This window comes from Balearica regulorum, chromosome 1 (genome assembly GCF_011004875.1).
Source record: "Balearica regulorum gibbericeps isolate bBalReg1 chromosome 1, bBalReg1.pri, whole genome shotgun sequence".
NCBI classification, from domain to species: Eukaryota; Metazoa; Chordata; class Aves; order Gruiformes; family Gruidae; genus Balearica; species Balearica regulorum.
In genome coordinates, this window is record NC_046184.1 from 127,666,247 (window position 1) to 127,810,425 (window position 144,179).

Sequence of the window (144,179 nt, forward strand, 5' to 3'; positions counted from 1 at the left end):
GAAAACTGAATGAGTGCCATTAAATTGCAAATGGATTCCTTCGTACCGATAATTTTACTCCAGTTTTTCAATTGCTCTCATTTGTTGCTTGTATAAAAAAAAAAACCAAACCACCACCACCCTTATGTTGTATTCTTTTACTTGTAAATGCCCATACTCAGACATTAATAGGAAAGACTTTACATGGTGCTTGAATATTTTTAGTTTGTTAGAATGTAAATCGTATTTTGAATATTGGAAGATCCATTTTCCTTCTGAAAGCAGGTGACGCTGTTCACACCCCAACTGAATTGTAGATTATGCCAAAAAGATTGGTTTATGTAATATTTATTGAATGCACATAAAACCCTAATGTCAGCTGGCATACAAAATGCACTGTATTGTATAAAACTTTTGTGTCTGTGTGAATGGTGGGATGCTGATGCCGTTGTGTTGAGTTAATGCACTACTTGTGTTTTCTTTTTTTCCTTAATGACTGAGCTTTCCCTCAACCATGCTACTAGAGTGGTAGAGTTTGACTTGGACATTCAGATATTCAAAATTATTTCACTGTTCATTGAAATTTTATAAAGCTTATTTTATATTTACTGTGCTATTAAGATGAATTCCCTTTAATTATAGAATACTACTGTAGTTCTTTAAAAATTTATTTAGAGTGGGGCTTGTGGAAAATGATTCACAACATAGTAAACCAAAAGAAATCCTGAACTTTGGATCTGCTTTTAATTTGATGTAATTATTAGTCTTGTTTGGGTGAAGAGGAAAGGGGTGGGAAGTCAAGCAAAAGGAAGTACTTTGTAAAATGTAGTCTTAGATCGAATTGTGTATCTGTGTGTCTGTGGTGTGTGTGTGTGTTTCCCTTGAAAAATGGGAGGTGTGGTGAAAAGGTGTAATAATTCTTAAAGGAGCTGGTCTCAGTACTTTCTGATTATGATATGCTACTAAATCACATTTTTTTAAAAAAAACACAACAACTTTTCTTTCAGTTACTTTATCTGTCCCAGTTATACATCTCTCATTTCAATTTCTAAATACTTTTACATTTAATATTGATTGTAAAAAAAAAAAAACCCTTGAAACTGAAATAAAAATACTTGAGTTGAAATGGGGACAAAAGAAAATAAAAACAATAAAGAATGTTTTTGAAAAAGAATGTGAGAACATTAAATATGTTAAAAACAAGCTTGTCATCAGGATGATAGTTTTTTTTTGTTTTAAAAATCAGTGGTATACCCTAGAATGTGAAAATGACTATCCTGAGGAGAAGTGGACAGTTGGACATAAACAATTCATCAGCTTGTTTGGCACCACAGAATTTATGTGCTCTGTACTACAGTGACTCTAAATCCCGTAAAGAAAGATGACATGCACAGATATCACATCTCATAGTCAGTACTGTCTCTATGTGCTGCTGCACTTGTTTCGTTTCAAAATGTCAATATTATATGAAGCTAGCCATGACTGAATTTTGCCAGATTTCTTCAGTTTTGGGCTTTCATTGCTGTTTATGTCCATAAATATTAATGCGAATATTTTTCTTGGTTTTGAGTAATCAAAAATCAATGGAGTTAATGCAATATTATAATCCTGGGTTTTCAGTACCTTTGAAACCGATTTTAAAAAACTGTGTTCTTGAAACTTATTTATTTATGGTGGCACCAGTGTATCTAATCCATATTTCCTGCTGTGTGAAACCCTGTTAAATTTTTTCATTAAAAGAAGACACGATCTTGTTTAATCCTGTATATATGATGTCTACATTCTAGATTTGTGTATGCTGTGAATGAACTTACTACTAAGAGATGAAATTGTATAAAAGCATTCAGAGGCTATGCATGCATGGTACCTCCAGAAAGTGCATACTCCGAGTTGCAGATTCCTGCAAAAATAAATTAATAAAACTAAGCAAACATCACATCCTGCATTTGTTCTTGTATGTAGTAGGAAACATTTATAAAATTTAGCCTTTTTGCTTTCATAGTCCCATTGCTTCTGGTCTTCCACTTGAACCCGTAGCTATAGCAAATTTATTTCAGGGCTGTTGGGGTTTTCTTTTTGGTGATCAATACGGTTTTCATTAGGCAATTGTGAATATTGAACTGGGCTCCAAATCCTGTTCCTGTGAAGGTGGGCAGCTTGTGTAAGCAGGAGTCCTACTGAGGTGATGGATGCTCTGCGCAGCTTCTGATGTGGAAACAGGCCATTGGCTGTTCAGAGCGTGAAGTGGAGCTCATCGCTTTCTCTTACCTTTGAATGGAAAGTTGTTACTAACAGAGTAGCTTTACCTACTGTAGCAGTTGATTACCTGTTGTTGGTAGGCTCCGTTGCAGGCATTCCTGCTCATCCTCGACAGCACCGAGTGTCTGGATTACAAAAGTCCGTCTTTTGCTACAACCTCTTCCAGAGAGGCATCCCTCTGGGAGAGGGTGGAGAATGTGAAATGCACAGACCAATGTGCAGGAAAAGCTTTTTATTAGTACTTCTCAGTTATCTCGATCGTATCAGCTCACCATAATCTAAAACTTGAAAGCACTGTATCTGTGCTACAGCTGTGTTTTGTTCACATGCAGTTTCAGTCATTAAACACATTCTGGCCTAACAAACCTACTGCAACTTTGAGTTTGGGCTTTTGTCAGCAAATGTGTAAGAATTTTGTTTTGTGTTCTGTTTGCTAAACTGAATTTATAAGGACTTCAGGATAGGTTTGTATTTTAGTCAAGCATTTCATTCTTTTACTTCAGAAGTCATTGCAATTTTTAAAAAAAGTTTCGAAGCTTTAAAAAAAAAAAAAAGTTTAGAATGTTAAGGTACTTGTAAAATACGTTATGCTAATGCAGAACACACAAAGTCAAAAAACAGTAGATCTAACCACTCACTATGTTGTTGTTTTCCTGAAGTGATGAGGAGGATCTACCTGAACTAATTGCATAAAACGAGTTGATTTATTCATAAGAGTTGCTTGGTTTTGATGCTGCTGCATCATGTCTCAAACCTCTGGTGCTTAGAAAGATGATTTGTCTTGTGGTCTGGTAAGTATTCCAGGAGTTAAGTGCTGCGGCTTCTAATGAGTCAGGATGATCCGTAGTGCTGGGTGAGTACTGAATGTTCTTCAAGTGCACCCTCGGCCATGTTGTAAGTATGCTTTTTGGAAGGAGATAACTTAGGTAAGCTCAAACCGTTACACGTGAACTGCGTTGCCTGACATTTTGTGGAAACCTTGTGAGGTTTTTAGAGAAGGGGCTACGTCGTCAGATAGAGGGTCTGTGACTGTGACGTGTTCTAGTTTGAGAGTGAAAACCAGGCCAGACCTGTAAAAAGCCTCTTGCAGGAGTGATGCTTTGTTTTACAAAATATTTTATCTTTCTAGAAAACAGTAATATTTTGATTAAAGATAAAAAAATATTCATAAAAAACCCACTCTGCAGATAACTTCTTTCCATTAGGCAAGACTTAAAACCTTGCACGTATTTGTGGATTTGACAGGTTCCATTTTGAAGATTTTGACAAATTAATTGTCCCTTATTCCCAAACCATAGTGATCTTGTTGAAGTTAACAAAGGCTCTCTTGCTCAGTTTGCTTAAAAGGAGTAAATACAGTTCTGTTGCTGCTTTCAAGACAAAACCAAAAAGCCTCTGAATGAAAGACCTACAGCACAGGTTCTACTTGATTTGTGAGCAAGCTTCAGTTTTTTTGGAAGTGTTTTAGGAAAAAAGTTTAGGCATGTGGGAGTGATTTTTTTTTTTTTTTTTAGGAGAAATACAAGAGTATTTCAGGGAGAATTTTGCTAGATGAGGGAGGTTATTTTAGGTTTGAAGGTGATAGGCTGATCCTGGACCGGTACAGCTTATATGTTGTGTAACAGTTGGTACCGAATCCTGGTGCCCCTTATGAAGACGGGGAGCGGTAGCAGCATGCCTCAAACCGCTGGCGGCCACCTGCTCGGCTGACACGGGGCATGTGGCCTCTTTTGGAAGCACGACATGGCCGTCAGTTATGGCCCTGCGTCATGTACTGGGGCGTGCGGCCGGTGCGTGATGACAGCGAAGCACCGTGGGTTGGTGCGTGTCAGAGGAGCACTGTGGGTTGGTGCGTGTCAGAGGAGCACCGTGGGTTGCCACAAGTTGGTTGTCGTCCCGTCGTGTGACAGGAGGAGCCCGCGAGAGCTGGCCACCCGGCATGCCTTGGGGTAACACTCGCCTCGCAGGACCTGTCTTCGGTTTAGTCACCTGATGGGTAGGTGTTACCACGGCAGGAAAGGTCGTTGGCTTTTGGGACAAGAATAATAAAAAAAACCCAGCCAGGACCAAATGCTGCCCACACCTGCAGAAGAGGTGATTCAGGAGCTGCCTGGGAGTTGGGCTTCCCTGCCCTAAATCAAAGGCGTAAGTCATGGCTGGATGAATACTCATCACAAGTTCTTCAGGGCTCTGCTGGTTTCTCCTCTAGTATCCTGAACCAGCCTTGCAAATCCCTGGCATTGGGGATTACATTTCACCTGAAATTTTTCTTCTCTGATTTTGAGCCTATTAATTCTAACGACTTGGCAAAGCTGAAGTTGCTTTTGGCGATGTGAATGGGTCTCTTTACAGAGTACCCTGTGCTCTGGAGAGTGCCTGGTGTGACTCTGCCTGGGGTCCAGACCGCGTGTAGGACACCTGTGACCCATCCTACAAGGAGGAAGAGAATAATAGTCAAATACACTTTCCAGACAGATGCACGGGTTTAGTCTAAACAGGGTCTGAGAAAACTTTGTCGAGAATGACTTATCTTTATGATGATTTATGAATCCTTTCCCCTAATTAAATTTCTGTGTATGCTTTGCTTTCTTCTTGGTGAACAGCTGTGGTGGTGAAAAGCCTCAGTCATCTTTCATCACCGCAGATACTGAAGCCTAACAGATTGCCTTGTTGCTGTTCCAGGTAACTGGTTTTAACTTTTTTTTTTTCCCCCTCGCATTTGTCTCAAACAATTGTTCATAAGCCAAACGAATGTTCTTTTCTCTTTTTTCACTGATAATGGTATATGACCATGAATCTGTCACTGATCGTTATCTTTTCAAACTCTGAAAATTTCAAAGCTACAGTGAGTAGGTAACGAGCAGTGTGTTCACACTCTTCTTCATGACACTGATGCCTCAGGTCAGCATTATACCACACAGAAGGAACTAGAGAAATACATTACAAAATCTGTAAAGCAAATCTTAAAAAATACATGTAATTTTGAAGCTTACTTTAGGCTTTACTATTACTTTTTAATGAAACTGTTTGAGAAAAGGACTGGCTGACTTGATCCTGTAGCCCTTTTAAGAAACTCAAGCCAATGCTGCTAGTAAGAATTGTTATCTGTGGTAAAACAGCAACTGCCAGACAAAATTCACATACCTTGTTTTGTACAACTGAAGTGAAATATTTCAAAATGCTTATTTTTAAAATATGCATGCTGACCTTACTTATCACACGATTGAATAAAAAGCTAAGTGATTTGCATGGAGACCATTCTCATCTAGTAGTCTATGTATGACGGTATTAAAACAGAGAACCATCAATCAGATTTTTCAAGGGAGTGATAACAAGATCCTTTTTATTTTCAACTGCAGCAATATTAAACTTAACAAACATGATACTATGTACACTTTAAATGTTCTGTCTTGTTTTCTGGGTTGATTGCCTTCCAGTTCTAGTCCAAGATGAAATGTATCCTGCTTTGGGCAAGGAGGTTCCCCAAGTATTTGATGGTTCCTTAAACGAGGTTATCTGACAGATAGAAAAATATTTCTAAATTATTAACTTTCAGTTCCGTAACAGTTCTTGGTGCAAGTGTTTGGCTCATTTTTCACTCTTAGAAGCGAAAAAATCCAAATAGATTAACTGTGAACCTTTAAAGACAACTCTCTGAGTGTGGAACAGCTGTGTGCATGCAGGATCTGTCAGGAAAAATAATCTTCATTATTGAATAGTTATTCTGAGATGTTATTCCATCTGGAATAGCGGCTGGTGCAATTTGTATCCCAGTGCAAAAGCTGCTGTTCATGTACAACTTTGTGTGATTCCCCCCCTCCGTGTTTAATCTTTTAGAAAAGCAGAGAATGGGTCAACTGTATCAATGCGCTTTTTTGACTGGCTCTGTCCTAGGTTGCTAGTTAATCCCGAAATTTGGATTTTTCCCCCCGCCTCCACTGGGGCTGAGGCGCAAAGCCCTACCATTTATGATTCTTTACAGTGTCTATTTTTTCTAACAAATCCTTAGTAGGAATTCCATTCTTCTGAGAGGCTGACTATTTTGGATCCCAGCTATGCGTTTTTGGTACGTAGAACTGAGAAGCAATAGCCATTTTCCCTTCTCCTTGTCTTCCTGATCTGCCTGGATCCATGGCAATGCTGAGCCTCCCTGCAGTCACCCGGGTCACTCATGTCGCAGCACTGCCTGGTCTTCAAATACGCTCTCCCTCGCTGGGAACCAAATGGAATTGGTTTACTGTAATCTCGTGGCGCCCACGCTACTGGGGTTATGGGAAATCAGATTATTAGGATCCAAGCAATACCCCCTCAGTCCTTGTAGGTCAGGGTGGGTGGGTACCCTACCTCGGGCAAGGAGGCTGAGTCTTTGGAGGAAAATGCAAGCGTATGCGACTGCTCTGGTGTGCCAGTTGCCAGCAGCTGGGGAGGGCGAGGGGCCGGGACAGCCCCTGGAGAGACCCCGTGTCTGAGCCCAGGTGCTGGGGATCCGCGTTGGACACGTGTGTATTCCCACTGCAGACCTCCATCCCGATCCACTGGAGAGGTGTTTGTGTTCGTGTGAATGCTGAGTGTGTCTGTGTGGATCTGTGTGCCCAGCCATACGTATCCATACTTGTGTATTGCACCCGCGTGTGTACGTGTGCCTACGGGTTCAGCCCTGCTGCTGGTCTGACCTGGGGGCACGGAGCAGCTGCAGCCTGGTCTCCATCAGGCTGCAGGATGTGGCAGCCCCGCACCGCTGGCAGTATGTAGCCGTAGAAATGCACTTCGGAAGGTGCAGTCCTTCAGGAGAACGTAGCACATAAACATAAGAAAGAGACATAATCATACCAACGACAACAGAGTAATAGCAGCATGTTATGCTAAATATGGCTAAGCTATTTAAGTGTATTCTGGTTGTGACATGAATCATCTATCCACCAAGGAGGGAAATACAGATGTTTTCATGAGCTATAAAAATTACCAAGTGTGTGAAATTCCCACATGGTGATGCCTCGCTTTAAAAATGAAAGCAAGTTTATTACAGCAATAAAGGCAGAGTGTGTAAATGTTTCCCAGTGGTTTTCAAAGCTGTTCCTTACCGCTTTGTTTTTCGCTTTTGCTTTTTTTTCCAGGTCACAAATTCTACTGACATCAGATTTGTTCTACAAGAGAAACTACTTTGAAAAAAATTCTCAGCCCTGACAAATGAGAGACCTGTCCCTTATCCAGAGGAGTAACCTACTGTCTCCCAGAAAAGAATTTTGCCTTGTCTGGGTTTTTCTAACTTCTGCAGACATGCAGATCTTTATCAAGTCATGTCATTCTTCAGCTGCCACATTTTTCCACCTGCCTTTGCCAGCTGCAGGCAGAGGCCTCGCTGGCCCTCCTGCAGGTCACTGGTCTGATGCTGAAGACCTGCTGTGTGACAGATACTCACATGTGTGTAATCTACATGGGTTTATTAAACATGTCACACCCATTTCTTATAGGGAGAGGCTCCCACTTTTGCTGTTCCATTAGGATTCAGAAATCCCAGCACCACCTCGGACACCAGTTCCCCTCATGATCTTGGTCAGCTCCCAGAGCCTCTGCTTCTTTGTCTCCAATTTTGGGGCAACCGATCTGAACTACCCATTCTGAAACCGTACTGACCCAAGTGCAGCGTGTTATCATTAAAGGCATCTGAACATCCGACAGTGCCCGTGTAGTGCCAGGTAGCTGACTCTTGCCTTTTTTCTGTCCCTGGCCAGAAGAGAGTATTTTGGAGCTCAGTTCTATGGCTGCACGCGTGGGTCCTGCTGAAGTAAAGAGGATCCTTCACATGCATCTGGTTTAGTAAGCGAGTTTTGGCAGATTAAGATTTTAGTGACAGCTGAGAAACTACAGTCAGTTGTTATTTTCTTTACTATATTCAGTATTCGGGTGTGAGAAGAGTCAGATGATAGTGAGGAACATCAAGAGCAAAATAGGTTGTTTTCTTTGTGTAGTTATTTACATGAAATACTGTATTCAAGACATTGTGATTAACTTTTTATTGGTAGTGGTTATCCTTCAGGGTTAAAACCACACCTCCCAAAAAGAAGAGAGGGTGGAAATTTGAAATACAAGCTCTTCCTCTCAACCTGAAGACACTAGAGAGATGCAATATTGATCATGCACAACAGGTATATGCGACCACAGTTACAAAAAGATTTTCTTACCTGCGTATTTGGAAGGCCTAACCAAGGTTTATCAGTCTGAACCTCAGTCTGGTTTTAGCTTAATAATTTTTTCCAACTATACTCATTTGTTTTCTTCTCATATTGACAAACTTCAAAACTACTGACCGTTATCATGGCTTTCTCTCAGTAGTTATACTGAAAAATCTTCATCTTATGAACTATACAAAAAATCTACCCAAAGCTGGGCTTTTCCCTATTGCCAAGGCAAGTTTTGTGACTTGGGATTGTCTTTTATCATCACAGTGGCAACAATGCCTTTATTTGCCTTGCTAACTCTTCCCAAAGGCAATGAAAAAGGGTCAGATAAAACATAGATAAGTCAGTCGCTTCAATATTATTTTGCAATAAATTGTGATTATACAGCCTTATTTTCTCTCCCTCTTCCTCTCTCTTCTTTATTCTTTTTTTTCCTACCTGACTGGGTGCACAGTGTAATTCAGTTCATTAGTTCAGAGGTTATGTTTCTCAGGCATGTGCCAACATAAGCTTTCTACCAGGAGGTAACATGTACTTTGGACATATTCTGGTTTAAAATACTGAAAAAGAAGTAATGAATGTTCTTAATGAGCTCCAGGATCCACGGGATCTATGTTCACAAACATATTAGTTCATGTAGAAGGGCGTATTTACAGTTTAAACAAAAAGCAGATGACTCAAACTATGGACGACTGCAGCAGGAAACCCGTGTTCGGGCAGGTGCTGGGGGGTGGCTGCACGGGGTCGGCTCTCACGCGCCTCTGAGGTGACAACCCCACAACCGATGGGCAAGTCAGCTGAGGGCAGCACGCACTGCTGCTGAAGAAACAAAAATTGCGGTAGTATCTTTAACTGCTACTGACGTTTTAGAAATGGTCATCGGAGGGTATCTTCAGGCACAAGAGTCCGTGACCAGGCAGTGATGCACTGCCCGGGCCAGTGAGGGGCAAGAGACCACGCGGGTTTGTGCAGGAAATTTTATCCTCCTTCTCACGGAGGCAGCAACGGGAAGATTCAGAAATGGACGGAAACGGGTAATGTGCAAGTGAAGAACAGAGGGTTAGGTGGTTGGTTTGGTTTTTGGTTTTTTTTTTAAGTAAAGCAAACTAGTGACATTAAAGGTGATGTTTATCTCACCTAAGCTTAGAGAGCCACATGGCTGAAGTCTACATCTGAACTATTCACTTTGGGTCCTCTGTTAATATGGAGAGGAGCCAGCACTCTATGTTAGCATCTCTTGTAAAATAAAACATGTTTCACCCTCAAAGTGACTCTTTCCCTGTGCATGTAGAAAAATAAGCCATCTGCTTTTACTCAGGTAAGTCCTACATTAAGACTAAATTACATTCCTGTTATTTTAGGCTGCTCCTTCAAGGACCATAAATGCCCCAATTTATTGACGTCCACTTGCAGTGACTGTGGGAATGGAGAAGAGAGTGAGGCGGCAGTAGTGGGGGTCCATGTGTATAACTTCTGGGTGCCGGTTTTGTGTTACCAATATCGTAGGTGCAACTGCTTGCTCATTAAGAACATGCTAACAATAAATCATTTTCCCTGTACGTATCAGATCAAAGAAACACTAATAGCATAACAGTACCAAACTCTTTTACTTGTAGCTGTCCTCATCTATAAACATTCCTTCCGGGCATAATAATTCTTTTTGTGTTCAGTTCTGTCATAGGTCTATTGTGAGGTAGAAAAGTGGGGAAAGTAAGATTAGGAACAACGACATTTTTTGGTCTTTATCTGTTCAAGGCGGGGAAAAAGCAGTCTACATCCTGGTGGTCTGACTGCCTCTCATTTAAAACAAATGTTGCAGAAAGATTTTTTTTTTTTTTCATTATCTCTTCTGTTTTGCTCCAGACACATTGGAGACACAAAGAAAGCCCCTATCAGACGTGCACCTGGCTTCACCTTCCTTCTGAGCTGTGCGTGGGGCTGTGGCCCCCAGCAGCGGCACGGCCCTGTCCTCCGGTGACTTGGGCCGGTGGTTAGGGAAATGGAATAAAATAACCTGCCTGATTTCACTAGAATTTTGTAAAAGCCATGCAGTGCAAACTAATTATTCTACTTAGTAAACTCAGGCTTTGTAAACATTAAAAAAAAAAAAAAAGTTTGACTAATATGACAGAGTGTCAGCAGATCTCGTGCTATGCAGCACCCAGGGGACTGCCACTCAGCAGAATAAACGCTCCCTGGGCCATCGCCTGCAAGCAGGAAAAATGCTGTCCGGCCATAAGCATCTTCATGCGTCTTATGGCTAAGACTGGATGTGGGAGACAAGCTCAGCTCACAGTGGGAAGAGAGGGGCTGTGCTTTCTTGGTCCAATATATTGTAGTATGTTATCTTTCATTTGCCACCATTTGAAAAATCACAAATGAAAAGTCTGCAGCAGATTAAGACCCTTCATATGCTGTAGGAAGAAATATAATTTAGATTAAAGCTCTAAATGTCACACCATCATTGGAAATCCCATTACTTTTTTTCTTTCCTTCTTTTCTGATTCATCGTTTAAAAAAAAAAAAAGGTAAGGTGGCCTGATGTGCTGCACTAATCCTGAACTCTGCAGAAAGGTGCACCAATAGCACTAAATCTAAATGACTTTTAGTTTTACCCACCAACTTTGATGAGATAAAATGCTGGTAAACCCCCAGTTATTCCTGTAAAATGTACCTCTTAGTCATCAGGTTACAGGCAGCAGCCCTTAACGGGGCAACCAATTTGGTTTAGAAATCCTTCTTTTTTCACTGCTTTTTTTCCTCACTGTTTTTTTAAGTCATCTGAAGATATCTGAATTTATCATATTAATGTAACTCTGCTTAAACCAATGTAGATCCACGCAACACAAGTAAAACATGTACTGAGAATTACCTAGTACTTATTCTGATGTGTGGCAAATCTTAACATACATTACAGGAATATGTGTGAGAACACAACAACTGTGGTGTCCAGCATTCAGTGTTTAATGTGCGTTCTTGAAACATCTGAATTATAGTACTTGGAGAGATTACATTGTAGGTATTAGACTGGAACATATATTTTTATTTATTTATAGAAGCCAATTTTATTTTATAGTAACGAATGGAATAAGTCAGCTCCAACGCTAGTGCAACTTCTTATTTCCAGCACTAAACCACCTTTGCAATAATGGAAACTCAGCAAAGAGTATTAAAAGAAAAAGTCTCTTTGGTGTTCGTGTGCTCAGTTCTCCTTTCAGTAAGAAAAAACTTTTTTTTTTTTCCCCTACGTCTTCCACAGGTTTCAATGCCTCCTTTTCAATCTATGTGTTTGTTACTTGTTTTGACAATTCAGACTGTATACGTGGAGAAAGGTACTGTAGATACAAGTCCAGGCAAACCAGAGAACAAATAGCAAAGTTTGGTACCAAAACGTGAAGGTTACTGTATCTAGTAAACATAATGACAAGGCATTTAGAAGAAAGCTGAATGTCATCAAAGTAAATAGCAAATACCTAGCAGTCCATTTATTTTCCCTTTCTTCCCATCAGAAATAATTACTATTTAAAGATGCCTACCTGAAGACCTATCATCTCTAGGAAAGATCAACAGAATTAATCACATCCTTCAAAACTGATAAAAAATCAAACTGTACGAATTAAATTTTCCTCATTTTGTCTGACAAAAACAATCATACAAGGTTTAGCAAACAATTCTCTGATGAAAAGAGCAGAAGCAGTGTATTTTTTTCCCCAAAGAGAAAGTAGGGAAAAAAATCCACAGCAGGTTCTATGTGAAATACAGCAATTAGACACTGGAAGAACATAAAAGATGCTGTGGTTGAGTTTCAGGTTCATTGTAACTCTGTTTCTTTTACCGTGATTTATAGAATTATTAAAGCAGACACTCAGCACAAAGTCCTTTTCATAATTCCCTATCTGCAGGGAAAGTTCAAATCAAATTAATTTATTTTTCCCCAAATAATGCCTCTACACCATATTTCATGTCTATTAACTGAGGCATCAAAACCTGAAATAAAAAGAACTGAATAGATTATAGATACCATGCTATTTTTAATCAGATCACCTTTTACCTGGTAAAAAGAAGAACCAGTAAGGAGTAAACCACTGGTGACAGGACTAGGTTTTTTTCGTCTAATCTTCACAAGTCCTCAAAATAGCCCGGAGTTAATTTAAGCAATTTAGTCTTCCTCTCTGCCCAGGCTCCAGCCGGAGCTCTTCGCTGGTACTTTATCAGGTGCACCCGAGCACTGCCAGGGGTCCGGCCCGCTGCAGCGCCGTGCGTTCCTCTTAATCCCATTCACGCAGTCAGCATTTCTAGTGAACACAATATGAAATGGCAAGGCTTACATTTAAAATTCCCCAAACAATTATTTTCTTTCCCCCAATGCAAGGATTTGAGCTGTATTAAGGAAAAAGGGTTATCCAGGGCAATTTATTGTGATGTTGGTAGGGTGTTAAAGGAAAAACTGAAAGGAAAGTTGTAAAGCGGAACTAGGTAGAACGATTAATTTGGGGATTTCCTTGGTTTTCCTTGTTCTTTATGTCCTACTATATCTTTAATATTTGAAGAATATTGGGGAATATTCTTCCCCAAGAAGCGATAGAAAATATAAGGGGAAAAAAAGAACATAAAGAAAAAGTACAGTAATGCAGCAGAGAGAGAAATGAAAAACTGGCACTGAAGTGAACATGAGCTATTGAAAGAGAAAAAGGGATAGAGAAATTTTTCTAAAAAAAAAAAAAGACATGCATTTAAATTTAAAGTGTAATTAAACAGAAGCCTGGCTGGCAATCTAATATAGATACACCAAATCAACATTGTACAATGGTAAAGTGTTTTGGCTTAGCCAAGCTGATGGATGAAACAAAGACAGTACATCCCAACTCTTACCATCACGAGAAACGAAGATATATCTGAATTGCCAGTACTACTAGGAATAAAGTTACTACTTAGACTCTTGTCCTTCTAGAGGTTAGCCCAACCGTCTACCACACTTATTTTCTAGCTAAAGGTTTGATATTATATTATAGTACTGCCTGTGTTGTACAGAACTCCTGAATTAATGAGGTTAAGTGTTTCCATTACTTGAAGCAATAAAGAAACTCAAGTAAATGCATTAAAAAAAAAAAAAAAACTATTAAAAAAAAAAGAGTAAAAAAATATTTGAAATATATGCACAGTAACTTCACCGCACTTAGACAGTTTGGTGCCCAGCTAACTAAGCAGCCTCATGGTCCATCTCTCTCTGCTAACCAGCTTGTCCCCCCCAGGGGAATGTGGGGCAAGCCCAGGTGCTGACTCAGATCACCTAAAATCCTGACTGCGCTCCCGCGGTGACTTGCTGTGCTGAATACAGACGGGGCTCAGGGCAACGGGGTCAGAGCCGCGGAACTTCAGAGTGCCTAAACTCAGGGCAGGACATAGCTGCGGAAGAAAATGCTTTCCACGCTGTAGCTCGAAGACCTTTCAGCATGTTTTGGTTAGAGAACGTGATACCTGCGTCCGAGAACGTCCTCGTCTGGAGCAGGAAACCAGCAGGATTCGATACCTGGTGCAGAACCATGAGCCTCGCGAGGGTTCACCACACAACTACCGCTACGACAGGGCTGCGCCTCGTCCTTCCGCTGGCGGCTCCGCGGGGGAAACCAACGACTGAGCGGTCCGAGCCCTGGAAGCGCGCACGCAAATGCAGAGATAATGAAATTTCTTCAGGGGAGAGGGATTTTTAACCGCTGCGCCATTATTTGATTGGCATGTTTTCTTTTACAGCATCTTGGGTTAGTCTAGAATTTATTTATATCAGAGTCCAACATGTAAATGCCATGGGTTTAACATAAAATTGTAATAAGGATGGTCGTAAATCAGCTGACGGTGTGATGTTGGTTAATGATTAACTGAAAAGCTGTTATATATGGAACTTAATAGATTATTATGTTATATATAGAACTTAAATTATTACGTTAGAGTAGGAGAAAAAAACCCTCTTCATTTTCAAACAGAAAGGACTATGTATGAGCCCTCACAGACAGTAATAGAAACTTTAGGTTTGTTTTCTGGCACCTGGAACTGTTCTTCCTTGCATACTACGCAGAACTAATAGTTTTCCAAAAATAAACAGTCACTGTGACCTTGAGTAACAAATATGTAGCTTTTGAGGGTGGTAAAAGTCCTTAACTTTTCAAGGTTCTTGCATCTAATTCAGTAATGACCTGCTAGTGCATTTCAAAGGATAAATATAACACAAAAATCAATACCAAGTTACAGAAATTTTTGGTACCTTTCCCATTATTGATTAAACTATTTTTTTAATTTAAGGCAATGAAACATTTATTACTTTTTCCAACTTTTTTTTTCCCCCTGAAAAATTCTTGCTCCAACTTTGCTACCCTGTCCTTACATTTACTGATTTCACTTTGCTTCAGGCCCTCGGTATTTCAACGTGTCTGTGATCTGAGGCACACACCAAGATCTCCTTACTTAAATTTGTTCTATATGTTTTACTAAGTCTCCTAAAAGGATGATTGTTTACAAGATTACAGTGCTTGATCTGCATATTTGTCATTCTCATTCATGAGGAAACCCAGACCTCCTGGCCTAACTGGGGAGGAGAATTAACCATGCAAATTGTTCAAAGTTTATTTCTTATTCTGGAAAAAAACACACACTACTTCTCTCTCCTTGAAGCTGATAACATTAAAATACAGTTAAACACCTTTTTCTGAATGGAGACATTTCTCTGGATCAGAGCTATTTCCTCCAGCACTTTGTCCTGGGTATTATTTTTTTTGCACTTGCCTGTCCTGGAAAGACAAAGAATAAATGTACCTTCAGTGGAAACCAAAAATTCTTCCTGTCCTTCAAGTTAGAACTAAAAGATGGGAAAAGCACAAGAGGAAACACAGTGAAAGTAAATGACCAGAGTGCTGCCCACACAGACCGTTAGATATCTTTTAATTTAAGGATATTTATTCAGCTTAAATCAAGTTTCAATTCTCAGTAAAATAGTGATTGCTTCATTGTTTTTTACGAGGCTCTTAAGATATCAAATGGCAACATGCATCGATAGTTTTGTTTAGTTGCCAAATCGAGGCGCCATGTATTCACAACTCATAGAGACTTACGATATCTGCTCTAATTTTTGTACTTCACCTTTAAAATACTTATACAAAATTCAGCTTAGGTAGACAAAACTCACTCAGAACAGGAGCTATGGTTTGCACTGCACATATTCATTTTCACTGATTTTTTTAAGGTAGTATCAAAGATGTGTACCAATTTCAAATGAGAGTTGCTGCCTTTACTGATATCCCAGCATACCGAGCTATATGCTCCATGCAATTTCAAATTGAGGTGCCGCAGCAGATACCAGCAAATTAATGCCTTTGCTTTAAACTTCACTTTCATTCCACACAAAAGATACGGCCATGTTTCAGTGCTGGGCGAAAGGAGCTTACAAATTGTCTGGAAAGCATTGACGTATCTCATAGAATTTAAAGGCAATAACTTTCCTTTTCTTAAAATCAAAGTACAGTCAGGCTTTGCATATTGTTTGTGCATTCAGATCCTTCCTCGCTGCATTTACCAAGTACACAGCAAGCATTGAAATAAACACTGCTCTAAGATGGGTTGAAAGTTCTCCCTGTGCGAGTTAACGTAAGAAGTATTGCCCGATACCGGCAGAATTTGTAGCGGTTGTTTGAGGCTTGTTCTCGGGGAGGAGCAGTGTCAGTCAGGCGCGCACCGCTGCTGCGAGCGGCCTGTGCCAGGCAGAAAGGGCGACTGGAGCACGGCACTGACTGCTGCTTCTTCATCTCAGGGTCGTCATCCTCGCACCAGCAGCCCCCAGCTCCGCTCCACCAACACTCGTAAAGCAAGTGGTGAAACCAGTGTCAGCCCCACCACCTGCTCTCCTCAGCCTGATGAAGTCTCTGGGACGACCGGGAAAAGGTTGCCGAGCGGTGGGAAGTGCCGCCGGAGTCAGCCGCGGTCAGCAGCTCCCCGGGTCTCCGGCAGCCCAGGCGTGACCCCTGCGCTGGGCAAGCCACGCAGCGAGTCTTGTGCCAGCGGCCACGGCACAGGATTTTCTGGCAACAGCTTCCCTTCAGCTACTAAAAACCCCAGTGGATACTCAAGCCACTTTTATTCCCACTACTTACACTTAATTGTCTATTGTTTAATTATGGAAATGATAAAAAAGATGTCCTCAGGCACTGCCAAACTGCTCCATCTGCTGAAGAAAATAAGGAGAAAACACCCTGTCTTCTCTTGATCTCAGTTCAGTCTTGGTAACTGATGGAGTAAACCATCTCTTTAGACGTAGTCACGATCCAGTCAACATATGGGCATATGCCCACAACCCTAAACCTCCTTCTTTATTATTCCTTCTCACTCTGATCAAGTTTAAGGGTTTGAAAATGCCATTAATGTGCAAACAAGACCTGATCACTCCCCACAGACATTTAGAGTCCCAATCAACGACCCACTACATAATATTTATCTTGGAGGAGCTACGTAAGCATCACTTGGCTGGTTTTAAATGGCAAATCACAGCTCAGAATAGCAAAGTTCTTATCAAAAATTCTTTCTCACCAGTATTTAAGTTCTTGGGCTTTAACATAAAAACTTTTTGGGTTATTTTACATAAGCATTGCTCATTAGCCCCATCAGGAACAACAGAAATGGAATGAAAGTTATTTTGAAACTAAAATGATCATGTAAGGAAACAAACACTCTGGCTCAGAACTTAATCTGGAGTTGATGGGTCATCACAGTTCATATGTAATAGATCGGTGATACAATATAAGTACTACAAGTCCCACCACGCAGTCTGGAAAGCACAAGAATTACAAGGATTTTACATATTCATCCACCTACTCACATTTTGATTTTAGAGTAGTCTATGAACTTCTTGCATTCTAATAATAAACTCATTTATTTGCTTCCCCCTCACCATAAAGAAATATCAGACTACTATTAAGACAATCATGCTAGAGATTAAATCCTAAAAAGAAGAAAATACCATTTAACTACAAATAGAGAGTCATAAAATAATATATAAAATACTATTTAACTAAAAATAAAAATCAGCTATTTGACATATTACTGCTGTATGAAGCACTACAGTCTAAGTTTCTTTTTTAAGAAAGGGAGGTAATGGAAAAATAAAAAAATTCAAGTACAGTATTCCTGACATACTGCCACTACTCTACATAGAGGAAAAAAAAAAAAGGTACACAGAAATAAAGAGAATATAAGCTCTAGTAGACTCAACAGACCTTCTATCTAAAAGCTGTTGTCCAAAGTCCAGTTAGAGTGCAGAAATATCCTACCAAGTCCAACAACTCAAACACTACATGATTTGAAAAATACAATTATTTTTGTCATCTTCTTGAGCTTGAGAGGGAGAAAAATTTGAAACGGTGAAAACTAGAAGCTTTAAAATAGGTGTGTATATATATATATGCAAGTAATAATTTTAATCCAGAACTCTAAGTACTGTGAAACTTGTATTAGAATAATTAAAGTTAACAATGGCAATCGCATTAGATGCAAAAGTGATCCCTAGGGAAGGAGAAAGTGGAAAAGCAAAGAATCCGTGGCTGGAACACCAGCAGTAGTCCCCTGGAGGAAGGAAATAAATCCTGTATATTGCCTGTGCCCCCGAGGGTATACACCTACCTCCATTTGGTGGTAAATACAAGGTCCCTGGGGCAGTGATGAGACATCCTGACTTTCCTCACCAGTTAAAAGGCTAACAGCAACGGAGAGGCTGGTGGCAATGAAAAACATCCGCCCCCGCCCCGCTGCGATGAGTAACTTCCTAACGACGAGCTTTAACTTCCACCCCAGAATCATGGATGTGTCGCTGAAACCCATTTTGGATAGAGCTGTAAAGAAGGAAATGCCGCTGGCTGTAACTCATTTATTGACCACCTAGGAGTGCGACCAGGGCTCTTCCGAACTGATTAACAAAGAGCAGCCGAGTCCCCTGTTGCCAAACGGATGAGCAGTAATCAATCAGAAGCGAGCGTTGGGTGAAAGAGTACGTCACAACAGAGAAGTTCATCTTTACATATATATTATATATAATATACTGGCTATAGTATCCAGATAATACTGGATCCCGACTGTTCGAGTGAACAAAAAGAAGCAGGCTGACGACCCTTCTGTTTGAGTTTTGTGACCTTTTCCAGATCTGTCCTCAGTAATGGCACTTTGGCTCCTACTGGAGCTATTCCTGCAAAATGTGATCTTCTTATATTGGTCTGCCCCAAAGAAATCCCCTTTTGCCTGACAACGTCTCTTTCCTGGAGAGAGCAACAAACAGCAGCTATTGCAAAAGGCAGAGCCCTTTTTTCCCCCTTATTTCTCGGAAACCATCAGACTTTCTTTATGCGCAAAACCAAACGCAGAATAACGGTGAGGAGAAAGGCTAGATCATATGAAAACCATTTCTTCTGTCCTTCCTCCTGCCAACGGAGCATACGAGGGAAGACGTAGGAACAGATTTGGGATAACAAGAGGAATATATCCCCTCGGATTTGCCGGGGTTTTTTTGACTGCTCTCGAGATTGGATGAAAAAATCTGCTTGCAAGGAAGGAGGGGGTCAGGGCTGGAGGGCAGCTCACAGTGTGCCGTGGCAGCCCAGAGCCCCGGAGCTCGGCCACCCCCACGCTCCCCACTGCAGCTGGATGGGGATGGCCGCCCGCCCCGTCGCACCCCCCTTTCCCCCCCGCACCTCCGGAGGAGAGATGGGTGGTAGATTTCTCCAGCACAGAGCTACCTGCGTTGAGTCAGGCTCTTTGCCTAGAAACAAACGATGCCAATCTTGTATGAAGTGTGCATTAAATAGGAAGAGTTACAGAGGAATTGTTAAATCAGCTTGTTAAAGGGAGAGCTGCTTCTTCCCTTTCCCTGCCCTGTATGCAAAGGGATCAGGGGCTTGACAAAATATGGAAGGAAAACTCAGAAAATCCAGCTTCATTTTGCCAGAAAGCTGTAGTTTGGGGTCAGAACAGGGAAAATGAAGGTATGGCTCTGAAAAGGACGCAAAAGGGAGGAGGGAGGGAAGGGAAAGTGGAAGTGATGAAAGCACCACCTCCACTTTCAAGCCGTTAATGACATCCAGCTGTTTCTCACCACTAAGAATATTACTTTCCTCCCTCTGAAAGTTAAGGTAATGCATTCTATTAAAAAGGAAAAAGTTTGAAGTGAGTAATATACACTCTTGTGCAGCGAGGTTTCAGCACGGTCTTTTTATTCTTCTTCCTACTCCATCAGTAAAGCAGCAGAGAAAGCCATGTTGAGTAGCGTTACACAATTAATGCAATTTACGCACTGGCATTTTCCATTAAAATCCTTTTGCCAAGATTTAATTATAAAACTTGGTGGACTCCTTCTACATTCTGAAATAAATTTTAATTAAAGCTTTTGTACTGTTTTAAGTCAACTTCCTTTACACAATTTGCTTGATAATTTTGATTAAACACATGCAATTACAGTAGTCTGAATTTTAAAATTGGTTTTATTTTTGTCAAGAGCCCCCTAGCAGGTCTCTAAATGTCACCTGGGCAAAGCTGACATGAAGTGAATGGCTGAGTGGTGGCTGCCCTTGGCTGCCATCCGGGTTAAGGACTTGGTCTTTGATCAAACTACACGTATCTGTCTAGGTCCTGTTGTTTGAGAGTGACAGACCTGAGCGAAAGCACCCCAGACTCCCGGTGTGACCCCAGGTGAGTTAGTCCTGTTGTGAGCACTGTGCCTCACTGTCTTTGAAGGTCCAGAACTAATCCTCAAAGTCTCCCCAAAAGTACCACCTTGTGCTGCACGTTGGGCACACATTCAAGGCAAGCTGTGGGTCCCACTGCTGTGATGCCCAAACACGAAGGGGTGGGGAAGGTAGCCCCTGCGGGCCAGGAGGGGGTGGGGGGGAGTCCATACCCTGCCTGCTGGCTGTTCCCCATGGCATCCACCTCCTCCTGCGGTTCTCCACAAGGTCAGATTTCAGCTGATGGAAGGGAGAGGGGCACTCATAGCCTAGCTGTCATCTCTGCTGGGCACTGAAACCATGTGTTCTCAGTAGAATCACAGAATCACAGAACGGTAGGGGTTGGAAGGGACCTCTGGAGATTCAGTCCAACCCCTCTACTAAAGTAGGATCACCTAGAGCATGTTGCACAGGATCACGTCCAGGTGGGTTTTGAATCTCTCCAGAGAAGGAGACTCCACAACGTCTCTGGGCAGCCTGTTCCAGTGCTCGGTCACCCTCACAGTGAAGAAGTTTTTCCTCATATTCAGATGGAACTTCCTGTGTTCCAGGTTGTGCCCATTGCCCCTTGTCCTGTCACTGGGCACCACTGAAAAGAGTCTGGCCCCATCCTCTTGACATCCATCCTTTAGATAGTTATAAGCATTGATGAGATCCCCTCTCAGTCTTCTCTTCTCCAGGCTAAACAGCCCCAGCTCTCTCAGCCTTTCCTCATACGAGAGATGCTCCAGTCCCCTCATCATCTTTGCAGCCCTCTGCTGGACTCTCTCCAGTAGTTCCCTGTCTGTCTTGACCTGGGGAGCCCAGAACTGGACACAGGACTCCAGATGTGGCCTCACCGGGGCAGAGTAGAGGGGGAGGATAACTCCCTTGACCTGCTGACCACTCTTCTTAATGCACCCCAGGATACCATTGGCCTTCTTGGCCACAAGGGCACACTGCTGGCTCATGCTCAACTTGTTGTCCACCAGAACTCCCAGGTCTTTCTCTGCAGCACTGCTTCCCAGCAGGTCAACCCCTAACCTGTACTGGTGCTTGGGGTTATTCCTCCCTGGGTGCAGGACCCAACATTTGCCCTTGTTGAACTTCATTAGGTTCCTCTCCGCCCAACTCTCCAGCCTGTGCAGATCATGCTGAACGGCAGTGTGTTGGCCACTCCTCATAGTTTTGGATTGTCAGCAAGTTTGCTGATGGTACACTCTGTCCCCTCGTCCAGGTCATTGAGGAATATGTTGACCAAGACTGGACCCAGCATGACCCCTGGGGCACACCACTAGATACAAGCTCATCTGCTTCTTTTTTAGGGGAAGCAAGGAGAACACCACGCTGTTAGATGTCATGAATAACTGAGGTAAGAATCTTTTTGCGCCTCATGGCGGAGGGAGTTAGTGGAGTTGGTGCGTGTGGCTTGCTGTTCTACTACATGGCTGGCTCTGTGCTGCTGGGGTCTTCAGGCATGCTCACAGGCCTGATGAGATGAAGACCAGGAGGCTTACTGGTCTTGATGGGTTAAGAGCTAGGCTTAAATTTATGTACAACCATAAGCATCACAAACAGGATTATTACATCCGTAATTAACCAGCGTTAAGGGAACCCGCCCCCTTTTCATGTCTACTAGGATACATGACATGGTGTTTTTGAAAAGGAAAACCAGCAGAATAATGAATAAATGAATGATGTTCACCACACTGCAGTCGTCTAGCACAGGTGTTTAGAAATGACTAGTTGGATTTAAGTCTTATTTCTAAACATATGAGGGGGCCCACAACAAAACAGCCAGTGAATGAAGAAAAGAAAAATACAGATGACTGAAAGGGATCCAGAATGCCAGGTTGCTACTTGGCTGATTCAGCCACAGGTTATTGACAGAAGACCGGCGCCCTTAGTGGTTGTTTGCCCACTGACAGTGGGGTTAGAAACTCCTTTGGTATCTATCAGACAAGTAGCTACACAAGGACAAAGTGTAATCTCAGCAGACATCCTAATGCTCGAAGAGATGGTCCAGATTTAACTGGCAGAAGAATTCACCTGCGTATGTGGTGCACAAGGGTACGAGAGTAAGACTTAGTCTGCTGCTCGTGCTCGGCTTGTTTTGTGAATAAACAAAGGGCTTCTGTTTGTCATACTGCCAAGCGAGCACCTTTAATTATAAATGAATTTAGCTTTCCTGAGAAATGAATGCAGTCAACACATGCCTTTTTTAAAAAATTATAAACAGATGGTGCTTTTCAGCACAGGCAAAATGTGATTAAGAAAGCTCCTTTGTTCAGAAAATAGAATTTATGCTTTAAACTTCTAATCACTCAAAAGCTTCAGATTTAAAGCAGAACGTACCATAATCATATAGATTTTTTTTATATATATTGCAGTTGTTTATATACTGCATAATAATTTACAATTTTCTCTCAAGTCACTTGTGGCATTAACTTAATGCTAACCTAGGTGGCACTAGCAAATGATGCAAAGGTCAAAGCAGCAAAATAAAAGTGTGTTTGTTGAAAATGAACATAATAAATTACATAATAAATATCTGTGCAAATGGCTTTTGAGCACAAAAGATGCCTTGCTTAAATAATGACTCGCATGCAATAGGCCAGCAATGTCTAGTTCCTGAGCTCATGAAGCAGGAGTTTCATTTTTACAGTTAGGACCACATTTCCTCAACATCTGCTCTGGTAGAAAAATGAAAGTGGTGACAAATCTGGTTTTTTGTTCTTTGGAAAATTTCCACCATATGGGATGCTAGCAAAGATCAGTCTAAGGAACAAAGGGGCTGGAGGAATCAATCAATCTTACCTGTGCACATATCCAAATGGAGTGATACCATCACTTGAGGGCTCTTTTTTTAAAGTCTTACTGTTAATTTCTTTCTCATATACTCATATGAGAATATACAATATACTCTCATATACAATATACTCTCATAGTCTTTCTCATATTTGAAAGTTTGTCTTCACTGAAGAAAGATTACTTTTGAATAGACTATATTTATTCTACTTTGTTTAAATTAGAAGCATTATGTGACTTGGCCTGAAAAATGAGCTATTAAAATTGCTTTGATAACAGTCTGGGCTGATTCAAGCCCAAGACGCCAAGGCTGCGTCCGCAAAAGCATTTCTTAATGCAGAGAAATAAGACAGCAGTAAAGCAATTTTGCTGTGGTAATGCAGAGATTTTAGAGCAGTCCCCACCTAAAATGCCAATGAAGCCAGTAAAGGCACAGCACTGCCACTATGGCTGATGTAGGTGGGCGCTAAGATACCAACCAAGCAAAGTATCCTTATACCCACGGGTAGCACAGCTGTGCTGGCAAGGGGCTACAGTGTGGGCCTGACTTCAGCATTGCAGTTGGGATGGAGAGGGAGTATTTGCATTTACACAAATGCAAATATACATACTCTGCTCTCGTGAGACCCCACCTGGAGTACTGCATCCAGCTCTGGGGTCCCCAGTACAAGAAGGACATGGAGCTGTTGGAGAGAGTGCAGAGGAGGGCCACAAAGCTGATAAGAGGGCTGGAGCAGCTCTCCTATGAGGACAGGCTGAGAGAGTTGGGATTGTTCAGCCTGGAGAAGAGAAGGCTCCAGGGAGATCTAATTGCGGCCTTCCAGGACCTGAAGGGGCCTACAGGAAAGATGGTGAGGGACTGTTTATCAGGGAGTGTAGTGACAGGACAAGGGGTAATGGGTTTAAGCTGAAGGAGGGTTGATTTAGATTAGATGTTAGAAAGAAATTCTTTACTGTGAGGGTGGTGAGGCACTGGAACAGGTTGCCCAGAGAAGCTGTGGATGCCCCCTCCCTGGAAGTGTTCAAGGCCAGGTTGGATGAGGCTTTGGGCAACATGGTCTAGTGGAGGGTGTCCCTCCCCATGGCAGGGGGGGTTGGTACTAGATGATCTTTGAGGACCCTTCCAATCCAAACCATTCTGTGATTCTGTGATTTTATACAGTGCATCAAATACTTTTTTTTTCTCTGTTGAATGCTGTCTTCCAGAAGCAGTACTCTGTTCTTGTCATACTATAAGCCAGATCCATAAAAAGCCCCTATAAGATACTACACTGAATCCCAACAAACACCCAATGTGTGGACTTAAGCATAACTCTGCTTTAGTTCATCACTCTGTACAGTGTTTCTTTTGGACTGGCTACACAGCTGCCTGTCAAGATGCAAGAGGAAGGATTAGCTCTATAAAGGTGGATAAGGAGTATATGCTCAGATGAACGTATCTTTAAAGCCTGATGCTGTCTGGCATCTAGATGCACGATTTCATGTGCCCTAAGACTGTCAGACATTATCTCACTACAGAAGCAGGAGGAGGGTACAAATGGAGAAACCCAGCTTATTGTTCCTGTTCTGAAACAGGAATGTTGTTACTGACACAGAGTCCAGACTCTAAGTGATGGAATAGATAACCAAACCCAAAATAATAAACCAACAACTGTTAGCAGAGGTGTCTTGGAAATGCCTGTGGAAATATTGTACTTCAGCATAATTTCAAGCACCACAATAATGAGAACTCATGCCTTATGCACTACAAAACCTCTGACTTCTTAAAAAAAAAAATAAACTCCAGCCTTACCCTACTTACATTCATTTTCGTCACTATGGAACATCAGTTCATTTCAAAGTCTAGGCAGTGTCCAAGATTAAATATCCACAGAGAGAAAGAAACTGCCTAATTATACTTTAATGGCTACTTTGTGCAGATGGACTATTAGGTCCATGTGTAACCTCAGTACTGCAACTTCATGACTTTTGGGTGAAAATTCACAACATTAACAGTCTTAAGGGAATTTCTGTAAATAAGAATTTCCACACCTCTTGTTTTTTTATTTTATGATGAAAGAGGTCACCGCCTTTCCTCATATGTGTTTAGTACTACACATATACTGCAAACTAGTTTGGCAATACTGATCTACAGTGTGTAAATGAACTGCTCATGTGCTGATGTTATCTCTGTTTCTATTGTAACGTAGTACAGCTGTGACTCATGTTTCTGCATAAATATTTAAATTATGATTTCAACATTTTCATTTTGAGAATACTGTGCCAAATGCTGCTGTGATAGTTTCGACAGATGCTGCTTTGAAAGGCAAGTGGGAATAACTGATTTTTTTCTTTTTTTAATGAAGCTATAACAAAATCTTCCAAAAATTTCAGATATTCAAGGATATTCTGTAAACCAGTATCATCCTACTGTTATGACCTTCAACTATCCTGTTGCTTGTTATATTGATCTACTACTGTGTTACACTGGGTTCTGAACTGCTAAAATTCTGGTATGTTTTTTCTATCTTTCCTAAGTGCTTACCTCACACACCAAATTATAAAACCATACCTGCATATTCCCATATATAATATGCCTCAATTGGGACTCAGTATTTCACATACTCATGAATAAACAAATAACTTATTTCAAGATTAGCAAATAGAATCTTTCAGCACTATTATGTTTAATTTAATTAATTTAATTAATGCGCATTTTACCTAACATTGCGTAGTTCGACAAACCTTGCATTGTATACACTTGCTTGTTGGTGTAGTATCAGCAAACAAAAAGATTGGTAACAACCAAAGAAAGAAATGATTGCATGATCTGAAATCTGCTGCTGAGTCTGATGGCCCTGGACAACTCTTGAGTCGCAAGTTAATCAGGGAGCTCAAACCCAAACCAAGGTACAGTACAATTTGTTTACTTTAAGGTTTATGTATTAGCGGGTCACAGAGTAGAGACATCATGTTGCGCATGAAGTGGTTTGCAACTTGTTGAAGACTAACTAGGGTCCAAGCAAGAATAGCTTGCATTGGTAATACAAACTTAATAATCCATGTCTTGAAGTTTAATCAAGACACAACAATCATTATTTAGAGAACAATATTAAAGTTATCTCATATTTTTCTTAATGATGACGACAGCGTTCTTGCACGTTACAGATAGGTCACTACCCCCTCTTTCCCCCTTCTTCCTTAAAACAAAACCAAAAATCTTGGAGAATATGTGATGCCTCCAGTATTTGTAGTGCAAGAGCTCTAAAAGCTTTTCTCCTTGTAAAAGCAGTTTCTTCTGCCAAAGCGTCAGTTTTTCAGAACTGAACAACTGAAGAATCAATTCTCCCTGAAAAATCAAAGCTGACAAGCAGCACTGGCACATTCATTTCCAGAAGGTACCGTCCACAGAAGACTTGGTATTAGATTCTAGTTATAAGCAGATTGAGGTTGAAGCCATATACACAGTTTTTCAAGTAACCTTCCTTCAAATGAAGCTGTACTCGGCTTCACTATTTGTGGAAGAAAGCGATGCTGATACTGAAACATCATGCGTAGGGGGGCACTAATATTTGTGTTATACAACATCCTGTTGTTGGACATGGAGTAGTAATACAGAAGGGATTTCTGGGCTCATAAACACCAATGACAACAGTTAATGAATCTTGAGTTTCTCTGCATCAAACAGTAAGCTCTACGGCACATTTTCAATAATCTGTTCACCTGCAAGACAACAGTGATAGACTCAAAACTCCTGAAGCTGTTTATGAAGCAGCATAGGAAATGTGGGTGCTGTTGAGCACGCTGACTAACCCAACCTGTTGCCAAAACAAACGGAAGACAACTGCAGCTGCTTTAGAGTTGGGAGGGAAAACGCTTCTTCTAGACAGTGACAAGTGAGCACCAAAACCGTCCTGTCTGCAAGTTCTTTTCCAGTTGCACAAGACCCAAGAAGTGTACCAGGCAGTCAGGAAGCCAGAGCTGCTGGATCTTCACTCCTCAGAGCGCTCCATCCCCACAGAGCTGAAAAGTAACGATGCGGGAGATCCGTCCAACTGAAGTGAATGTGCTTTCAAGCATAGTCAGGGAAGGAACCCCCAGATCAGCAGCCCATGGATTAAAAGAAAAAAACACCACAAACAAAAAGATATTACTCCCAAACTGATGTCTTCCCATTACAAAAATTTAAGGAACCCATGTTTTTAGGTTTTACTAACTACACTTCAACTGTGATCTCTTTGGAAGCATGTTAGCCTCTGCTTGTCTTTTGGGCTGCTTTGAAGTACCTGGTGGTATAATCCCCTATGAAAAATGGGGTATTAACTAAAGCAATCAGGAATCTGAAAAACAGTCATACTGCTTAAATACGAACTAGCAACTGCTTAAAAGACTCTCTCTCAAAACTAAACCGAGTAAGATAATAAGCCCACACAATAGGGCTGACTCTTCCAAAACAAATAGTAATAATGCCAGCTGAATAATGTTGAAATACAACAGTGGGTGAAAACTGATTCAAGCAAAGTGAACTGATTTTGTCCAAATAAACAAGCATTTCCTTGCCACTGGCCTTTATTATTAGCTGGCTCCAGCCTTCAGCCTGCGCTGGACACAGGCTGGGCTGACCTAATCCCAGACTCGCAGACCAGCTGAGGCAGGAAGGCACCTCTGGAGATGATCTGACACAACCTCCTGCTCAGAGCAGGGTCAGCAAGAGCAGGGCCACGTCCCGTCGGGTTTTGAGTATCTCGAAGGATGGAAACTCCACAACCTCTCTGAGCAACATGCTGCCTCAGAGTTAAAAATTGTTTTCTTTTGTTTGAATGGAATTTCCTGTGTTTCAGTTTGTACCCGTGTCCTCTCATCCTGTCACTGGGCACCCCTGAGAAGGGTCTGGCTCCATTGCCTTTACTGCCTGCATCAGATGTTTATATCTGAGCTTTCTCCAAACCTGCAGATGATGTTTATATCTGAGCAGTCCCAGACCTCTCAGCTTCTCCCATAAGAGAGATGCTCCAATACTCTAGCCACCTTTGTGGCCTACTACAGGAGTCGCTCTGGCACGTTCGTGTCTCTCGCATTGGCCACCCCAGAGCTGGACCCAGCACCCCAGGTGTGCCTCACTGGGGCTGAGCAGAGGGGAAGGATCATGTCCTTCGACCTGCAGGTGATGCTCTGCCTGATGCAGCCCCTGGTGCTCCTTGCCTTCTTTCTTGGAATTGCTGCCTCATGTTCACCTTGGTGTCATCAGGACCCCCAGGACCTGTTCTGCAAAGCTGTTTCCCAGGGGTCGGCCCCCCGCACGCCCCGGTGCTGGGGGTTGTTCCTCCCAGGGGTAGGACTTGGCAGGTCCCCTTGTTGAACTTCACGAGGTTCCCGCCAGCCAGTTTCCCCAGCCTGTAGAGGTCCTTCTGCACAGCACAGGAAAATCATTCCAGCAAAGTTTCTGTGCCATTCCCGAGCTTTAAAGGGCTGCTACTTATTTCCCTGCCCTTATCTCCAGGACTGATGAGTACTAGTTCCATAAATGACAGTCAATTATAATAATTAAAAAAAAAACCCAAACCATACTGGGCTTGTATTACAGCTCTTACTGGGATGGCATTCCAATAGCTACAGAACTAGGATTCTTTAGATGAAAAGAAAGATTATGGCTTGGATGCTGATAAGGGTATTAAGAAGCTTGTTTGTATAGAGTTCCAATAATAGACTAGATATTGTACTAGCTTTCTTTATGCATATACATTTCTGGTACTAATTACATTAATAAAGTTCTCATCTCATAATATTCCAGCTTGATGAATCATGAAATTTGAGTATGCTCTTGTGCAGCACGGCTAAGGACAGCCTGTTAACTTTGCTGTGTGAGAGAAAGACTCTAGAGTCTCATGAGCAGTGGGAGAAGTCCGGTATTGAGTAATAACATGTTGCCTAAGGTTTCTGTGCTGGTAATTTATTTTTTTTTTTTGGTGGGGGGTGGTTGTTTCTGACTCACACAACTGATTTCAATATAGGGGACTATGGATGAAGACTATATCCTTGGTAGAATTATGCAGCACTAGAGGTGCAGAATACACTTGGGAGCTAGGTAGAACAACAAGAACCTAGCAGGCACGCTCCATACACATACCCCCATGCTTCTTTCTTAAAACAACAGAAATACCTTAAGCTTCTGGCTACATTTTCTATTTCATGAGCATTTCTTCTCCCAGCTCACAATGGCTTTGTAATCTGTAGCACTTAGCAGACCACGGTGTAAGAGCAAAAAACCATTTGGCCTGTTGGCCCCACCAAGCAAAGCTGTTCCAGACCTTCGGCTCAAACCTGTATCATCACGAGTGAGCCTGTTTTCGTCATCCTACTTGTGTTTTCCCGCTTTTTCCTGAATATGGAGGGACTTGAGGAAATGTAATTTCTAATCCAGTCCTTGAAACTGAATATATCACTGAAAAGCAGAATGCGGTACTGCAGGTGTTTGATCCGTATATCTGAGCAAGTTAAAGCATACATCTGTGATACTTAGAGAGGGTGCTCCGTTGTTTAATATGCATCAGTGTATACTAATGCCTCATGTAAAAAACATTAATGAAAATGTGTCTGAAAGATAACGTGCAAGAATAAACTGACAGCTGACATCAATTTTTTATGGTATTTTAATACCAAGTTAATGCATTTCTCAAGTAAGAATTTATAAATCTGGTAATTTATAGAAAAAAATAAATCACAGCTTCACAAAAAGCTAACTTTCAACAGTTTGTCCCCTCCCCCCCAACACACAGTTTACAATATATTTCAACTATGTTGGTAGAAAGTTAACAAGTGGTGTGAAATTCTTAAAAAATATTTGCAACAGCAATTGAAAATAAAATAATGATTTTTACTCAGTGAAAAAGTAATAGGGCTTGTGTTTCCCAGTAAAAGATAAGTCAGAAAAGCAGCAAAAAACCCTCCCCTCCTACTTACTACGTGCTACCTTTCCCCCCGCCACATACATCACTGGCAAAGGCAACACTTCCACATTAATCATTCCCGGGTTCAGTACTTCGGTCGTTTTGGCAAGAAGTCACACTCAGAAGTCCAGAGTTCGAGGTGTGTGCTGCCCTGGCCCTGTGTGCTCCAAAGGCTGCTGTTAGTTCCGTTCCTTGGGGTAAGGTGGGATCAGCAACGGCTCCCAGTAAAGGTAAGGACTATAAAGATTTTTCTATGGGTTCATTTTCATTTTTCACTCGTTCTTCACCTCTCCAAGACAAACTGGAAAAGCCAGAAATTTTTGTTGTCACACCTCACGTTTGAGCATTTATAGGAGATATGGGATTTGAATGATGTTGTATTTTCACCTGTGCACAAAAATCCCCCGCTGAATTTACACATGCAACCACAGGATGAAAAATGTTCCTTCTCTAACTTCTTACTTAAAAGTCACATTTTCAAAGGTCATTGCACTTGATAACAAAAGGCAATTAATATGCATTTGCTACTAAACACATCGTACAGACCTGAACTTCTGTGCAACCCATTGCTTCAGACACACAATATTTAACATCTTTTTAAAAACTAAGCCTCTAATTCTAGTTTAACAAAGAAAAACAAACTTTGTTAAAGACTACTTTTTTACAGACAAAAATCTTTATGAAAAAACGCACGCAAAACCCCGCTCCCTTTAACTCCTAGTGCATTTAAACGCATCTTTCAAATATCTCCATGTTGTTCCCACATTTAACCTCGCAATCATTCTATACTGATTGAATGACACTACACAAGAACACATTTTCTCTGACCTAATCAATAAGGCTGGCATTTGTCATGCTGTTGGTACAAACAGGAAAGCTGAAGGTTATTGCCTCCCTCCTTTACCTGTGGAGGACAAAAAGTTTCAAAGTGGACGCAACTCGGTCATCAACGCACATCGCCTGCAAATTCCAATGGCCTGTTTCAGGTGCCAAGTGCTTACGCTTCCATGCCAGGGTTTTGGGTTGTCCCAGCACATTTTGTGACAACTTGCTGTTAAAACTATGGACATGGAAACCAAATGGGAGATTTTGGTCCCTGAGATATACTGAACGAGATCAAGAACTAAAGTACTAATACTTAATTTGGAGCAGACCCTCTTTAAGGAAAACTAAGTTAGCTTCAACTTTCAAAAGTTTAACAAATAGTCACTAAAATATCCTTAAGCAGGATGACAGAAAATGTGCAGTATTGGTCAAGAAAAGTGCATTGTACAGAGTAGTTTTAAGAGTTACCGGTTGCTGAGGACCAAGAAGCTGTCCTGTCAGTAGCATGCTGTATCAAATTTGTCTTTCCAAACTAACACAAAAGCACAAGAACATGAGACATGGCCTTAACCAAAACATCTGGTTACCCCCATCTCTTTACAGGTACCGCTACAGGACTTCGCGTCTTACATACTTATAACGGGCAAACCGACTGCGTACGCCCGAAGCCAAACCAAACTTTTTAACTTTGTGATTGATCGTTTCGATAGTACTCCGCGGACCACATCAGCAACCTCTTCATTGCCAAGTTGGTGGCAATGTGTGTTACTGACAATACCTTTTGAGCTAGTGTTTAAAAGGTTTGTACCATTGAAGGTGTTTCAGACCAGTGGCCACTACAATAGAACATCTTTGGCAACCACAGACATATGATAGGTAATTCACAGCAGCTGGAAGAACTGTAAGATATTTACGAAGTTCTATAATGCATTATTAACTTTCTGCAGTGTGTCGTATAAAGTACCAAAGCTCCAAAAAGGATGGCTAAACATCTAACATTACCTCAGAAGTTGCAGGGTTTTGTTATACAAAGCTAGGGCTTGTGAAATTTTAGAGGATGATGTGAGATAGTCCACGCAAAGGCCTCCAGTGCAGTTGGGGTTGATGGGGAAGGGAGAAGAGTAATGAAGGGCTGAAGACTTAAGTTTCAGTGTACCACTGGGAGGTTACTCAGGGACTGGCAACAGATGGATTCATGAATGGATTTAGTCGCACAAGTAGTATAATCACATTGGTGGTGGAATATCTTCAGACAACAAAACAAAACAAAAAATCAGCTGCATCCAGAGAGTCCACTAAGTAGTCTCATTTACCAGTACCTTAAATAAGAAAGAAGGTGCATTAGTAACATAGAATTTACTCTAAAACATTAATAACACTCTATAACACAGCTGAGCTATAAAAGGAATTCAGTATAACCATCTTTTGTTTTCAGTTAATGCAATTATGAATGAGATGTGTCTTGTGACACCAGATAAGCCAGCACTTAAGTGTGTGGGATGTGCATATAGTAGGAGAGACCACACTATTATTAAGATGGGTAAATTTTTAACAAGTAGAAGAATTGAAGGAAAATACTCTAAGCTTATTTTTTTCTGAATATGGGCTCAGCTTTCAGAAATTTGGGAAATAGTGTTGCAACTATCTTGCAGAACTGCGTAGTGATCCCTATCTGTAAATTAGTATGCAATTTGGCAGTAACTATCACAACACAAGAAACTAAAAAGGAAAAACAGAATCTTAAAAAAACCCCCAACAGGTATTTAAGTAGGAAGAATACAGTATTACTATCAGCACTGACACCTTATTCTGTGAGAATAAAGTCAAATAACTTTATACCCCAGATGTCACGTATGATACCATACATAGCCAACCCCCACTTACACCTCACTTGAGAGGTGCCACTTCAAGCATGCAAAGGCATTTCTTTAAATTTGAGTCTAATAAAATATAGTATCGCTTAACTTCCACTCCCCAAAAAAGTACAGCTAGAGAATATGTTGAAGTCTCTCAGATGTCCACTTCCAAAACTAGTGTGCAACACTTAACAGAATCTTAGCATAAGGACTCCAGTTGCTGCATGCAACTTGTTTTAATAGTGAAATAAAGCAAAATATTGGCCCTTTCTCCCCTGGGAGAGAAGAATAATGATCATAAAATAAGGTACAAGTAATTGACCTGATTTTGATGAAATTATGAAATGATATCATGAAATAATACAGTATTGTTCTTTATACTGAGTCATCAGGTGCTGCATGAAAATGCAGTTAGTTTAGCAGTTCTGTAACTGGGTTTTTGCCATGTTAGTGTTCTCTATTCTGCCACAGTGGATTTTTCCTTCACGTTTCAGTAGTTGTAAAATCATGGCCCTGCCCTACAGAGACATGTTCAACAACAGTACTGTTGCCATGCAAGACTTACTGCTGTTTCAGCACATGAAGGATGAATTCAATCCTCAGTAGATTCAATCCTCAAACCTACTACACTGATGACTGCGTTGGAGTTCCAGAGTTTCATTAAAAGATAAAATGTAACAAATTAATTAATGGAGTTCCTGTACTGAATTAGAAGGAAAGTCCCGTCAGCTTGTTCTGGCTTTTAAAAGCAAAAGGATATTTCCCAGAGTAAATGTCTAAGGGGGAAGCAGCCCTGCTCCAATCAGCAGCACAAATTCTATATATCATGTTCTACCCTTACACACAGCTGAGCAAAACTACAACCTGGACATCATTTTAAAAACAAGTAAGAGTTGGAAATTTCTTACAACTTCTCCTGTCCCCAAGCTTACCAATATATATAACAATATATTGGTATATATAGTAACTATATATATGTAGTAACAGTAACTATATCAATAGTTACTGTTAGATGAAAACAAGGGCAAAAATAGGTTCTGAAGGCCAGAGTGAGTTGAGATGAATGTTTTCCACTTGTGGGTCAGAAAGGCACTGACAAGCTTAGGGAAGGGAGAAAAAAAATCTTTTTTTTTTAATGAGTTCCAGCAGTGCAAGTTTAGATATTTATATGCAGGTTACTGATTAGTTGTTTTTAAAAGGCAATAAACCCAGAATTTAAGTTGCTTATCATTGATCATCATATTATTTCAGGTATCCTCCATGTGGTGAAGAACCTGACCTGGAATTAATATTCAAGTTGCTTAGTTCAGCTTGTTAAAAATTTACCCACTTATTTACAGCTGGTTTTATTTTATTCATCATAATCAAAATTGTTCTCATTCACAGATACATTCCAGAGTTAGTAAATCAAGGTCAATCCATTTGCTCAATTAGATTTTTGCCTAGAATTTGTTTAGTTTGATTTTAGTTCTCCTACAAGCTCAGTCTCTTCCATGCAAGAAAAATTACAATTCAATAGTTAATTCAGGCTGAATGAGTAGAAACAAAATACAAACGCATCATCACAGGAGCATGCTAGAGTCCTCAATTGTCTGTTTAATTAACACCACCCGCCCATCCCGCCAAAACCAAAACAAAGAAAGAAAACTAAACAACCACCCCAAAAAAGCTTACTAAGCAGCAGCAATGGCTGTACTGTAGAATTTTTTTTCTGAATGAAATTATGAAACACAACAACAAAGAACAAATGACATCAGCATATAAACTTCTTTTTCTTACCATATCTTAATGAAATATCTTACTCTGGCATAAGTAACTAACACTGTCATCCATATTAAGAACTTTCTTTTAAAATAAAACATATATTAATAGGTTGAAGATGCACCTTCATTGCATATGCACACAGTCCCTTTCCCCAGTTTTGCAGATAGGCCTTTTAGGGTCTCTTCTCTTTACACAAAATGAATTCACTTATCCATCAAGAGTAAACTACAAAAAGAATATTCTATAGATTTAGTAGATGAAGATTTCTAACCATACAATAGTTCCAAGGGGACCAGAAAAATGAAAGGGGTGCATGAAGCCTTTCAGGGACAGAAGCAAAGTCTTCACTTTATTTAAACAAGATCCTCCAAGTAATTTTAAATGTTATGAGAAGAAATACAGGATAAAGGATGGAACCTTATTCTAACTGCAATGCACGCTGTAATGAAGGCAATGCCAAACTCTGCTAGGCTGCTCCAATCTATATCCCTTTTATAAACTGTGTACAGTCTGCATAGCTAGACAAAGGGAAGGGAGACTTCAAGGTGCCATGTGCATCTAACAACTAAGAATTTCATGGCACATGAGGATGAATTCGAGATGGCATTCTCTTGGTTCCCTTAGGTACCATATGTCTAATTCACACCCTCAAACACTCGTGTGCATGAACAACAAAAAGCATCGGTCATTTTTGCTAAAAATAAACAGATGGAATACAAAAAAACAGACACTTAAACTAGTGTAGATAGATAGCTTTTAAAAAGTGATCTAGTTCAAACAATAACTAACCTGAGACGTACTTTGCTCCGATTAACATTATCATGCTACTCATAATAAAAAAACCCAAAGGCAGACTACAGAAGATACTAGTGTCACCTGATGTCATCCAGAGGAGGGTGTTTCCAGTCAAGCAAATCAAAAGAGAAATATATATATAAATTGCAATATATGTGTTAAAAATCATACGAACAGCAAAAAGTAACAAATGTAGTGACATTTGCAGAAAAACTAAAAAAGATTATGCATAACCCCCACAATAATTCAAAACAGGCTCTCAATGTAAGAGTTCAAATCCAAATTCCACTGTTGTTAGCACTATCTAGGTTGAGCCCATTTCTAGTATTTTCAATCATCTTAAATACTCCTAGCAGGCAGAAGATAAAGTTTCAAAGCAAGAAGGAAAATAAATTTCCACTCCCAGTGTTAAACTAGATAATCACTGAGGGTAAGTTTTGATAAACATATCCCTTTTCACATGAGCTGAAGAACAAGATCTAGTTTTATTTCTGCAAGGCAGAATTTTCTATCCTTCAAAAGGAAATAAAGATATATAAGTAAGATATGCATCAAGCACTTGGGATTTTAGGATACACAACTGAGAGTTTAGATGTAAGGCTACTAAACCCTAATGGACAATACTGCAGTGAATCTTGTTACTCATGCTAAGTTACCTATTTTCCTTCCAAATAGCCTTGATAGAACTGTTTGCATAACCATGGTGTTAAATAAAATACTTAAACCAACATATAGGATGGTAAAAGGAAAATTTGAGTTTTCAAGACAAGTTAAGACACTTCATGCATCCTGAGGGCTGCAACTGTGGGAGGAGTTTACATTTTGAGGATTCTTTACTTAATACTTTTCATTCTAGTAGTTTTTCCAACAAAAGGGAAATTAAATGAAGATAAGGCCCATAAATGATGTATTGTAGGATGATTCAGGACAAAAACCTATCCTGAAATAGTGCTGAAACAAATTAAAATTATAGATCATAGAAGACTGCAGATTTTATTTAATTAAAACCTCACAGATGAAAAAGCCCTCTATTTCAAAAGAAAGATTTTGTTCAGTTCCTCAAAAATGATCGTATATTCTCTGTGTGTGAACAACAGGTCTGTGCAATTCTTCACTTTATGATAACTTCTTGGTCTTAGCCCTTGTGGGTCAAACAGATTTTGATGTGGCTACCAATTCCTCCTTCCTACACAGCAAATAATAAAGACAAGATAGCAAGAAAAATCACAGGATGAAATTTTTCTCCTTTGCAACATGAGGTTATAGTATAAGAAAGTTTACGAAGTCCCTGCACTGTCTTAGAATTGTGCTGTATCTCTTCTTCTAGGTAAGAATTTTTTATTTTGTAAACCAATACTATTCTGCAAAACCTGCAGTTAGCCTTGATTTCATGTCCTCTGTTTTTAGAGCCCTACAAGATATTGCTTGTGCCCTCCTCTCAAGAGCAAGACCTATCTATCTATTTTCCTGCTTTGTTTCCACAGTGGTTTTAAGTAATAATTTTTAAATCATTGGCATAGTAGATGCCAACGGAGATGGTATGAACAGAAAGGGACACCAAACTCAAGATTAACTACCTATGCTAACTGGCTAATTAATAAATTTGACCTGCATTAATTTCTGGATTACCATTTGAAGGAGCTTCAGATGTCTCCCAGCCCATAGATTTCATTACAGCTTTCTTCCATCTGGCATAGCGAAATTCACTTTCTGAAATTGAGAAATCAGCAAACAGAAAAGCCTCTTAATGCATATGAATACAACTATAAGTATTTAAGAAGCAAAGGCTACAATATTAACTTTCTATTCTTTTGTGCAGTATAGTTTGTCTGCACAGAACAAGTATTATAAAATGCTGTTTTGAACAAAAGAACCAAACCAAACCAACCCAAAACCCCACAGTTATACACAATAAGGAGAAATGAACCTTAAAAACAATTTTCTGCATGTTCACCAGTAAGAATATTTACAAGTAGGACAAAATGAAGCAATTGTTATTCATGTAGAAGTCCTTCAATGTTGAAATTTCTGTCTTGAAGTAGGGGTTATAGCTGTAATCAGAATCAAAATGGTAGGATAAAATGCTGTACCAAAAATTAAGAAATAATTGAAAAGACAAAAATGCATTTGTCTTGCACATGGATTAATTATGTCAAGTACATACTTTCCATCTCTAGAAGCACTCAATAACTGATGAAGAAGATAGTTAGCTAAAAAATAATGACTAATTTAGGCTTTTTAAAGCCAAAAGAAAAGTCTCCCAAAACCAGTCAGTCTGTCCTTTCTACTTATGTGAAAACTCACAAATGCACAGGAGCTTTAGGAATCATCTTTCTCAGTAAACACCTTTCAAGATTTCTTTAATTTTACTTGCTATAAATCAAAAGCTACTAACTGCAATGCCCAGTGCCAAACTTCTTTCAAAAAGAAGAAAGGAAAAAACCCAACGCATTCCCTTGTGGAGTTATGTTGTTATAAACATTTTCCAATCTTACTAGTCACTAAATGGACAAAACAGCAAATGAAATGCTGTTTTCTCTAAACAAACTTTTCTCTAAACCAAACACTACAAAGCTGATCTTCAAGATCTCTGATGATATTCATATATAGCTGTTTTTATACAGTAGGTTAGACTGGAACAAAGAATAAACCTGATCTGTTGGACGTAAAATATTGAGTTTGCAATTTCTTAGATAATATGAAAGGGTTTTACCCTCCGGGTTGATCTGTGGTTCAAATCGTTCACATGTCACTGCTGTCAAATCTCCAGGATTCAGACTCCAAATTCCAACTCCTTCTGCAGCTCCTGCTGCCATAGCAGCTCCTAGAGCTGTTGTTTCAGGCATTGATGGCTTTACTAAAGTAAATCACAGAGAAGGCCATGATGATTTTTAATGAAAGTCACCTTGATGACAACAGAACTGAAGATTTACATATATATCTAGAATGATATATATTTTTCTACAACTGCGATATGCTTCCTTTAAGTTTACCAACTGCAAACCTCATTTTATTGCCATTCACATATTATGAGGCGAACCACCTATGAGTCATCCAAGCCTTTGAAATATTTCAGATCACTACTTCCTTCAAGCCTGAATCATACAACTGACCATTTTCATACCACATGCAGAGCTACTGATCTCAAACATGAGTTTCCTTAGAATACTTCTGTTAATAATATACTATTTTTTTGTCTTCTCCCTCCCTTCCTCCCTCCCCAAAGCTGTGATCACTGGCTAAGTTATCAGTCTTGTTCCCATGCTCTAGATATTGTGTTATTAAAAGCATTTCTATTTAGAAAAGGCATCTTGAAAGAGGCTACACACCTGTTCTTACTAGCTTGTTTGCCTTCCACAGACCCTACAGAAGACCATCCCATCCCCAAGATGTCAATGGCAAATCTGTTCCACTAACTGTAGAACTGCCTGCCTCTGTGCTTCAGGCAGAGGATCCTTTAAAATCTGATTTTATTGATCATATTGTTTCATCTGCTAACTATGCATCTGCACTGATAGTATGAGCCTTGTGTATTATGTATTATTAAAGGCAAGCTATAATATCTCTAGAGTTAAAAACTTTCCACTGAAATCAAAGGTTTGTGCAGGCAAAGGGAACAGAAAAAAGGGTATTTGCTATTTGCTGAAATCCAAGAGCAAAACATGAGCAGTGGAGGTGCAAAGCTCTGATTTATCTCTGAGCAAGAGTCTCAGGACCAACATGTTGCAGGAGAGTGTTAATTTCACTGATTTTTAAGATTGTTAGATGCTTAGAAATGGATATGACAATTTTAAAGTTCAATACCATCACAGTGCTGTAATATTTCAACACAAGAAAAAAGTCGGTGATTCTCTATGAAAGTGAATCTCAAAACTGGATGCAAGATCTAAAAACATTCTCTGTAAAACCCCCAACATTCTCAAGCAGTAGCAAAAGACAAAAACCAACAACAAAGCAAGCCATCCAATCATCAGCCATTATAAACCGATGTTGTTTTCAGCTTTAAAAAGAAAACAGGAGTTGTAATTTCATCTTACCTACTGGAATACAGAGAATGTCTGATTGGAGTTGCATGAGGACTTTATTATTGGTCATTCCTCCATCTACTTGTAACTGATTTAGTGGTATCCCACAGTCCTTGTTTATGGCATCTAAAATCTTAAGTAAGAGTAATATATGTTATGATTTAATTGCAGAGAAAGCCATCATACTCTCTGAATGTAAAATACTGATAATTCAGCATTTGCTGAAGAGTCTTAAGTAGATAATTCCCCTTCCTTATACATCAAGAGAGCAAAACAGAGGTAGTGACAACACAATTTTGTTTAATATACAGCAAATGCATTCTATTTATTACAGAAGTCCTAGCATAGGAGATGTTTCTCTGATGCTCTATATCTAGCCTATGTGTTGCTTATATGGTCTGAGAGGAAGAATTTTCAAGAAAAGCTGATGACAACTACAACATTTATCACAGCTAACAAAGGAAGAAGTAATACTAAACAGAGTCATTTAGCTGATTACAGTTTCTCTAGATACTTTCTTTAAAACGTTTGAACTGGCAATCTGGAAGACACTTCAATAGGAATTGCTGAACATTGAACTGTTTTGAAAGAGCAGATTCTTGAAATATTTTCAATTAATTGTTGAAAATTGAGAATTTTACATTACACAAGATAGACTGCAAAAATAAACTATTAGTGTAATTTTTTGTAAAATTATGTTTCCTTCTTTTGGGCACAGTGAATAGCTGAAAATAAATGAAGAGTGTTAAAGTGTTTGCAAGGGATAATTGAGTGGAGTATTTAATTCACTGATACCTATCAATATGCTTTTTACAAGGTTTCCTAAAAATGTAAGATTTGCCTCAAACCTTAGCTACTGGTTATACCATGGCATTATCCTACAAGTATCTATTAAACGCAGAATTGTGGGTTTTCTAGGGTTTTGTAAAAGCAGCCAATTAAGTCTTGTTTACATTTTTTTAAGGTTAGTGCATAATTTTTGTTGACAAAGTTAGGCATTAACTAGTGCAGAATGATTTTCTTTTTTGTAATTTTTCAATTTATTTGAATAAAAAAGAGGTGTGCTTTTCGCAGCTTTAAATGACAAAGTAACATAGACCATGAAAAAGACCAAAACTACAAGGCATTCTGTGCTGTTCTGTAGTTCACAAAATATCCAGTTATACAATCCTTACTGGGAAAAGCCAACATATTCTTTAAAAAAAAGAACAAAAAACTTTTAGGTTTGTAAGGTAGTAAAAAATATATAGAGATGAGATGTCCAGTGAATTCTACTTGTTCCCAGAAAGTAAGTCAGCAAGGTCTCTTATCAGGAAATCTTTAAAGGAACTAAAATAACCGATGCAGGATAAATAATGGCTAAAAATTAGAAGGTAAGAGTAACAGGCCATTTTTCATGGTGGCAGCATTTGTCCATGGGCCTGCACTGTTCAATACATTACAAATAACCTGGAAAAGAGGATTTATATCACAGCAGCAAAGTTTGCTGTCCGTACTAAGCTAGTACTGTTCCCCACCACTTACTTCCTTCACATGTATCATTTTACATTTGTCTATGCTGATTTCACCTACTTTTTTACCATTCAGAACTTCAGCACTGCCTCATAATCTCAGCTTTACATACACATACTGTTTCCTCCAATAGTGGCTTTGTTTACCACTGTGCAAGAGCATGTTGGATCATACTATGTACTCAGCAGAGATTAAAAAAATGAAAAGAATGCTAGAAATCAGGAAGGGATGAAGGAACAAAGCAAATCATGATCATGCTGCTGCTCTCTCCATTGTACTGAGGTTGGATGAAGATCAAGGTGTCCAAGTATGTAAGTTTTGTCTAATGACAGCATTGTACAGCTCTTAGAAGTGAAAAATTGTTTATTCTTCCATAATGCCTTCTGGAAGAAAAAAATGTAACAAGTGTCATCTGTCTGCACAAGGAAGGAGCTTTTTGGATAACAAGGAACAGAGACTTAGAAGGATTGAATGGCACAATAAAACAAGCAAAAACTCCAATGAACATGAAATTCGAGGATTTTCCTGAAGGATGCAAAAGACTTCCATTTTAACTGGAATTAAAACAAAAGAACTTTGTTTCTGACAAGACAGAACTAACAATGTATCTTTAAAAAAGGTACATATATTTTATCTGTGTCACTAGGCCTTAATCTTCATTTAAATGTGTCCAGAGACCTGATCTGGCACTCCTGTCATAGTGATAAAAGCACACTGACTAAAGCATGAGGAAGTATTAGATTTGTTCAAACAGTTAACTTCACCCTCACTCAGTTCGAAAGATTTATTCCCCTCCCTCCTACTCCCAGCCACATGCCCTGTCTCTTGTTCTGACATTTGCTACACTCCGCTGTGAGGCAGCTGAGGTCATTAATCCAGCAGAAAAATAGCCCAGCAAAAAGAGGGATAATTTTCTGCTGGAAAGTTCATTGAGTTGTCACGTGACAGGGAATGGATGGGAGGAGGGATAAGGAAAGAGAGGAGCAGACAGAAAACTAGACTATCGGTTCAGTTCCCTCTAACTTTACCCTGACTTCTAGTACCAGAATTAGAGATATATACTACCTCCAAGCTCCTTCATGACTTTCTGAGGACTCAGAGGCTGTTAGCACAGGTTCGAAAGCAGATGTCTGGGTGAAATTTCTGGCTGTCTTTTTCCACATGAGTACTTTTTACTCTATTCTATGTCACTACAGAAACAGCAAGCTGCTTTCCTCCTCTCACACAGTTTTAGCTGGGTGTTACTTTAAAACTCAGTATGTTTAAATAACAGCAGTTTTAAAACATGCAATCAAATTAAGGTTTGACTGTCACCCTTTGGGGTCTAGGGATTTCATTTTCTCCTGGATTTGTATGGAACACAGGGAGCATAAATTGATAGTAGATTGTGACATAAAGATTCTAATGCTGAGAACATACTGATATCAACCCCTTTGATTTGGTTGGAGGATACATTTCTTCTGTGAGAATTCAGGTTTGCTGTTGCACAAAGCCAGCTAAGGCAATACAAAATGTAATGGGCAGGAAGTGAATCCAGATTTCCCTTGATATGTTTGCTGCTGTCTTGCTTTAACTCATTTTTCTTCAGAAGCAACACAAGCCATCTCTGTCATAGCAGACAATATAAAATGTAGTCTCCTACACTAATGCAACCTTTTAGTTATGGCACTGGCCTTGTTATTTTAATGTTTCTATGTTCTGCCTCTCAAAATAGTCACAAAATAAGTTCACCTTATTTTAAGTGCTGATAAAAAGCAGCATTGTCACTCCAAAATAATGTACCGCCCACCCACATCATTGTAGCTAAGCCCACAGGAACAATTTTTCAACATTAGCACCAAGTAAAGAGAAGAATAGCATCCAAGTACAATATAAAGTGTATAATTAATCTTCGTTAAATCTTTTCAATCTTCGCTCTTTCTGAAGAGCTACAGTCCCTGTTATCATACTAATTTACAATGAATTTAGGACCCAGTTTGCCTTTACCTCTCGTGTTTGAAAGCAGACCGCTTCTAGCGCAGCAAAGGCGATGTGTTTTTTATTTGTAAACTGAGTAAGGCCACAGATAATACTGTTGAGAAAAGAAAAAAACACAAAAAATTGCAGTTAGGACATAGTTCTTTACCAGACATACACCGTTATTTCAGACCTAGGCCTTCTAATTCAAAGCTCAGTCAGTTCCATTGTATGAGGACTGCTTTTTAATATTAAAAAGCTTGTTTCTCTTTAAACTCTCTCATTCTTGTTTTTCTGACAAACATGCTTTCAGTGTCCAATCAATACAATTGCCATGAATTAAAATTTTATTGCCAATCTCATGCAATTGGGTGCATATTCACCTATACACACACACACACAAATCCTACTCTTCCTTTAAGAAAAGGAAATTATGACTGAGGCTGATTTTTCTTTAAAAAATAATCACCTATCACTAAAATCTTAAAAAATTCTCTAGTGCTTTCAGTTCTTAAAGAAAAGCCCAGCTGGCTCAGTGCTGTGCTTTATATGCTTAAAAGTTGCATTAGTTGCTTCTGCACCTTCAAAGAGATTTTTGGATATGGAAATTATGCTACATCTAACCATGAGTAAGCTGAATTCTGCCAACGTACTCTGAAGTGCAGAACAAATAATCATCCTTTCATACTATTTCAACATCTGAGGAATAGTAGCATACTACACAGAAATGCCGCTGTATTTGGTGCTGGATACATGCAAGTTTAAAGATATTAAAGGACATTTTTAGTTGTTGCTATTCCAAAGATCAGCTTTTAACAGTTAAAAAGTTAAGCACTGTGATCTGAAAAACTGTAAAAATATCTAACTCAAAGATTTTTTTCTTCCTTATGTACAAAAAGTATCTAAATTCTAAAGATTCAACTACTCAAAACCTTGGGAACTATATATTATTTAAGATTTCTTTTCTCACTTTAGGAAAGCTATTTTATATTTAAATTTGTTATGTTTCTGTGACTCCCATGGCATGTTGTGATTCCAGCAACTGTAGGCAAGCTCACAATAGACAAATAGGTGGTAATTGTTTGAACTAGTAATTCTAACTAGTACCACCTAGTTAGATTTTAACAACCAGGAAACGGACTGGAAGGAGAGGAGAAAAGAGTGTTCAATAGACTGGAAAGAAAGCTGGACATAAGGGGAAGGAGAGGGAGGAGAATTGGGGAGGAATTAAGTAGCCTGTATCATTTCAGATAGTGAATGGAGCAGCCATGGGAAACTGAGCTAAAAAACCCCAAACTAATCAGCACTAAGTTCTTCACTTTCTACTTCTGTAGCCTGACAGCTCAGAGGTATGCAGACCTCCTCTTTCTCTTTAGTGAGATGAAAATCCTTTCAGAACCAGAAATGTATGAAGAAAAAAAGCTGACCCCATTAGCAGCAAGAATGATAGAACTATCTTTTATTTGTCCTCCAAAATACACAACTCAGCCCAAATATTTTCCCTGCCCCCTTTTTTTTGGAGGAGGAGGGGAGAGGAGTGTGAGTAGCTGAGCTAGCTAATCTTCCTTTTTCTCCTAGTAGCAGTTGCTGTTTTGAACTGATTAAATACAAAAGGGAAACACAGTAGGTGCTTGAAGATACCACAGAGAATGATGTATCCAGACGGAACAAAAAGAACAATTTCACATACCTGGAAGGACAAGTGATAGTATTTGTAAAATCATCTCTTTGTAAATGCAGTATTTAGTCAGATCCTTACCCCCTTGCACTGGGTTCCCAGTATGGTGCATACAGTCCTGAAAATGCTGGCACAAAGTAGCAGCCATAAGAAGTTCCCACTTCCGCGGCCAGTTTTTCTAATGCACACACACAAACAGTCTTCACTTAGCTTTCCACAACTGTACCAACACTTAAATATGACATTTAAAAGTGTTATTATTTAAATAGGGAAAACATTCAGAATATGTTAGGTAGCTACAAAAATAATCAAGCCACATACAATTAGAAAATACAACTAACTCTGACACTCTGCTCCTCATTAACTAGCTGTCTATTTGCAACAATATGAATGGAAGATGGGGCACAGGGAATTGTGGGAAATGTAAAATGAAAAATCAAAACCAAAAAGCAAAATCATGTACTTAATATTCTGACCTAGATTCTGTAAGGTTTTCAAAGGGTATACTGTAGGTAAAGAATACAACCTTCAAAGCAGTTCAAAAGGTCACACTTGCATTTAAGTCAAGGCAAGCAAATGAAACTGGATCAAGACCAAAGGGAGTTAAGAACTAAATTCCCATTAATTTCAAATGGATTTAGAGTTCTAAATTCTCAGCTTACATATATAATCATAAGGCCAGCTAGAAGGAAATCTGAAGTTTCTTAATATCTGAGTAGTAACTTTGGATATCTGAACTCCCCAATATTAAAATATCTGTAATTTTTAAAATTATATTAAAACACCTAGATCTGCAAAGGAAGTAATGCTAAGGTGCAGCTCCTTCCTATAACAAGAAAGGAAAGGGTTTTTTCCCTGCTTTTGTAAATTTCTTCTGTTTGCATTCTTCAGAGAAGCATAGCAATAGAGAAAAGAAGTAGGAAAACTTATTCAAAAAGTCTTTTTAAAATGGTTCTTTCATACAGACTCCACTTAAAAAAAGGAGTGAAGGGAGAAGGAAGGACATGTTCAGGGAAACAGAAAGAGATGATGAAGACCCACATGACTTTAACAACACTGACAAGATTAAAGTTCTTGAAACTCAAACCTTCCAAAGGTCTAAACTTGTGAAGCCAAGAGTTACTGCAGTGTTTCAACAGCTGGCTAATTCACATGACAGTACTTTATATTCTTCTGTATGATCTGCGAAGCTTTCTTACAGAAAAACAGACTGACATTTGAAGTTTTTGCTTATTCTTTGAAGCTTTACATAAAATTTGAATTCTAAATTTTTCCACCTTTGAATAAGATATCGAATTATTAAAAATATGTAACACTGCTTTTTAATCCTAAATCTCATTAAACCAGTCACTTTCAGACTGTTACACTTGCATGTTTCTGACATTATCTTCTTTTTCAAAGTTCGATACATTCCTAGTTTCTACAATGTCACACACCAGCTTCTTTCAGTTCAGCTCAAGCAGAAAACACCCGCTACCCCAATGCTAAAGGATTACTGTATTCTTAGCCAAAACAGATTACCATCCTCCGCAATTCCTTTACGAGGCAGCTTTGCAAACTGAGGTCCCTAACTCAATGGACATGAAGCCTTCTACATAAATCGTTGCATTTAGAATAGAATCATAGAATGGTTTGGGTTGGAAGGTACCTCAAAGATCATCCAGTTCCAACCCCCCTGCTGCGGGCAGGGACACCCTCCACTAGACCACATTGCCCAAAGCCTCATTTGTAGGGCCTCAGGTTCTCATGTTTATGATGGGAATGAATATGTAGGTTTAGGATCAAATATGCTCTCATTTCTGTAATAGAGACTTAAATACTCTTGGCTCTGGAAAATTCAATATTGTATGAAACCAGGAAATATACTGTAAGTACAGTATCTTCCTGAATATCAGTTTGCTGCAGAAACTACTAAAAAGTACAGACTGCAATAGAACAAAGCTGACAAAGGGTTTCAAAGTCTGTATTGATATGCTCTATGAAATACATCTGTCAATTAACAGTGATTTCATGGATGCAAAACGAATTGTTCAAACAACAAAATATACACATCTTCCAGCTTTTCTTTACTCGAATATTTTGAGCTTTCATTCAACATTAGAGACATCAAGACATTGGAAAAGAAAACTTAAAAAAGTGAACAGCTCCAAATCGTGAATACTCACCAACTTCCTGTGAAGTCTTAACGATACCTAGATTGTCCCTCAGCCAACGAACAACAGCACCAGCAATTGCAACAGATCCCTGAAGGAAACAAAATCACTGTAACATTAGGAGACAACAACTGGTAGCTTTGTGTGTCTTTTTACAAGACTGGAGAGGAGGGGTAGCTGGGGCCTCCAATTGCAGGCTTACAGTCACAGCTTAAAGCACTCCCAAGAACGCTCACAACCAAACCACAAGTCTCTTGGCAGCTGGAGACTGGCATGTAAATATGGCAGACTGTTACACAGGCTTCATGTAGAAAAGGTGCATATTGCATGATTTTTTCCCATGGGCGAGGAGTTACCATGAAATTTCCTAAGCAGTCATCTTGTCTCTCTAATTTAGGTCTTCTCCTGCATATAAAGTTACAAGGTCCAGTAGCCTCAACCTTCTTTTGCGGCTAACTTAAGAATTTTATGCTTTGATTTAAAAAAACAAGATTGATTATGTCTAGAGTCTAAATACAGACAGACAGAAAATTCAAGTGTTTGCATTTGCCAGCAAAATTGCTCTGTTGCCTCAGCAAATGGCCCTGAATGGTTCCATCATATTATAAACGAATGACATGGCTCCCATCTCATTCCAAAGTCCAAATGGAATTCTCTACAAGACAGTCTCAAGTCTACTAGACTAACTTTAAGTAAAATGGGAGCAGCATTATATTTTCATTCAAAGCTATTGCTGGAAGGAGCAGGGCGTGTTTTCTAACCAACTAGCTATCACAAGATATGGGTTTGATTAAAAGGCTGAATCCACATTTTTTGTCTCTCTGGAAAGTGTCTTAACCAGCAGATTGTAGATGATACATGGATATAGGAGAAAGGACACTTGATATCTTCTGTTGAAGCCATTTCTTCAGACAATATCATTAAAGACGTGGAGATAAGGAAGAAGCAAAGTACACATGCACGTGTTTTAGCATGCAGAAACACAAATCACTCTCAAGACGGTTCCAGTTCTTGCTGTATGAACGTGGGTTAAAAATAAAACAAACCTCTCGCACACCCGCACAAAATGAAAGCCCCAAAGTTTGCCAGAACATAGCAAATGCAAGATCAACTTTCCTTAGGGAAGAAAAAGGAAATGAACACAGCCTCCCACATCCTAGTAAAGTACTGTAAGCCACAAACTATTCTCCCAGTGACAAAAATCCTGTGGTTTGTCTTCATCTGTTTCACATGGAAAACACAGGCTGTCTACAAAAGCTCAATGGCAGCAGAGAATTCAGTACGCGTGTTTCGAGAATAACTATTACATCAAGCCCGCTAAGCAACATAGATGGAAGAATAATTATTCTGTTATTCTTGATGAAGGTTTGGTGCCAAATAGGTGCTCAGCTGATCTGTGCTTCAGAAGCAGAGCTTTAGAACAATGAACCCTTAAGTTAAGTAAAAATCTAATTTTCTACAGAATTTGGATGCCCTCCTTACTGAGGAAGTAAATTCTGGAAGTAGGCACCTAAATCTTAGTAGGTAAAAAAAGTTCAATTGTTAGAGGATTCTTGTCCCAGAAATTTGATTCAGTTTTTTAAAAGTTACAGGTAAAATCCATTAGAATGAAATAAAAACAAAAAAAAAATTTAGTTATGACTTTTATTATGAGAGGATAACTGAAACACTAGTGCTTTTCCCCCTCTTTTTTTAAACCAAATTTTTGTATTAAAAAAATGTTTTATTTATTTATAACATTTATGAAAGATTTGAAAGACTGTGTAACAGAAAAATGTTTTAGCCATCATGACCTGAAAATATAAATGATGCAATGTAGAAATATTTTTATTGGATTATGTGATATAGATTGGAGATAAGGATAACCAAAACCACACATAAGCCTTGAGGCACACAAGCTGTAACATAAAACTATTTTGATTTCCATGCAACTGAAGACAACATAAGGATACTAGAAAACAAGTAAATAACAACATGTATCCCTACAAAAAGGAAGAAATTACTGGACTTACCTCTAGTGCATAAAAAACAGGTTTGTCTCTGCCCAGTTTGTAAGCTATTGTGGTTAGAAGACCATGCTCAGAAAACACAGACTAAACGGGGAAAGGGGAAAGAAAAGGTAAAGCATGAACAGAGGTAGAAAATATTTAAATAAAACCACTTGAATTATAATAAACAAGAGACAAAACCTTCACTGGAAAAAAAAGAAAGACAAAATGTTTAAACAAAGTAAATTATCAGTCACTCTAAATAAACACCTAAGATAGAACCCTCAGATCGCTGGTCTTAATTCTCATTTCTACAAGCTGCCTCAGATCTTTCCAGCCTCCTTATAGCAAAGAATTGGGGGCCTTTAGAAGGAGATGTGAATGAGAAGAAAGCCAAAGCTTTGCATTATTTATTCAATTACAACTACAAAGAAACAATGGGAGAAAATGAAGGGCAGAAATAAAATAGCCAAGACAAGGAGAAAAGCATGTGGTTAAGTAACACAACTCAGCACTTCTAGGTGAGGTTAAGAAACATATACAAGGAAAGAGCAAGAAACTTGCTATGAAAAGTTCTTTTTGGAAACTTAAGGAGCTATGAAATGGAGTCTTACTGAAACACCTTGAACAAATTATTACTTTCTATCAGATTTCAGTATGTGCTTTTCCTTACCTCTGGCAATGTAACTGTTAATAAGTTTAAGAAATATGTAATATATAGTTGTACTCAAGAACTTTAAATATAGATTGTTAAAAAAAAAAAGTGAACAACTGAAAAATATAACTGACCTTCTGACCTGTATTGCACAGCAAGAAACATCCTGTTCCGTACCTAGCATGAAAGCAAAGGAAAGTTAAAACCAGGATGTTTAAAGGATAACCTGTTACTGCAGTTCATGAATCCATGACTCCCCTGTGGAGAATCAAGACACCACTTTTTGCCCCTTGAAGGTTATGTTACCATTAACTGATGATAAAACCATCCTCAAAAAGTTGTTTTAAATGCAGCATGCAGCTGAAAAATCCAGTCCCATGCCTCTCTCTCTGGCTGTTTCTTGTATACTACTTGATCAAGGAGCAGATATGGCTGAAAACCAAGTGTGAATTCTCTTTGGTGGCAGTGTTTACCTACTTCAATTTAAGCTGATTATGAAAGCTACTTTATAAAATAAATATTTCACAATATTAAATTCAAGCTTTTAAAGGGGAAAATTTAGGAACCTTTGTTCCTGTCACACAGAGGGTTTTCTTTAAACATATTTAGTTCAAAAATTTCTAAAAATGGCATTTTTCTCATTCGAAGACCACATCACATATATGTGTGCATACACATACACATAAGGACACAGTTTAATAAAAGGAGCACAAAATACTTACAATCCACTCTAACTTATTCCAAGAAATTATGAGTTCCCTACCTTTTTAATACCCTGAAAATTTACAGCTTAAAATAGTACTGAGATAGTCTTCAGTTATATTTGGAGAGAAAAGGGGTAAAGCAATAACACAAACAGATTAAAAAATATCTCACTTTTACCTTTTGGTTTAGCTGTTGTTTTTCTGGTTCGTTGTTTTTTTTTTTTCAAAAGGTCTTTTGTGTTATAAAAATATTTTGTGACAATATTATTTAGAATCATGCTCGCTTTACTAAAATAGAAGGCCACTGACCATTAAATTTGTGTATAAATATAAAAGATAAAGTGAAGGTTAATTAGCAACAAGTATAGATTAATGTGTAATTAAATCTGTGAAAGACCCATACTGGGTATATATCTGCATGCTCAGTCAAGCACATGGTTGTAAATGGAACAGTAAGTCATTTAAGCAGAGAGCTTTTCCTCACATGAATGTTTGATTACACCAGTTGCCTGATTTAACTGATCGGCTATTTTAAACAAGGCATACTAAGAGGCTGAGAAATAGAAAAAAACCAAAATGTAAAATTCTCCACACTGAGCTAGACACAAGAGCAAAACAAAGCACTGCAACTGAAATAAACCTTTCCCATCTAGCAATGCTGTGGATTTTTTGTCATTCAAGTCTGTGCAATCTAACTCACACAGCCTGTATTTCTTTAACTTTAGGTCACAATTTAAATGATACTGCAACTGTTTTACTCTGTGTTTTTGAGAATTTAAAAACTAAAAAACTCCTGTCACACAGATACTTCCTCACAGTGACTTTGTTCCAAAATATATCTCAATAATCATGTAACTTTAATGTCTTCACTATTTTATATACAAGTAAGGATGCTGTGTAGTTTGTAGGTCAACATAGTCAAAAGGTAGAGCTGTAGTTATGCGGTAACTACAGAAGCACCTGGCAGTTAGCTTGAAAGAGAACATAATACTAAATTCAAACAGAGCACTGTGTTTATCTTACAACTTTCATAATAACTTACGTATTTTTTGCCTGCCCATCTTGAAAACACATTTGCCCAACAAGAGCAGCAGATTGGTCACCCAAGCACTGAAAAGAGAGAGAGAGAGATTTATTTGTATTTTAGCAAATGTCTGCACATGAATCACATACATGAAAAAGTAACATGAACAGATATATTTAACTATAGCTCAAGTCTATTAGGAGCATGCAGGTAACTGAAAGTGAGGAAAAATCTGTAGAGATGACCTGTGCTTTTTACTACTTTTTCCTTTGTAAGAACTGCAAATGAAATGTGTTGTGCTACTTATGGTGAACAATTCAAAGAAACCAAAATTAAAATTTAGTATCTTTATGCATGTTGTATTGGAAGAAAGCTGAGAATCTGCCCAATATTCCTGGCTTATGTATATACTGAACTCCTTTTATATATAAAGCAGAGCTTGCTTCCAGTTTGTAATGTTACTCCTAAGTTTCCAAAGACATTACACATATGCATTAAAGCTGTCAGCTGTATTTCCACAGCCAGTCCTTAACTTAATAATGAAGAATCCAGTCAATTAATAATTCAGGTTCAAAAGTTTACTTCATGTTTAACATGAAGTAAAAACCCATCGTTTTTATTTGTAGCAGGATTCACTCATCTTAAAGCTCTTTCCAGTGAAGATACATTCATGCAGTATCAGGTTCTCATGCCACAATCTGAGTTGAAGTAGGACTTACCCCAGAAATTGGTACACCTGTCAAAGCTCCAGACTTCTGATTTGCAAAAAGAGAGGGAAAAAAGCTCTAAATTAGTTTTCCATGACTATAATTTAAGGCAATGGAAAAGAAACTAAACTTCTAATGCTCAAAGGAAAACAAAGAAGGGTCACATAAGCACATGGTTCAGTTCAGGTGTACATTAGACTTCAGCTTAATGCATTAGACTTTAGCTCACACTTAAACCACTATAAAATAGAGAGCAGGAAATTCAGAGCTATACTTTATGTCACCTCAATAGTTTTTAACATAAATTTTGTTGAAATCGTAGTGTACAGAAAATTAGGTTCAATGTAACCTCTGCAGTCAGCGTCAAGTGTAAAATGCAAAAGTGTAAAAATGGTAAAGTGACTAGAAAAAAAGTGATTGTGATGACACACTAAGCAAAGACAGATGCCTCATGTTAAGATACAGCATTTTATGTCTCACATAGAATTTCTTCCAAACACTACCATGTAGTTTTTCAGTTGCATTCTTCTAGTAAGTACCATAAGAAATTTATATCCTGACTATTTTTACTTCTTTCTTGAAATTATTTCTTTGTGCAATTGTGAAAATGCATATTCAGTGAAGCCATGCAAGTGCATTTCCAATCTGAATGTTTTTTCTTTAATTTTCATTTTAATTAACTGGATTTATGGTAAATGAGTTTATAAATGCACTAAGAAATCCCTGCATCAATCTGATGTTTCACTATAATAGAATGAATATTTGTAAACAGAATGTCTCACTTTTCTCATTTATAAAATGAGACGGCCAACATTTATTAGCCAATAACTGTATTTTTTTACTTCACTATAAAAAGAAATATTCAACAGCCTGCAAATTAAGGCAAACATATACATCAAGATTACATTTTAAAAACAACTTTGGCATGAACTCTAATTGTAATATCTCAAATTTGGAAATACCTGCCAAATTTGGTCTAGAAAGTGTGCTTTTACTAATCCTTAAACCAATGGAAATGCACAGCATCTGAAGAGAATGGATAAGCCTAATGGAAGCCTCTACTCACCAGGCTAGGACAGATTTTCTACAGTCAGCAAAAGAAAGAAAAAGAAACAAAATGGAAGGAAAGGGGAAGAGAAACAAAAGTTCACATTTGAAGTGACCAAGTATTCTGCTTCAGTTGCCAGGTAGTATCTTTTTCCATTTACCTTGCTCATTCAGCTTAATACAACTCACTCTCATCTGACCTTCACATTAATAAAAGTCAGCAAAGACTTCTAATGGCATGTCCATTAACAGATTAGCAAAAATACTTACATTTCAGGCAAGTTAGAGTTATATCTTAAATAAAAATCTCATAACTTCTCTTCATTACAAAATATCTGTATGTTCTTAGTAAACAACAGGGCAAACTACCAGGAAAAAGAATGCAAAATCACAACATCCAGTTTATCCAATTCTGAAGCTTTTAAGAATAAATTAGATGCCACTGTATCAGAAGAGTTGGTGCTGCATCAAAGTAAACTGGAAACCTCAGCCCCATGATAATAATTAATGATTTATTTCTAAGTAATATTCACAGCTGCACTGGAAGCAGTGTGATTAAAAAGACATCACAATATTCCAAAATATTTTTTTTACTGAGTGCTACATAAACATACACAGCATGAGGAGTTTATTTTTCAAAAAGAAGGCAATCTAAGGTGTCACTTACGATTTTCCAGTTCACAGAAACTGCCTAATCTCGCCTTCAATTATGTGGAAATGAGATATTACACATCTCATCCATTCTTAGATCATGAAGACGTCCATAGCAACTTTCATCTATTCTTTTCAATTGTACATGAAGTAAATATATGTGCTCTTCTAACAGCAATCTCATTCTTTTAATCTACTGATTATACATTGCATTCTGATGGGTAGTTTCTAAATGGATAAGTAATTGTAATAAAAAAATCAATTTTTTAACCTTATTAAAAACCTCTTCCATCTTGTTTTGTCTCTTTGACACTTAAAAGAGAAAATAACAGATATTCAACTTCATAATATACAACAGTAGATAATGACATACTAATCATAAATCAAACAATACTGGTCTAGAAAAAGCCATTAGTCTTAATCTATCAAAATTCTGTCAGATCTATATTGATATAGTTATATCTTTACAAAATTAACTTCACACACAAGAAAACATACCATCAAGCCATAAATCTCAGAGGAGCTTCGTACTTTTGGAAGTATTTCCATAGGAATATCAAAGAACCTGAACACAAAACAAAATAATTTTTATATATGGTCAGTGCTAAATCAAAAAGCATTTTGCATTTATTTTCTTAAATAAATTTAAGCTGTAAAGAAAAAAAAACTATAAAAAGAACTTTGATTTCTAGGGTTTAATCCATCACTGTGTTTTTCCACTTGTTACAGTATGTGACACTGAATTATGGAGTAAAACAGCATATATTTGAATATTTTGAAGACATATCCAACACTTTCATATGGGAAGCCATTCCTCTTCCAACAATATCTTTATAATATTATTAATAAATTTAAATTTTAGAGAAACTAACATTGTAAGTGCCTTACAAATTTGATTAAGGAATTAAAAAAACTATTAAATGCCATTGTTTCCATGAACCGGTCTTCCACCTTAATCCAGACAGTGGTAATTTGGACATCTAGAGAACAAAGAATCTTAATTGTTAATGTTAACAGTAAATACAACAGTAATTGCTGATCTTAGTCTAGATAAGAGATTCTTACTATTAAATGAGTTTCTTTACACATCACTTATAGAATCTAATTAAATAACAGTATTACTGAAAAACTGAGCTTACTGGCAGAGCTCAGGATCCCATTCCAAGGAATGAATGTTGAATAACATTGTTCTACTGGCATTGGTTACATCTGTACAGTGAACACCTCCATTCTTTCCGCCTGTCAAACTCTGAACAAAAAAAAATATCAATAGTATTTGCCAAGAAAAGATACACGTTTACTTCATACAATCACAAAAAAAAATTTTCTACCTTCACAAAACTTTCAGTTTGGGACTGAGAACTCTGACAGTTCTGCAACAACTAAAGAACTAAAGAGGTAGACCCGATATAGCGGAAACAAAGACATGACACAGGTAATAAGGCTACAGCAGTACCTCCTGGATTCTTATATTGCAAAAGTGGCTAATAAACTTTTCTGAAGTCCGCGGTTTTTCCAAAAGCATGAGCAAAATTTTATAGCAACGCATACATGGTAAACTACACATAAGCATCTTAAAAAAAAAAAAAAATAGCGATACAGGAACAGTAAAAGTTCATCTTGTAAGGAATTTTAATGGAATTTCTTTAGTGGCTTGTATTGACATCACTGTGGGATCAGTGAGCATCATGTGTCATAGTACTTTGCACAGAAATTTGCATGATATGGAAATTCATTTTAAGAAGAGTGAGAATAAACTCACAAATACATACCCATATAAGCCACGAATCAATAGTCCCAAACATAGCTCTTCCATCATCAACAGCTTGCCTAATCTCTTCCACATTATCCAAAAGCCATCGAAGTTTCACTGCACTAAAATAAGTGCTAAGTGGAAGACCAGTCCTAAACTGTAAAATAAAATAAAAAATTATAATAATTTAAAGACCATGCAAGCACCTTTTTCATGAATACCATAGTTATATATATCACAAATGGTGACAATAAGTGGAAAAAACAAAGACAAAACTCAGAGAAATTACACAAGCTTGTTACTTAAGTAAGCATACAATACACAAGTCTGAAAATATCAAAAACAAATGACTGGTGCATTAATGGACAAAGATCAAAGCTGATCTAAACGCAGTTCAAAGACCATTTATGTGGAAATAGCTGTTTGCAGAAGTCCTGTCTTATCTAGGATATCTCCATGTGACTAGACAACGTTTTGTTATTTTTGTAATGACAACAGAAATGAGCAGCACGACACAGGAAAGATGGAATTTGTATTCTACTAGAACTTAAAAATCACAGTTTGTTTCTACTTGCTCTTAATTTTTGTGTGTGATGTTTACTTATTACTGGATAGGTAGCAAATGATTAAGTCTCACTAACAATTATTCATTTAAATTCTCTAGAGAGATACGTAAGGAGTATCAACCACTTATTTTGAAGAATATTTTTGAAGCTACAACTGACTGACTTTGTTTTAGGGAATTTTAAGTGCACATCTCCAAAACATTATATACTGTAACAATAAGAATTCAGCTACTATTTAAATGTTGTGGAATATCTCTTACCTTAAAAAAGGCTTTGTTTTTTCCTGGAATTCTTTTAAGAAGTCGTTCAACTGTTGACTGGGTTCTCAGGTCAAGCCACACTAAAACCACAAAATTAACTGATCAACTGATTTAATACACAAAAAGTGACATGTACAAGCTTCTTCTACAAAACTAGAGCTCTTGCCAATAAATTCCTGTCTTTATTTTTAGCTTTTCATGTAGTTGAAAGAATATTGTATTGCCATTGTATTTTTAATGCACTGTTGCAAAAATTAAAAATGGTTAAACTCATTTGATTTAGAAGAACAAATGATTTGAGAAATCAAACAGGATTTTCCACATAATAGGATATATATACTTTCCTCTACCAGAGCACAAGCAAATGACTAATACTACTTTGTTTATAGCAGATGATTGTCATTAAACTAGGAGGTTAAAACAAATAGGAGGTTGATTATTTACTACTGCTATGAAAACTTTGAACTGAAGTGCTATGTCAGAATTATCAAGGTACAGCTGGGCTTAAGATAAAGCTGTAAATAACATATATTTGAATACAGAAGAGTCCTGATTTTTCAGTGATATTATGCTAAACTAAATCTGGCACTTGACATGACCTATAAGAGCAAACCTAGACAATTACCGTTTCTCAGCTGACATAATCTGAAAAGCCAAGCTAAGTTAAAAATAAACCTCCAAATCAATAAGTATTCATTAAACCTACTTAACACATTTTTCATTTAAAGTTAAATCAAAAGCATCCTGAAAACTTAGTAAACTACTTCATTTAAAAGAAAGTGATTAGGTGTAAGTCATTAGGTGTAAGCTTCATTACATGCCAGAGACGTACAAAACCCATCAGGAACATTGTTTTTTGTTAAAAGCCCATAAAGCAATTTATTAACTATTAAGTAGTAATTTTAACAAAATAGGGATTTTTTTTTTTTAATTGCACTGGTGTATAGAAACACACAGCTTATGAGACAGATATCAAAAAATCAAAGAAGTGAGTAGGCTAGGCCACAATGAGATCTGCACAGGAAACTAGGAAAGCATTTTTCTACAACACACTCATTTTATGATATTGCATATTCAGAAAGTATAGTGGTTACCAATAGCATTATAAAGAGGTTCTCCAGTTGTCTTGTCCCAAACCACTGTTGTTTCTCTCTGATTGCTGACTCCAATGGCTTCAGGACAAAATAGAAAGAAGTATCCTTTTCAGAAGGTTTGTTTTCCCCTTTTGGGGGGTGAGGGAGGGAAGGGAGAGGTGGAGAGGAGGGAGGAACAGGTAAGGAGAAGAGGAAAGTAAATGGGAAATAAAAAGCTTCCAACTTTTTCATGTCATAATCTAGAAATATTACTTCTAAAAATTCGTGATTTAACTTTTGCTGCTTAACCTATGTGACTAAATGTCTCCTTTTTTTTGGGCCACAAACTGAAACAGCAACAACACTGACAGGGAAACTAGCTTTTCCCAGTAAGTCCTAATATAAATGTCTCTGTGATTTTGCAAGATTAGGTTAAGCCTACTTTGTAGATTATGCATTGCTAATATATATGAAGGACTTTCTCATTATTCCTCCCAAACAAACCGCTCTTAATTCCAATTTAACATTTCCTTTGAGGCCCGCACATGCTGCCACCCTTCTATTGACTTAAAAACTGATTTGCTCAATCATGAGTACATTAAAGCCCTCGGTTACCCTTAAGTACTAGGAATACCTTTTATGTTAGTGATGTCTATGTTCAGTTGTTGCAGCTTCTCACAGGTCCTTTCCACACATTCATGGACAGACTTTAGTATTTCCTTTGGATCTTGTTCCACCCATCTTTAACAAACAGTAAACACCAGTTAATAAAAAGACAAAAAATTACACTTAGGGGAAAAAAGAAACTCTAGTCTGAAAAACCAGCTGAGCATTTTGACAGAATTATAAATACAAAGTATGCTTTACATATCTAGAAAAAGTGTAATGAATTTCAAATCCTTTTTAAACAGTAAGTTCTATTTTCACAACAAAATCATCTGCAGAAAATGACAAATTTTGTTTTGTTTTATTCTATACAGAGGGCTTTGGCAGCAAATGCTAGGTCAGTTAAGAACAAACAAACAAAAAAACCACCTCAGAGAACAAACTAAGCAATTTCTATGGACTAAGCTGAAGACAATGATTAAATTGTAAAAATGACCAGCTTTACCACTTTAACTCAGACCTTAAGTCTCATTTAAACTTCAGTTTTAAACTTTAAAGTTTAAACTTTCAATACATTAATGAATGGTCAGAGTAAAACATTAAGTATTTTTAGTTTAGGTAACTCAAGAGCACATACTGGACACCCCATGTAAGATTTTTTTATGCCATTTTTCCTACCACGCAATCTTTTATAGCAGATACCATGGTTTTAATAATTGTTAATCAACTTCAGTTTTGATCATTCATAGATAAAAATGCGTAAGCTCTACCAAAATGTACACAAATAAAAAAAACATAGAAAATTCTTACCCCTCTTTAGGGAATTTCTGCTGTATCTCAACTTGATGGTGACTCAAAAGCTCTGCTGTTTTCGCATGAAAAACCTGCAAATAAATTACACAACAGAATTTTCTATGAACACAGAAGTTTAAACAACAATAAATTAACATTTATTCTTTGGAATAAATACAGTGCCGGGATAATTGATAGTCATTTTCTATCATCAGCCCAAATATCCATATAACCTGGATTCAGATATATGAATTTTTGTAATAAAGGTAAGCAAAGAATATTTTAGTAAGCCTGGCTGTCAATTATAACTGCTTTTTTTTTTCTTGATGGATTGGTAAAGAAAGAACCACATTTTTTCTTGTGGAAGTTGTAGAAATTAAACTAATGATGCATTTTAGAACATACTTCCCAGTAAAATACCCACTGTTAGTCATAATAACATTACTTTCGTTCCTGCTGTAATGCCAGTCCTATGCCTTTTCTTGGGTTAGTTCACTTTTAAGAGACAGACAATGACATGTAGTTTAGAAATCACGGAAGGGACCAAACTGTGAAGAAAGAAAAAGCACCTAGGCAGAACCCAGTGTGTTTCAAAACAAACTACAAATATAAAGCTCATGAATAATTTGACGAGAAAGAAACATCACTGCAGCAACGCAACACATTAAAAAAGAGAAAAACATGCAGAAAAGTGGCTTAGATTTGGATATACTACAATAAAAAACAGCAGAGTAGAGAATCCAGAGGACTACACTTACGGCTATTCACAAGTTAGAGGGTCTGCCTTGCAGTGGAAGCTCAGCTAGAATATACAATGATCTTCATTAGCCATCAGTGGCCTCTTTCCAAAAGTAATCTACTGTGGCCAAGCTACGACAACACCCACTAAAACATCCACCTTAATTGTACAATGAGTAAGCCAGCGTAACTGACTGGGCAAAGATGATGTTGCTGTTAAAATGGCTCTTTCTCATTAACACTACACAGAACCTTTTGCTTGAAGAATGTTCAGGGACCTAGAAAGTAAAATCTAACAGCAGACTCAGGTGAACCACAGAACATGCTAGTAGGACACCATCCTACCTTTTTATGGCAAGCAGAGGAGGGTCAGATTTAAAAACCATTCTTGTGCTAAGGGTACAAAATCCAGTTATACCCATCCACTCTAGGATACAACTGAATCTTTTCTAGACTTCCTTGGTAATGCTCTTTTTTCATTCCTCAAATTTTAGGAATTTCTCTTAAAGCTTTTAGTCCATAAACTCTTGATTTCAGTACAGTTTACTCTGAAACTATTAGAACAATTCTGACAAAGAGCAGATGAAGTTCTGATTCTCCCAGTTTCTTCGAAAACTTAAAGTGTATCTTTAGAGTGAAACTTTGAAGTTTAGAAACGTTCCAGTTATATATTAGAATCATTGAGTAAATTCAGGTTGAAAGGGACCTTGAGAGATCTCCCATACAACCTCCTGCTCAAAGCAGGGTCAGCTATGAGATTAGACCAGGTTGCTCAAGGACCTTTTCTAGGCAGGTCTTGAAAACTTCCAAGGATGAAAACAGCACAACCTCTCTGGAAAATACTAAAAGCTATTTTTTCCCTTCCACTGCCCAGAGAAGAAGTCTTAAAGGTACATGTTCATCTTTTCCTGTTATCAGTTGGAAAGATTACATAGAAAAAGCACCACTGTATTCTTTTTACCATATTTACTTATCTGTGTTTCATCTACCAGCTTAGGCTTTACATGAAACTATCCTAATAAAAGGGTAAGCTCTATCATTACTACAAGTTTGGAAGGAACTAGTATAATGGCAATGCTGTGCAACATAATTAAGAGGAGAGATTAAGTTTTACATGTAGACAGCAAGATTTTTTTACTTGAAATTGCATTTCTGTCAAAAGCATACAAACATTTACTAAGTTTTAATAATAAAGATAGAAGACTTTTTATTGAACCTGTATGTATCTGACCTACTAACAATGTTAAATATCGTTTGGTAATCATTCATCATCCAGTATTCCTTGGAACAGAAGGCAGTGCATCAAGATTCCTACTGTTAGCGGGAAATAAATATAGATTCAACTAGACAAGGTCATTCATTGAACCTGGAACGTGTGACCTGCAGATAATAAAAGGGTAAAGCTCTAGCACAGCAAGGCTTTTTGCCTCCTACTAGGCAAGCTGTTCTAACAGCAATAAATTCTCAACAGAAGCAGTAACACTACAAATGCATAGATTTTTTTCATGCCCATAGAGAAGAACTAGGCAAACACGCTCTCCTAATCCATCACAAACAAAACCACAAGCTTCTGATATCCTCAACAAAAGCAGCAGACACTCCCTGTACCTCAGGGCAAGGGATTAAAAAGTTTCACTGAGAACAATACCATGTTCTACAGTGATAAATAGAATTCTGATACATGAAAGGATACCAAACATAAATGAGTCATTACATTTCAACCTAGCAGACGATTAACAAAGTAGGGAATAAATAGAACAAATTGGGACCTCCCCTCCTTCCCTCCTCCCCCTGCTCCAAACAAACAAATAAACAAACAAACAAACACCACCAGTTGCCAAAAAAAAACCCCACTCCAAACAGTCCTTTTTTCTCTCTGACAGTGGTGAGAAAGAGAAATAGGTGACAATAAGCATGAGTAATTCAGATAAGGTCAATACATTCAGGTTGAAACAGGTTTGAAGTGTGTTTCTGTCACTGCTTTTCTTCCTTTCATATTCATTAAGAACTGGTTCCAGTTTATGATACTGATCTCTCACTTTTTGTACAGGGGAAAAAAAAAGTCAGTCAGTTTTGCCCTAATGCATCACCAATAGTCACAAAAGAATTATCATCTAGGCTATTTGGACATGTAGAGCTATCTTGAGCAGAGATGATTTGATGAAAGACAGTGTAAACCACCAGATATGTACTGAATTCTCTGCTGAGATTAAAGAAAAGGAATAAATAACAGCCTCCATTCACTCCCACCAAATTATCGTACAAAGAATTAGAGCTTGAGCCTTGAATCTTAGAGTGAAGGAGAGAAGACGGACCTATCTTAGCTATGCTGTATGTAAGCAAGCAGCCAAGCACAAGGGCTGATCATTTAATTCAAGCTCTTTATGGCGTCTCTTAATATAATACATGGCATCATATGAAGGGGTGCAAACAGTTGCATGGCATTACATTGAGTCTTTATCATCTTAGTGGAAAAGAGCTCAGATCAATCAGTTGGAACAGTTTTCAAAGAATGAAAAGAAATATGAGACAAACAGAAACATGAGGCTCATGGAAGTGATGCAAGAAGCTGCACAGTGTGGTGGGTTGACCCTGGCTGAAGGCCCCCTGCAGCCCCACCGCTACCAAAACCTTGCCACACAAATCCAGTACACACAGCTAAAAAGAGCATAGTGAAAACATAGATTTTAGAAGTAACTCTGCCTGTAGAAAAGCTACTTCTGTTAGCCAATGCTGTATCTCCCTGAGTTTCTGTTAAGCTGGAACAGCTATGGATTTGCAGGCAAACAAGCTCAGAGCTGGAGTTCTGAAATTGCATTGAAATAAACCCATCTGAGGGAAGGTCAGCAGAAGAACAGTATTTCCACCTTTACGATTTAACTAGGATTAGCAGGCAGGCAGAATTTATGAATAAGCACAGTTTAACAAGTCTCCTAGAAATTATCTTGCTCGGAAGGCTCCTCATGAACAGATCACCCTCCCCCCTCAAGGAGGTGCTTATGATTGTGGGAATAAAAAGCAAAACTACAATGTATTTTAAGTGATAAAAGGTAAGAGTTAAGGAAAAATTAAAGTATTTGCAATATTTCTAACCCTTCTTGTTAGCTATACATCCAAGTTTTGCTTTTTCCCAAAACATCACGTTACTTTGGTAGAGGGGTGAAATGGATTCCCCTCTGAAGGGTAAGCTCAATGGGTACTAAGTTTTTGCTTATCTAAAACTAGGTTTTGTATACTGAAAAGAATGGTTACAGTGTGATATAGCTTTATTTGAATATTTCTTCTGGAAATGAAGTAAAGGAAGAAATACATATTCCACTGAGATGGAAAAAGAAATTGTCTGTGGCTGACTGACAAACCTAGAACTTCCAAGTACTGTGTATGTACTTCACTGTATGTGTACTTCACTGAATATTTTGATTCTTGCTGTTCCTGGATAAAATGGCAGAAAGACTTTACCCAGCCAATACCTTTCAAGAGACCAGGCAGTGGTTCAGCTGGCCATTAGCTCCTGATGCCAAGACTTTTAGCAAAAGAAGTTACAATGGATTTTTATGATATGATTCTTGAATAAAATAAAACAGAACATGAGCAATGCAAGTATTTGATGAAAATACTTGGCAAAACTTCTAGACCAAAATTTAGTCATCTGGGTACGCTTTAGCCCACTCAATTTATTTTCCTGCTTGATATCTTTATGAAAATGAGTCTTAAGCAATCGCAGTGGTACTCAAAGCACTGTGCTCTCCTTGGTAACTCTGAATCTGTTACCCAGGTTCAGCCCAACCTAACAGAAAATTTGAGATCTCAAAAATAATGACAGCTTATTTTGCAAAAGCAAGTAGCTCAGCAAAGAGGGTAAAACTACAGCATAAGCTAAAACTGTATGTGTATTGTGTGTGAGAGGCAAGAATAAATAAGGAGTGACAGTAACAGAAATGCACTGAAGTTCCAGTGCTTCTGGCGTTTCTTTATCATCTATGCTCATACAGCCTCATTCACATAAGCAGGAGAATCTCTCAAAACTTGTGTTCATGCACAGAATAATTAATTCTGGAAGGAATCTCTGGAGGTTGTCTAGACCAACCCACTGCTCAGGTAAGCTTAAATTTAGATTCTGTTGTTCAGAGCCTTTTCTTGTCAGGTGTTGAGTATCTGCAAGGATGGAAATTCCACAGGCTTTCTAGGCCCTGATCCAGAGCCTCTCTAGTGAAACATTTCTTCCTTACATCTATTTGAAATTCCCCTTGTTTTTCTGTGCACGTCTGAGAAAAGGCTGGTTCTGTCTTCTCTACAAACTGTGATTAGATAGCTGAAGACATCCCCTCAGACTTCCCTGTGATGAACCAATCCCTGATCTCCCAACCTCTCCTTGCACGCCTTGTGCTGCAGCACAGTGATCATGTTAGTGACCCTCTGCTGGACAACAAACAGTTCTTCAGACTCTCTCCTCCTCTGGGGGGACCAAAACCAGACACAGTGTTCTCGATGCTGCCTCCTAAGTGCCACACAAATGGCAATAATAACTTCCTTTGATCCACAGTCTGCGCTTCTCTTAATGTGGTTAATCTTCACCGCCACAAGGACACACTGCTCACTTGAACTTGCTGTCCAGCAGAAATCCAGGTCATTTTTCACCAAGCTACTTCTTGGCCTTCTGTCCCAAGTGCTAAACTTCATTGAACTTCATGAAACTTCTGCCAGGCCCCTTCTCCAACTGGAATTCCAGTCAACTCCTCCCCCTGGTCTGTGGTCATCTGCAAGCTTGAGAGAGCATTCCAACCCATCCTCCAGGCTGTTGATGAAAATACTATGGGGTATCAGCCCTCACTACTGACAGCTGTGGAACACCACTTGTAAATTGGCCACCTGTAATTGTAAATTTAGTCTCTGAACTGTTGACACTACCCTTTGGCCCCAAAGGACCAGCCCGTTTTTCACCCAGACATCTTTAACCTGGTCAAAATTGTGTGTCTTCCGTCTTAAAAAACTACGCAACAGTTGCACTGTACTACTGAACAGACATGTGCAAAGTAACCAACAAATTGATTTTGACTGGTGACATGGTGAAGATGAAAATTGTTGGAAGCACTAGAGGAAAAAAAATGTAGAGAGATCAGTGAGAAAGGTAAGCAAAACAACTAACACAATAAAAGATCGAGAGGTAGTAAGAGAGCCAAGGAAACAACTCAGGCAAAAAGAACACCACATTACATTTTGGCTTAGAATATTTCAAAGCAAAGTCTCTGTTCTAACTGTGGCAATCTCTTCGCAGCACAGTATTATCCAGATATATGTGTTATGTGGATGACTCATGTGGCTTGTCGCAGATCCCTGCACACTTTGCCCTCTTCTTCCCCCTACCTCATGTTATGATTTAATTCAGTGATGTATCTTTTTTGCTCAAATTCACATAACTTTATTATCATAATAGTTTCAACACACTGCCAAGTTTAAGACAACGCTGTATTTTGAAACAAATTGACAGAAACTGAGAAGGGTAAAGGAACTGAAGAGTGACCAACACAATACACTTTTTAAATAAAGAGAAAATTATGGCCTCTTATTTATTTGTGTAAGCACCTGAATCCTCAGAGGAAACATAACTCATATAGACAGAAAAGAACCCTGACTGTACAGAAAGCATTGATGAATGCATCTAATGTAAGAAATTTCTTGTTAGAAGAACTTGTAAAAACGCTTGCAAAAAAAGCTTGAGTATAAATTTAAAGCTTGAAGTATCTCTTTTAGTTCTACTAGTGTTATCCTTTTATGCTAAGAAAAAAGTTAACTCGGCATATACGGAAGCAGATAGAATTTGTCTTCGGGTGTTACAGGGAACTTTTCCAAATTCTTTTCTGAAAAGGACTCCTGACTCACTGTATTGGGTTTGTGTGGCAAGGTTTTGATAGCAGGGGGCGGGGGGGCTACAGGCGTGGTGGCTTCTGTGAGAAGCTGCTAGAAGCTTCCCCTGTGTCTGACAGAGCCAATGCCAGCCGGCTCCAAGACGGACCCGCTGCTGGCCGAGGCCTCTGTGATAACATATTTAAGAAGGGAAAAAACAAGTTAGAGGGAGCTTTTGCAGCCAGAGAGAGGAGTGAGAAGATGTAAGAAACTCTGCAGACACCAAGGTCAGTGCAGAAGGAGGGGCAGGAGGTGCTCCAGGCGCCAGAGCAGAGATCCCCCTGCAGCCCATGGTGAAGACCATGGTGAAGCAGGCTGTCCCCCTGCAGCCCATAGAGGAAGAACGAGGGGGTGTAGCGATTCCACCTGCAGCCCATGGAGGGAGGATGAGGGGGTGTAGCGATTCCACCTGCAGCCCATGGAGGACCCCACGCCGGAGCAGGTGGAGGCACCCGAAGGAGGCTGTGGCCCCCTGGGAAGCCCACGCTGGAGCAAGCTCCTGGCAGGACCTGTGGCCCTGTGGAGAGAGGAGCCCAGGCCAGAGCAGGTTTGCTGACAGGACTTGTGACTCCGTGGGGGACCCCACGCTGGAGCAGTTTGCTCCTGAAGGTCTGCACCCCATGGGAGACACCCACGCTGGAGCAGTTCGTGAAGGACTGTAGCCCGTGAGAGGGACCCCAGGCTGGAGCAGGGGAACGATGAGAGGAGTCCTCCCCCTGAGGATGAAGAAGCGGCAGAAACACCGTGTGATGAACTGACCGTAACCCCCACTCCCCGTCCCCCTGTGCCGCTGCGGGGGGTGGAGGTTGAAGCCGGGAGTGAAGTTGAACCTGGGAAGATGGGAGAGGTGGGGGGAGGTGTTTTAAGATTTGGTTTTATTTCTCATTCCTCTACTCTGTTTTGCTTAGTAATAAATTAGATGAATTTTCTCTCTAAGTTCAGTCTGTTTTGCTCGTGACGATAATTAGTGAGTGATCTCTCCCTGTCCTTATCTCAACTCACAAGCCTTTCGTTATACTTCTTCTCCCCTGTCTAGTGAAGGAGGGGAGTGATAGAGCAGCTCTGGTGGGCATCTGGCCTCCAGCCAGGGTCAATCCACCACACTGGCATTCAAGATAGCCCACTGGTGTCATTTGTCAGTTTGGAGTTTCTCTCCACCCCCAGATCTGTGTTTTGTCATTTGACAATCCCATGAAGGTCATGATATTGAGTAATAACAGTAACACAGGTCAAGAAGATATTCTAGTCTCCTGCTTCATGAAAGAAAATTCCACATGAGGGAAGCATTAACAAAATAAAAGAAAAAAGCAAGGGCAAGCCAAAACATTCATCTTCCCAGTTCAACAATGTGCACATTTGACAACATTTTTTATCTAGTCATTATCTCTATTCCACTTCCACAGTGGAAATTATCACTGGGATCTAAGTCAAATTACCATGACTTAGTGACTAGGTGACAGGACATTTGTAGAGATTTTCAAGCTGGAAGTTTATATAGTAAGTTTCATATGTAACAAAAACATTAGTTACTGTCTATTGCATAATATGGAAATAACTAGATCCTTAAAGAGCTTATATATATATAGTTAATATATTAATCATCCCAACCTTAAACACACTATCTTCATCCAGTATTTAAACAGGCCCATCTTTTATAAGGTGTACAAGTTCAGTCACCTGAATACCTACAGTGCATAAGATGTATTGACACTAGGGTGGTAGCATCGGGAACTGCAGCAGTCATTCCAACAGGCCCAAGTAGGTTTTAGAGGGGAACACAGCAGAGTCATTGCATTGTTTGAACAGCAACTAATCACAGTCACTGTACTCACTCAATCTTTCTCCAGTGCCTCAGCTCCTTATCCATTTAATTTCATTCAGGGCGAGATACTCGACAGATTTAAAACACAGCCAGCTCGAAGCTGCGGGATTTTGCAGACTCCCTCAAGCAGCAGCCAGAAACGCTGGCCGCCGGCTTGCTCTGGGCCCCGGGCGGGCACTGCTGGCACCGCGGCCCGGCCCGCTTCCCCCAGTCCTCCGCGGGACGGACACCGCTGCTCGTTCCCCAGCGCGGCGGGAAGGCTACCGCGCTCTGATCGCCAGGAGCCACCGCCGGCCAGCGGCTCCGCCACCCCCGTGTCCACCGGCGCCCGCTTCTTCTCGCGGCGCGGCAGCCCCGGCTCGCCGTGGGGCAGAGGGATGCCGGCCCACGGCAGGAGTCAGGAGCCGAGGCAGCGGCAGCACGGCCCGCTCCCCCTGCCCTTGCCCAAGGGCACAGCAGGGGCCGGAGGCACCCCGCGAGGATGCGGCAGAGGGAAGGAGCGGGAAGCGGCGGCTCCCTCAGGCCGCGGGGCCGCCGCCTGTCTCCCCCGCACGCCTCAGCGCCCGGGGCCGCCCCAAGCCCCACGATGTGCTCACCAGGAAGCGAGTAGAGCTGGTGCCCTGATCGATAGAGCCCACCAGTGGCCCCAGCACCATCCGGTCGGACGCGGCCATGAGCCCCGCTCAGCCGCCCCTTGGGTCCCGTCAACGATCCCTCAGCGAGCGGGTAACGGCCGCACTGACAAGTGCCCTAGCAGCTCGCGGCCAGCGGCGCGTGGCTGCCGGGGCGAAGCCGCCGGGGGGGCGGGGCGGGGGCGGGCGGGGCGGGGGGCGCTGCCGCGCGCGTTGTCACTCCGCAGCCAACCAGCGCTCGGGGCGCGGCGGGGGCGGAGAGGCGGGGGGCGGGGCCGGGAAGCGCAGGAAGTGGGGCAGGGGCGGCGGGAGCGGTTGGGGGATCACGTGACAGGTGGCGCGCAGCACCCTCCCTTCTCCGCCCCCCCCCCCCCCCCCCCCCCCCCCCAGCCCCCCGAGCCGCTGGCGTGAGGGGAGGCGCGGGAAGTCTGAGGTGTTTCCTGAGGGAAGTCCGTCTCGCTTGGCAGGGGGCTTGGGCGGGCTGTGCGGGGCTCCCGGCAGAGCCTGCTGAACGAGGTCCCGGGGCCCTAGTCTGGGGTCATTTGTGTCCTGCGGCTGCCTTCCCCGCGGCGAAACCTGTTTCGTTTGTAATCTGGGAGAGCGGAAAGAAACAACCCCTCGCGGGCCCGGCTGGCTTTCCCGGCGCTGCTACTCTCAGGCGGGATCCAGCCGCGGAGGATGAGCGCTCGGGAGGTGCCAAGCCGGGATATCCGCTGGAAATTTTCTGTTCAGAGTGAATATCGCCGAGGAAGCGTTCAAAACTGAGTCACCATAGCCATGGCATCGGCTGAAAAACGTTTGCAGCCCGAAGGGGGCTTGTTTCAGCTTTCAAAGCTTTACCCTGCGTCAAGTAAGAATATTCATTAACTTTAAAAAATGGGATCTTGATCCCCCTTGGTTACTACATGTTGGTAACTAGTGCTTCAAGAAAAACTGCTGGTGTTGCAAGACCCATGATAGAATTGCAAAAGCTAATAGCGCTGACTAAAGCACACGAGATGTTACCTAGTGACACACATTGCCAGTAAGTCAGCCCCCACAAACACCATTAAAATTTGTCTTTCTTGCAAGTTCCTATTAGTGGTAGTTGTCCAAACTCATGGTATTTTGTCGTCATTGCTGCATCTTGGTAATCTCTTGTGTGACATCTTACCCAATGCTTCTGACATACCCTTTATTTTTTTTTGTTAGTGCTTCAGCTAGCTGCTTGGTTGGGATGTGAACAGCACTGTCTGCTAGTGTGTAATAGATAGCAAGGGATTTAGTTGCAGCCCATAATTACAAAATCTGAAATGAGACAAATACAGTTTAGTAATAAGATCCGTATTTTCAAGAGTGAGAGTAATGAAACACGAACCACTTACTTACTTACCAAATATTATGAAGGATTCTCTATTACTCTAAAACTTTATAACCAAGACTGGTATTTTTTCTTAGAACTTAAGCAATAGTTCAGAGATCAATTTGCTCAGCGATGTGCTGCAACCCATAGAGAAGGCTAGATGGCCGTAAAAATCCCTCCTGGCTTTGAAACAGACTCCCCTCTACTCCCTTCAGTTGTCACGGCGTATGGTGTAGGCAGCTTCTGCTCGAAAGGCACAGGCAGCAACTGCAGTTGACTTGAAAAGTTTATGCAAGGCTACAGCATCTCCATGTAGATTAGCGGTTCAAGGAATTAATCTCAGGGGATCTTAGTTAGGTCTGAATTCATTAGTATAATTGCTAGGAAAAGCGTGGGGTTTGTGTGATTTCTTTTGTTTCTTTTAAAAACTGCCATATGGTGTTCTGAACGTATTTTAACTCAAGGTAAGACATGACTATTCTCAGCAAAGGTTGAGGTTTCTCAGGATCCACAAAGGGAGGAAGCAATATTGTGACTGATATTTATGCAAAACATGAAATATTACTGCACCTGTGTAAAATTTATAAAGATCACTGAGTTACAGAAATTTTCCAGGAGGTGCAGATCTACCATTTTCTTGAGTATTCCTTAGCAGTGCCTGTGTATTTTCATAGACTGGGAACAGGAGGGTGGCAACGATAATCTATGCCATTTCTTTAACCTGCAATAGACATGCAAGCAAGAGAGACTGAAGGGGGAAGAATTTTGCCAGAAACTAGAAAATACAGAGTCAGGGAGAATAGCTTATTCTTCCTAGCTCATTCAACAGCATACTCTCCATTCTTTTACATTTCTATTCAGTGTTTGAAGAGAACATTTTTTTCCTGTGGTATTTATTATACAATACATGAGTGTTACTATTTGCAGAATTATTAGTGCAGGTAGTGGGCACTGTCCCAAGGAAGCTGCCTGCAGGGGAAGGAAGGGTGGAGCTGTGGCCGTAACTTTATGGTAAGACGGTTTGAGGCCACACTCTGCCGAGAGAGTTTTAAAGGAAGGAGCATGGATATCTGTGTGGACTAATTCCTTCTGCTTCTGGCTCAGATCTCACTGAGGCAAGTCTATACAATGCAGCTTAAGTTGTTAGCTATTCTGTTCCCCTGCTGAAGAACATATAAAAATGGGGGGGGGGGGGGGGGGGGGAGGAAATCAAGCTCGTATCTAGCAAGTGCTAGTTGGGAGCCTTGTATGTATTATTCATGACAGAGAGATAGATTTTGGAAGCTAGATATACTTAGTATAACAATCTTGAGCTTGGCAGAAATAATGGAGGCTCCCATTGGTTTTGGAGAACTTAATTACAACAAAGTTGAATTTGGTTCCCCAAAATACTATATTTATGAAGATGGCACTTGTTTTCAACTGCCTGTGCAATGCGGTTCCTGCCAATGGTGCTCTTGTTCCACAGGCAGCTTTCTGACCTCTTGTTCTGCAGACTGAACTCAAATGAAAGTTTTCTCCACCTCTGAATACAGCCCCACTGTTTTTTTGGATATTTTAAGGTAATGAACACATTTGAAACACATTCATTAAGCACATAAATATTTACAACGCATTTTTTGGAGACAACACTATGGTTCCTAAAGAACTATTTTCAATGTCAAATAAACCCAGTTGTTTCCTTTTGGTTTGGATTTTTTGGTTTTGGTTTGGGGTTTTTGTTTGTTTGTTTGTTTGTTTGTTTTCCATCTCAGCAGAATGGAGGGATGTTGGCGATTAAATTCTGCTCTTTCTGGCTGATTCTTTTTTATTGACCTCAAGTTAGGGACAAAATGTGACTGCGTCAGGCTACTCCAAGCATGTGATACTGTGTGAATTAAAGTGTGGATGCCAGAGGTGCACATGTCTTTCCCTTCTGCCTCTTAGTGACAGAGAGGGCTTGGCAATCGAATCCTGCTCTTCCTTACTGATGTCTGATCTTTGTGCTCCCCCAGGAAGAGCTGAAGGCAAATATTTTGAACTAGCCTGCAACAGGTGTGTGTACAAAGCATACAGTGTGCCAGGATAGGGAGTCACGCTGTCATATACACCCTTTTGCCTACTGGGAACATGAGTGGTATGTGTGAGCGTGCATATGTGTGCACACGTGGATAAATCCATTCTCCCTCACCAGGTCTGGGAGCAAACACAAACAGATCATGACCTTGGCTGCCAATGCCCTTGCATTTATATAGATTGTCCGCAGCACCCGTATGCAGGGAACCTTCTCATAGATCCAGGGGAAGGAGATTAGAATGAACAATTCTACATTCTCTTTTCTTGGTTTATTTTGGAAAGTGTCCATATGCAGTATTCTGTCACCACTTGGCAAGAACAGTTTTATTGTGAAGCCATGACTGTGGTGATGCAATGAATGTCTTGCAGGATGTGCTTTACTTCTGACCTGAATATCAGACAATAGTTTTCCCTGAATGACATTTTATATTTAGAATCACTTTCACACTGTTCAAACCCTGAGCAATTGTTGCAGTTGCTGTCTTTCTGGTGGACAAAAATAAAACAGATTAAATAAATTCACATTTTAAAGACAACTAAGTACTTTGAAAAGCAGTTATAAGTACTTTGAAAAGCAGTTATTAAGCTAATAAATCTTTACATGCATAGTATTATTTGAATCAAAATGGGTAAATAAGAAAAAAAAAACCAAGAATTTATATAGATAAGAGTAAGCATTCTTGGAAATTAAAATGAGTAATTATGAGAAATATAAATATTCATTGGTGGTATAGTGGATACTACATGCTACAAAATCCTTAACTCTGAGATGCATCGTCTTCTAGCTTCCGTACAAAAATACGGCAATTTACTGCAAAATTTACTCCTGAGGGAAAATGTACACTGCATTGAAGGGAAGCATTAAAACTGAGATAGTTTTTTAATGGTTTCATAGCAGCTGTATTTTGCTAGTTTGTTTGGTTTTTTTCCTTATTTTTATCAAATGAGTTGATCTAGTTCGTGCTCCATAAACACATGATACGACCAATTCTCATTGGCTCATTCTGTTACTTACTTTTGCTTTCAAGTTAGCAGAGGAAAGACAACTGCTGCTCATACAGAGCATCTTTTCACATGTATCTTTTTTGCATGGGGTATTTCCAAAAATAAGCTTAAATGAAATTTCTATGCATGATAGTAGGATTAGAAAAAAGGTGAACTGCTCTAAATACTGGTATCTGACACTTTTGTGTCTAGTCCTGGCTCAGGATTGAAAATTTAGTGATACACACTCCAGGCTCAGGTTTCCATATGTTGTGAAGGTATTAAAAACAAGAAGCAGCAATGGAATTGTATGAGAACCCTGAGACTGTCACTACACTGGATTTAAATAAATTCTGTTAATCCTACATGAACCTGAGCTCTTACATCATGCAGAAGAGCTAAAGCAAAGCAGAAAAAAAAATGTTTCAAGTGAGAGGTGCCATATGTCCACAGAGACTACAGAAGGATAGTGTTTATTAAAGCATACCATCACATGTATGTTCATTTTGTAGAAATATATTTAATTATATTAAGGAAAATACATATTTAGTATGCTTAAGAAAATATATCCCATACTTTCATTTTTCTGTTTCAGTTTGGTTATTGCATGCTGAATTGCTGTTCAACATCCTCAGAAAGGGCATTGAGAATTTAGTACTGATTATTATATAGTGGTTTAGTCATTTACTCTAGGTAATTAGATGGCCCCGGGATCTGTACATTTCTTTGTCTATGAACTTTAAAAGCTTTTGAAGTATTATCTCTACAAAACCTCTTGCAGAAGTACAGTGCTTTTTACAGATATGGAGAAAGGCTCAAAGCAGCTAAATTACTGGCCAATGGTCACGTAGCAAGCCCTTAGCAGAGCAGAGGTAAAGGACAGCTTTCTTGTAGGTCCAAAGGCACTGCATTCCTTAGCCACTGCATTTCTCAGGCATCAGTAACTGCATTCCTGTTGACCTCAAATAGAACAGGACTGAATTATCTAATAATAACCAGCAGAGGCAGGATTCCAGGGTAAGCTGAGCTAGCCACACATAGGTCCTAATAGACAATGTTTTTACCACCACCATCCTGATCTGGGCTGTGCACAGCTTCTCCTTATTGTGCAATGGGTCTGGTTTTTGTTGGATCCCTTCTTGAGTTGTCCAAGCTCATTAATGTGGCAGAAAACATACCCAGACAAAATAAAAGCAGATTGTTTTCTGCCAAGAAGCTGAATTGACTTACTTACTGTAATGAATGCCAGAGTTGGTGCAGAAGCAGAGCTTTCCACAGCTAGGAGCATGGGAAAGGTTAAGAATAAGTCAGAGATGATGATGAGAAGACTAGGGACAGCATGAAATACTCAGCAACTGCAACCTCTTAGATTGGCTCAGCTGCTCACAGACCTTCAGCCTCCGTATCATCAAAGCAAATGTTAGCTGGGAAATTCTGGAGATATTAATGGCCATGCTATTGTCATGAAGACTGAACTATACTGTCTGTTTTTGAGAATAACTTTAATACATTGCTGTTTTCAATTTTACATCACAAAACTAATGTATCTCTCATAAAACTGATGGGAGAGGTCAGCTATACAGAGGTCTTCTGGAAGTTCTTTGTGCTGTGATTATATCCTAAGGGAAAATGATGTTAGCTACCAGTAGCTGGAGTTCTTGGGGACTGGTAGGTAATGTATGAAGAGTGTCTGAGAGAGCTGTGTTTGCTCAGCCATAAGAAGAGAAGGCTTAGGAGACATCTTACTGCTGCCTGTAGTTACCTAGTGAGAGGGTATAGAGGAGATGGATCCAGTCTCTTCTCGGAGGTGCATGGTGACAGGACAAGAGGGAAGAGACACCAGTTGAACTCATGTAATTCTGTTTAGATGTAAGGAATAGCTAGAAATAAGCAACTTGTAAAACTTTTTTTCCTCCTACAATCAGAGTTGTCAAGCAGTGGAGCAGATGCCCAGAGAGGCTGTAAAATCTCCATCCTTTAGGATACTCAAAATACAACTGGACAAGGCCTGAACCCAACCTGCTCTAACTGGGCCTGCTTTGAGCAGGAGGTAGGACCAGTTGGCCTCCAGAGGTTCCTTCCAGCACCCATGATTCTGTGGTTCTGTGATTTTTTTTGAGGGTAAGTGCGTGCAACAAGCACTTAGTACTGAGTACCTGTGCTCCAGCTCTACTCTCTTTAACTCCATGATAGGTCTGTAGGTAGACATCAGCCCTATGCTTTCAGTTCATTTGTAATCTAAACAGAGACAAGTTGGAATATGAAATAGAGACAGAGGAGAGCATGAAGCTAGTGTACCTGTGGATTACAGTTCTCAAGAAACATAAGCTGTGGCTAAGCAACCTCTTTTCTTTCCTTTGGAAGTACTGCATGCCATTTTCCATGTGACATGACTCCAAGCAGAATCTGAAACAATAAAAGTACTTCAAGAAAACGATGACCTCAGGACTGCTGCCACTACCTGCAACTTTTTCAAATGATTTAGCAGTTGTGTAGCGCTTCACAGTCTATTGTGGTTTAATAAAGAAGCTTTAGGGGGCCATCCTATAGATTTTGAAGATGGAGACAGTCCCGAGATCATTCTGAGACAGTCATTCACTGATGTTACCTTTGCCCTAAATACTCAAATCAAAAATACCTCTGTGGGGCTGGGTGTTAGCCATAGGGATGAATGATATTGGACAGCATCTGAAAGTTTTGAAATAGAAAAAGGCAGAGCCCCATGGATATCCAAGGAGTAGAGTAATTCTTCCATTTTAGAGACTGGAGGGCTAGGAAAACATACCATTTCAGCTAATCTGCTAGTAAATTTGTCTACATTCTTATGCAGAAGCATGATACGTGTGTGAAGGGATACCCTGTCAGAAAGACAGGCTTGTTATGATGATCTTCTGTAAGTACCTAAATGTCACCTGTATTGCAAGTGGAACTGCTTATAACTGCAGTGGTTACTTCCCTACTCAGGTCATCAAGGACTCGGAAGTAATGCAAATCCCAACCTCAGATTTCACAGTGTCAAGGAATTTCTTACCAGAAGATGTGCATGGGACATGCCTATTTTCAGTTTTTTAACTATTGCCTCAGCTTTTGACACCTGAAAAATGGATAGAAATTGCTACTAGGTTAATAGTTAAACAGATATATAACCTACACAGATGGTTCAAAATAAAAGAATGAAGACCAAGGAGCAAAGCTTGATACAGTAATTGGATAACCCAGACTTAAGAGTTGCTGCCAGATTAAAACTTTTTTCCTGTTTTTATGGTTCTAATCTTTTTATGTGTTTTTGAATTTTCTAGCTATTTCCCTAAATGAAAGAAGAGGGTAGGTGTTTAAACAAAAGCTCTGTAATCCTAGCAAGGACTTGATATTTACAGTCCACTTCTTCTGCAGAAGGTCACCAAGTAGGTAAGAAGAGTCCAGTGGAGCCTGATTTATAATAAAGACATTGTGGACAGATGGGGTGTTCGATATTGTCCTATAAACCTTGTTCAGTGTTGCTGACTCCTCCAGCAGTACCACAGCATTTGGAAATACCTTCCACAAGAGATTATGAAAATACCCTGAATTTATGTTGTGAATCTAGGGATTCTGTATGTAGGGTGAGAAATCCTTTATGATTCATATTGAGGATAAATGGGCCATTTTCCTGAAAACGCAATGTTTAGAAGTGCAGGAGAAGACTAGGCTTCACAGAATCCAGGACTGGTCAGCACCACTATCAGAGCAAAAGAGGCTGAACATCTTGTATAAGAAGCATTCGTGCTCTGATGGAGTTTGGGTTCTACGAAGAGGAGAACCCCAGACAGTCCTCTCCTTGATGTAGTAGCCTTGCCCCATTGCCTTTCCTTTCTGAAGGGAGCAGAGTCAGTATTTTCCTAAAAGGGGGGGCTGAGAGATATGAAGTTTCAAGTGTATCAGAAATAGTGTGGCCAGCAGGACTAGGGAAGTGATTGTCCCCTTGTACATGGCACTGGTGAGGCCACACCTGAAGTACTATCTTCAGTTTTGGGCCCCTCACTACAAGAAAGACATTGAGGTGCTGGAGCATGTCCAAAGAAGGGCAATGAGGCTGGGGACGAGTTTAGAAAACAAGTCTTATGAGGAGCGGCTGAGGGAACTGGGGTTGTTTAGCCTGGAGAAAAGGAAGCTGAGGGGAGATCTTATTGCTCTCCACAACTACCTGAAAGGAGGCTGTAGCCAGATGGATGTGGGTCTCTTCTGCCAAGTAACAAGCGATAGGACAAGAGGAAATGGCCTCAGGTTGTGCCAAGGGAGGTTTAGATTGGATATTAGGAAAAACTTCTTCAGGGAAAGGGTTGTCAATCATTGGAACAGGCTGCCCGTGCTAGGCTAGTGGTTGGACTTGATGATTTTAAAGGTCTTTTCTAAGTTAAATGATTCTATGATTCTAAGTGTGATTCTAAAGGATTCCTGGAGACTGCATTCTACAGAAAACCTAAAAGGTTTTCTTCTTAGTAACCTTTTTTTTTTCGTCTTTGTTTTTCTTTCAGCAGTACTAGCTGATGTAGCAGGCGCTGTAAACAGTTCTGGGGGCTGAATCAAGCCAACTCTTGGACCTTCTTTTCTTCTTTTACTTCTCCTTCAAGGTCTTGCTATTATTGGCGAAGGGCTTTGAAGACTAGTCTACAACGTCCTGAATTGGCAACTGGATATTAAGAAACCAAAGTTCCTTAGACATCTTCAGTCAACAGTCAAGAGTTGGGAGAAGTTGTGGAAAGAGATGACAGATGTGGTGGTCTCAGTTCAATCGATACTTCCAGGGACCATGGTATGAAATGTCTCATCCAGAGTAACAGATCCTTTTTGATGCGAAGGTCTGACACTGATGTGATGGCATGTACCAGCAGGAGCTATTCCTGAAGCTTGTGCTCTCTGTTTTGGAGTGTTCTTGGTTCAAAGAAATAGAGACAGACCTGTATAATGCACAGGTTTCTTCCTGAGTCAGAAAACTCATTTGCTATGTAAGCTGGCAAATATAGCTCACTGGGAACACCAAAATGAACACCAACCTTTTCGAACTACATAAAAGATGCCTTGCTGTGTTTCATTTGGGAGTTGAATTGAATTGGATTTGAAATAAATTTGGAAGATATTGCATATATTTATTTCTAGGATTACCATAGCAGAACCCCATAAGCTATGCTTATGGGGGAAAAAAACAACAACCCAGCTCTAGAAAGTGAAGAAACTCTCAGACAGAAACAACTAAAATAAACTACAAAAAAACCCCAAAAAACCAAAAACAACAGGGAGGAAACTAACCAAGCTATCAATGAAGCTGCCCAAGAGAAAAGTACTCTTCAGCAATGGAGAATAATGGAGGTTGCGAGATAAAAAAACCTGTAGAGTATCCTGAGGAAAGCATGAGAATGTTGAAACATATCTAGTAGATATCATTAGAGCAAAAAACTCAGTCACCCAAAGACAAAGTGGATATGTGGACTAATCTTCAAAGACTGAATTTGACATTTTGATAATTTATTGTATGCTTTCTGAGCATCTGCTGAGATTATATATCTTAAGCGTTACTTAGGACAGCTAACCTAAAGAATGTACTTTCCTGGTGCAATGGTGGAGGAGCACAACACACAAAAAGTAGAAAACCGCTTGTCTGAAACAGTGACCAGTTCAGCTATTCAGCTCCTCTCCTGGAAGGCGGGGATGAACTGCTCACCACACAGTCCTGACCCAGCACAGGAACCAGCCTGCAGCAGTCCAGGAAACTCAGGGTAATGCTAGGTGTTAACACCTGCTTCTGTCAGAGCCAGCTGGATTACAACCAAGCCTGAAGGGCAGGATGCTAAGACCAGAAGCAAACATAAGGAGTGACCATAAGGTAACACTTGCTAGGTCGTATTGCAGGCAACCAGAGCGGTCAGATTTGCATACTGGATTCTGAAGCATGGGTGCTTGTGCAACAGAAGGTGTTTGTTACAGGCTTATGTATGCAATGTAAAGATAGCTCCACCTGTGGTATCAGTTATGGCTATTTCAGTAGGTTAGTATGCAGTTCTGTACATGGCCAAATTATTTGAATCTTATACACTGGCTGAATGGTTTTCCAACAGCAGGTTCCTATTTTTCTTTAATATACCTCAAAACACAGTTTCCTGCTCATGTTTCCTGAGGTAAGTGTCTGATAACTGCAGCACACCGTAGTCATGTTATTCCCTCGTATTCCAGAGCCTTTGACATTTCAGTCTACTCAGCAGTGGTTCGTTAAAAGAATGTATTTATATATACATACTGCAGCTACTTATTAGACTTCTGTCTAATTCCAGTAATGCTCTTGGTCCATTATCGGAACAGCCTACTCACAGGAATTTGGTTCTTTCCAGGTTACAAGACTCTTCTGCAGGAGCGGAAGCTGCTTAGGGGCACAGTTGAGAGCTGTGGTGGAAACTATTCCAGCTGCCTTGTTTGTGAGTCATCCCTGTGATGAGTACATTAACTTCCAGAAGCTGAGTTGATTCTTCTATGCAATTTGATAACATTCTAATGACTACAAAAGAGTGATTTGTCTGTATATACTCCTTGTTCAGACTATTAGGACAAAAGATAACAGGGACATAGATAAAATCATAACACTAGACATTCAGATGTAGCAGTGGTAAAATTAATCTACTTATTGCAGAAGTAGAAAAATTACCTTTCTAATGACATTATAAGGTTCCTATTATTCTAAGACAAATTCATAGCTATCTGTTCATTCTGTATGACATTATATTTTTGGTATAATAATACAAAGAAATTTAATTGCTAACGTTAGCCTCTTTTATATATTACCATATCGTTTGAGACAGGGACTCAGCCTGAGGCAACACACTGCTCGGTTTGATTTCATATACTATAGATGTAGTTTATTCTTTCTGTTCTATGCAGAAATAGTTATCTGGCTAATGACCAAGACGCTGCACAGTGAATGCACCACAGCTGAATGTTTCAAAAATACTTTAGGAAAATTCTTGCTCCCCCTGCAGTCAAAGGAAGCTTTTGCAGTGAATTTAAGAAGGAAAGGAGATGTGCATTTCTCCTGTGGACGCCCTAAAATGTGTTTGATGTTTGTGTGTGTGTTTTGTTTGCTTTGCTTTGGCATTGCTTACTTAAGAAAGAAACTAGATTAAAATTTTAACATCTAAATACATTTCTTTTGGATATCTTTGCTTACTATCTTTGTTTGCTGTACTTCTGTAAACAAGATAAGCAGTGAGTAAACGGAAAAGCCTACTTCCACGATGTATTTTGTACAAAGTTCTCAGATGATTAATGGTGGAGCATGTGAGTCTGCTAAAACAAAAGCGGACAGAGAGTATTAGAAATCTCAGGGACATTTGAAATGTAGAGAAGTACAGTTCTAATTAATTCACAACAATATTTTAAAGCAGAACATGAACTTTGAAAAAAATGGTATTAACACTATAATTATTACATAAGTATGTAATATGTATGATTTTGTTAATATCTTCTTATATATATGTAATATAAACATATATACAGTTTGTATAATAATATAATATTTCCAGATATTATATTAAAATAATACCACAATATAAATCAGATAGCATAAAGTAGTAAGTGGTTTTCTAAGAGTTTAATGACATTAATTAATTTTCATAGAATAATTTAGGTTGTGTCACCTCATTACCTTCTTCTAAGATTAAAAATAAACCACTTTTTTCCTAGAGATTCTATTATGCTATTCCTTAGGTTCCCAGAGGCCACAACATCCAAAAAAAGGGAATTTTTTTTTGTACCTTCTCCTGGAAGGACTGATTCTTATTTTCTTTTTCCTTCTTCCTCTTTAGAATTTTGTAATAATTAGAAGCCTGATATAAAGAGCTCTTCTGTGGCTGAAATGCTATATTTTCCTTATACACATCAGCAGAAGGTTTTACTTTTTATCATTTTTACAACTGAGACAGTGCATGTGAAACAGGTGATCCCAGCTAACAAAGCATATTTCTTATGACAGCTTGCTGGGCAGGAGAGAAAGGATTTAAGAATTGCATAACAGAATTAAGCACTGAACATTTCAGATGCTTTAAAATCATTTCAGAGCTATCAAATAAAGGAGACATTTTTCATCAAGATGTATTAACTCCAGGAAGTTATTTTTAGCTTGGAATATTAGTTTTTCTCCAGGCCAGTCCGATAAAATTTGAAGATCAGATTTATACCATTATAGCGAAAATATCTCCTGAAAGAAACACCCTGCACACTATCTTTTGGCTATGCAAATAGTCCTCACCAGGTAAACTTTATACAGCCAGCCTCCCAAAGAAATCTGATATGCAATCACTCATTGAAAAAGAGGCTGTTGTGGAAGAAAGGTGAGAAGCTATTTTCCCTGAATATGTTGTGTCCTTCTGCACGTAGAGAGGCTGATGTGTGGATACTGTATTTATTACACAGTTGCTCTGCTTCTCTTGTTGACTGGAGTTCAGAGACTATCTTGTTTATAACAAATTTCACTGGTCATGGGAAAGTTCATTCTACAATTTTATGAGCAATGCTCAGTTCGTTTACCTCAGGAGGCAAAGAATGAGGAACTGGAATGTGTTCTGCCAGAGAAGCAGTTCAAGGGTGGAGTGTCCATTTCTTAGCAAATCTTACAAAATATGTCTTATCTCATGAATGCAAATCTAAAGAGGTCCAAACTCTTCCTCTCCCCTTTGTCCCTTTAAACATCAGCCATGCCACCCGCAGCAGGTGAGTCCAGTAATCTTCTGTGGTTGTGGGCCTAAGGACTGGAGAAGTGAAAAAAAAATGTAAAAGGATGATTTCTTCCACTCTGTAGGTAAAGAGCTTCTCAATTCCCAAATAGCTTCATAGCAATAATTTTTTTAGAGGACAGGACAAAGTTTCTTCCTCCCTGCACTACAAAGACACCCACTGTTCCTCATTTCAAACTGGTGTTCATTGCATTAATAAACATTTCACCATTTAAGAGGTACGTTCAACCTCCTAATCATAAGGAATTAAATTTACCACTTAAAACAGCAAAGGGGATAGCTTAGACGCTTTGAGGCAGATCTCTCCTCTCCCCTCCCCTCCTCTGTTATTCCACGCGGACCGTAGCCCTACCAGTACAGATGGGATCAATCTATAGCCACCAGGGTTGTGAATCAGGGTGCTGATGGTTTTTCCCCTTTCCTGGGCTGCTCTAAGAGCTGCATATTGGATGGGAAGTGCCCTGTAGTTGCTTTGCAGAGCTGGTCAGACCTGCTCGGTTCATCCCAGAGGTCACATTGCTTGGCAGGAAAGGAAGCAACACAACGGGTGAAGTTACCTATTCTCTGTTCTCTCCTTAGCCACAGCTGAAAGGCAGCAAGGCAGTGACCAAGCAGCTTCTGCTCTTCAGGGGAGCTGGTGTTCATGCTGGGGATATAGCTGGGTCTGTGGAAAAGCTGTGGAATGTAACTGGGGAGGTGTGGAGATACGGCCCCCTCCTAGTCTTTTCTTTAGAGTGATGTAGCTGATTCAGACACTTCACTTACTTAAAAAAAAGTTCACCCCTTCAGGGTAGTCATCATAGACCAGGTCTTCTGTTTACACAGTTGACCTTAGCAGTCATACTCTAGAGCTCCTCAAGTCTACCAGAGAACATTATCTATAATATGACCACTTTTCTCTGCAATGCAGAGCCTGTGAGTGATAAGCAAACCTGCTTTAAGGTCATGAAGGAACCTTAATCCTGAGTTTTGCCTAGGCATAATAATATTGGGTTCAAAGTACTGTTCCGGTACAAGGCTAGATGCAAATTTCTGTGACCATTGATTGCATTGTGAATCACACATGGGTGAGTCAGACATGTTGTGAAATATTTCCTAGTTACTTGTAACAGTAAATCCATAGCAGAATGTGAATTATGCTCTGATGCTAAGTGCTCCTCCTCTCATCTTATCGCGGCATCTGGGTGTGTGTAATTATTTTACCAACTTCTATTATTTTATTTTGCCTTGGCTGACGTAGCATGAATGGCTCCTCAGTTTGATGATGATACAGATGTCTGTGGGGTCACTGTAATTTTTAATTTCTGTGTTGTAAGTAACGATGTTTGTGCAGCTTGGTGTGAAATGCGACACAAAAAATTTGGAAATGGTGCAAATACTAAACATCTCTATTTTCTGGTGATTTATCTAGTTCTTTCCTAATAAAAATATTTACCAAGTCATTAAAGATGCCAACTACTACAAAACAAAAGATAAACAATTTAAAGATTTTTTTTTAAAAAAAAAAAAGGAAACAACCAACTTTGCCTGACAGAACAGGCCTGCGTTTTTCAAGTTTTCTAGAATGCCCAGAAAGATATAAACATTCCTTAATACTGACTTAGGAGTGAAACTTTTCAGTTTAGTAGGTGACATTCCTACTCTTCCTGCCTTCATAATTGCTTTTTTAAAACAAACAAACAAACAAGCAAAAACCTGTGTCTTCCACATTGTCCTGAACTCTCTAAGTTTCCTATCTCTTGGTGATTTTCAGAAATCTCTCTGCTCTTTTGGGATTCTTGATGCCAGGATTCAAACTTGTTCCAGTAGTATCTTTTACTGTGGAAATGTAATTACTTGGCCTGTAGCCTCCTCCTTTGGTTAGCTTTCTCTTACTTTCCAGTTTTGCTTAGTGGTTGCTGAAATCACTTGAATTTATTTCCCTTTTGTGTAAACAAATTCATGAGATTGTCTTGTTTTCCTGAAGGTAATATGTAAACTAGTACTTGCTATTAAGTGATTTTACAAGTTGAGAAAATTAGTCATATAATATTTACAGATCTCATTCAGAAATGTAGAGGATGTTGGCAACATAGCCTGAATTAGCAAATATCAAAAGTTGCTCTGAGCACAAAAATCTTTTTTTTTACCTTTAGTCTCCATTTTTCTCCTTTGTGGTTATTCTGTTACCTCTTTATCTAGTTTTATATCTGGCTTTTAGCTATTGTGTGGTGCCTACAATATTTGTGTATTTTATCGATGTGTTTTCACTCATCACTGTTATTTTATGTTGCAGTAGCAACAAACATTTGGAGAGAAGTATTTGTTGTCTTTTGTACAAAATACTGTATTTTTTCCCTCCTTCCTATTTAGAAGCACAGACCAGCTGAGGCTCGAAGGCACCTGTGAAGATCAGCTGGTCCAAACATCTACTCAGAGCAGAGTCAGTGAGAGTAGGTTGCTCAGAGCTGTGTCCACTTGGTTTTTGATTATCTTTAAGGAGGAAGACTCCACAGGCTCTCTGAGCAAGCTGTTTCTGTGTAACCTTCACAGTAAAGAGGTGTTTTGTGTTTACATGAAATTTCTTGTATTTCAGTTTGTGCCCATAACCTCTTGTCCTGTCACTGGGAAGAGTCTGGCTCTGTTGTCTTTACTCCCCACATCAGGTATTTATGCATGTGGATAGATCCCCCTGAGCCTTCTCTTCTCTAGGCTGTCCCAACTTTCCCCACCTTTCCTTGTGTCTCACGTACTCCAGTCCCTTAATCACCTTTGCAGCTCTGCGCTGGACTTGCTCCAGTATGTCCATGTCTCATAGTGGGGAGCCCAGCATTGGACCCAGCACTCCAGATGTCTCTCACCAGGGGTGAGCAGAGGGGAAGGATCAGCTCTTGTGCTGGCAATGCTCTGCTTAATGCAGCACAAGATGAAATTGGGCTTCTTTCCACAAGGACACATTGGTGGCTCATAATTTTAATTATTTTTTTTTAAATTTAAAATGTTCTACCTCATTCCTAAATCTGTATTGTTTCTGTCCTAGTCTTGCTGAATATGTATATGTATCTTCAGTAAATCCTCCAACCACCACGTCAAACATACACTTTAACTCACTGAGTTCCACCTAAAAGCAAATACATTTGTTGTTTTCAGAAACCACACTGGATCATTTTTTCTTGAATTGTTTTCCTCTTATTTATGTAACTAAATAAACCTTTGCTATCAGTTTTACTTGTGAAATCTCAGTTTCGGCCTCCATCTGAAAAAGCTTCCTTGGTTCTCTATGCCTGTATCATTGCTTGATTTAATGTTTTTCTGCCCCTTACCAGCAACCGTCTCTTTCAAAAAATCGACTCAGCAACCCTTAGCTTTCAATCTGCTTTTCAGAAACTTGTCCACGGCACCATTCCTCCCTCTCATCCCCTCTGCCAGGTCTCATGCCCCTGGATATTGCTTCAGCAGCAAACTGCCATGAGCTTTTCTTTGTTAGCAGGCAGAACCGATGGTTTGTCCGCGGTCGTTCTAGCCTGTAACATTTGCTGCTTTTCCTTTTTTGTTTGTTCATGGCATAGTTGCCCAGGAGTACCTAACTCAAACAAAAACCTCAAACCACAGGCAGTGGTTTGCTGGCATCTGGTTTGTACGGACAAAAGTGCAGGAGGGTTTTCTATTTTTATCTTGTTAAAGGCACTCAGCGAATCCACTGCTTTTTCTGTTGCTGCTTCCAGATTTCCCTGATCATCTCCAGTGTAAAGCTCCTGAGGACAATGCTTGAATTCAGACACAATATTCAATTTAATGTACTGGCAGAGAATTTGGGATAGCTGAAAAAGTTGGTTGCTGGAAGGATGAAAGGATACGAAGTGAGGAATGGAAATCAGAGTCAAAGTAAAAGCCAGTACTTGAGAAAAAGATAGATGAAATTCAGCCAATTACCACTGGATGGCTCTACCTAGAAATTACATGTGCCAATACACCTAATGTAAGCAGACATCTGTAATACGTCTTGGGATTCTGCAATTTTCGTTGTATTTTGATACACTATCAAAAAAATCCCATCTTACTAGCCTGACTGCCTTTGATTTTATTATGTTAGACTGAGGTATAGTAAAAAACAAAAAAGAAGAAAACCCCCATCTATTGCTCAATCCTGTTTTCCAATTAAAAACTCTTCTCCTGATCTTAAAGCCTCACCACTAGTGACTAGTTGTCACTGAACCAAGAAGTACATTAGCAGCGTGACGCATGATTTATTTTTAACAAAGACTCAATGCAAGCATTGGAATTAGAGTCTGTATCGTGTGGCAGGATTTTATATAGGTAGGCAGTGTTCCAGCCAATCTGTATTGCCTTTGGAAACAACATTTGAAACTTTTATAATACAATTAACTAGTTCTTCCTTTGGAATTACACAGAAAATCCTGGCTTATCCCAGAGAGTCTGTCTAGCCACAGTGGGAATCTGACGGAAAGCCAGGAAGAAAACTGCCAATATTGTACTGAGCTAGTCCCGCAGAGAGGAATAGCCTTCCTTGTCCTCTAGGTGCAGACAGGTGAAACAAGCTCCTCCTTTTATCAGCTGGGATTTGCTGAGGCTTAGAGCCTATTAAATCTGCAGACTTGCTGAGAAGGGAATCTAGAGCTCACCCAGAGGCAAAAAAGCAGAAAAATGTTCTTGAGGGAAGGAAGCCACGGGGAGGAGAGAAGGGTAGGCTACGTCCTGCTCTGGTGACTTCGGTGAAACAACTTCAGGCTCTGCTGCCCCCTTCCTAGGATAGTGGTGTGGGCTGCTGGAGTCTCTGCTCTGGACACTGCATCTGAAAAAGACTCCTTCAGTAAAAGGTGGAACTACGTTCCAAGCAGCAAAAATATTTCCTCCCAGACCTACTGGTTAGTCTTATCACTAATCCAATGATGTGCCTTTCTATCTAGTACATAGGACGTAATTAGCTGCTACTTAATTCAGTGAGCATATGTGAGTAATCATTTTAGACTTGTGAAGCAAAGAATGCATTGTAACGTCCCTGTGGGATTCCTGCAGTAGGACGTGATCTGATGTAGACAGGGGCTCAAGCACTTTTTTATTCTGCAGGAGATGCTTTGAAATGCAGGGATCTGGGATGGCTGCTTTATTTGTTTGCCACCTGAAATACTAATTTTGACCACTCCTATTTGCTGCGCACACTCAGGTTTACAAATAAAAAATAATAATTAAAAAAAATTTTAATATTGTTTGCTGAAATGATTTATATGCATTTCAAGCATTTAAAGAAGTTTTCAACGTATGAAAAGCAATAAATAAAATGAAAACTGGGAGAAACCACCAAGCCTTCAGATTTTATATACAAATTTTTAAAGTTTGTATACTTACAAAGGAATGACGCATCTTGGGGAAAAATCCGGAAAACAGTCACTGCTAAATTTCCTCTTTGAAAATGGACTTTTAAAGAAATGGACGAGGCCTACCACAACACAAATTCTGCGAAAGGAGCAGAACTGATGTCTTTGCATCCTGGAGAGGTTAAAAAATGACCCCAGAAGACTGCCTAAAACGATCTGGCAGATGCAAACATAAGCGGAGTTGTAGCTGCTGACAAACCCTTGAGCCGAGCTGGCTGGTGGGATGGGGAAGAATACACTTTGTTGCTTAAGGAGTGGTTGCAGTTTGCGCTCTACCCACCAGACTGCCGTTTCAAGCTCCTCTCTGCCGCTGACTGAAATGCGTCATACTCTGAGGTATTTCAGTCAGCAGCAGAGAGCAAGCTGTACACCGTATTTATGGTGTACATCAGTATTTCAGTAAATATATATGTATCTATACATTGTGGACCACCTTTTATCCTCATTATTATTTGAGGCTAGAGGGGGTTTAAAAAGGTGGCATTTAGACTTTTGGGTTTTTTTTGTTTAAAACCATCCATTTCTGAGTTATCATGCTACTAGTTAAAAAAACCAAAAAAAGAAAAAAGAGAAGTTTTTTGCTTTTGGCCAGACACTGATAATGGAAAGAGGGCAGCCTGCCCAGCACACTGCCTTCTGACACTTTACAGGCCACTTGTGATTCATGCACTGCAGACTAAATAACAGTGCTTATATGCTTATGTGCCCATATGTGGTTATGCACGGAAACCACAATATACTCTCTGCCATCAATGGGATCACTTGAACAGTAAGGTACTTTATTCAGAATACATTGGTGCAGCATTATTTATGATGACCTTCATTAAAAAAAAATATGGGCAGAACAGTTTGACCACTAATTATAAATAAAGGATTATGAATGAAGAGAGGTTGAGATTGAAGGGAAGGATTTCCGAACTGTGACAAGACCGGTCTCCTAGTTCATGTAAATTAGTGAGAGGAGAAAAGAACATGAACATGAACTGAAAAGACTTCATTAACTGGCTATTCATTACTAGAAAAGACTAACGCTGGGAACGTAATGTAGAACAGTTTCAATATGCTACGTCCAATACTGCCGTTTTTTCTCATAGAAAACTCCCTTTGGCCTTGGAGATTTTATCGGAAGATGCAATGATCTTGCTTATAATTTTCTCATCTCAAAGGCCTTGCTTTTTTTTCTTTATTTTCACATAGATTGAAGCTATAGAGATGACTGGATATAACTAAAATATTTATGATGTGAGCTACAAAAGAGAAATGAAATTTAACACAAGAATAAATTGTATATTTTATTGACTAAATGGAGCATGTAAGGCAGAAAACGTTCCCTATTACATTGTCACTTGAAGTACAAAAAGTATATTATAATGCATCAAGAAATCAGGAAATTCATGGCCCTTGCCTCTCTAGATAACTAAAAGATGTAGTAGTTATTTGTATGATGAAATGACTATTTCATTTTGATGTATCAAACTCTGGGTGAAAAACTTGATCGATTTAGCCACGTGGAAGGTGCTGTGCTCCCTGACTCGGGTTCCTGGAGGTAAGGCTCTGGGCCCCAAGCACAGCCAGACTTCCCGGTGCTGCGTGGGCAGTCGCTGGCCATGGGCAGCTGGAAACAGTAAATACAGGTGGGCACCGAATTTCTCCCGCCTTTCCAGAGTGGCGAGGCTCTCTGTGCATCCGTGCCCTTTTTTTCCTCCTTGGAAGTGTGTGGCCAAGGTGAGAACGATGCCACAGCCACCTTTCTTCCATGTAACAGGCGGAGGGCTGGAATAATTCATCCAGGAGACTCCCTTCGGCCTGAGATATCTCAAACCTAGACTTGTCTGACACTCATTTGGAAGATGGGAATCCTTCTGTTTTACCTAGAAAATTATATTGATCTATTTTCTACTACCACCAATGAAGAAAGAGAAAAGAAAACTGTGCATGATAGAGGCTTCTTCGCTGTTTAAAGACTGATGTTTTACTCAAATAATTGATTATACTGGTATAATTAACACATTAGAAACTGAGTTTCAGGCTCTGATCAAGCGTGGCATACTGGGAAGCTTGAAATATAACTGATTTTGCTGCTGTAAGGAACATAAATCATTCATGATTGTTCTTTATAGTGAAGTACTGGAAAATGTGCTTATCTCCTTCCCATAACCTCTTCCCTTCCAAAGACCAAAAGGATTCAAAATATCCCCTTTGTCATATTGCACAAAGTAATTATAAACTAGGTGATAATCTTAAGGTGTTCTCTTTAACCTTTTGAATCTCAGAATTCCTGGTTAATGGTACAGAAATACCAAATGGGGATAGAGCTAAAACTGTTTAATAACCTGATAGAACTTACTGTATATATACCTGCTTGAATATATGCACGGGAAAACTGATTTATTTTCTGCACTTATTCCTACTACTCATTTTAATAAAAAGCTATGGAATATCGGTCCTCTCAAAGGCTCCCAATTTATAATTTCTAGAATACAAACATTTCGCCTACAAGTGACAGGCAGCTGCCTTTGCACTGTTCGACAAAACAGGCGCAGGCTAAGCAGGGATTTATTTATACTGAATCTCTGTGGTGGAGCCTGTAGCTATACAGAAGGATTGTCAGCCTTCTCTTGTGTTCATGGCAGCGTAGCGTTATCAGTTAGTTACAACATAGTGAAACAGACTAGCTGAATGTCATTGGCGGGTAAGGGTTACTCGGTGAAGGAATGATAAACTGTCTAGTACTGTCCTATGGATGAGTCCCTTAACAGCATTTTTCTGTTCTGCTTACATCAGCCAATAGTGCATCACATTCGGAGCAGACGCGGACAGCGAAACAGCTGAAACCCCACCTCCATGATGTGCGTGTTCTGGGGAGGTTATTTTGAACTAGCTCCACTGAGATCCCGTGAAAGCCCATGAGGAAACTTGCCCATGCCAAATTTCAAGTATGGTCCTGGTGTGTGTCCTCCTGTTGAGCTTCATCCAAAAGGAATCTGCTTCACATGCTTCAAGAGGCAAATCAAAGCACAGTGAGGGCATACAACTGGAAGATTTGTTTTGAAAATAAACTCTTGAACTGAAATAAAAAGCTAAGATAGATGCAGTTAGGATCAAAATTAAAGCAGTTTCCTAGAGCAAACTCCGTGGGAGTAGAAGGAATGTAGTAGAGAAGGAAGCAGGGAACTGTGCAGCTTATTTGAAATGTTTTTCTTTTCTTTTTTTGAGGGGTGGTAATAACACATGCTTGATGCATTGGACTTTCCATAGCGAAGTACACTGACAAAAATAAGTTGCTGTGGCCACAGACAATCTGAGCTACATTTACAGATGAAGAGACTGACTGAATGACTCCTAAGGTGCTGAAACTTTTCCTCTCCTCTTGCTCCTATTCCACTGGGTGTGGGAGGCACAGCATATGGGGGAATCTTTGCGAAAAGGGTCAGGTACCAGTATGTTGTATAGTCTCCCAACTTACTCAGCTCTGTATCTGGCCCTCAGAGTGTTACACTCAGAACAGTTGATAAGCCTCAACGTAAAAATTTGTATAGGACAGTGCTTCTTAGCTGAGGATAAACCTTCGCATGTCATGAGTGAACACGGAGAAGGTCACTAGAATAAATGAGTGTCCCCAAAGCCTAGACTGTCAGGATGTTAATGTGCAATTTATATGACAAGAAATGACAATTCTGCATCTCCCTTCCATAGGCACGTATAGCTACTGTGCAGAAACACAGACAGTGTTTGACTTCCTCTAGAGCACTAAAAACATTACATGTGCATGACTGGGAAAAAAAGGGCCACTTATTTTTTCCAAATCTAGATGCCTGAAGGTGAGTCTCAAATCCCTATTTAGGTATCTCTATGAAAGCACATAATAGATTTTTTTTCAGTGGTTCTGGATAGCTGTGCTTTTCTGGTTATGGAAGCGCTTTTTACTTTCAAAAATCTGTCCCTTTGTATCTTGCTGTTTTTACATGGATTATATGATTTAAAATATATCTTGAAAACTCTCTGAGGACCTTTACAGAAATGCTTTTTATGCCACCAAAGTTATTTCCCAACAGTCTAACTAGAAATATTGAGCTTCTGTGTATATAGAGCTCTCTGGATCTACAGAAGAGGTAAAACCTCCTAGTGATTTTTTTCTTGCTCCCCTCAATACTATTTCAATCAGATATGGAAACACCAAAAAAAGTGTTGGATAAGTATAAATTTGGCAAGGCCTGACACTGGCCCATAGTACCCGTGAAAGATCAGAAAAAAATTACAATAATGTTAATATTAATATTTATGTTAAGCATGAAAAAGTTGTCTGTTACTACAGTAGCTTTGTTTCCACAGGGAGCACTTTTACAGCTAAGATATCTCTTGAGATTTGCATTAAACTTCCAATTTTGTCCAGTTTTTGTGCTTTTTAGATGCAGTTGATCCTAGCATAGCATATGATTTGGTACAGTATTATTTGATTAAACTGTTGTATGAATTAGCTAGGGATGTGTAGGTATTGCCAGACTGACATATGTAGTTTTTCCATGTCTATGGCTAAGAAAACTTTGGATACTAGTCCCAGTCACATATCGTATCACAGCAATTATTTAGCAAAATGATGTTAATAGAAGCATTGTACTACAACATATTTTCTGGCTGGCAGAGTTGGAGGCTTCTGAGAAAAAAAAAATAAAATTAAGAAATAGGTCCTCAATAAGGAAGTTAAAATACAGTGAGAATGAAAATAAATTTCTCTTATTGCAATGTATGGATGCCCGATGATGCCTTTTTAAGCAAATTCTGTACATTCTGTTGGGATCAATTCCAACAGTACTTGTCCTCTGTCCTTGAAGGAATACTCCAACCCCAATCTCAAGCCATCTTCACTGTCCATACACCTCGAGCTTGGAGGGTGAACTCCCGCTTGCCCAAGGTATTTTCACAGACTGTGCCTGCTAAGAGAAGCTGCCTGCCTGGGTATGGCAGGCACAGAGGTACCGAGTGCACCTCCTGACAGGTCTTGGAGGTACCAAGCAAAACCTGATCAACCAGCTGAGCTGTGCTGTTTGGTGGGAGCTGAGATGTACGAGGGTCTGCAGATAACAAAGAAGGCCTGCTGTGAAATGCATTTCTGCTTTGGCATCTCACTCGTCCTACCTATTTTGGCATGACAGTCTTGACATGTCTAGATGTCTTGCTGTGTCAATTAAAAGCAGAACAATAGATAGTGGTTGAAATGGGGTACACTGTAACTTACCAGCAAATGAGCTGTTTCTCCAAGATTGTTCTAGCTGTTCAATTCACCTTTTTCTTTTTTTTTTTTTTTGGTACAACTGTTAATACAGAGAAGTCCGTCTGCCGTCTGCCTGGAGCGAGTGTGTTGCAATCAGCTATTTTAACAGTACACAGTTTCACAACGAAGTTTCATTTAGACATAAAAGAGGAAGCAAGTTCAGCGTGTTGCAGTTCAGTCAGTTATAAAACCCCCTCATCTCCTAAGGGACTTTCTTTCTATACTTCTGTGCTATAGAGGATTAGAAATAAAACACATGTCATTCTAGAAGTGTATTTAAAAAGGAAATAAAAACAGAACATTGCATTTTGGGGTAGGACAGACTCACGGGAAATTTTAAATTGGTTAGAAGACAACAAATTTTCTGTACCTGGTCAGCTGCTGTATCTTTGGAGGTAAGAACTAAAATATACTATGCATTATATAAATGTATGAAAATGTTGCTCTTGCTTATCAAAGTGGCTCATTTCTGTTTGTGTGGGATCACAACTAGTAGCTGGTAAGACGAAGACGTACTTTTTCTGGTTTGAATGCATGTGCGTGTTTGCAGGCTCTCAGCCGCTGTCCACATGCGGTTTCTGCTGCCTTAAGAAGTGATGAGAGCATTTCAAAAGTGCCCTCCTCATAACTGTGACTGACTGTGATTGCAATGCAACTTCAAAATGCAAAAAATAATTGTTCCTCTGATATTTATAAAGTCTTTCATAAAATCATGCTAAAAAATATTTTTCAGAATACTTTTAAAGGGAGTCTTACCAGGTGTGTTGCTTTTATCATAATTATGGTATTTTTATTGATCTTTCTGTGCATGTTAGTGTACTGTCTAAATAATGTCTTCAAAGTGATGTACTTTATTTGTAGGTTAGAAATAAAAATACGCACCATAATAGATAAACATGGGCACCATATTAAAAAAAGTTCTTAGAAAAAAGCCGAGACTTCTCTGAAAACAAGGTGATGTTAAAAAGTGTAAACAAAGAACCTTTATCATTGTATTCTCCTGATTCACCGTGAATTTCCTGGTTCGCTGCAAATTCACAGCTTGAGATGGGTGTACACACACAACAGGCACCCTCCCCACTCTTTTTTTATACTCTACAGCAGCTGCGAGTAACGTTTCAATGCATGGTATTGCACCATTTCCCTCGCTCCTTCTGGGAAACCCCTTCAGCCTTTTGTGACTTTCTTGCTTTACCATTTATTCTTTTCAATTCTAGAAGGTGTATTATCTTCTAGAAGAGTGCACATGAATTTATTTCCTCTTTACTTTGACTGCTTAGGTACAAAATATTGCAGTCCATATAGTTCAGTCCTGACAACAACTAACAATTCATTAAAATAAACAGAGAAATCCAGAAGCATGAAGTGATTTCCACCCTAGAAAGACATAAAAGCATGGTGTAGAAATATCACATAGTCAAGTCATCCTTATGAATGTAAAGCCTGATTCTTTCCTGCCTCACATTTCATGTTGCGTACAGCTGTGGATATGAGATGTAAAATGCTATCAAACCAGATTGATGGTGTCCTAAAACAACTTTGTATGGATATAGATGATTAAGAAAAGTGTGGAAAATGATGAACCAAGCTTGCTCTGTATGATGCTTCAAGGAACTTGAACTGATAAAACTGACTTGGATGGGAAATTATTTGAGAGCTTGAGAAGTTATATTTACCCACATACAGTTTTCATTGTATTTTTATGGAAGCCTATTGCCCTAAACCCCATTTAAAGATACAACAGCTCTCAAACATACAGTAAGAATGTATTTTTTTCTAAATGAAAGAAATGGCTGCTCCTGAAGCTCCCTGCCATCCGTTTAGCATGATTAAAAATGGGTAGACACTTGTATAATGAGAACATTCAGCAGTACAATACATATATAAAGTATAATGTGTTCTTGGGGAAGATACCTCTCCTCACTTGCTTCCTTCAGCCTGTTCTTCCAGTAGATTACCTCATACTCTTGAAATACAGGATTATTATCCTCTCAAACCTACTCTAGTTGTTCCTCCAAAGACAGCATCTCTTGGACTGTTGACATGTGAATAAAGAAGATGATCAGGGCTCATGTTTTCTTCAGTGGGAAGACTAAAAGATCAGAGCGAAGAGAGCTGTGGGGAGGGGACAAGAGGTGTTTGTCTCACAGCCGCTGCTGAAAGAGCCTCATGGCACAGTCTCACAGGTCCCAGGTCTCCCAGAGCAGCAACAGGGAGAGGAAGTTACATATGCACCAGGTAGCGTTTGGATGCTTGTACAAAAGCACCTCTTAGCTATTCCTCTTCTCTTCTGCCATGGGCAAAGTGGGACAACTCCTACCTCAAATAGCAGCCACTGTTATCATACAATCATAGAGTCATAGAACTGCCCAGGTTGGAAGGGACCTCAAAAGATCATCTGGTCCAACTTTTTGTGGAAAAGGGAGCCTAGATGAGATTATCTAGCACCCTGTTCAATTACACCTTGAAAACCTCCAGCGATGGGGACTCCACCACGTCCCTGGGGAGGTTGTTCCAGTCATTGATTGTTCTCACTGTAAAAAATGTCTTTCTTATATTGAGATGAAACCTCTTGCAGTGCACTTTGTACCTGTTGCCCCTCGTCTTCTCCATGTGGCTCCTTGTAAAGAGAGAGCCACTGTCTTCTTTGCAGCTGCCCTTTAGGTATGGGAATACTGTAATGAGGTCTCCCCCTCAGACTTCTTTTCTCCAGGGAGAAGAGTCCTAACTCCTTCAGTCTTTCCTCATAGGGCAGGTTCTCCAGCCCTTTGATCATTTTCATGGCCCTCCATTGGACCCTCTCCAGTCTGTCCACATCTTTCTTGAATTGTGGGAACCAGAACTGCACACAGTACTCCAGGTGCAGCCTGACAAGTGCTGAGTAGAGGAGGATGATCACATCTGTGTCTCTGCTAGTACTGCCCGTGCGGATGCAGCCCAGGGCCCGATTTGCCTTTGCTGGTGCAGCAGTGCACTGCTGAGCCACGTTCAGCTGGCTGTCCACCAGGACCCCCAGGTCCCTTTCAGCTGGGCTGCTCCCCAGACACATCAGATCCTAGCCTGTACTGGGCTCTTTGCTTACGTCCTCCCAGGTGCAGGGCCTTGCATTTGTGTTTGTTGACCTTCATACTGTTATTGCTAGCCTGTCCAGGTCTCTGTAAGATGGCTCTCCCTACTGATGCGTCCACCTCACCACGCAGTTTAGTGTCATCAGCATTACCTTTACTCAAGCCAGCCCTGGGCACTGGAGATAGCCCTTGTCAAACGAGGTTCAGATACCAAAGATCTGTGGGTTTCAGGCATTAAGGAAAGGCTATGCTCATCCATATACACAGCTCATTATTCTACCTTCTTCACTCTCCTGATTTCCCTACGCTGGCACTGAGGCTTCCTGGGAGCTGTTTCACACTAGCCCCGGTGGAAGGTGAGATATGGTCCTGCAACACATGTAGGCTCGCTCTCCAGCCTATCCTGCTTGCCAGGTGAATTCTTGCATGCACGTCCTGCAATCTGAGGTAGATCCCAAACCTCACGGAAGGGATCTGTCTGTATCTCCACAGTCTGGAAAAGTGTCTCTTAAAATGGGGAAAATATACTACAGATGGAGCCAGAGGATTTGAGTTTCCTCGAGACAGGGAGACTTCATCATCTGGGGTCCCATCTAGTAAGACAGCTAGAACTTAAGTTACACCCTGTGTTAAAACTTGAACTCCAACTACCAGCAGCACAACTTTAGTGCCGTTCAGAGCCTTGCTCAGGGATCTGAAATCCAGACGTATTCAAACCAAGCTCGTCTCTTCTATGAGTTTCCATCCCCTCCTTTGGCAATGCAAAAGAATGTCCCTTTCCCCACAGAGCTGTGATCCCAGCTGGCACCATGTTCTTTCCGTTCTCCCTAGCAACTTTTCATCTTGCTCAGGTTTTTATACAGGACACAATTTATCATATCTCTTTGTGTACACTTCTCAGGCTTTCCTTAAGCGTTTTGCTTATCCTGAGCCAAGAACTCCCATTCTGTTTGCCTGCTCCCAGACTGTAATCTGAGGTCTTTATGCAAACATTGGCACCATCGCCAAGCATTATAACCCAGCAAATTTGCTGCTACTCAGAAAATACTGGCAATACCACTGGATTCTCCACGTGGCTTTAAACATTCATCCTGCCTCTAGGCTTTTCTGCTGTTGAAGAACTGAACAAAAACCCCAGGCAAGACATATGAGTTTTTGAGATCATCTGACAGTAACAAAGACTATGTCAGAGAGAAAAGAGTGTAAACCAGAGGTCTTCTCCCTCTGTCTCCACTAGGCTTAGATAGAACGTAGTCAGCTCCCATTTGCCAGGACAGTAGCCACGCAAGGAAAAATCTATTTGTTCACCTTTCGTGCAAAATGCATCAGGTCAGAATTGTAAAAGGGACTGTTTTTCCTTGTGCAACGAAAGTCAGGCAGTAATTTTGAGGAAGAGGGAAGTGAAATCTGAATTTAAGGAGCGTGAAACCCGAAATATTGAAAGACATTAGATATAATCCCTGTGCACTTGGAATCCTGGTGTATGCGTGCGTCTGTGGCATGGAAGGGGGGTTAAGAGAAGGGGCACAAGAAAGAAAAATTAATGAAAACTCATCGGATGTCAAATGCAAGAATTAAAGATGACCTAATTGCGTGACTAGCCATTGGTAGTGATGGAATAACAACTTGACAGCGGTATATATTATATTAAGTACTAGGACCAGAGATATATGCACCTCTCTTTTGCATTCAGGCTCTCAGCACTGCCTATCAAAACTTCAGTCAGATTTCCTTGCAGAGCTGGGAATAGTCAGATTAGTGCAACAGCCCTTGCCAGCTTTGGAGGGTAAGCTTGTAACTCGTTCAGCAAAACACACAACTCCCGAGCACGATGGGAGCCTAATCTTTTTGAATTTGCCAGTTCTTTTGTTTCCACTCCTGTCTCAGACAGCGTGCTGTAAAACACTTAAAAATAAGTATTGCAGAATGCAGTGCAAAGAAATGAAACCAATGGTTTCATTTCCCTAATGTTTCACCTTATGACAGAAACAACATACATCTGGGTAGTAGGAAAGACAGAAGTGTCACATGCTACCTGAACACAACCGGCTTTGCGTGCGTTGGTTGAGCAGTGAGCAGGCCATATGTTATATTTCCACTCATTTCTCAGAATCCACATTAAAAATAAGTATAGGAATAAGTGCATAACGATTCCAGATTCATGTCAGCCAAAGTTAGTGGTGACTTTGCAATAAAGCCATCTGGGCCATGGATGACGGGGGGGTGGGGAGGGGAACAGCCTTTGCACTGCAAAAGCGGGGAACAGAAGCAGAAGAGAGAGGGGGATGAGTTGATAACCTGAGTAGCTTTAGCATTTGGCTAAGATTTCTGTGGTGGCACCTTAATCACAGCTAAAACCTAAGACAAGACAGCACAACAGCAGCATACTGCAAGGAATGACAAGGCCCAAAGATTATTTTTCCCCCTCTTGTGTAAATAGATCACTTTTTATTAAATGTTACCTGCCTGTGGGAAATCACAGCTGGCAGCAGCAGAGAGGATCTGGGGTCACCAGAGCAAGTATTTGAAAACATTTAATTTCCATGAATATTTCCTTCTGAAGAAAGTTTATTTTCCCTCCAACCTTCTTCTTCATAGTGTGGAAGTGATTCCCCCCCACCCCGAGGAAAGTACTTTCTCACGCTGTCTCCTTCCTAACATCTGCGTAAAGTCTATATCCATGCTTAGACAGGATTTAGCCAACATTTATAATTAGTGCAGCATTTTGCACTAGCAACTGTGACACATGGAATCCTTTACTAAGAAATGAGAGTCCTTTCACTCTTGGAAAAGATAAGTGGAGCGGTCGACAGCAGCATGGGGTAGCACAGCGTGTGCCAGAGAGATGCCACCTCCCCATTCACAGTTTGTGGAAAGATGTTCCCGTTCTGGTTCTCCATCACAGCGAGTGTTTTGAAATAGACAGGCAAACTGTGGAATAACTGGAGCATATGTTCATATCTGCAGAATATCTGTTAAGGATTAAAATGATACAATTGGATTAAATAGTAAATGAAGAAAAGTAGTCGCTATTAAAACAAAGGCAAGTTAGTTGTTCCTCTATCACACAAGTTATCTTGTAGAAAGAAGAAACCGATTTTCATTTTAATTTATTTTTTACTTAAGATTTACTTTCTCTTTGCTGGACCACACAATTTCTTTAGGTTATGTTTCCCATTGATCGTTTCCGTGACATCTGTTAAAAAAAAAAAAGATGCAGAGGTGGACTTCAGAATAATTATGTGGTAGGGGAGCTGCTAAAGCTTGGGCAGAAACATTTACTGATGTGCAGATGCATGTGTGTCCTTGCTAGCGAGTCCAGCCTTTCATTACTAACATGTCTACGCAGCTTTTGAGACTGAGCTGCCTGCTCAGAGAGGGAGAGAGTCAGTGCCTGCTGGAACCTGATTGTGCCTTTGTAGAACCGCAGTGGAAACTGATTTCGGAGCTGGTGGTACTCATGAATAACCCGACTGTGAAGGAGCAGGACTACTTCCGAAAAGTGCACTTTCCTATGCATTACACTGAAAAAAGTCTCTTCAAAAGTACACTGCAGATTTCTACATCTAGGGTAGTCAGTTTAAGATCCTTTAATAGTAACTGGAGAGAGATAATCAAATCTAGGGCATAATTCGTCTCATTTTGATTTAGGTGTCTAAAACAGGCCAGATGAATCATGCCTCCAAAAAGCCTTGCGTTTGCCGCTGACATTTTCATGTCTAAAAGTTAGAGACAATGAATTCCATCCTGCTTGGCATGCAGAAGTACAAAATGCTAATTTAATGATCTGAGATTTTTTAATGAAAAAGGAACCACACCTACAGTCATTGATCAGTCTGGACCAGAAGGGGTGATACTCTCAATATGAATCTCAAACATAGTTCAGAGGCAGCTGACAAACCACACACAACAAAAGTTGCTTTAAAGCTTATGAGAAAAAGGGGGAAACCCCTTGGCTGCTTACTGAAGTCAAGGACAAAAATATACATATTTAAGTGTAAGCTATTACAGCAACTATTACCACAACAAACTACTTGTTCCTCTCTTTCCAACTCACTTCTTGTTGGAGGTATTGGACATGCCATATGTTATGTTATACAGAATATGCTTCGATGTGATGACAGTCTTGTTCATGTCCAAATCAGAAACATCTCTCTGCAGCTAGTAACAGACTTGTGAGTGTAATCACCACTCAATGAGTTTGTAATGAACTAATGGTTTCTTCTTGTTATTTTTCTGTCTGCTGGTGGTTCCTTCCCCTTGGTGAAGGATGCTGTCAGAAGGTTACCTTTACGGGATCGCCTACCTTTGTGAAGACCTGGACCCTGCTCTCTACAGCAAGAGTTCAGCTGAGGAAGTGGTGTATGAAATGAGGTCCATTAATTATTCTTCCACGGACGAAGCACAAGGAAAAAGCCTCCTTCAGAGATGCAGATCTGCTGGCAAGTGCATCTCCTCAGTCTGCTCTAGAGGTAGCAAGCACAGCAGAAGGCAGAAGGATAATCTCCCACAGCCTACACAGCACCCTGCATCCGCAGGGCAGCCGTCTCCAGCTACGCATGTCTGCGAGGGGATGACAAGAAAAGACACCTACCTGGTTCCATCTTCCTGCAAAAGCATCTGCAAGAACTACAACGATTTGCATATAGCCGGGGACTACGTGGTGCCGATTAGCTCAGTCACGACAGATTTTACCTGCGACAGTGGCATAGGCCCCTTCTTGGAGTCCTCAGAGATTCCTCCTGCCATGGAGTCCGTGAGGGTCCCCCCCTCCAGTGACACCAGCCGCAAGCCGGTCCAAGGCTACTCCTCGTGCTGGCGGCTGGCGAGCTTAGTGCCCCACCAGCAGCCCCTCTCCGACTCAGCCCTGAACGACTACCTCGAACAGAAGCTGGTGGAACTGTACAAGCAGTACATCATGGATAGCACAGCAAACAGGGCATCCCCCACTCAGATCCTGGCCTCGGAGCTTATCATGACTAATGTAGATCAAATCAGCATGCAGATATCACGGGAGAGGAATATGGAGACGACCAAGGCCAAAGACATTGTCATTAGTCGCTTCTTACAAATAGCCAGTGAAAAGATATCTTCAGAAATTAGCACGCCTAGTCTGCATATTTCCCAGTATAGCCACACGAATGCATAGTATTTGAATGTCTGCCGTTAGAAAGCTTTTATGTTCTGCAAAGTCTAGTTTTAGTTTCTTAAGACATTTTTCTGCTTCATAAAAATGCTTCTACCACTTAAATTAAACCTGCCAGCACATATTCAATAAGTAAAAATATCTGTGCTGTGCAGCCCCTATTGTGGACCAGATGATTTATTGTTGGGTTTTTTTTAAAAAAAAAAAACCCAACCTTTTCTCTAAAGTCTTTATTTTAGTGAGCCTCAGACATTCAAAAAGTTTTGTAGAAAAATGACTAAGACCATATGACAATCTTCCAGGTGGTCAGATGTTTGCTTTCTCCCGCACATGCTTGACATATCATTTCAACTTTCCTCTGTCTGGAGTCTGCCATCCTACCCCTGGGTCTGCCCAAGCACCAGCACAGTGATCACAGAGCCACAGAAATACAGAATTTGGGATGTCATCTAGTTCATCTCCCTGCCCCAAACAGCTTTACTTATGACATGCCTCACAGGAATGTTTATAATTTGTTCTTAAAGATGTTAAGGGATAGACACTTTATGGTTTCTTCTGTGCTAACCCCACTTATTTAATTGGCATCTTCCTGTTCAAAAGTTACCATCCCTTTTTGTGAAGCACAAACTCTGTTTCCAACCAGACTTCATCAGCAGGAGCGCGCGTGTATACCCGTGTGTTTTGTACTGAACTCAACTATTACAGTGGACGCTGGTGACCTGTGATCGTAGAGAGACACCACCTTTGCCAGCTACCTGCAGACCTGCAGCTGTGGACTCGTCGTGTAGGGACAGCGATGATAATAACGGGGAAAGAGAAAGAGGAATTCACCTTCGTTAAGAGAACTGCACATTGAAACGTAAGGGCTAATCCAAAGCCCATTTGATTAGTGAGAACAGTTCCTTTGAATGCAGAAGGAAAGCTGAAACAGACCGCTCGGCAGCATGGCTAACCCCTTCTTTTGTCAGGATCATTGCTGTGTGTCATAGGTCAAGGTCATTTGAACCTGATGGATTTCTAATAGGAAGGTCCTTTTTTGTAAAATTTCACTAAGTCTTAAAAAAGAAGAAGAAAAAAAATAGCTGCCTTTTGACCAAGGATGGTTACCTACTTTGAGTCAGTATAATGCATAACACATTGTCAATGCCAATCCATCATTGGTTGAATTTCTAAGTATCAGGAAAGTACAAATACTAATTTATAATAAATATTCATAAAATGTTTTCATGTTATTGATTCCACAGTGTCACTTTAGGCTTTGTGTTGGGTTTTTTGGGGTTTTTTTAATATATAAGGCATGCCTTTATATAAATTTAAAAAACAAATGTAAAGGAGTAAACATGTCAATTTATTCTACTGCTCCTGTCTTTCCAGAGATTACTGGGATAGCTCAGTATATTCTCCTGCTTGTGCAATGAAAGGGTATCCAAAAAAGAGTTGCCATAAGAACCTTTGATGTGTGAATCCAGAGACTGTAGATCTGTTGCCATAGCAGCCTACCCAAATGCTATTATTCAGCAATTCAAGATAGGTAATTTCTGATGGATAATATTTCTAGACTGTGATCAAATGCAATTTACAAATAGAAAACATATGCTATTTTTAAGAGAAAATAATATTCATGGTAATGTATAGGTACACATGTGTTCTGCATGTAAAATCCACTACCAATAGATCTCTCAAATCTCTTGAAACTCCCAGAATAAAAGGATACACTAGAATCTATGAAAATGGCTTTCAGAGGACAGCAAAATTGCACAAATATAGTAATTTTTATATCCTACAAATACAGATTCAGGCTTTTCAAATCATGGAGGTTTTGTTCCTGCCTATTGACATTCACATCACTGAATTTTAGTAGCAAAAGATGTAGTAGAAAGCAACTTGCAGAGATGAATACATAAATCAATACCCTCGCTGAGAGATCTGGCACCTCCATCAGAGAACATAATCGATTCTTACACTCAACTCTACCCACTCCACAGACCGTGCCCTGCCCAAACAAAACAGCATTTTTTCATCTGTTTCTCAGAAATCCCGATCTTGGTTTTCCCGGCAGCCGGTAGGGCTGTGGCCGAGACCCGTGGGCAGCACCCGCTCGCCACGGCCGCCCTTCTCCGAACCAAGGGCCCAGGCAGCAGCGAGGGCAGCTGGAGAAACGGGGCTGGGAGGTCTGCCTGGACCTGCGCGGAAACCTCCTGTCCTGGGCTCTCTCCGCGGCTGCTGTGTCAGAGGGCTGCAAGGACAACGGGGTGCTCGGAGGACGGTGCTGTTAGAGCAAGGCGCGACAGAGCAAGAAAGACAAATCTTAAATGTACAAAAGCGTGGCTGGTACATATAGAGGGCATGTTTGATACCTATATTTGATTAATCAATCAACTGCAAACCATTCCATTCTCATGCAGCTTTCTTCTTCACTTAATATAATCGTACCTACTTTCAAGGAAAGGTCTTATTTTGTCTCGTCAGACTGACATTTATGAATTTTATTCATGGAAGGGTCCTAAGCATTGCAGAAACTGGTTTATTCCGGAAAGACAGCATCAACCACTTCCTCCCTGCATACGGTTATTTTCTTTTCCCTGCCTAAATATAAATCCCCATTTCATTTTGAGCCCTGTAGCATACCTGCTTCTCACATGAATTACATACCAGCCACATCCCATTATCTGAAGCAGTACCAAGTAGCTCTTGGATTTAAGGCAGTTTCTACATAAACAAACAACTATTTCTTACATTCCACTGTGCTCAGCTGAAAGTTCATTTATATCTCTGTCCTTCCTCCATTTAAAACTAATCTTCCTCTGCACAGGTATCTCGCTAGGTGTGGCTGTTTCATGCCAAATGCACTTGGATAGCAATTAGGCTGCTATTAGCATGACTCAGGTTGTTATCTAAAGAGATTACCATCTCTCTTCTTCTCCCTCCCTCCCTCCCTCCCCTCCTCTTCTGCCTCAGGGTCAAACGTTTAAAGAGAGAGATCCCAATTTTTTTAGTAGCTCCGTTAAATAACTAATTTTTAGCCAGAGGCACATCGTTTCTTGACACGAGCTTATCAAAATGCTGATGGAGTCCCAGTTGCTGGGGAGTGCGCGCTGGAAAGGAGAGTTTGAGTTCTGCCCTCACAATGCTTGCTAATAATATGGCTGTTTTAATATGACTAAGATCACTTAGGAAGGCAAAGAAAATTGTAATGAAGATTTCAGTAACTGTTTGGTTGATATTTTCACCAACTGTCAAGAGACTAATCTCAGAAGAATGGTTTATAACCACCTCCAGCATACTCTAGCAGCTTGCTTAAGTGTTGCTGATAGCACGATTGTAGCACCTGGGAGTTTTGTTTATACGTAGTGTGACTGTGCCCCCAAGAGTCCAAGCCCATCACCCTGGCAGATGAACACTGCCAGGTGCCTCCAGAAAGGCTAGGTGTGCAGTGTGATGGGAAAAATCCTCGGCAGGGGGACAAAAGAGAGGGAAAAGGAGGTTGTCAGATTCATTGTAACCTGTAGCTCCTGCATTTGGGTTTAACCCCATTGCTGGCTCCGATTTCTTGTCCGTACCAAGAAGCAGGGGGGGGATAAAAAGGGATATAAAGTGCAGGCTGGGCTTTGTGCTGAATGTGAAAGTGAGCATTTCATGCTCCGATTGCTGTGTTGAGATGAAGGCAAAAAGCTAAGCCCCTAAAACTGAAATAAATGAAGTTCTGCAGCGCTGACTTGAGCTGGGCATATAACTGGGGTTTCACCTCGGTGAAGCTGCTGCGGGGCAGGAGCAGGCTGGATGTCCCGGCACCAGTGGGTTCGATGGAGCACCCCGAGGTTCCGCTCATTCCCCTTCTACTGTCCTTTCAAGGGCTGAAGCAACAGGGAGTTATTTAGGACTATGCCTTCCCTGAGCTGCTTTCTACCATGGCTTTCTCTTGGAGATAGGACCTGCTGAGGATGTAACCAGCTGCCAGTATCAATGGCTTGGGCAGGAGGAGGGTAAAGGGTCTACAGGTTTTATTCCCATGTTTATCAATCAGAATTGCTGTAAAATATCTTCATTACTAGTGTAGACAGGGAAGGCATGCCTTGTTCTCACAGATTCAGGAGGAACGATCACCAGTTTAGGGAGATCACCACATTGCAGTGATGACTAACTGCAGATTTGAAACCACTATCGAGATACGAAAGGCCTGCTGCACTTTTGCTAATTGCTGAAGTCAGTAACTTGCCACAGAGCTCGTTACAGGCAGCCTGCTGGTCTCAGAAAGGCAGCTGCGTGCCTGTGACAGCTGCTAGGCCTCCACTTGGCACCTCTGTGTTCACAGAGGTAAACCGCCTCTGACAGACTGATACGACAGCTATGGATGGTGCTCAGAAGGGGCAGGAATTTCTCCAGCTGCATTAATTACACCCAGCGTGGACACAACAGGCTGTTTAAATCAGTGTATTGACATCTGCTGGTGCAAATCGGCAGGGCTGGCCTCTGGTCAGCGGAGCCATGCAGCTGACACTGACTGAGACCCGGCTCCTGAGCAGTGTTGTGCTGGGTAAAACCATCACTGTCTTAGAAGATCATTTACAGTTTAGAAATGTATAGCAAAAAATGACTAACATGTAAAGGAACAGAATTTCAGGTCAAAACAGAATCATTCTGTGCTTTGCAGCGTTACTTCTGCTTCTGCGGTACTGGGAAGAGCTGGCTTGCCGTCTCCCCGGCATTAATGCCGACAGGATTAGGGTGATTTTTCGGAATATTAAGCAGGCTTTCTAAGAGCTGAAGGGAACAATGTTCCTGAGGCACATTCTCAGACCTTCTTACATCTCTGTCAAAGCAAATGTTGGACGACCTACCTTGCAGAAGTGGAAATCCCCTCAAGGAACATTAGCAGTGCCTCATTTTGAATTAACATCTGATTATTACTGAACTCTGTGCTGCCGTTCCCCCCAGCGTGACCCTCCTGCTTTATCTTTCCACAAGGCTGGTCATTGCGTGCTCCTGCACTTCTGTCATGTCAAAACCTCCAGGAGTCCCCTAAGGTTCCCCTCCCTCCTCCTGCCATGCTACCCCCCATTTGGTGGTTTTACATGCCGCACATGGCCTGCTCCTGTGATCTCTAACCTCCCCTCGCCCCTCTAACCCCCCTCGCAGAAGATGATCCTGGCTCCCCTGACGACCAGGAGAAGGACCGATAGGATGGCACCGCTGGGTACAGAGCATCTGGAGGGAAGCACTGGCGATAGGTGAGGATGATGGGGAGACATCAGGAGGGCTGGGGGTAGCCAAAAGGTCCCTGTGGCAGAGGCGATGGACCCCTGCGGAGGTGGAGGAAGTCCGTGCAGAGGACACAGGGTTGTGAAACATGCTGGGAGGCGGGAGGAGCTGAGGAAAGAGGTTTCACAATTTTCCTGGTGAAGATAAGTCTGAGGGGCGGCAGCGTTTCCAGGCACTCCTTGGCTGGAAGGAGCACTTCCGCATTTAAAAGACAACAATCTTGCTAGCTCCACCTGCGGCATTTTTCAAGCTTACAGAGTTGTAGATGCCACAACCGGGGTTTCATTCACTCCCTCTGCAGCCATGGCTGAGGGACCTATGGCCAGACCGGTGTCCTACCAGCTGCGCCAGACAGCCATGTGCCAGCACGGGCTCCCGCTCCCCGGGGGTGACAGCAGGGACCAGGGGCCAGGGGAGCTGCCACCGCTGCAGCCAGAGCAGCGGCCACCCAGTTGCTCCGCAACCCTCCTCCGGACCCCCCCGTGCCGGCTGGCCCAGCGCTGACCACCCAGGATTTTGCTCCTTCACTGGACTTTGCTTGCTAAACACGAAGTGGAATAGGAGAGCTCTCCTAAGAGCAAACAATGGGAATGGGAAAGGCGTGAGGCACAGAGCCAGGCCCTGCAGTGGCTTTCTTCCAGATTAATTTTTGTGTAACCAGAGCTAGAACTATGAGAATAAAATCCTAGATGGCAGAGTTGACTTTGGTATTTTCATTGATGCAATTATCCGGTTTTCATCTCTGCATGCAGACCCCCTTGCCTAAAGATGGATCCTGCTTGGAGGGTAGGGATAGAACAGGAAAAGAAACAGTAATCATTTGAACAGCACCATTCTAACATAGGTGACAAATTCCAATACTTTTCTAAATGAAAACTATTTATCAAAAGAAAGAAACTTATTAAACATGTTAGAGACAGGCTTAGCAACACTAAGATAACCAGTTTTAAGAAAGAGAGGTTAGAGGTTGTCAGTTCTGTCAGTTTAAACCAATTAATTTCAAGGTGTTATTGACCTATTTAGCTGGCTGAAGTGTCACTTCAGAAGCACAATGCTTGACTAAAGAGGTACAGCTGAGAAGTTAAAAAAGAATAAATCTAGTGAGCGGTCATTCTTTCCATTTATAAGGTCATATTAAAAAAGCACAGCCATGCTCTTTAAAGTCTGGAGAATTCAAGCAGAAATTTGATTATTTCATTATATGCATCTAGAATTTATTGTTTTTAACAAAGCATAATCTAACAGGTAGGGAAAGGTTAGTTTATCAAAAGACATTTTCCAAAAATCAGCCCAGAAAGGACCAACAACTGATCCTGAGAGTGTCTAGGCAATCACAAATCAGTGTGAATTAGGGGTTGAGCATCAGAAAGTACATAGTATAGTTTTGAAAGTGACCCCTGCTTTTGCATCCATCTTTGTGAGAGAAAAATGGATCAGGAGCTTGTGGAGGAGGGTAACAGCTCTTACTGTGCCTCAAAGGGTAATTTTTGCTGCTTCATGGATGAGAAACATCTAAACTGTACATCTAGAAGCATCCATCCCTAACTTCTCACTGCTTTAAGAAATGAACCAAAGATTCCTCACTTTGACAGCGTGTGGCAGCTGACATCCCTTTGGTGCTCACAGACCACAGCCAGTTTTTGGTACGGAGCCCCCCTGCTACTGGCTCGCTCACTCACGCACGTGCGGCAGAGATGCCTCCCGGGGTGCTGCGCCCTCCCCTGTCTGTGTGCATCGCTGGAAGTCCTTGTGGAGACCCCGCTGCTCCGTGCATGCTCCCCTCATGCACTGTCCTCCATCCTGGCTAGCCTGCCCCTTTCCCGCAAAGCGCTTTGCCTCCTTAGCAGTCCCAGGCAGTGGGAAGTACTTTCGTCTGTGGTTCTTAGACCCAGCAATCCTGAACCTTTCTAAAAAAACCCCATCAATTGCCACACGATTCATGGTAAATTCCTAAGAAGTGGCATCATGCTCGTTGTTTCTGGGTCCCAAACTGAGCAGTGGGTTTAATGATAAACAGAGAAGGAACAGGCAGCAGCAGCCACCGAGAGGCAGGTTGAGCTGGCGGATGCAAACAGCTGGTGAGACAAACAGCATTACTTCTGCGTTCTCTCCAGCATATTCTGACTCTCTGACTATCCTGCTTTTTGGATAGACATCCATTTTCTCCAAATCCTCTTCTTTACAACTAGGTACGCAATCCTAGTGAAATTTCAGTGCCTCTTCCCTAATGACACTTATCCATCTTTTAGACATCATAGCATCTTCCGAACTCATGGAGAAGTTTCCATACTTGACATATCCGTGGCTCAGGACAACTTCTCTCCAATATTCATAGCTCACATTTACCAGACACTGCACATATCACTTCTACATCCCCTTATCCTTGCTACTCCATGCATGTATCAGAAGTACCTCATCTTCCTTCTGCAGAGAACGTGGTCCTCTCCAGCTTTAGTTTCACATTAGCCAAATTTTATCGAGACCTATTCCAGCCCAGGTCACAAAAACTGTCCCCTCAAGGCCATATGCAAATTATTTGGAAGTATGCATCTCAGATTGCTATAAAGACTTTCAATTTCTTATGAAGCTGCACAGTTCATAACAGACAGCTATGATATTAAGACTGGGTGGAATGGTAGAGAGGTATTTATTAGCAGAAAAAAGACCTGGGGGAGGGTGTCTTTTAATTCACACAACTACTTTGTTTTGCTTCAAACTATGTTCTAAACCCCATAGCGACAAGCTTATAGTTTTAAATCCAATGAGGCTACCAGCTCTTAGTAAACATTTTGCTTCATCAACTTCTTTTAGCAGCCTTGATCTGTGACCACTTATTTAATTGAATTTTATTTCCTCTGGTCTTGCCATTTCCTTCTTCTTTTACTTTGCTCTTTAGATATACCCCTTTGACCTTAGCAACTTTTAATGCGCTCTTCTTTGAAATAAGGATATCACAAGTACATTAGAAGACAATTGAATCAATGATGATATACTGAGCAGCCCTAAGATAGCTTTTTTTTCTCCTTTTTCCTTCTTTTAATTTAAGCCTTGACCAGCTAAACTAGAAAAGAAACTAGAGATTTAGTCATTGGAAAACCAATTAAAATGAATCAATTAGAAGAACATGCAGTTCTTTTTACATAGGGTAAAGTTTCTTTATTCCTGTTAGCCTATGGTCTTTTGCAAAAAATATTTCCAGACTGGACACATAGTCCAGAGAACCCCTATGGACAACAGAAAGTCTGATTATGAACATACTTCTGAAGAGTGGAGCAAAAGAGAATGGTACCTGCTAGAATCACATTCATTAAATCAACTTGAAATGATTAAAATAATGGATTCATCCTTTTGTAAAATAATACATTACCTTTCAGGCAGGAACATGATTATTTCCTAATGATTTCATCATGTATCTAAGGTACTTGTGTAAAAGTCAATTAATCTGATGTCAATTGTCATCACATACACCATAAGAGTTATTGAACCATTTCTGTATACAAAATATTCAATTGCAGTTAAAGATCAAAGGCAGTTGTAAGATGATAAACCAGTTTGAGATTACACTCACTTTCCATGCCAATTCTCATATACTGTGAAATGAAGTTCATTAGTGACCTGTTTCTTTATTCTGCTCACAACATGATCAGCAGCATATTGGAAAAATTTGTGATACATATTCTTTTATCTAATGAAGCCACACAGCATCTGATCCTATTGGATCATCTATTAGATGTGACCACCGTATTTTAAACTGCAGTAAAACAAACAAAGAGGAAAAAGAATGTGTGATCTTTCAAACACAAATTAAAAGACAAGTTTTGTTATAGGCAAGTTGTATCACCTTTACTGCAATTAAATAGCACTTTTCTGTGCAAGGCCTTAGCTCAATGGACTGAGTCATGAAACAAAGCATTATTCAGTTTAACTAAGGGCATCGGATGCAAGCCTTTAATAAACAAAGAAAATGTCTCCAAAATATATGAACAATAACTTTAGTGACATGATTGTAACTTGGAGAGAAGCTACGTGTTCAGGTGCTCCTACTTAGATTGAAGTTCTCAACATGAGACATCCAAATCTGATAATTTTGGAGGTAGCGTGTTTCCATGCATGTCTACTGTTGTTGTTGTTGTTGTTATTATTATTATTATTATTATTATTTATTTTCATAGATGGGATAGTGTTATACTGTGAGGAGATGTAACCCTATTTATTTTTATTCATGTTTGATGACATGGAGACGGGATAGCAATGGAGGAATGAAGAGAGAATAATGATGTGGTCAGAAGAAGGAATTAGTAAAACAATTTTCAGAGAAGGGTGGGGAAAGCAGAACTGAATTTATCAAGGATGCTGTAGTTCTTGAGAATGCAGAAGCTGAGAATTTGGACGAGAGCCATCTCTATCTGTTGGTGGACAGCAATTGTAAATGGCATGCAGAATAAAAAGGCAAAAGGAGAAGTGAGACGTATTTGATGGGAAAACAAATAGAATTGAAGAGTTTTCTTACTGTTGTTTAGACAGAAGAGAATAAAACGTCTTTGTACTGTGAAGGTAAAGGGTAAAGACACAGAGGAGTTCAGGAGAAATGCAAAAGAAATGATACTGGGGACATGAAGCCATGGAGGAAAACAGAGGAGATCAAATTAAAAAAGGAGGAAAATTTTTAGGAGAACAATGAGAGGAAGAAAAGGTATTGTGTCCCGGAATTGAGAAGTTGAAATGTAATTTTAATTTGGGATGCTCAACAGTTCTTTTATGAAGAAAAAAAAAAATGGGGAGGTAAATAGGAAAAAGTGTGATGGCAAGTAAAAGATGTGAAAGGATCTGGAGCCGTGGTCAGCTCAGTTGCAAAAGTAGAGTCATTTAGCTAGGAAGGCTGAAGAATCATGACTGAAGCACAGGGAAAATCAACAATTATGCTTATAGCAGAAAGGAAAGAGAGGGTAGGAAGGAGATATTTGAGACAAAAGAATGTCATTGAACTGGAAGAACTGGGTGACCACAGAAAAGGTCATGGTGCTGTTGGCTAGGGACAAGTGGGAAAGAAGCCCAGGCAGTGCCTAGACTGGAAAGGCACAAACAGCGACAGACCAGAGGGCCAGTGTTTGGTGAAGGCAGCCCTGGAGAGCTGACTGGGGCTGCCAACGTGTGGTGTGAATCATTGCCATGGGAGCTGTAGGCAGGGGTGAGAAGGGAGAGAAAAAAAGTGAAACTAGAATGAAAAAGAGTGATGGGTTGAGATCGCAGGAATCGGGAGGTATGAGAGAAGAGCTGAAAAAGTTGCGTTCAGATGAGGAGAAAGATTGCAAAGAGAGAGCCTGCAAGTGTTAAATAAAAGAGAGAAAGAAGCCCAGGAAGCCCAAGAAGCTTTGATCCAGAATGCACAATGTAAATCTGCAAGGAATGGCAGCTACATGAGTAGTACCGATTTTAAAGACATAATTCCTTGAGACAGCTAAGAGCTGAAGGAAATGTCTAGAGGCTCCAGACGCATAGTAACTTTTATAAATGGAGTGATCATTCCACAGATGGTAAGAGAATGGGAGGAAATAGAAATGATGTAATGGTTCTGATGTAACTTGTCATTCCTCACATACAGCTTCCACTTTTTGGCTAAAATGCAGATTACCGTATTTCAGTATTTCCTCTAAAGATTTCTCTAGAAATTTTCCTACTGTGGGGTCCGAATATCAGAGAGACTTATAGCAGCTAGAGTAAAGAGGTCATGATATCGTGCCAAGACTCTCCTGAGTTCCCTAGGACATTAAGTCATACTTTTGATTTTATATTAGTATTCCAATTTTGTTTTACAGAGTGAAACAATAGTAAAGAGAAAGGAATGTAGTTGGGAAGTATACCAATACGATGTGGAAAAAGCTTGATATTCTGGGATGGGGATTTTCTGCAAATTTTAAAAGAATTTTTGGATCTAAGGAATGGTTTGCAATAGAAGTGTGCCTAGCCCCGACAGCTGACTCTCCCAGGTGGACAGGGAGAGCCGGCAACTTTCCTGCCAGCCTCATTTTCCTGGGTGTCTCCTCCCCTGCCTATTAAAAATGAAGGTGGAGAAGAGAACAGAAATAGCTAGTCATTTCTCATTCCTTACTCGCACTTAGAACAGTCACGCTGATGGGAAAGTTTTTCCTAGGCAGAATGCCCTGGAGACTATTTTTAACAACTCGGAATTAGTTAAATTTCTTTTAAGTGTACTACATACCATGTCTGACTTCTCTGCTTCTCAATTATCTCCCCCTGGCCTGGGTGACCTGACTCGTCCCACACGAACACAGCTGTAGCATTGCTTGCATCTGCTGTAGCGGGAGCCAGAAATATGAATGCTTGTGAAAATCAGGGCTCTAGATTTCAGCTGGCTGTGGGAGTGGGACACAGAGAAACAGACAAACAAACAAACAAACAAACAAAAATGCTTCAGGGCAGCTTGTCCTGATTAAAGGCACGCTACCACAGAGGCCTTGGCATCCAGTTTCATGGAACCTAATCTAGCACAGACACGGTCCTTACAGCCGACTGCGACTGCATGCTGTTTTGCAGCCTTTGAAGGAACAGATTTATCTAAAGCACAGGTTTCATATTTGTCTTCATTTCCACATTACAGACAGCTGTAGCAATGCAGTCTGGAGGCAACAAAATGAAAGGCACGACGTCCAGATCCTTTTGCAAAAGGAAGAATCAAATTTGCTTGTAGAGAGGACTGAAGACTCTTTGACACGATACTCTTTGATTGTTCAGACTGAGTGATGAGTTAACCTAATTTTGAGATTTCACAGCACTTGATAAATAAAGATCAGTATCTTTGATAGAAAGAAAGGTCATAATTTTGTATGGCAAGCCTTCTAATGGGAACAGATATTCAGCTGAGTACTTCTGAATTTTAATAAAACTAGAAGCCATGGTTGCTCCCTACCTTGACAAATACCTCATATAGATACTGAAGAAAGAAAACATGATAGTTTGTTGCCTTTGAGCTGTGAGGTCTAAGGGAAAAGAATAGATATGCAGCACTGTAGGCAGAAAGCATGTAGAAGTCATTGAATCTCACCTTTATTTTTTTCCAGATCTGAATTTGCAGCTGGATGTATTTTTATATAAGCTCCAGAGAAGCTGTGTAATATGAACAATATTTTGAAGCCATATTTAGTACTGTTCCTTCTCCATGTCTTGACCTAAGGCTCAGTTCTGAAGTCTTCCTAATGCACGTCCTTAGATCTGATTTGAATCACTTTTTATCTCCTTGTTCAGTTTGTCTGTAAATTAACAGAAGAAAGGCCTACTACATCTAGCATGATATATTTTGATGAATGTAAAATGTCAGCAGGAAAGCTTCTCATTTCTTCAAAGTGGAGTGAACTGTTCAAAAATACTTCTAGAAACAGAAGACTTATTAAAGCGTCTATAGAAACAAGTAGGAACTCGAACTGATCCATAGCACATTGGGGAATAAAAAGACTTTGGATCACTGAACATATACAGTCTCTTAACTGTATATTCCTGTTCCTGATCTCCCTGTGAGAAGAGAATAGATAACTCCTCATTAAGAAATAATTATTTTAGAAGCAGCAGTTAATTTCTTCACACAGGTGAGATACAAGATTCTATGGGAATGGAAGAACACCTTGACAGTCTTCCATTCTGTTAAGCAGTTCTTCAAAAATGTATTATATTTCATTAAATTCAATCATGAATGCAGTTTTGTTTTACAAGGAATAATGAGGGATAACAATCTAAAAAAAATTATTATAAGGTAAAGATTGTGGGTGGGCAATAACCACAAAGCATTCTTTTGTGCCTAATCACAGAAAACAGGCTCAAATCCTCAAATGGAACTAAAAGTGAGTGATATTTAAGTATGCACAGGAAACATAGCTGAGAAAAAACCCCTACCAACTTGCCATCCGAACTCTTCCACATCCAAATTAAGCAAAAAAATCTCTTTCTTCATGAACTTTTTAATCTTAAATGTTGAATTTAGCTCCCATTCTTAATAGGGGAAATATGGATTCTACAGTTACTTGCAAACAGCTGGACTAATTGTTATGCTTATGTGCAAAGGATACCTGAAAGCATAAAAACTATTTTATTTGTTGATGAGTATTTATTCGCAGATGAGTCTGTACAACAAACTGTGTATATACTTTGCACAGCTTTTGATTCAGACCCAGGTGAAATTTGAAACAAATATTGCAAATTAAATGAGAGACACAGAAGCTGAATTTTGTATCTACTGCAAGTGTACAAGCAAGGAGTAAAATAACCTGTCTGTGAGGATTAGACCTTAAAGAGTTTTTAAAGAAGTACAGACACATTTTTTTACAATATTCAGCAGCTGAACCTATAAAAATGTATTCTGTAACACCATAAATAATTAGCTTGACAATTCCTGTTTCTGTTTATGCTTGCAGAAAATCCAGGGAGGATAATGTTATTTTCTTGCACTTATTTCTTTGAAAATCTATCTTAATGAATACCTATTGACCTTTTATTCCTTTGTGAATTGACTCTGAACAGCTCCCTGTGAGTACTCAGATGAAATTGAAGCTGTGCATACTGATTGGCCACATAAATGGAGTCAGATAGTATTGATTTCTTGCCCTGATTGGAGGCTTTCCATAAGCTACCAGGACATCAAATCACTCAGAAAGAGGTAGCAGCTAGATTGGATTAGGCAAGTTTAGAAAATTTTAAACCTCTCCTGGCTGCACAAGCCTTGTGTGAAGCATCTTTTCTAGAAAGAAACAAATTAGTGTCAAGATTTATTGGTTGGATGCAGAGTTTAGGTTTAATTTTCCTCTGCTCCTTCCACCCAAAGTAATTCCCGTAGTGGTGGCTGGGCTGCTCCGGAGCAGCTGCTTCCCCTCAGGGCTCTCCAGCTTCAGGAACACCTTAAACTCAGTGAACCTACTCGAGGTCTTCAATGATGCAGGCACGGGAGAGTGGCCTAAGTGGAGCATGGTTTAACTGTCCAGGACTTTGGGGGAGCTGAAACTGCCCTAAGGAGTGTCCCGTGTTCTTTCTTATGGGACCGGTTGAACATAGGAACGTACAGATTGCTTTCCACAAATATTTGTGTGAAAAAACATTGATGTTTGCAGAAAACTAAAATAAAAAAGGGGCAAGCACGGTCCTTGCAAGATAGATAGTTTTAAAGCTGAGCAAACGAGAGCTTTCAGTGTTAGCTTTTCCTCTTCTAGCAGCTATGTATTAGCCCTGAAATAAACAAATTCTCCATAAAAGCTTTTTTTTCATGAAAATTTTCATTGCTAGTGAACAACTATATGCTAATAAATCTATGAATGGAAAATATGGTGCTAAATATGAAGTCATGGCACAGAAACTAAACAGTATGAGTGAACCTTGAAAGACTGGTAATTCCAATGGACACATCTCATGTGTCCAACCTCTTCTGCTTCCTTTTCATTGCATCTGTTGTCTATAAGCTGTATAGCAAGTTTTCACCTGCTATGCACCTTCTTCACCTGCAACTAAAAAAAAAGCCCAAATTTGCATCAAAAAAGCTAGTTTTGGATCAAGTTTTAATTCAATATACACACCATTGCGATGGTAGAGATATCATTGCACACAGGACATAAAGTGACTGAGTTTTGTGTAAAAATCTAGGTAACAATCATTAAAAGAAATACAAAAGCAAACCAGCCAAAGTTATTTATCTTCTCCATTTTACAAGACTTACCTTTCTTGAAAGACTCAACAGTGACTGAAGAACTAGTGAGCATTTAGTCTGTGAAAGATCCAAGGTTGAGCAAAGCAAAATGAACAACCTTTTCATCAGAGTATTTAAACCAGTTTGGTTTTATTCAGCTTTGGGGGATTTCTTTATTTGATCTTTTAACTTTTGTGTCTAGTGAACACATTGAACAAAGGACATTAATATTAATAAGAAACAGAGGTATTTGGTTACTTCTCAGAAACGGGAAAATACATTTAAGGGATTTTAGCATTAATGTATGCAACAGCCACAAATGAATTTGAGAGCCAAATGACTAATTTTGACGAAATATGTATATAGTTGTCCTCATATTAACAGTCTGATTTAATATTGTGGTTATATTTAGGGAGTGAATATATATCTAAATGTATAGCTAAAAATATATTAGTTTTCATGGTTCAACCAATTTGGTTTTAAATTCTTTTCATAAGGTTTAAGCTATAATGCATTTAGGAACATGTTAGCTAAATTGACCTGTGCAGTGGTAATGTTAGTCCACAGCTCCTGTAATTGCAACACATTGCATAACATGGTTTTAAAGATGGAATATTTCTTGGCTTAGACGTGTCCTGATTGTAAGATCTGATTCAAAGCAATTTCCTTCGGGAAATGGATCACAGTTTTAAAACAAACCTCTCATCCTCCCAAAGAGCTGCGTGAATTTGACATATCTTTTCATTATGCACAAGTTTGTAAAGTACAGAAATGGGCATGCCGCTATGATTTATTTATTAATTAATGTGCAAGTTTGAGGCTAAGATAAATGTTTGAAAATGAGCAGTGAATGGTTGAAGTGAGTATAGAGCTAGAGACACAGGAACACATCCTAGCCTCTGATGTGATCATGCAAGAATTACAGCTAGCTAATTGAAAAAGTAATTTTTTGTACAAAATGGTTGTGAAGGAAAGTTCGAAACTCGATGTGATCATAACCAGTATTTTCTTATCTCTCTGAGTCTGCAGAGAGTCTGAAGCAATGGCTCCGAGCAAAGAAGCCAGTGTGACACTTGCCAAGTGTAAGCCATTGTCAAAACTTGTTTGTGATGTGTAGGACAGAAAAAGAGAAGAGGAAAGTGGCCAGTAAAACGAAATCTCCTCCGCTGCCGTTTCAAGCCCGGGGAAGCCAGCCCAGGCTCAGGGCTGCAGACACGACGTGGGGTTCAGGCAGTTCCTCCGCCAGCTGCCCTAGTCCACATTTCCAATCTCTTCAGCAGCGTGCCTGCCTTCGTTTCGTACTGGCTTCACCTTGGCAAGGGCCGAGTGACTGGCGACCTTGCGTATTTCACCGCCAGCAAAAGGGGGTTTGCCCTTCCTCTGGTCGCACGTGCTCTGTGGTTGTCACGGCGTGGCAGGCAAGGCGAGTGCCTGAACCGGGATGACAGGTTGAACATATGGGCATGGAAATGGAGGAGGGAAAAACCGGGCTCATTACATTTTGAACAATTTCTCTGTCCCACTTCAAGATGGGAAATCTGAACCCGTGCCATCTTGTTACCCGCCAGATGCTAATTTCACCCAGCATAATTTTCCGGAGCTTTTCCTGTGGCTGTATTTTCACGTGAGGATTTCTGAGCTCTAGCAGCTCTTAATTCTAGTTCAAATATTAGTGCCAGGCAGCCCACAGAGAGGAAAGATCTCATTATTTTTCTTTAGGATTCCACATTTGGCAGGAGCTGTAGCAAATGAATTGTAAAAGGCTGGTAAAAGGGCGCATCATCATCCTGACATGCAGTTCGCACGTTGCTTATGTTAAAATGCCAATAATTCTCAAAGGGGTTTTACCAGGCAGACAGATTTTGGAGGCTTTTTGAGTGGATGACATACAGCCTCACTGATGCCTGAAGCTTTCAGCTTCCAGATATTTCCAAAACCAGACTTCCCCGAACCCCTGGTTTATGTGGTGGAGCACTACCCTTAGGATTGAAGTGTCTGCAAATCAAAATATAGGGACCCAAGGAAGTAAAAGGTTCGAAGAAACAGAGGTGTTTGGGTTCTTCTCAGAAATGGGAAAAATACACTTAAGGGCTTTTAGATTTCTTTATTCTTGTTTTTAAGGTAGTAAAACATTAAAAATGCCACAGATGTAGTTCACAGCAGGTCCAAAGGGAGGTTAAATTAATCTCCAAACTCACAACAAGGACAGTTAACTCTCATTTGTGAGCTGTGAAAGTGCCAGTTTTTATTCATTCCCAGGACAGAAGGTGAGAACAAAGGAAGAAAGACAGACTTATTTGGGTTTTTTCTAATGTAGAAATTAATGTTCATCAACTCACTTTCTCTAATGACTCATTGAGACAGCAAGAAAGTAAAAGCATCTCATTCGCTCTGCAGATCAGGACATAAATATTCTATCTCCATGCCACTGTGAGAAAGAGGCATTGCACATCTCTTTTTTGGGATTGCCTGGCTGTTTTACGGTGCATAAGCATAATAACTGTTATTTTCTGTCATTTTCCAGTGGTTTTGTATTCTCTTAAACACAGGCATGCAGGCAGTTGAGCTCCATTGTTTCTACTGCAAAAGCAAACCCAGAAATCTCCACTGAAGCCGGTGAACTGGAATAAACCGAGATGAATACAGAGCATACACAGCTTAAAGACCCAAGATACAGGGTGCTACAAAACAGCTGTAAAGCATGTGTACAATGATCGTGGAAAAACTCTCCTGCCTGTCAGCTTCGTAGCACTGCTGGATGCAAGAAATCTTCCTGCACCCAGGTGAGTGGGGGTGCAGGGGGGGTGAGAGTGGGCATAAATAAGCGGGAGGAGAGAAGAAGCTTGGCTGTGATGAACTTGCCCTTGGCTCTTCTTCACCTCCAGGAGAGCTAGCAAAGCAGGGGTGTAACTGAGCATTGGTTTAGTCGCTCTCTGGGGAACAAGTTCATGGGGACTGGAAATGGGAGGTGTATATTGTCACATCTTTGCCTCACTGACGAGCGGTATCGCTCCTGTCAGACGAGAAACCTCCCAGCAACGCTCTACCTGCTGGCCCCATGATACTGCTTAGGTACAGAATATGATATAGAATATGTTGATGATTAGGTATAGAATGCCCCATGGCAGGCTATGAAGCTTGACCATCGGGAGATGTGGCTGAGCACACGCCAAGGCCTCTACTGTGGTCCTGAGCGCTGCGCAAGGGTGGTGGTTTTGGTTTAATGTGTGTTAGATGATAAGCTCTGTGATTTTTTGGATGTGCACTGCCCATAGCAGCAATCACTTACTGCATCATTAGATTTTGCAATAATTGGATAGTATGGGCTCCTTTATAAGCAGAGAAGTGATTTTCCTGGCATCACATTTTATGTAAGTGTGCTATTAGTCATATGCCATTGCTGGTATATTTGACTTCTTTGTTGTATAATGTCTGAGGTGAATAGTATTTAAGATTTATTTTGTAATTTTCACTATGCCAATGTAAAACATATAGTTTGTTGCCATCAGGTTTGAAAAAAAAATACCTCTTGATGCAAAAAGGGTGTCAAGATTTGAAACTTCCTAGTGATAAATGACAGAGGCACCAAATATACCTTGTTCTTGTATATCACTTTTTTGACTATGATGTACTTTTTATATAACATTGTGGGTTTCATTCTTGTCCCCAGAATACCCTTGGAACTGAGGAGTGCTGTCTCAATGATGTTATTATGCTGACAAAAAGATTTTAATTTTTAGACAGTTATAAAATATATGAATGCAGGCATAATGTTTTAGTTGCATAATGTAATACCAGGAATAGCTCAGCAGTCATGTTAATCAGATCATCATTCACTCAAAATCCCAGTAATTTGCAGTATACCTTGTCTAAATGGATGTCAGAGAAGACACTGGTAAGGTCAGCAATTAGTGCTGATACTGAAAGCTGGCACTCAGTAGATGGGACAGTAATTACAAATTGTATAAAACTTGAAATATTTTACATGAGAGGCTGCTACAATCTTGGGGTCTTTTTTTGGATCCTATGAATTCTCATCCACTTACGAGCATTAATGCTTTCTGATTTGAACAGATTCACACATTAAAGGAAGAGCTGTCTTCCAATCATTAGCTCTACAGTCTTTTTGAGTTAATACAGTTGATATAAAGTCACTGTTTTGAAACTTTCCAAAATCTGATCAGAGTTCTAAAATGACATTGCACCACATCTGTTCCATCCAGTTATGCCCATTTAAATTAATTATAATGGAAATTCATCCTTGCTGAGAAAAGTCTGGACAGCTGGAGTCTTCCCTTTAACCTGCATCAAACTAACAGGCATCACATCTTTCTTGTTAGCAGCGCTGCATAACATTTCTCCTGCCAGTGCAATTTAGAGCACCTGGGAAGATTGAAAAGACGAACAATTAGTCTGTGTGCTTTTTTAATAATACAACTATATTAGATGCATCAAAATGTTTATTTTTCATTGCAAGAATATTTACAGAACTAACTTGGAGATTTGCTATATTCCTGAATAATGGTTATCTAAATTATTCCCATCATTGGAAAGATGCTTACAAACGTAAGAACAATCAAGAACAATTTTAGGTTAAAGATGTAAGAAACAATTGGTAGCTGAAAATTAAGCTCATCAATAATTCAAAATAGTTCTGGGGAACGTAATCTATTTATTTGCAATGCTTTATCTAAAACAATGTGGCTGTATGGGTTTGATTGCTCTGCTGTGCCACAAGGTGTCATTGTTTTACCAATATCAGCTTTGAAAAGCCACATATAGGAAAATAAAAAAATTCCTTCACCTGGCGTTTTAAGAACTTGGGAACATATACAGATAATTATCTAGTTTTTAGCTGCTTGAGGAGTGTAGAAAATGGCAACCTGTCAAAGACTAAATCAGAAACATCTCCTTGACACCTATTAATGTACCAGCAAGCTTTCAAGGTCTTCAGCCTGATTTGCTTTTTCCTTCCTTGTGTAAAGGCATGCCGTGTGGCCATTCGCTCCCCTTACCTCGATACGTGGTAAGGAATTTTGTTCTAATTCTATTTCGATGCCTTGGAGGATGGCACGTGGCATTTTGACAAACCCGGGTTTCCGTCCCCCTCAGCGGAAGGTCAGGTTCACCGCCGCTGCATCCTCCGCCTGGCCGCTGCCCTGGGAGGGCTGCCCCGCTGCCTGCTTGGTGCCAGCACCGGCGTAGTTGTACCGGTATTATTAACGCAGCGCTTCGTGTGACACTGAGCCTGTTGCACAGACATCGGGGGAGGACACTGTAAAGAAGAAATTCTAGTATTAAGCACATACAGGAAACAAATGGGCTCGAGCACTAGTACTATAATATTTTTTTTGCAACTGCATCAGCCAAATAAACCGCCAAGAATATTTATCCATTCAGGAGAATTTCCAGATAGATACCTAGTTGGCAAAAGATGGCTAAATTTCTCAGAGACAGCCGGGGAGGGAGGTATCCATCACTTCTACAGGGCTTGCTTGGTGCAGCGCTGGGAGCTGGCTGCTCAGCCGGGATTTCCCCTCCATTCTGCATGGGAACCACAAAGGGAGCTGCTCAGCCATTGCGCTGTTTGCTCTGTGCCCAGGGCAGCCAGAAACACTATTTCAAATTGAGTTCATTATGCAAAAACCTTCAGAAAAGCTAGGGGATGAAAGGGAGAGGGAAAGGAGGGAGCAAGATGAGTTGGCTCACGGATGCAGCAGGAGAGACCTGGCATTTGCTTGCAAGGTTGGAAGAAGCGCTGGGAAAAGGGATGTAGCAAGGGAATTGTAAGGGAATGTTGTGCAGTGGACGAGGAGGTATTGCTTGGGATTTTCTGCCCAGGTACATATGACCTTGGAGAGGACATCTGAGTTTTCTAATATGAGATGGTTGAATAGGAAACTTTGATGTGTTAATAGGAACCTGTTGGTATATTACGCAGGCATTCGCTGTTGAGACCAAAGATGATGAGCTGTGAATTAAAAAAGCCAGATACAGCCATGCTATGTATATCCATAGATTATAAAGCTAGCAACCTATTTCTGTAATAAAATAAAATAAAATAAAATAAAATAAATAATAAACCAGACATCCTAGACATTAAATCATATCACTGTCAGCTGAAAATGGATGTTAAAGGCAGTGACTAGATCCTTCATTTTGTAATCTGTCTTGGAAATCTCAGTGGACCTTCCAAAACTTCAAAACCACTGGAAATGTTTCTTTGTGCTGGGATGAAGAGTACTGATGGAATGGCATGTGAAAAGCTTGCTGGAAATTGCTGTCTAAATCATTACCTTTTCTGTGCATAAATAGTGACACTCTCTGAAGAGCATTCAAGTATAGAAAAGAGGGAATTTATCCAGAGGAGTTTGTTGGATTATAGAAAGACATTAGGCTATGTACTCGATATCAGTCAGATTGCCGTAGGGAGAGGAAAATATGGCTCTGTTGCCTCAACTTTTCTTGTGAATTTTAGTGCTGGTTAGTCAGAGATATGGTTTTTGAGCAGCCAGAGAGCTAAGTTCTTACTGAGAATCCTTTCTGTAATTCAGTATTGGCATTAAAAAAGTCAGTAGTAAAAAAAGCACACAGATTCTTCTCTCTGGGACTCCTCTTTTGCTTTTCTTACCAGTGAATGTACCAAACATAATTTTTTAAATTTTGATTTCATACACACCACCAACCACACTTCTTTACACAATGTGTCTTACCAGGAGCTTCTGCAGGTGTCATCACAGAGCGTTTGCGGCAGCGGCGGCGAGCAGTGTGGCGTCCCTTGCACTGCGTGCTGCTGTCTCACCCGGTCCTGCTTTCAGCTCACACGGGTGCACATCTTCTCAGGCAGGTTTCCATGTGTTTAGTTACTTCACCCTGCTTTTATTTCTGCTTTCATTAGGTTTCACTAGCCAACATATGTATACTTTTAGGTATATAAACTGAAAATCAGTCCTCACAAAACCAGTGTTTACAGTAGCAAGAGTTAAATCTCATACTGGCAGACATAGCATGACTCATGTCTCTGGGATGGCAGGAAATGTAGGATCTTTCTGAGCTGTGTAAAATCTTTTCCCTGGCTGTCAAAGCTGCTCTCACCTTTTCCCAAATGTCACTGTGTTAATGATCTCTTTTCAGCTCGAACTGTAAGCCGCGGCCGTCTATTTCCCATGAAATAGCTTGCATTGCGTATAAACTGCACCTCAAAACAAATGGAAAACAGCAAATAGTAATAACATTTCTGATGCAAACTGCCTTCCACAAAAGGGTTCAAAATGTCATGCAATAGTTACAAAGATAATGTCTCATCCATTCTAAAGAAAACACCAAACCAAAAAAAGTGCTTTTACCGTGCACTTTCTTTGTTCAACCTAGGAAGAGGTGAAACTTCACCCTTCTCTTTTGCCTCCTCGTGTGCTGGTGGCTGGATGTGCCGGCGGTGGCTCTGGCCACCACGCGCAGCTGTGGCTGTGACGGTATGGTGGGGACCTCGGAAGCCGCAGAGTCGCACCCTTCCCGGTGACACCGTCCGCTGCTGGCTGAAGGTCGCGGCGCAGCCTCTCATTGTCTGCAACCCTGGGGAGAACAGCCCAAGCGCCCGAGCGTTGCTTCAGCCTTACTGGAAACATTTCTCTGGCGTTCAGAGCAGCAAGGCAAAGAAAGGCTCATACTCCTTTTAGGGCTTGACAAGCCTCATTTCGTCAAGGCTTTTTACATTTGCCAGATTTACAGTAGCTGGTCAGGAGCTGCGTATGCAGGCGCAGCTTGGTCCCTGAAGACCTTCCAGGCAGTGTGTTATTGTGCACTCAGGTTGTATAGCCTGCTTTTTACACAGTGCGTATTCAGTAGATTCACTGAGTACAGTCAAGCTATCGCGCATCAAAGAAAGAGACAAAAATCAAAGTACTATTTGTCTTTCCAGCATCCTCCCGGGCTAAACAGGCTGCCCCCAGTAGCACACAACAACAACACTCAATGCTCGGTCAGATCTTGCTCTTGAAATACGTATCTGTGTACCATTACCACTGACCATGGCGAGGGCTGGCATCAGTCACGGTGATGCAATGACAGAAATATTGGGGCAGTCAGTCTGCCCAGTTTAGGTACTCCCTTCACCACGTCATGCAAAACATAAGAGCTGTGTGGACTCTGAATGCAGAAACAGGTGGGACACAAGTTAACTTCAAAATGGGGAAGAGAAAGTAAGATTACAGGGGACTTCCCTAATAGTCAAGTTTTTCACTCACTAGATTTAACCTGCTTTTTCAGTTCCAGCCAGACTATATTGATTAACCGGACAGGTGAGTCAAGGGGATGAGTTTAATCTGTGGAAAAGAAAAACAGAAAATGAGGTGACTCCTTAGAATAACTCATCTCAGTATAAATAGACTGTTACTGAAGACCACTTAAAAAACAGGTGTCTAATGACCGTATTATTTTTCATTCTTTCCCACTGTCATTATGTTAATCAAAAGAGATACAGATGCTCATCTACCAACTTCTCACTAATGTTCAAAGGCACTTGACTCCTATTTTTGCCTTTGAAAATCCCCCCCCATGATAGTTAATACATTTCCAGCAGTCCTTCATGCTCAGCATTTGTCACATGCCCAGTAATCCCTATCTTCTCCAGCTTCTGTGCTGACAAATGTTAGCCCTGTATTTCAAAAAATTAATAACCGCAGAGACACATTTCAACTTAGCAAAAGCCCAGGATCATCTTTGTTTCCCAGAGCAACCACCGGGAATCCTGGAAGAAAATGGGTCAAATGAAAACATTATATGGCAAAACAGTAGGCAGAGGTATCATAGTCTTATTTCTGGAAGATTGCTGCACAATCGTTTAGATGATAGGATGTATTTTACATAGCAATTCCTCTAAATTATTCTAATTTTTAAAAAAATGCATACTGTAGGAACACTTGACCCATTTTGGAGAGCATAATTAATGGGTCAAAGGAAAGTACCATGTGCTTTCACTTCTGCATGGCATTTTAGCAATGCATTTTCTAGAAAAGCAAAAAACTAATTCTGTTTTTCCTGACTGGGCCATTGTCAAAAAGATTATAAATTTGACAGTATCTATGGTGCAGATAACAGCAAAATATTGATCTAGGAACAAAAGGAATATAATTTTAGGCCAGTTTTCTTTAACACTTGGTTAGTAGCATGTGAATACCTTACAGCTTTCTATTGCTTTTCTTGCTGCTATTTGTTATTTCATCACAGAAGCATTTGGGACAATCTCTGATGGTCTAGAGATCTACTGTATAGAATACAGAGAGCAGAGAAGATTTTTAAAGATGCTTATGGTCCTTCCCCAAAGACAATCTGTTATTCGCAAAGGGTAAGTTAATATGTTAGCAAACAATGCTAATTTTTGAGAAAGTGTGAAACAAAACAAGCAGGGTTTAAATAGATCAGATACTTGGACAGAAAATAAAGTGGGACTAAATTTAGAAATACTTTGATTAATAAATCAAAAGAAAATCCCAAATTTTCAATCAAGTAGATCAAGTTTGATAAAATACACAGGTTTAACATTGCCACCTTATTTTGAGTAGGAATTGATTGCAATCTATTAAATTCAATGAGGAGAGTAAATGTTTCTCTTGATAAGCTAACAAATTGAATTTCAGAACATAAGTGCTATCTTTCCAAGCTCTCTATATAGTATATTGCTTTGGTTTTCCTCAAAACACTTCCTGTGGGAGAACACAACCAAATGCCCTCTGTAGAGTTTCTCATTTCTGATACGTTAGCTGCTTCTGCATTCACTGGACTGAATAGCGTGAAGCATTATTGAAGAATGATTTTGTTTTATTTTGTTTTGTTGCTCTTTTTTTTTTTTTTTGGCTGGAAGGCATCATAATACTCAAGTCTTTTATTTCCAGTTACATGCATTATGAAACAAAGCCAAAGATCACCTTCTTCTTTTGCTGCTTCTGTTCAAAATTGTTGCAGGAGAAATGTGGCATTGAAATTTTATGTTTGATTATTTTGGTTTTGCTAAATGCTTCCCCCATCCGTTCTATACTTTTCTGCCCTCTGATGGCAAATGCTAATTACTGTCTACAGAGTTCTTCCTCTTCCCCTTTGGCTAGGTCTTGGCTTAAAACCTGTTTCCTCACCTGTCCGGACTGAGCGATCCTCCCTAATGGCACTGAGTAACTGGTGCCACAAGGCACGTCCCCCTCCATCACTGGGACCTGCTCAGGCACCTTCCCAGCTCCATAGACACACTCCCGTCGGTCTGGGGGGAGGTGGGTGAAACCTCTTGTTTCTCACTGACTCTCATCCGGACTCTCCTCATATCCTGTATCCCAAATGGGGATCTTTTTTATGATCCATATCTTACAGGAGTATGAACTTGAGGTTATTTTCTACGCGCAATTTAATACAAAGAGCGTGGTATTCTGCTTTTACAAATAAAGAGGAAAGGAATTAAGCAGTAGGTACCAGCTATTGAACTTACCGTCAGCTATTTTTGGAACAAGCTATGACTAAAACTGTATAACAAGGGGACTTGTGCAATAGAATTTACTTTATTCTGCATATAATGTAAATCTCTATGTCCTATGACTCCAGCCACAGTATTTTATATCAAAATTGCTGATGAGGCAAACCAGATTTCACTATTGTTGAGACCTTGCTCTCCGATCTTTCTTCCATTCATTTGGAAAAAAAATATACAATTTCCTTCCAAATGTCTCCCCCAAAAGCTTTTAAGAGATAAACATTTTCCCCCTCCTTTATTCTAATGTAAACTTGAACCTATAAAGTTTCCTTAAAAGAGTGTAAATCTTTCCCCTCCAGAAGTTATCTGCCATGTTTCTTCTTATCCTTTGGATGACTGCAGTAATTTTTACACTGTGCTGTCGGGAGTGTAATGTTAAGTGCTTCATTAATGATGATTTGTGCCATTGAAAAGTTTAAAATGGGCAGATCCTGGCAAGGGCCTGACATTATTTATTTTTGTTCTTTGTATTAAACTCTGCAAAGAACATTTTAAGAGCAGTTTTGCTTCTACTGGGGGATGCCATAAGCGATATTTCACATGCCATTGCTTCAGAGACAGCATTAATCAGGAGAACAATAACAATGGCTGCACACATTGCTAATAAATATTTGCATTTATTTGTAATAAAATGGATACATTTCACTGCGTGAAAGGAAGGAGATAAGTAGAGAGATGCTTGTCTGCATTTGGAAATGATGATAATTCCAGAGATTTGCTGCTTGAGGGGTTAAGAAATAGTAATTGGACCTCAAGGACCCAGGCCCTGTGGAGCGTGGTACGGCAGTGCAGCAGAAAGAAAATCTAACTGGAAGCTGGGGATTGCCCTGGGGGACAGCCTGGGGCTCCCTGGGGTACCTCGCTTCAAAAGAAAACCAGAGGATCACGCTTGCCTTTGGAGCTGGGGAGGTGGGGGGAGTGCCTCGATGCCCTGACGTGCTGATGGATTTAGCTCCTGACCTGGCTCCTGGCTTAGGACCTGCTCCTGGATTTGGGGGTGTCCAGTTTGTTACTTGCCTGGAGAGTGAGCCAGGGGGCAGAACTCATGTTAAAATACAGGCGGGATAAAATAGTCACAGCACAACTTAGTCTAGGAAAACTTTTTAAACATTTCACTGTCTTTTTGAATTTTAACTTTTTCTTTTTTTTTTTTTTTTCTCCCCACAGTATATTATAAGCAGAAACAGAGGCCCATTTGCTAAGCAAAATTCTTTGTACTAAATCAACACAGGGTGGTATAAAATGCATGTGTTTTAGTTGTTTAACTGCAATTTTTGCAAGATGTAAAAAAAATGAAATTTATTGGAAACAAATCTGGGGGAAATGGAATTTTTTGTCTATTTGATATATAGACAGACATTTTACTACAGCTTAAATTTCACACGACTGCATTTAAACACCAGGCGTAGGGAATGTCAAGTGGTAGGTAATTTCATTTGTGTGTTTTATTTCACACTGACTATATTTCTCTAGGCCAACTGGAGCTTAGGTATGTGCATTAGGAAACTGGAGAGAATTGCTTCTGAAGATTTAAGGTTCTTGTCTGCGAAATCCAAGATGGCTTCTGGAAACAAAGAAAGAGAAAAAGCTGCCTTTCACAGTCACAAAAAAAGATTAAAAGTGCAGTGTCCCAAAAATCAGTTTCAGGAGCAGTATTAAATAACTTTTCAGGAAAGGAAAGAAAAGGTCAAACACAGTATGAAAAGGCTCTGAATTAAATACCCTGGAGAAATTAAATTGTTAATAAAGACTCTTACAACCCCTTTATGATTAGTGTTTCTTGGAACTTTGAAGAGACCAGATTGCCTGTGCAATGTAAAATGTCACCGGAAAAATATTTATTTAATCAGCATGGATTAAAATATATGAATCTTTGCCTGGCTCAAGTCAGCTGCAATAATTTTCCAGCACACATCTGCAGCAGTCAGATACCAGCCTAGCTGGGTCTCTGGTTCATAGTTCAGTCATTCATTGGTTCCCCTGTACTGGAAAAATCCAGCAATCTGTTTTAGAGAGTGAAATTCTACAGAAATGACAGTTTCCGCTGTAGGAATAATAACACAAAGCTAGATGTAAGGAGCCCTCACCAATTTCAGTGGCCAGACTGCTCTTTATTTCACTACGACTGCGAGAAAAAAAACCCCAACCAACCAGAAGTGGACTAACGACAGAGGAATTATTTGCTACAGATTGTATTTAACTTTACACTTAATCAACAAGCATAATTTAATTTAGTGGGAGAGAAACAGAGCGAACTTGTTGCAGGGGGAGGAAGCGACCCCGGGAGGAGAGGAGCCTGCAGGAGGGAAGAAGGAGGAGGGAGGTTCGGCTCCAGAAGAACGTACCAGCGCCGCTGCCCGCGAAGGGGATAAAAGCTGGGATCCTTCACAGCTACCACACTTCTCCTGACAAGAAATAGATGAAATTCTCACTCTCTTTGCAGGACACAGCAACCTTGACATGCTGCTAGTCCGTGGGATGATATGAAAGACAATAAAAGAGAGGAATGCATTCACTCTAATTGTCAGGGGAAAAAAATTAACAAAGGAGCAGCAAGGAAATTTTGTGAACTAAAGCTTTCCAGGGGACAGGGCCATCTTAAGAGTTGTCCGGGTGGTCCTATTCCCAAAAAATCCAATTAATCTGAAGTATTGACGTTTATATCCAGGATTATGATGACCTCATATCAGCAACAATTTTCCCAGCAGTGTTAACAATGGCAGAACCGATACTCAGAAACTCTGAAAACCTTTAAAGCAACACACATGTCATATGTCTGCTCCCAGTTAGCAGTACAAGACATTAACAAGCTCAATGATCAGTTTAAAAAACGCTTTATAAAGCCTATCTACATCCATTTGCCTTTTGACTAATGAAACTGCCTTGCGGGTTCATTTTCCCCTCCCATTTTCTCCACCTAAAAGTAGCAGTTTAGGAGTCTCATTTCCATTACAGATGCTGTTGGTGCATAAAAGGAGAGTGCCTGTGGAGAAACCTCCAGATTAGACGTGCTCCCTGTGGAGTGCTCAAAACTCATTTCTGATAAAACATGCTATTTGATTTATTTTTCCTTTGTAAACATTCTTAGGCAAAACCTTGCTGCGGTTTGGTCGCAGTACCCACGGTCTGCGAAACCCAGCGCTTGGCGGGCTAAGAGAAGCTACAGCCCGAGCGTGGGGTCCGCTCAGGAAACTGCGCAATCACAAATAGAGCTGTGTGGAATTTTTCTAATTAATAAATTACTCTCTTGAAATATATCCATAGAGAAATCAAAATAATTTGTCAATGTGTGCTGAATTTCATAAGTAGTTTAGCCTTCCTCACCTCCTCTCCTCCCCAACCAGTGTGCCAAAAATTGCAATTTGGTAAAACCTATTTTTACCTGGTTCTTCTCCCACCATCAACCTGGATCTGTTTGCATATTGCAGATTGACCATGCTGTGGAAATGTCAATTGTTATTTTTTAACATATCAGGAAGCTGGGTAGGTTACGAAAATCCTGTACAGGCCCACTTTGAAAAAAGGCTGAAGTAACTATTCAGTTCGTGTAAAGTATCTGAGGCTCCATACACAGAGAAAACAGGATGCATGTCCTAAAGGAGGGAAACATTTCAGGGGGAGTTAATGCCTCATCACCATAGTCATCAGAGCCTCAACTATAAGAAATGAATCCTTTAGAAACCAAATTTCATTAATTCCGGTCCTCACGGGACTAGAATCTAAATAAAACTTTCGGACTTTTATGTGTCAAATGATGTTTTCAGATTAAATGGATCTGTCCCTCTCTCCCACTGCTCCTCACCATGCACCACAGGTAAATACCTTGAAAATTACAGAAAATGTTTAATCTCCAATGCAATCTTTCTTACTTTAGGAATAACATTGAAAAGATATTTCTTCAGGGTCACCCAAATCTATTTTTTTCCCATTCTTTCTTTCTTTCTTTCTTTACCATGATTTGAAGTATTTTATTTTCAGAGTTTCAGCTAGGAACTGGAGTCCCATCCACTTTGCCATGGTTAGTGCAGAACAGCATGAGTGGTAAAACTTGTCCTTTATTTTGTGTCATGTCTGTAAAGAAATGCCCATTTTCTCCCATGACACCAGACCAAAACTGCTCCTTTTTTTGAATCCCATGGTCCAGAAAATGTGGGGAGCACAGCATTGCTTCATGTGCAGTCTTCGGATTTGGGCAGGACTGGGACCGACTATCGCTGTTCTGCCAGATCTGCCTCCTGGTGTCTGGTGTAGAGGGTGATGCATTTCAAAACTGCTCTCTGACCAGAGAAATAGGAAGAGGCTGAAGGAAGACAGAAAACTCTGATATGAAAAAGAGAAAGGAAAGAACAAATAATATTGGTGATGTGCTGTTTAAAACCCTTTCAAAGATTAGTAATAGAAATAATGAGGCCTTTTGATTCCCGTATTTTTTGCAGATAACACATCGTGGCCTTCTACGGGTAGACGTAAGGATGCTTTGAAAATGCTCCCTGTAGTCTGGGAACTGTGTGACTACGGTAGGTCCACCAGTGTCCTCGAACTCAGAAGCCTCCCCGCTGGAAGGGTCACTGCCACGCTGATGGATGCATAAGGGTGACAGATGATACAGCGTTTGGCTCATGACAAAAAATGGGCAAAGTAACATCGTGCCGGTCTGCAAAAACTGTGTCCTTTGTCACCTTCATGCAGGCATCATATATCAATCATGCATCAGTCTTAAAAATAATGAAGGATTTGTGTCCTTATCAACAATGAGAGCATTACTCTAGTGTCTCACCTTTCTGGAAAAGGGAGAGGAGAGCAAGCAGCAAACAGGTAAAGCAGAAAAAAATGGGAAGTAATTATGGAAACAAAGAGTGTGGGGAGGAAATGTCATGCTTATCTGAGAAGAACTTGGAGAAACTGAGACAGGCACTAAAGCACGACACGGCACTAATGATGGGCAAATGTACCTCCTGTATAAGGAGAAACTTTAGGAGGTGACTGTTGTCTCACAAAGTTGTTTAGAGAGGACATGGCAATAAAGGAATGAAAAGCAATGTGCTGTAATATGGCCTAAATTGGGTATCCTTTTTTCTCTTTAAGAAAAGGTATTTCTGAATTTTTATTTCCTAAGGAAATGTCATGGTTGCCTGGCAAATCCATGAAATATGAGTTTGCCAAGATCAGTGATGATTTTGATTAATGGACTGAAAGCTTTTCAGTCATATATTAAAGAAGGGAAGGAAGTTTATTAAAGGATTTTTCTCCCAACTTTTTTACTTAGTCAACATAAATTCAATGTTTTGTGGCAGTTTGAACAAAAATGCCGTATATTGTATGAATCTGACTGAAAAACACTGTTTTCCTTATGAAAAGTATGTGTGAAGCCTGAATACTTTTCCATACTTTGACTACAGAAAATGCAGAAAGCCATACAGATCTGGTATATCAGCATACCAGACTTATGAAATGACTTGAGTATTTTAGTTTGAACCAGGATTGCATTTTTGTCTCCACTAACTGTGCCTCACATCAGAGAATTGTCTTGGAGGACACAAACCAGATTCCTTGATGAAAGTGAACTGGCAGATACTGTCCTGGTGTCCAGGTAAGGCACTTTAGCTGCTAATGAGCAATTAATCCATAAAGCCAGAGTAGAGCTAGTCTGGCATAACCCCCTCTGAAATGCTTACGGTAGGTATGACAGGTGCTTGGCATCAACTGCTTCAGTGCAGTTATGACTGCAATGTCCACTCTGGTCCTGTTTGGTGCCACAGCGAGACCTTGGTGTGCAACGTCGCGGGGAGAGCTGGACCCATGGCCAGGGGCTGAAGTATGGTGCACCTCAACAGCTACCTGGGTTGGAAAACTCAGGAGTCAAGACGGTTGGGTATGCTATACTAATAGAGACCACCTACCCAGAAGCGTAGCCAGAGCTGATGAGAAATAACTGCTCCCGTGCTGAGTTGGAGACACACAGGATGAGTTATTTGAGTCCACAAGGTTTGTCTGTATGTGAAAACATTTCTCCAGAGAGCCCCACGTGTCATGCTGCATGGTTTCTGTCTGACAAATGCAAAGCTCCGTGCCTGCTGCTTTTCAGAAGTCACAGCTGCCTTAGATGAATAGGATATCTGTTCTGAACATAAATTAGACATTCCTATAAACTCTGCTTTAAATTCAAATTAAACAGGTAATGTATGAGAAGCCATAAGTTACTGGTAATGTGTACAAGAATGTTGTACCTTCTTCAAGGCAATTGCAACATTAAGGAAAAACACTTCAGGGAATACAGGGAAGGCCTCAATTTACTAAAATAATCTTTTCTTTTTTTCACTCAAAAAAAATGTCTGCCTTCTCCGGTGTAAGGCCTCTTTCCAAGGGCTTTATTTTTAATGAAAAGAAACCACCTCAAGGTTAGCCTTGAAAAAACACATAGTAGTATATAATCATACTAGACAGACAGCTTTGTTAAATGATTTTTCCCTTCATAGATTTCTCAGGCTTCTTAGACTGTATGTGTGAGCAATATAGCATATACAGAAAACAATTTCATTCTGGACACAGAAAAAAGAGGTAGGAACACATATCACCATATAGACATTTGTACTGATTGATAAACATACATGTATACTCACATGCACTGCCAAATAATCTTAAGCATGTCTTCCACCATTCTGGTGTGCATACAGCTACAGAAGTATCTCTATCTATATCATTTTGCCCATCTATATTTCTTTCTATGAATGATAAATAATTAGTGGTGTAGCTATAAAGCTTATGTATTTCTAGCCAATGACACCTTCAAGGTCCCTCTACTGCCTACTGCTTGACCTTGGTTTAAAAGCACACAGAATGGAAACCTTGAAACCGAGATCAGCAGGATTCATTCTGACAGAAAACAGATGCAGCACAATAGAGAAAAATACACATTTAATTTTAATCTTTTTTTAAACAGCCTGATTATTACCAGTTCTTAAAAAAATCCTCAGGTACAGACCGTCCTTCACACAAGTAGCATACATTTTAATATTCAAACACATTTGGATTGGATAACATCGTAGCTACAATAACTATAGCCATGTCTACATTATTCCTCCCTTCAGACACGGTAGCAGGAGAACACACACGTACCTGTGGAAATAACATAACAAAGGGCTATGGCCTTAAGATGAGCCTTCTTAATGAAAGATTCCCGACTTTGTAAAAGTACAATAAGAAGCATTTTATTTCATAATATTTGGACAGGGAGGTTACGAGGCTGCAATACAGACAGATGATACACAGTGATGTGACCTTAAAGATACTGCTTTTGTCTTAGATTGCTTTTCAATTTTATGTTCTGTCTCAAGCCAGTTAATCTTAGGTAGGGCTTAACAGGCTTCTTGTTTTCTGAAAGGGAATGAAAACAATATCTTTACAAATTGGAGGACAGAATTTGAGATCGTGTCACGTAACACCGGTGCAGGTCGGTACAAAAAGGACACAACCGTGCCTGGCTCTCTGGCTGCACTTGTCCGTGAGAAGTGATCACTGAATAGAAGTCTGTCTCAAGTCTTCCCACCAGGATGACTGCTTGCCCCTGCGTTATTCAGTGCTCTTATCGGGAAGAAAATATAAACCTTTGCTGATATTGGTTGTCAATGTCACAAAGATGAAAGTGGCACTTAAATAAGAAAAAGAGGCAGATCACTCGTACAAAGGTGCTTGGACTGCTTAAGCTGCTCGTGACCAAAGAAGCAATGTCTTAATACCGGTAGAGCATAGGAACAAAGAATAGACAATGTTTATGAGGTTCTCCTGGAAAGCAGCAACGCTTACAGGAATGATCTTAGAATAAAGGTAAAAAGTACTAGCATTATATTTGGATGAAAAAAGAGGGACATACTAAAAGAGTAGAAAAAGATACCTATAATAGCATCTGTAGGAATAATATTGGAAGACAGCGTACATATCCAAAGCCTATTCTCGTAAGAGTGTGTGGAGATGGTTTGTAAAGACAGGAAGGTCCTGAAGACCTTTCTAAAGATTTGGGTGATTTAAAGAATTGTAATGCGAGCGCATCTGATTTTTGGAGGGACATGAAAATTAACTACATTCCATAAATAGTTGAAGACTTAATACAAGAATAATTATTGTTCTTAACTCTCACAAAGTAAAAGATGACTAACAAATTAAAAAAACAAGAAGGATGGAATGGATTGCTATGACAATTGAACCTTTCTTTCTGCCATGCCAGAAGAAATCTCTGCAACATAAAGAACTATTCCTTCCTTTTACATGGATAAGCGTTGTAGAATCCAGTAATCCATGACTCGACCTTTCTCAATTTGTGGACTTGTAACAATATTTCGGTGCACATGCACCTTTTAGAAATTTCACGTATGCAGATGGTTAAAGAATTTCTGAACTTGTTCCCTTCTGTGAATTACATAGAAGCAGCACGCAGGCTTCCAGAGGTTTCTTTATCACACATTAAATATCACACCATTCTCTATTCTGTAATGGAGACCTTTACAGACCTCAAATCACTGATGTAGTCTCTTTCCAAATCCTTTCTCAATTTTTCTATTTATCCAATTCAATGTTAGCCCTATAATTGGGCCCAATACTTGCAAATGCAAAAATTGCCTGATGTTTCATGCTTCCTTCTGATGTTTTCAGGCATCACCGTGTCATGGCTGGTCTCCCAGTTCAGCACAGAACAAACTTCTCTTTTTGCCTTTTAATAGGAAAACAGAGACTTTAATTCTCCATTTCCTTAGGAAATACCTGTCTTCAGGTATAACTAGAGAGTCTTTGTCGCACCTATTTTAGTAAGCTGTTTTTCATCTTTGCTTCCATTCCTGTGTACACACATACACAAGATACATTCACACCCATACCAGAATATTTTTGAAGCTCATAAAAGTTTGACTGTAAAGCTAAGTAAAATTTAGGAAAGAAAGTGCTTAATTTATTCTAGGAACATGGTTATGCATAGTTGAATAGGAGGCTTGTCTGCTATGTTACTATACACAGCCTTTTTTTGTTTGTTTGTTTTCTTCTTATAAATTGAACTTTTCTGTGGAAAAAAAAGTGCAGATAATAATGAGAGCTTTAAACACAAAATGTCTGATAAGGACAAGAACAATCAGAAGAGAACCAAGGCAGATAAGAGAATAAAGACACTTGAAGAAAGGCAGAAAAAATCCTGGAAATCTGCACACAGGCCTGGGAGCATATTACTGAATCTGAACCATAAACTGGTTTTAATGTAATTTTATCCATTGCACCTAACTACAAGGGTGAACGCAGGCAGAGGCAGGAAATATTTCTATGAATTGTTATGCTTACTGTTTCTCTCTTCTATTTCTTTTTATTGTTAACCCCTTTAAATTTAATTTTAGTTAAGACCATGTTGTCTATAAAACTGTAAATGCCCTATGGCATGTTTTTGAAGGCAAAATTAGCTCCTAACCTGAGAGATGAGTAGCCTGAGGTTTTTTCATCAAAGCAGCCTAAGAAATGGTGCACTGCGGACTTCAGCTAAGATAGTGCAGTTAAAATGAAAATCAACTGATCACAGGAAAAGAAGAACAAAAGATCAACATTTTTTATAAATTAGATTTCTAAATTATTGTGTAGGATTCAGTTCACAGTTTTGGGAAGAGGTTAAAGCAAGAGATTTTGTTATGTAACAACAAATATCTCTTGGGAAATTCACTGCTGTTTAAAAGATCCTCTGACCAGTTTTCCACCATTAGGTTGCTGGAACAAAGCCTGGAGACCAGTATCCTCACCAGTGGTTATTGTCATGCTGGTTAGGATATGTCATTACTTCTGCCTGTACTGAAGCGCCATAAATTAGCTAGCCCGGGATGTATTTCACCCTTTAAAACAATGAAATCAGGAAGAGATGATTTTTTTTTTTTTTTTTTTTTTTTACATGAACTGGTCTTCACAAGCTCATGCACTTGGCAAAACCTTTGTTTTATATTTTGTTTTTAGAGTGCTTCTTTAAGCTGCTTAATCATAAGTAGAAATTTCCTCTCAGAAGCTGCTTGTGTTGCTTCTGAAGAACTATTCATGAATGGGGCAGGTGTCAACTTCTTATCTTTTGAAGTGGTGTATCTCAGGGAGTCTGTTTCAGCTTGGAATTAACCTACAGCTCTTGTAGGCAAGCACAAAGCATTGACAACTCTATAAATAAAGAGAGACCAACTACTCATACACTCCAAAATATATACTGATCACTGGGAAATAAGAAATGGATTTCAGAATAGGGAAAGACATAGGAGACACTGTCTTAGATTCCTGTATCAATTTAGAGCTTAGAACACTCTCAAAAGGCTTGATTCAAAAGGAAAAAACCAATATCTCTGATTTTCTAAGTAATAGCTGACAGTTTCATTTTACTGACATCTTCTAGATTGTAATTTGGTAACAGGTTGCTTTTTCTTTTTTAAATGAGGGTCTATAGTAAGTCCTACATTACAGTGAAATAAAATAAAACTTTAGCTTTGGATTTGTTCCAGATCTTAAGCTAGAATTTGAATTTTTTATAATACTTATGATTTATTTTGAAATTAATGTATTCAAACTACTGTTTAAACATTAATTAAGATTAACTTTGCTTCCAAAATAATATGATTTATGTAATACCTGAAAACATGGAGCAGAGCATGAGGCTCCTGCTTATGAGCTGAGTTAAACTGTTCAGTTAGTCAGACTTCAAGAGGTCAAAATTTTAAAGAAATTAACAACTTCAATCCGTACTTCCCAGTCAATATGTATATATGGACTTTACCATACATCTTTACTGATAGTGCAACTGTGCTGAAACTGTAACGGCAGCTGAGCTAGTTAGAAACTGCATGGAGGCTGGCTGAAAGCTACCGAGCGGGCTTGCTCCGAGAACGGGGTCCTCCTCCCTCCTTCTCTCTGCCTGGCTTGCGGTGACATCTCTGCTGGCCCTTGCCAGGCAGCTCCTGGGACTCCAGCATGTGAGTCCTACTGTGGAGCCCTTACTCTGCTTGAGACCTTTATTGGTCGCGTCTCCAGTAAGCTTTATTAAGGTGTAAGACAGGGTTCTGTACATCCCCAGCCATGAAACACCACTGTTTCCTAAAGCTGTTGTGTATAACAACAGCCTGAGACAGAGCCGGCATTACAGAGCTTCAGAGACCTCAGGCAGCTGCCTCCCATGTTGGTGCTTACCTCCAACCAGGTAATAACGGGACTTGAGACCTGACAATCCACAGTTAACTGCAGCATTACATTGGTTCTATATTTATACAATAATCATAAGTCACTTCGGGCAGTCCATTTTCAGGAGATGACTGCCTTGCTCCCCAGACTGAAATCTCTATTCCCTCAGCCTTGTGACTCATAATGCACCTTTAGTCATATTTTAACCTTCAGCACTGTACTCTTTGTCACATCTTATTGCTTAGTACATGCTGTTGAGCACAACAGCATTGCACCACCAGATAAACCTCAGTGACTTCTGTACGAAAAGCAAGTCCACTTGCTTGGGTTTTAATAAGAGTTCCCCTTTAATATGAATGCTTAATATGAATTGTCCTCTTTAATATGAATGTTGCATGCATGCCCTTGACATACTTGCTAGATAATAATAACAATAATGTCTGTGTACACAAGGGTAAAGCAGGGTATTTTTTGCCATATTATAAAACTATGCTGGTTTACTGGCTTTCATCTCATTAGATTAAATAATGTGTATTGCTCTTATTGCTATTATAGCTGCAATTGTATTGACCATAATAACTGTAGAATTGTAATTATTGTAATAATAATATAGTATAGTAACAACAATATTAGTTATTTTATCCACGTAAATGAAAGAGTTTATATTCCAAATATGGTAACATTTACTTTTCTACCACAGAAGAATGAATTGCTTTAAATATAGGCCAAGATTTTTTCCTAAAAGCCTCTCTTGTTAAAGCCCTCAGTCCATTTTTGGGAAGCTAAGTACAGATTCTTGCTACTCTTAACTTTTGACAATGGGTTCACTTACGTGCTTACAAGGAGAAAATTTTTCTATATCTTGGTTTTCATTTTTAATTATGGCATAAATACCTCAGATCAATCATAGACATTTAAAACATAATTTTCTGCTTAGAAAATGTAAGCTACGCATTTTCCTCAAATGAACATTAGATGTATCACAGTTTTTACTGAAATGTGACAGAATGCAACTATACAGTAAAATTTATGGTTAAATAAATACCAAACAGCACTGGATAGGGGAAAAGCAGCAACACAATCCAAGTGGTTAATTCCAGGGACACTGCTTTTGTTTCTAGATAAGAATTTCTTATATTTCATACTGATAATCTCTATGCATAGTAATTCACTAATGCAAAGATAAAGAGATTAGAAACTGTCTTTCAACCTGCCTTAATCTCCTTTCACTACACAAGGAAACTGTATTTCATATTCAAAAAAGCAGCAGCAGATAATATTGGCCAAAGACCCATTCAGATCTTCAGATCATTGATAAAGGAGAAATACAGATTCAGTAACAAGTTAAAAGTTAATAGAGTCTGCCTTGCTCCTTTTAAAAAACTTAGTTTTAGGCATTCCTAATGGAGAATAAAAATATCTGTTGTATTTGTTTTACCTGTGTATGCTGGAGAGGCTGTGGCAGGACGGGTAATTTGGGAGGAATATTCAGTGAGAAACAGTCCTAGCAGGTGGCCAGTGCGGTCCAACTTTCAGCCTTTTGGAAGATAATGGTAGGGCCAAATTCTCTACGCTTCCCTATATTCTTTCAGAGATGATAATGCTCTGTGCAATGTTCAGGTCAAGTGTAATTCCACTCAGATTTCAGAGCTTCCTCATAAGGGTTTAGGGAAATTAATTGGAAAACCTTCTCCTTGAGAGTTTATAGCAGTGAAGACCTCACTGAGGTGATAAGCTTCACTCATATCCCAGTGAGAGACAATGAGACACTGAGTGGGCACTAGCGAGCAGAGACGTATCTCTGCAACTGCAGCCAAGGAAAAGCATCATTAAATTCTCTAGCCTTTGCTTCATTAGTAGGTAGTACTTGTTACGGCCTTATTTTCTCACCACAATAACCAGGAATGGGAGCTGGCCAAACCTCTGTAGAAGTGGGCTGCGGTGTGGGAGGCACGGATCACATTGCTGTTCCTTGGGTTACCAGGCAGACGCTGCTCCCTCAGCTGCATTTTGTTTCAGTGGTGTCTCCTGCAAGCCCAAATGAGGCGATCCTGAGGAAAATGGTGGTGGAGACAAAGAACTGGTTTCCTGCTAACTCAGACGAGTTGTGTCTTGGCTTGAACCACAGTCCCCAGCCATTAACGTGAAAACCAAGTGGATGGCAAAGATGGGTCCTTCTGTTTTAGCATGGGCTACAGCATGATTACATATGCCTAAACTGAGTTACTATAACCTTCTTATTAGCCCTTCAATTAATCAGAAGATTTGCAAATAGCTTTCTTAGCTTTAATCTGCTTGCTTTTATCCCTTCCCTGCTGCTTTGATGGATTGCCCAGACAGGATAAGCAAGTAACAAGACAAACACTTTCAGAAGTGGGAAAGTAACAAGTTCACAGTGCAGAAAATGCATGTCCTGTAGTGCTGCAGTCTAAATTTTAATTTAGGAACTCTTATTTCTGGGAAAAAGTAAAACGATGTCACCTTTCATCTGGCCTGCTAGATGTGTCTAAATTAGCATTTTAATTTGGGTCTGGAGTAAACTTTTGAAGCAACTCTCTCAACCTTTCTCGCTTGTGTTGTTTTGGTGTGCACCATGGGATGGTCTCCGAGTGTGTGGGCTGGATTCTTTTCAGCTGAAATCAAACCCAAAGGAATGATCCAGAAGGACACCTGCTGTGCTCCAACCACTAATGGGCATTACTGGGCTAGACTACAGTTTGTCTGAAGAAAGCATGCTCTGCACTCAGAGGGTGAACGCCAAGTCTCCACCTGTAATGCTTTCACTCTATGGATCGGATCCTATTGCCCTATTTGGCTTGCGATGTGGCTGTAAGCAGGCATAACAATTGTGAACCGTTCAAAGCCCAGACAGAATAAACAGTTCTTATTTATGCTGCAATAGAGCTGTCATGCTGCTTAGGTGTATATATATATAGCGTGAATACATGGAGGCACCTCAGGCTGGAGCTGCTTCTATTAAAGACGGTCTTCTGTTAGACAAGAAAATTCTGAAACAAAGAGGAAGGTCAGGATTCCGGCATGGGGAGAGCAGATCTACTTTGCTTTTCGCGTTTGGAAGCCAGCAGCATCATTATCAGTGAGACAGACAGACACATGCTATTTTCTAGGTGTGTCCAAAGACTGCATATAGGCACCCACAGAAAGATCACATTGTTATGTGAAATCTGCAGCAGCAGATAGGATTACTTTCTGGCAAACAAAGTCAGAGTGAAGATCTAGAGCGCAGAACCTTATCAAGTGTGGAGGAACTGAGGATGCAATTGAAAGTGGAAGTTCAACGGCTTACGAGAGTAAGGCATCTAGATGGTAAAACAGAACATCGTCAGCCTGAGGCACTCAGGAGATACAGGGCCTTGAGAAGCATTCAGGGAGGCACTGACAGACGTTGACAGACCATGAGATGATCAGAGTTGCTGCAATTGTCTTAAGCAGGAGTACCCGTAACGTTGCTCAGACTAGAAGGAATAGTGTCAAAAGCGGACACTTGTTTCTCTGACTGGTAATGACAAGAGTAGCATCTATCTGCTTATCAATCTTGGGACACCCCTGTGTGAAATCTGAGTGAATTCTGGGCTGTGTGTTTTTTATCTTGGGCCAAAATAATGGAAAGAAATTCTGAGGAGAAACTGCAAAATACCAGCTTCCTCTGAATGTGGTTAAGGGGGCAAATGGCTACTGCTGTGCTTCCAGAGAAGGTGGCATCAAGGTCAGCCTGCATGTCTTGAGCCGTCAAAGAAGACATAGTGCAAAGTACGTCCAGCTCCTCTTTAGATCCACAAGACATGTGAGTGCTCAGCACCTTTCTGAAGTCCAGAGGAGATGACACAACCTGCAGTGGACTTCTGGTAATTAAATACAAATTTGTCAAGTAAGTCTAAAATGCTTTCGAAAATCTACTTTTACAGCCTTAATAATTCTACTGAAGGCTGAAAATAACTTTTGTTCTTTCATCTGAAATTCATTAAGATGCTAATTAACAAATCAAACATAGCTCATTAAATAAGGACACAGGAAATGTTATTTTATTCAAAGTTTCATCCTGGCAAAACCCAACAATCTCCTCCAATCACACAGGACTTGAAAGCACTGGAGAACACAATAAGAGAGAACTCATGAAAGTCACGCAGATATACTGTTTCACCATGTCTTCCCTAACTAGAAAAAAGAGGGTAGAAATGAAGAGTCCTTTTTTCTCTGCTAGTATTAAACAAAGACTGATGACAAATATTATTGAACTGGATAATAAATCATACTCTCTGTAACCTTAAAAATATTTACTTCAATGTCATAGAACATTGTAGCTCTATTAAAGAATTATTTGGGGAAAAAAGCTTATTTTCTTTTAATTCTGTGGGATTTTTCTAAAAAGTGAAACTGTTTTGATACTATTTAATACACTTCAGTGAAAAATTATTCTTTCTCAATAGATGTTTCAGGGGATTAAAAGCTATCCAAACATTAATCTTTCATATCGTGCATCATTAGCAGAACTAAAACCTCTCATATTCTACAAGGTTTTGGAGCACAGCTGTAGAATACCCAAAGCACACCCTCCAGCAGCAGAAATTAAGTAAGCAGTTGCATGGTTTCAGACGGATCTCAGCTCTATTATTCAAAAGGTTGCTTACTAGAACAGAAATTTCATCCTTTCTGTTTCAGACACCAGCAAATCAGGTAAGTAGATAACACTCACTTTACACCCATATGTACATTGCTGGATCAGGACCGTAGCTGGGATTCTTCAGCAGAGGATTATTGCTCAGAGGCACATGGAGATTCAGACGGGAAGACTGGTGCTATGAAAGCCTGTCCCAGTCAGAAGAGATTTCAGAGGAAATGGCTTCAGAAACATGGTGGTGAGAGAATCAGTTGAGGACTGCATGCTGTCTCCAGCACAGCTAATTGTGGTTTGTTAATGAGACGGAGGAAAGCTGTGCCATGGTTGCAAGCCCAGGTTACTGCGGACTGAGAAAAAGCAAGCAGCAATGTACACAACATGCAGACTTTCTTCACTGAGCTTAAAAGTTCAACAAAATCCCACAAATGATAAAAAAAGCACCCACTTTTCACGCTGCTTAGCAGAAAAGAACATTATCCCTCCTCAATGAAGAGTTACTTCTAGAATTACCTCATCTGGAAAGATGTTAAACTTCCTAAATAAAAAAAAAAAAAAATTAATAAATTATACAGTTCCTAGAATCAACAGACATGAATATTTAAATGATAGTTTGATAAAGTATAAGATACAGCTCACTATTTTAAACATAGAAGGTCTGTTTTCAGCACAGTTTATTTGTGGGGGTTTATTTGTAGGAATCCCCCTTTTTTTGTAAGTAATATTCTTTCTGTCGGTATTGTGCATTTCTGCCATTGGCAAGGAGCACAGTGCACTTAAAGCTTTACAGACTCGGCATGGCACTGTCAGCACAGCGCTGTGGCTACAAAGATAGCTTGAAACAAGAGTATGATGCTATGTATTTCAAATGTAAAGAAGTAAACTGTTTACTTAACTGTTTTATAAAATTGTTGACTAGAGTGCAAGGGACTGTGAGGAGTTCAGCCTTCAGGAAAGGTGTTGTTCCAAGATGACCACAGTGAAACATTGTGAGAGCAGTACGACTCCCCACAATCCTATTAAACTATGGTGTATCACTTACACAGTAAGTCATGCTTTCATATTTCTGTGGAAAACCACAGCAAATAGGAATTAGTGCCAATGCCTATTTACATTGTGCTACCCTTAATATCTTACCCACTGCAGAACAATTGGATGCCTCTCAAGGCCACAGCCATACCATTACAGAGAAGAAAAGTAATGTAAATTAAAAAGGAAAACCTTTTGATGTTGTGAATAGCAACAAACTACCTGCAGTTATAAGATGTGGTGGATGCCAGTGAAGTAATATCCAATTTATAGCAGCTGAAAAAAAAAAAATCAAGAAACTCGCCCCAAGATCCTTTTGCTTAGTATCCCCAGGTGCTGTGATTTGAAATGTGGCTTCGGTAATGTACTCAGTATAGAAAATTCTGAGTATTCCACTGGATATAAATAAAAAGACTAAAAGGTTCCTGTTTAAAAATCAGATTTTTAAAGATATGAAAAGCATTCAGACCTTGTTTATGAGGTTGAGGAAGAAATATGTGAAGGAAAATGCTTACTATATAACTGCTTTTTTATAGGTTAGAACAATCTCCTGAGCCTTAAATAATTGCTTGCACATTGGTGTAGCCTGCTTATGATGGGGGAGAGGGGAAGAAGAGGGAACTAGCTTATTGCCTCCTTTCTTTCTCTGGAACTGGCTCACTACAGTCCTAAAATAAACTAAGCTGCAAGAGACCTCTGGAGGCCACCTGGTCTAAACTCCTGCTTAAAGCAGACTAATTTTGGGTTAGATCAGGTTGCTCAAGCCTCATCCAGTCCAGCTGTGAGTACCCATTTCACCATGTCCCTGAGTGCCTGCCTACCAGCAGCACCAGAGAGGGGGGCGACCACTCCGCCTCTCTTAACCACAGACCCAGGCTGTCTCTGAAGGAGTCTCTCTGGAAATGTATATCCCCTTTTCCTTAAAGGAATATGCACTCCATCCCTTACAGGTCTGTATAGGATATTTCCCTGCCTCTGATGGCCATGTGAAACAGAGAGATCGGAGCTCCTCATCTTCTTTCCGTCTGATACAGCGGGGGACCCTGTCCTGCCGCTCACACGCAGACGCTTTCTTGCTAGCACAGGCAGCGCAGTTTGAAGTGGTGAAGAATGCGATGTCCAATGCAGCCATGCCAGCAGGACTTCCTAGTGAGTTATGCTGGTACTGCCAAAACTGCAGTTTAAAAATACAGCTCCTTTTACTCAAAATTCATGGCTTTGCTGGCTTTTCTAATAGAAACAATCCACAGACCTACCAGTATAACTGCAACTGTTTTCTGCCCGGGAAAGCAGCTCCTAAGATAAACAAGACAATTTATTCTAGGAAAAGAGTGCCTACACAGAAAATTACACTGATGTAACCGTACAGATGGAGCAGTAAGTTTCCTCAAGATTGATTCTTCACTGTACTTTCAAGACTGGTTGCCCGAAGTTAGATCCCTAAATCTATTTTCTGGCACATAGACAAGTGACCTGATTTTCAGAAGTGCTCAGCTCTCGGCAGATTCCCCAGGAAACACTTTACTTTTTAGTCACTACTGCCACTTTCAGCAATACTGCAAGACAGACAAATCTGGGTTGCAGGGTTTCCTCCAACTATTTATATATGGTAATTTTTTTTTCTGCTCATCTTACCTAAAAATAGAACTAATGCTACCAATTTCATTAATTCTTATTCCTTTAATTAAAAAAAAAACCCACCCATGATTAAACCCCCAGCATCTCACATTGTGGCTCTTCTCTGGCATCTGGGAAACGGTACAATCAAAATGACATTCCTATCCCATGTGATATATGATTCCTCCGAGGAAAGAAAGTCAAGACCACAGATAATATATTCTCCCTTTCCAGATATTATAGACATTATTTAGTACTGCATACCACTTTTTGTTCAAGTATTTATAAATGTCTTCAATGAACTTTAACCCAGAGTGCTTTAAAATGAGAGATACAATCATTATGTTTAGGAAATGGAGAGAAAATTAATAGTCACAGATGAAGAAAAATGTGATTTATGATTTGTTGGTTGTTAACTAACCAGCACACACGAATGCACACACACACTCTGTCTCTCGGGAAGCATGGCCCAGGAGTGGGGGTGGTGTGGGAAGTGCTGTCTTCTGGCTTCTTTCCTGCTACGGGGTCGGATGAGGGAAAAGTAGGAAGGGAGGTATCTGAGAAGTTCACACTGTTTTTCCAGAGGAGCTGTGGGTGATGCCATGGCTGCTTTGACATGGTTGAGGTCACCAATTTGCTCTTCAGTTGCTAACGTGACAGAGCTAATCCTTCATTTAGGATTTCTGGCACTGTCACAGCCTAGTCCTAATAAAATAGGAAACAATGCATTGTAGATTGTTACTGCAAGGAGATTTTTGGAATGGTACATTCATATCTTTTTATATAGTTTTACTTGCTGCTATTTGAACACAACGAAGAAGTCTGTCTGCTTGCTCTAGTTAGCAGTTGTGGGGTTTTTTTTAGTCATGTCTGACCTTGTTCATGTTGTTTTGTTTAGTGTCCTTGA

The 144,179-nt window shown here is 40.0% G+C and overlaps 2 protein-coding genes and 1 long non-coding RNA gene across 10 annotated transcripts; 1 reads left to right on the forward strand and 2 right to left on the reverse strand.

The window, feature by feature from the left end:
* Positions 1–29,565: 29,565 nt before the first annotated feature.
* Positions 29,566–67,622, reverse strand: GK (glycerol kinase). Of its 8 annotated transcripts, none has more exons than XM_075774707.1 (21): positions 67,331–67,581; positions 58,289–58,362; positions 57,507–57,613; positions 56,894–56,971; positions 55,800–55,879; positions 54,993–55,130; positions 54,360–54,469; positions 53,719–53,785; positions 52,589–52,606; positions 51,535–51,570; positions 50,834–50,901; positions 49,222–49,264; positions 48,457–48,537; positions 46,457–46,535; positions 44,373–44,469; positions 42,644–42,728; positions 39,158–39,278; positions 37,834–37,977; positions 36,750–36,830; positions 33,127–33,197; positions 29,566–32,024 (listed from the first exon to the last, which is right to left on the reverse strand). In XM_075774707.1, exons 1-20 carry the CDS (start codon positions 67,406–67,408, stop codon positions 33,154–33,156), a joined length of 1,629 nt encoding a protein of 542 aa, XP_075630822.1. In that variant the 5' UTR covers positions 67,409–67,581; the 3' UTR covers positions 29,566–32,024; positions 33,127–33,153. The 8 variants fall into 8 exon arrangements, with proteins under 8 accessions (XP_075630822.1, XP_075630797.1, XP_075630805.1 ...); XM_075774682.1 differs by lacking the exon at positions 33,127–33,197 and adding an exon at positions 35,115–35,201; XM_075774690.1 differs by lacking the exons at positions 33,127–33,197; positions 52,589–52,606 and adding an exon at positions 35,115–35,201 and having other exon boundaries at positions 67,331–67,622.
* An 11,112-nt stretch (positions 67,623–78,734) lies between these two features.
* LOC142600126 (uncharacterized) lies at positions 78,735–81,503 on the reverse strand. The gene is made up of 3 exons (XR_012833580.1): positions 81,061–81,503; positions 80,298–80,518; positions 78,735–79,058 (listed from the first exon to the last, which is right to left on the reverse strand). It is a non-coding gene; the product is annotated as an uncharacterized LOC142600126 (long non-coding RNA).
* A 9,601-nt stretch (positions 81,504–91,104) lies between these two features.
* On the forward strand, positions 91,105–99,750 carry TASL (TLR adaptor interacting with endolysosomal SLC15A4). The gene is made up of 2 exons (XM_075742932.1): positions 91,105–91,545; positions 98,488–99,750. Exon 2 carries the CDS (start codon positions 98,489–98,491, stop codon positions 99,365–99,367), a length of 879 nt encoding a protein of 292 aa, XP_075599047.1. The 5' UTR covers positions 91,105–91,545; position 98,488; the 3' UTR covers positions 99,368–99,750.
* Positions 99,751–144,179: the final 44,429 nt, after the last annotated feature.

Bases quoted from the DNA above. Each gene is read 5' to 3' on its own strand.
- GK (XM_075774682.1), bottom strand. From the start codon at position 67,408: ATGGCCGCGTCCGACCGGATGGTGCTGGGGCCACTGGTGGGCTCTATC. The intron at 53,786-54,359 runs GTAAGCTCAGTT...TTTTGTGTTCAG, and splicing joins TGGGATCCTGAGCTCTGCCA to GTTCTTTGATATTCCTATGG. The intron at 44,470-46,456 runs GTGAGTATTCAC...TGTGTGCATTAG, and splicing joins TAAGACTTCACAGGAAGTTG to AAAAACTGGCCGCGGAAGTG.
- TASL (XM_075742932.1), top strand. From the start codon at position 98,489: ATGCTGTCAGAAGGTTACCTTTACGGGATCGCCTACCTTTGTGAAGAC.